Source organism: Chenopodium quinoa, unplaced genomic scaffold (genome assembly GCF_001683475.1).
Source record: "Chenopodium quinoa cultivar QQ74 unplaced genomic scaffold, ASM168347v1, whole genome shotgun sequence".
In the NCBI taxonomy this organism is placed as follows: Eukaryota; Viridiplantae; Streptophyta; class Magnoliopsida; order Caryophyllales; family Amaranthaceae; genus Chenopodium; species Chenopodium quinoa.
The window spans coordinates 5498531-5609621 of NW_018743574.1; the positions used below are offsets into that span (position 1 = coordinate 5498531).

Below are 111091 nucleotides of genomic sequence, written 5' to 3' on the forward strand. Positions count from 1 at the left end.
ATTACTGAATTCTTCCACAATTAGCAGCTGAAAATTGCAAAGTAAATCTTTAATTTTAGCTTTTTCTTTCTTTTTAGCAGAAATTGATCTAATTTCTCAACCCAACAAAAAAAAAAAAAAAAATCAGTAATTCTACTGTTAATTATTAGCAGCTAATTTTCTCTTTAAAATTAATTTTTAGTAGAATTATTTTTTGTTGATGGGAAATTGAAGAAGAATACAATCGCTAGAAGAAGAAGAAAGTAGTGGGTAGTAGTACTAGTGGGGTTGTACATTCTGTCTCCTTTTGTATCTTCAGTAATAGTAGTATCTATTACTCTTTCAGAGAAGTCAGTTGATTTCAAGTACAAAGAAAAGAACCTCCCTTACCATTTTTTCAGTCTAATAAATTACAGTAAAAAAAAATTAATTTAATTTAATTTTTTTGTGGTTGTGAAAATTAAATTTTGTAATTTTCCGGCCTCCAAAATTGGGGGGTGTCTTATGTCTGATTGATTTTCTGTTAAAATTTGTACGATCAAATGCAGTCAGTGCTGAATGCTGATGGATGGTTACATTCATTGATTATCTTTCTTTTTTTTTCTTCCCCTCAACTTCCTCGCATAATATTTGCAGAGAGAATTTATTTTGGGAATATGCGGTTTTTTGTTGTTTTCTTTACCCGTCTTTTTCTTGCCTATTTTATTTTATTATTTCACTCTGTATCTTTTTTTTTCATAATTAAGAAAATATAATTATGAAAAATTTGGGTGTACTGTACTGTAGAAGTGTGAATAATTAAGAGTAATTGATGGTCGTCTTGGCGTGTAAGTTACGGACACGTTGACAAGATTAGGAATCTAATCTATATTATACGATCCAGTCGCATGTGATACAGAGACTTCCATTGCCATGGCTGGTTAAACAAAATAATGTATGTGATTATGTGAATATATGTACAAGTATATTATTATTATTCGAAATGTATTATTTGAGGAGCTGGCGATGACAAAATTGTTTTGGAATATTTCGTATGATGATTGATTAATTATATCTTTTACGGAGTATTATACAAGATGAAAAAAGGGGCTTTGAATTTATATACTCGTACTACAGAAGAAGGAAAAAAAAAAAGAAGAGGGGTAAAAAAAAGTGTGAAAAATTGTGATTCTGGATCAGAGGAGGGGCAGATGATTGAGGTCCAAGCATCACACGGAAAGTGTGGTGAATATGTGAAAAGGATGTGCCAGTTTACCAATAATAGATAAAAAAAGTAAAGTGTGAGAATCAATTAGACTACTCCGTATAAAAGTTGCTTTTTTCTCCTGTTTATTTTCTCTTCCTTTATGTCACTATTTCCGTGTGTGTGCAAACATTTATGGTCTTCATGAATCAAAGTTGTAAAAGATGACTTTGATTGATTCTTTTTATTTCAATTTTTGGACCTTCATTCTTTATCTCTCCTTTTAATTTTTTTTTTGTACAATAACTACGAGGTACTGTAGTACAATTTTGTATTACGGAGTACTAATTACGTTTATCTATATTCTAGTCGTTTTCCGTTCAAAAAAAAAAATCTAATTGTTTTTCATTTGTATTTGTACATTTTGCTCGAATTGTTTTTACTCTATGATTGAATAAATTTATTCCATGTTTTCTTGACATTTTCCTTCTATTTATTTATAATTTTCTCTATTATTTTCAAAGTTAAGTAACTTCAATTGATGGATTGTCCCTTAATAGTTCACTTTTATTGTTGTTACATTAATGGATATATAGCTTATGGCTTGTTTTGATTTACTGAACTGATTGGAGTTGACCAGAACTGTGATTGGAGCTGAACTGAGACCCTTAGTAAATCAAAGGTACTATACGTTTTGTATTTAGTTTGATATGGAAAAAAAAACTATTTTGAGTGATATGTGTTGATGACAATACATCATCTTCTATAATGAGAAGGGTATGTGAAGCCATGTAAGTCGAACAAAATCCTCACCCACAATGGTATGAATGTTACAAAGGTATCAGAAATAATTAAATAGCTAGAGAGGACGACTTTGACTGCTCATCCATTTAGTATGAGCTTATAAATAAATGCAATGATTATTAAGCCTTGCTTTACGTTAAATTTTGCATAGAAATTCTTATATGCAGAGCTAATGTACAAGGGCAATACATCCGTTGTTACAGGAACATTAATACATACATGACTAGTATCGATGAATTATAAGCTTATTCATAGCCCTAATCTTAATGCGTATGGTATACGAAATTTTATTCGGATGACCTTTTCTTTTAAATGAACAGTCATTCTCATACACTCTGTTTCCCTTTTTTTCCTACTCTATAACCATAAACTGTTTTTTTGTTATTGATATGGGATCACCAGTGATGAATGGTGTATTAATAGTTACACTTTGGAAGGTGGTTAGAGCTCATATAGACATGGAAGTGGTCCTAAAACTTAAAAAACAAAAAATGAATTATGCAAGATCAAAGAATTGAGAAATAAAGAGAAAGAGAAAGAGTGGGTGGAGCCCACTTTTGGGGGGTAGAAAGAGGAAGGGTAGGGTGTGTAAATTGGCAGCAACATAGTTATCATTGCAATTCATCTTCATACTTGGACAATTCAGGATGAGGCACATGCCTCAGATTCTCTAACTTTGTCTCTTGGGATTAACAAATTAATTCACACTAAAACAACCTCCTTTTTTTTTTTTCTTTTTTAAAATTTTTTTTTTGAAATTTTTATTTTTAAATAAACACTAAAACAACACATTACCACTTATCTTGGGTTTCTACTACATGTAGGTTCGAAATAAGGGATAGTTATGATTAGGATTTTCAAATTTTAAGTGTATTTTATGATTTTACAATTAGAATTTGGTATATGAACATGCATGTATTATTATTGCATTTAGGTGGATTTTCTTTTAATACAGAGTATTTGTTAAGATTAGGGTCTGTTCACATTTATTTAATTTCAGTTCAGTTCAGCTCCAATCAGTTTATTACAGCTCTAATCAGTTTAGTTCAATTCAGTTCAGTTCAGTTCAGCTCCTAATTTTCCTCTCTCATAAAATATTCATTTCAGCTCAGTTCAGTTCAGCTCCAATCAGTTCAGTCTAGTTCAGCTCCAATCAGTTCAGTTCAATCCAGCTCCGTACTTATTCTACACAAATAATTTTTTTTTAATATATACAATCGTGCTAAATGTCTCAAAAGCATTTGAACTCACACCTTATACAAACTAAGATCAATTACTGGCTTTCTTCCATTTTTATAGGCTAAAGAATTTAGCTAAAATTGATCTAACATGTATGAGTTTATATTTCAAATTGAAAAAATTTGAATATAAGATGTATGTAGGAGTATTAAAAAAGAAATTTGGAAAAGCACTCAGTAATTTAATTAAAATATTTTCAAGAAAAGAAAATGGTGATGATGATTTATGACAATGAAGATTTTCTTTTAGAAGGAATATGCGCTAAGGATTGGTGTTGGCAGGGGAGTGGAAATATACTACAGAAAAGGTGGCTTGATTTAGAAATTGTTTAAGAAAAACTGTATTTAATTTATTCCTTTTTTTTTGACATAGATAATTTATTCCAATTTAAATAAATACTCGTATAAAATTATGTTGTCTCAGCGAATGAAGTTTGTTCATAATGATGATGCATGTGGATGTGGGTAGCTACTTTTACTTCCCTGCAGGCAACACTCTCCACCTTTTTGGCACTGTTAAGCTCTTTTGTTTTTCTAATTTTTAAAAACTCTTTGTTGTTTTTTTGTTTTTGTTTTTGTTTTTTTTTTCCTTTTTTTTGGTACAAATTTTAAAATTGAATATGGCTGATTAATTGAATATCTCCTTCGCCTCAATTATTCCCATTACTTTATCATTGAAAAATGATATTAATAAATATCTTCTCCTTATAATTGGATATATAAAAAAGACATAGATATGTCATAATGACATTCATTATAGAGTTGTGTTTGACCTATGTTAGTTGTTACGTTATGTATGATATAAAATTATAAACTAAGACTCTTTAAAGATTTGGGGAAAAAATTAGAAAAAGTTTAGCTCAAAAAAAGAGGGGGGGGATTAGAAAAAGTTTAGCTAAAAGAAAAAAGGGGGCACGCATGAGTCAAAGATTTAAAATTAGGGCTTACTTAAGTTCAATGTACATCTAATACAAGTTTAAATTTAGCAAAGTATAGATTTTCTAGTATAGGAAAGAAAGGTTTAAATAACTTTAAAGTAGTGAAATAAAAATTAAGTGGATAATGCAACACACTTGTAATAATATGTATGACTTTAAGTGTTTTTGTGTCAATTGTAGAACAATATTTAGGTAGTTTATCTCATTCTAACTAATTATGAGACATTAAAACTTACATCAACCCTCAGATAATAAGTACTGAGTAGTTGCCATTAAAATGGATTAGTCACATCTTACATTTATTTTTCATACTATACTTTACCCAAATGTAACTAAAATACAAAATGTGTTTCAATGTTTGTGCATTCTACCTTTATTATCCATATTGTTGTTATGTTATGATGGTATCAAATTACAAGCATCTTTCAAATTTATAGTACATGTACAACACTACTACCTAGCTATCTGGTCATACATGATAGTATGATACATTTACTTACAAATATTTGTGACACTTTCGGTGCTAGTAGTATAGCTGAACTGAACTGATTGGAGTTGTACTGAACTGAACTGAACTGATTGGAGTTGAACTGACTGAACTGAAATGAATATTTTATGAGAGAGAGATATTAAGAGCTGAACAGAACTGAACTGAACTGAACTAAAATGATTGAAGCTGAATTGATTAGAGTTGAATTGAATTGACTGAACTAAAATTAAGTAAATGTCAATAGGCCTTAAGCTAGTATCCATCCTTAGCTTCTTAGTATTTTTGTTTTTTCTTATCACTAATTGTGTTACAATTTTCGTTAAATGTTAAATAGTACGTGATTAGTTAGAAGTTATTTTAAAAAATAAATAAAGGCATTCTGTATATGTATAAATAATACGGAGTAGTGGTAAGGTCATGCATGTGCATGTTAAAAATGAGTATTACGTACGACCTTAATGGCATTATGAGTTATCAACTTCAAATGTCAAAGAATAAAAAAAACAAAAATAAAATTCCAAAAACAAAAGATCAAATAAAAGGGAGTTAGGAAGATCCAAAACCTAGCCCAAAACAAGGAGATAGAAACATGCTCTATAAAGCACAAGTATACATCATCAACATACACCAATGCAATAGCGGCTACTACATACATGCACTTCCAAGAGACATCATCCAAAATCTGCATAACTTCAATTAATTTTTAATTAAGTCATCTATCTATGAGCTAATTAATATGTCTGATTCAGCAGATTTTACCCGATAAATTGGAGAAGTTGACCTAATTTAGTCTATGTTTTTGCATTGATTAAACAAGTGGATACTACTCAGTCTATTTTAACTTTAATTTGTTCATTAATTCACATTAGTATATACTCTTAATTTAGGGCTAGTTGAAATGTTGAATAGTAGTACTAGGATTACAGATTCCTTAGCAAGAAAATTCATTGGTTTGTATTCTCGTGATCCGGGAATATTTGATAATTAATAGTGTCTTAAACAAATACTCCATAGTTACACTATTATGGATTTTTAAGGGTCTAATACTCTAATTTAGCAGTTGATGTCCACTACTTCCTCCAACTTCATTATGCAACCTTACAAATTTTGGAATTAAATTCTACAATAATCATCCTTAAAATGACTACCATTGTATTTAATTTTCACTAGCCGATTTTTATTTATTTTTTGTTGGGCAAACTAATTAAAAAATGGTAATTACATCAAAAGTAAAATCATTGCATACAAATGTAGTATATAATCACACTAAACTTAACAAGGTAGTAGCTTATACTCATATTAGGCCACAAGTTATGCACATTGGAAAATTCTACTATGGTCCATTTCAAATGGACTACCACTATACTCTAATCTCATTGGATGATTTTATCTTTTTTTTTTTATAGCATGGTCAAACCTTAAATTAGGTAATTTCCATTTTTAATTCATTTTTTATTCTTTTTTGTTTTTCCATAATTTAATTACTGTATTTCCAAAATTCATTTTATAATTTTCGAAATTTATTTATTAAATTCAATTTTTAATTAAATCAAAAAACAAGATTAAATTAATAAAACAAAAAAAAAAAATTCATCAAAGTTCTTCGTAGTTCATCAATGTTCATCGACCTTCTTCAACGTCCTACAATTTTGTGCAACAATCGATGAATTTCTCAACGAAATTAAGAGTTACAGTCGTGCATCGATGAAGAAACCGATTGAGAAGACCAGCATTCGTGCGTGGATGGAGAAAACGAAATAAGATTTAAAATCCCGATTCATAGCGGCGTTAATTATAAAAAAATTGTACAATATAAATAATAGGATGCAAAAACATCGAATTTATGTATTCGATCAACAAAATTTTGACTTATTTCGTTGATATAGGTTGTAGGGAATAGTTTCAAGCCTTTAAAATCCCACTAGCTTGAACCCCACTGTAATCATACACTAAAGTACGCTGGCGTCCAAAAGGGAAGAAGATAGAGCAAAAGAGTTGCCAACAAGTTTTTAAGGAACTTGTAAACCGTTCATAGGATGAAGGTTACACCCCTTAACGATCCAAGAGATCGTCAACTCCATAAGGTCATGAACCAAAATAGGGTTCGGGGATGATGGTACAAATCCAACCTAAAAGAGATCAAACCTGCCCCTATAATAGGCCTCTACTTTATTCTGCTCGTATTCATGTGCGCTTGCTGACTAACATACAATCAATAGGATTAACCCTAAACCTGTTTAAACTATGTTGGTTGAATATAATGCACAAATAAACTATTATTGGCGATCACTTGAATTATAATCACAATTAACCCTAAATAAGATTATTAATTATCTTATTAAGCGTGATTACAAGTACCAATTCCCTTTAAACATGCAATAAAGGTGATCAAGCAATAAATAATAAATATCAAGCAACATAATAAATAATCAACATCATTAATAATAATAATAATATCAATCATAATCAATAATAATCATGTTAAAGCATAGCAAGATCCTAGGCATGATACTAACAAGATTAATAACAAACCCTAGCATGTCACTAAGCAATAAAAATCAAAGCTTTAACCCTAACATGATACTAACATAAATAAATATTAGGAAGAATATAGGAAGCATCGTACTTTTAATCGTACTTGATATTAAAGATACCCTAGACATGATACTAGGAATCAAAATAACAATCTAAGCATGATTTCTACATCATAATATCAATTAAACCATTAAAGTACTTACTTGGATGCTTCGTACCTCTTTTTAATAACAAAATACACGCGTTAGTAACTTCAAGGAAAATAATAATTAAAACAATTAAATTAAATAATTGAAAGAGAGATTTGGGACCAAACCCTCAGAAATTAAAACCTTTCACGTCTAGGGCGAAGGCAACTTCGAATATGGCTAGGTGTATCAAGATCTTGCGAATGCGGAATTTTGTATTTAAAAAGCAAAGTAAGAAAAGAAAGAAGACAATTAATATATCGAAGATTGATGAATGAGATGAATGAATTCAAAGAATTTTATGAATGATTGAGAGTTGATGAAGACTTAAGAATAAAGAGAATTGGTGAATGATAGATGTAGATGACGAATATAGTTGATAATTGGTGAATGAAAACGGAGTTTTTGATACGATATTTATAGAGAAAATCATCCAAAAAAGATAATTTAACAAAACAGAGTCTGAAGATCGCAAAACAACCTTGGCGCCAGCCCTGGCTAATTGGCGCCAGGACCAGTGGCTAGCGCCAGGCGCCAATGGCTGGCGTCTGGCGCCAATCCTGGTTCCAGGCGCCAAGGCCTGAGGTTGGACGCCAAATTGGATTTCAACGCGTTTTCGAAAATCTGATAAAATTCCCGTACTGGAAGATAAAATAATGTAATTTCAATTGAAAATGTTATTTGATCTAATTAAAACTCTGAAGAGTCCTAATTGAATTAAGAATGAAAAGAAACTTCTAGAATGTTCTAGAAGACTAAAACCATTCCTAATTGCATTAGGAATGATAAATCATATTAGGCCCTCCCCTAGATCATTGGGCCGTACTTAAAGCTCAAACCGAGCCCAGTTTAGTAAATTGGCCATAACTTCCTCAATATTCATCGGAATTGGGCTTATAATATATCGTTGGAAAGGTCTTTGCAGGCCCCATTCAACTATACCACTATTGGACCCATATCATGGACCAACCAAACTGGATTGGCTGTTTTCTTAAAATAAAAATTTCAAAAACAGGGAGAAGAGAAAAGAAATAAAACTTTCCGCAACACTAGACCTTTCCACACTTTCGTTTCATTCGATTATGATTCGACGTGAAAGACACTCATCATTGGGTTTGGTTTTGGGGAGACACAAATGGGTGTCTAAAAGGTTATTCAAGAAAAACAGATAAGAAACGGTATATTTTTTCTTCGAAATGTTGTTTGATCCAAAATATTTGAAAACGAATTACAATTCGTGTTTGTGTGTAAGGAATTCACATACGTACAAATTAGACATTACCTATTATATTCATCTTAAATATTAAATGGCTATGCCCCTAAGTTATGTTGGACATTACTATTTAATTTAAATTAACGTTCGACCAATTGTTTTAAATTATACCTATACATACAAAAATTAAATTCAATCTTGTACCAATTTCAATCACCAATTATATAAGGATATCTTTTAACTTAGAAATATTATTTAAAAACATTTCAATCACCAATTATAAAAGGACAGTTTCTAACAATTATAATCCCCCCTTGTTTAGGGAATGAATATAAACCGTATTTATGGAAAAGGAATTCACCAAACATCAAATAGGGATTTACCTGCGAAACACGAATTAAATAATTATTGGATATGGTCATAACATGTTTTGGACATCACCAATTCATAGTTTATAATTTCTACTATCTTTGTAATAAAGTTAATACGCTAGTTAAAAATTGAAATAACTCCATTATTTTGTTCCCTACTTAGGAAATTACCAATTTTTAGATTTTTTTTTTGAAACGACCAATTTTTAAGATTATAATTTGCACAAATGGGTAGTTGCTTGGTTTTTATTGAAATGAACCGTAGTTTTTATTTATTCATACATGGTTTGGCCCAAATTCACTTATACTTGTAAAAATTAGTTTACATACAAATAGGTAATGACAAGATAATAAATATGCTAAATCATAAGTTTAGTACTTGTAAAGAGCAACGCGGTTAAATCATGAATTGAAAATTTCAAATTCATTGGAATTCAAAATTGAAAAATAAACGCCCTTGATTTTCGGTTGTCAGTTACAAAACTACAATTTATATCCTTGACCTAATTCTATAAACATAACCACAAAAAGGAAAAAAAAAAAACAAATCATTAAAAAAAATGGGGGATTCACTACACTCTGGAGGTTCATCTACAAGTTTTGGCAGATTCATGATGAAATGTGGATGTGGTGTTCCCTCTAAGATTCGAACAGTGACCAAGCGTAACCACAACAGGGCAAGGAAATTTTGTGGATGTGGAAAATTTCCGGTAAAATTTCTAAATCCTTTCGTCATTTGTTAAATGGTATGGAGATTGGATTTAAATAATTTGTCTAATGAATATGAGTACGGTAATATTCTGTTTATTAGGGTTGTAATTACGAATTAGGGTATAATATGTGTAAATCGCAGGAGGCTGATTGTGGATTTTTCAAATGGTTGTACGATGATGTCGGTGGATGCGTAGAGTGTGAGATGATGTCAAAGAGGTTGGATGCAATTGAGAAGGAAGTTGAATCTCTTACTATGAAGCTAAACAAAGTGAAGGCAAAAAAGTCACAATTTCATGAACAAATATGCGATTTGAAAAGCAAGTTATGTCAATCAAATTTGGAGAAGAATAAAAATATTGCATACACAATAGCGACTTTGTTTGCAATTGTTATATCATGGGCTGTGTTTGTGGTCAAATTCTATTGAATGATTTACCTAATGCAATAAGACTCATTTTGAAATCACTTATACTGTTGGGGCGTTTGTTATTTAAATTATAAAAAAAAAAGTTTATGTAGTATTAATGTACTTTAAATTATGACTTTTATACATCGTGTTAGCATACGAAAATTGCTAATTGAGTGCATCATCCATGACCTTACATAACTTTAGACTAAATGGAAAAATTGTATATCCATTTTAAGTTCACATTTTAATTGAATTTGGTACTTAAACTCAAAGTGTAGAAACATAACACATTTTAATTACATGCCATCAGTAGAATTTTGCCACATAGGGCCAAATATATTAGACCTACTAAACATATGATGTTAAATTTTCTTCACATCGCACATGAAACAACATATTACTTGACAAAAAAAAAATTGTTCCCAGCTATAGATACCTTTCTAGAACAGTTGATAGCATAACAATAAAATACTAACTAAAAAAAACAACATAAAAGTCGATAGCTTAATCATCAACAAAGTCGTGATTTCCAGAATCAGGATCAGATTCATCATTAGCACCACCACCAGCATCCCTGGCTCCCATGTCATCATCAGCCTCATCATCAGCTTCCAAACAATGAATAAAAACAATACAATTAGTGCCCCTTAATTGTCAAAATAAAACAATTCGGTAATAACAAGAGTTTCATTATATCATTATATATTAATGTTTTGAACTTAAACTTTATAACGAGTTCAACCAATATTAGTAATTACCAACATATAGATTGGCAATTACAGATCATAGGCAATAACCAACAAGGTATATGGTGACAATGAAGATTAGTAAAACAATTATTTTTACTTAATTTCTAGTATGAGTGAGCTTTAAAATAAAAGGTTTTGTCAAAAACAAAAAAAAACAAAATTAAAAATTAAAAATTAAAAAGGTTCTATTTTACTACATAGATCATACGTATTAACATACATATAGATATGCAATTACCAATTAAATGGAAAGCATAAAACATAAGTTTGATCGACATAGGTATTTACATACTTATGGATATGCAATTACCGATTCAATAATAACAGATCATAGGCATTAATCAACAAGATTTATGGGCACAACAAATTTACTCTGACGTAAATACCATAATGTAAATTAAAGAATTTTAAGTACAATAAATACCTGGAGCCTCATTACGAGCGTCTAGAATTATCTGTGCACTCTCTCGGATGCCACTCGTAACATCAGCAGTGAATAGGTCCGGCCTCATACGCTTAAGCATTTCTTGCACAACAATGCTCTCAAGGATGGCAGTGTCTGTAGGGCCTCCGTCATCATCAACATCATCGTCTCCATCATATGCCACCTTCACTTCAGGAGCGCGACTACGTATAGGTGCACGCTTGACCCCTACTTTCACCCACTTGTTTGCATCGGTATCAAATTCGTACCCCAAAGCATTAGAAATGGTATTGTCGTTAAACGGTTGCTTTGGTCCAGATATCACTACTTCATCAGATAAATCAACATCAAAATGCATAAAAACCTTGGTCAACCACATACCATAAGGGAGGAATAGACCTTCCTTTGACGATCTTTGAGTAGCAATCATGTAGTCTGACGAGGGGTAAAACTAGGTCGTTATCTAATCTTCCCTCGGTCAAACTAAATTTATAAACACTTAACAAACCCTAATATGAGTATAGAGGCAAGTCAAGGGTCGAACCCAAAGGAATGGTAATGTTCAAGCACTTTCAATTATGCGCCTAAGCTAGGTTGAAGACGAAGGTAAGAGAGAATACTAACAACTAACAAAACAAGTAACCAAGGAAATAAAACACAAGGAACGAGGATCAACAAGTAATCATGTCAATTGCAACAACTTGGGAAGAGCATGCCAATCAAAGGTTGTGAGGACTAATGATAAGAGCAATCAATAGGAACCAAAGAGCTATCTCCTAATTGTTAAGCTAGGGTTCACTATGAATAACAAACTAAGAGAATCACAATCAAAACCAATCGATAATTGCAATTCCTAAATCAATTGTTCATGTCATTAGCAATTACAATGCAATTTAGCATAATTCTCAAGGCCTAATTGAATTACACACATGCAAACCTTCACTAATCACTTTAATCTCAACAATCAATCAACACAATTCCCAAATTAATCACAATTAATCAATCATACAAGTTTCACCCAATTCCTAGCCAAACAACTATTCAAGAATCATCACCTATCAACTAACAACTATGGAAATCAAGAATCAACAAAATATCAAGAACAATTACACTAATCAAGCATCAAACATCAAAATTAAACCAAACAAACATGAAATTAAACAAAGCAATAAGGTGAGATAGAGTTAAGAATGCTCATTGATAATAGAGAAGATCTTGAACACAATTGTCACCCTTGTATCTTCAATCTCTCAATCACCATTGAAATCCTTCACTTTCTCTCTCTAAAACTACTCCTAATCTAGCCTAATCTAGAGAGAGAAGCTCTCAACCTAAGAGAGAGAACTATTCTAAGACTAAAACTAAGCTAATGAAATATTATCAAAAAGTTGGTTTCAAAAAGGAATTACAATTCTATTTATAAGCAAAGAAGAAACCGGCAAATCCCGCGCCCCCTCCCGATGAACCCGCGGCCGCGGAGAAATGGGTATGGAACCCTCCGCGGGCTATCTGGGCAACACCTGCGCCCGCGGAAGTATACACCCGTGCTCGCGGCTTATCCCCTGCTCCAAAAGCTCAATCAGGGGGTCGCGGTCTCTCTGAGACGGAGCGCTCTCTCCAAGTTTCCCGCGCCCGCGGAGATCCCGCGGGGCAACCGCGGGAAGTTCCTGCCAAAATCTGGCCATTTGTGCTTCTTGAGCCCGCGCCCGCGGCTTCACTGACCCGCGCCCACGGCTTGTTGGCAATACCTTGGAGACCTCTCCGAGGCCTCTCCAAGGCCTCTCTAAGCCCTCTCTAGCCAAATGCTTCTTCCTTGCTTGGTCATTAAGGTCCCAACTTGATTCCTTTGCAAAGGTGATTCTCCAAGTACCTACACAAGCAAACAAAGAAAGGATATAAAAGGGAAAAAGAGACAAATAAAAGGAAAACACGAGAACCATAAAGAAAAGAGGAGAAAGAGAAACTAAAGGAAAAAGGACCAAAAATAAGAGAAGAAAGCATCAAAAAGGGAAAGAAATAACCCTAAAAGACTACCCTAAGAGTGCCATAAATGACACTCATCAAATTCCCCCAAGCTAGACTTTTGCTCGTCCCGAGCAAAACAAAGGCTAAAAAGGAAAAAGAAGGGCTTATTCGAAGCAAAAAGAAAAAGAGAGATGAGAATATACACTAACTCACTTTTGTAGGAATCACGGTCAATTTTAGCAACTAAAGACAAGACATTTAAACCCCTTCGCCCTAGAGGACGAGTGATGCTCTCGTAAAGGTTTCCTAAGAGATTAACCCATAACTCTCATAATAATATAAACAACGAAAAGTAAAAAGAAGGAAATCAAAAGAAAAGAAGAGAAAACACATGTTCATGAAAGGACTTTTAAAAATGTACAAGCACAAATGAATGCAAATCTTTCTAAATAAGTAAGGGAGTGCACGCTCCAAAATACCTAAGGTTGATTAAAACATAAATATGCTAAGAATAGGAACTAGTTATCACACTCCATTTTCATCCCAAACGGTCTTACCGCGTTCCCCCTACTAATCTCATATCTACCCTTAGTGAGCGTCTCATAGATTCCACGAAGGAACCGGAAAAAGGTCAAATTTTTGGCTTACTCGACATCTTGACTTCGCATCCCCTTTTCTTAGGCTATAACCCATGATTCCCTCCAGCGATGAATGACTCAACCCCTAGGTCAAAAGGTCTTCCCAAAGGTTGTAACGTAAGGCAAAAAGGGTTAAGGTAGGCTAAATTTAAAATTTGGTGGTTAACCTAAATTGTGAAGCAAAGATTGCGCATTTCTTTACACCATAACCAAGTAATCACCAAACAAAAATACCAACACCCCCAAGCTTATTCAAAGCTAAGATCACAAACATATACACAAAAGCGTGAGAACGCTTCCCCCCAAGCTTAAATGGAGCATTGTCCTCAATGCTCAAAAAGGAAGATTACTCACATAAAAATATTTTTTTTTGCATTTTTTCATTTTCCACTTTTTTTTTCTTTTTTTTTATAATTCTTTATTAATGCTTTGTCCTCGCCTCTTTTAACTTTGGACGACTTTTTCAACTTTGCACTTGCTTTGTCCTCGCCTTTTTTTTTTTTTACTTTGGAAGGCTTTTTTCATTTATTCACTTGCCATTATTCACAAAATATACACAAAAACACGATCTTGCTTTCATTTTTAACCAATAACCAAACTTATATACCACAATCTCCAAAATATGATCATTTGCTTCACAAAAATCCAAATATGAAAACGAAAATGAAACAAAAGGCTCAAGATCTAAAGATGTGGCTTGAAAAGAAGGGAAAGAGGCTCAAAAGGTTAGCAAGTAGGCAAATGTAAACCCAAAAACCGAAGAAAATGAAAACTTTCCTAGAAAAGAAAAAGTACCACCCCGAAAAGATGCCTTTGTCCTCCCTAGATGGTTCGGTCTCGGTCTTAGGAATCATACGTTAAGATTCAAGATTAGGTTTGCGAAAGTCAAGGATCCACGCCACTCATGCAAGAAAATGTTGAAAGCTCGAAAAAGTATGAATCTCACATGGTTGTAGCAAAAACTCACTAAGGTTGTCAAATCGAAGATAGGGAGCAACTACCAACATGCCAAAAACAAGTAGAATCCGGTTTCATGATCCCCCTAGTTCTAGACAACTACCTTAGCATGCTTTATCCTAGAATCAACCAAACGTATCTCGAACCGTGCACACCACTGCCATTTAGGAATAAAAGCGTTCAAGTTTACAAGTCCAAATGTTACTATGTCCAAAGCAAGAACAAAACAAAACACATTGCAAATTTGCCTTGATAAAAACAAAAATCTTTTTGGAGTTTTTCAAAATAAAAGAACATGGAAAAGCATATACAAAGGTGCATGACATATATGAATCAACATTCCACCAAACATGATAGAATACCCTCCCCCAAGCTTGAATGAGACAACATGCTCAAACATAAATCAAATATTCCACGGGAGGGGAAAAACAAGGAGATTAATCCAACAAACCAACATATGTCCAACAAGTCATCATCCACTAGATAAAGAGCAAGGAAGGATATTACCGGATATTAGGTGGGTGTAAATACCCGCAAATGACCCAATTTTAACCTTTCAAAGCTAACAACCTCTAATATTGAATCTTGCCTTCTATATGCTAGCAAATGTGGTGTAATCTTCCTTGATTCTTGATCCAAATAGAAGAACCAAAGTATATCAAGTCATGTACCTAGAAAAAGGAACACAAACATTTCCATGAGAGAAAATCTATTCTAAAAAGAAAAGAAAATGAAAGCAATAAAACACGGGTTACTTCCCGAGAAAGGCTTGATTAAGGTCCAAGCTTGACCGCTCTAGAAAATAATAATTCAACGCGCGCAAGAGCTTGTCAAATGCACTACTACACATTTCATAGGAGAGTAAGTATGCACATGACAAAATAAAGGCATGCAACAAGATTAGTACACACCTATGGAGTTGAGAAGAAGTATGCCAAGAAGAAGAAAGAGAGAAGGGAAAAACAAGAATATAAGAAAAATGAAGAGAAATAAAAGAAAAAGCAGAAGGCATACTCTTCTCAACAAAATATTTTTGGTTGGAAATCCCACCATCGTCCTCAAAAGTCATCAAATGAGGCACTTGGGGGACTAAAGGCTTTTCAAGAGGAGGGGATATGAGAAAAGAAGGTAATGACATGGGATAGGAGGGAATAAGATCAAGCTTTCTTGAAAATGAGGTGCAAGGTAAAGAAATAGGAATTGGTTGTTCACTTACACCACTATCTATTGAAACACAAACTCTCTCATCCAATGAACTCACATCCAAAGGGCTCTTCTCCAACTCATCATTATTCAAATTTAGCTTATTCTCAATCACACCCTCCTCAAAAACTTCACACCCTAAATGAGCTCTCAAAAGCTTCAAATCATCATCAAGGTTCAAAGGAAGCTCATCAAAGGGTTGAGGGTCAAACTTAGGAGGTAGCTCAAAATAAACATGAGAAGTACAATCTCCCTCTAAAAAGGCCTCACCATTCTCAATGGTGGAAAATGTAGAAGAGAAAGGATCATCAAAGGTGAAAGAAGAAAGCAATGGTTTAAGATTTGATATAGGAGTTGGAACTCAACCTCACCAAACACTTCACTCTCATCTTCATAATCATCAAAAGTAGGCTCTACCTCCTCAACCTTATCATAAGGGACCTTTTCTTCATCAAAATTGTCTAAGCTCAAGGCCTCACCCTCAAAGCAACCATAGTTATTAATCAAAGGAGATGGGGTGGAAGAAGGTTTGTTTTTAAAATTAAGGAATGGAGGAATGAATTCACAATCAAGGGAGATGGGTGGGAGAATTGACTCACCAATTGGTTTTTCAACACTCAAAACCTCTTGGTCCTCATCACCCTCAAACATCCAATCTCCCATGGAGACTACTTCATCCTCCTCGTCCTTACTCTCTTTCCTCACAACTTCTTCATGCTTTAAAAATTGCAATGTCCCATCCTTCATGACTTGAATTACCATTTCCTCAAAATTAAGAGAAGCCGACATTTTTAGTTTCTCTTCAACTCCATCTAAAGGCTCAATGGAACGAAATTCAAATTTGAAAGGAGGTTCAAAATGCAAACTCTCTTTAGGAACATCCATCTCTACACCCTTTTCATCACTCATGGGCTCTCTAACATCCTCCTCACATACTTTGGATCTCTCAAAACAATCATCATCACCGTCTTCCATACCTACCAATGTGGTAGAAACTTCATTTACATTCAATATTGATCACAATTGACTCTCCATCTCCTCATTCTTCCTAAAAACACCCTCATTACTCTCTTCCAACTTTTTCAATATTTCCATTTGGTTTCTCACAATCTCCAAATATCTCATCTCATTTGGTTCCAAATTAGAATTCATCTCCAATTTTCTCAAAGAATCATCAATTTGATTATAAGAAGACTCAAAGGTAGGATCTAAAGATTGGAAAGATGAAGAGAATTGAGGAGCATCATGGGGGAAAGAATTATGTGCAAGCATGCAAGGATCAACATTAGAGATATTAGTGGCATCATCAAATTGGGGAATGGGGGCACAAGTAAAATTGCAAAGTTCATCATTCATGGAACATGGACCATAACAATCATCAATGGAAGCATTTGAATAACCATGACCACGATCACAACTATCTCTAGCAAACCATACATAAAAGTCCCAAGCATCATCGATTGACAATGCCCGAAATCCACCATTAAACATGCTTTCAACAATGTCTCTAGTTTGCTCATTCAAATTATGATAACAAATCTTGCAAGCTTCCCAAATATGACAACCATGGTAACTAATGAAGTTCTCTAGTCTATTAAAGTACACCCAAAATGGTTCATCCTCTAATTGAGCAAATGAGGTATTTTCCATTTTATACAAAACAAACAAAAATAAAAAAGAAAAGAAAAGTATACACAAGACCTAGAATCAAGCAATCAAAAACACTCAAACATAGACACCGCTCCCCGGCAACGGCGCCATTTTGACGAGGGGAAAAACTAGGTCGTTATCTAATCTTCCCTCGGTCAAACTAAATTTATAAACACTTAACAAACCCTAATACGAGTATAGAGGCAAGTCAAGGGTCGAACCCAAAGGAACGGTAATGTTCAAGCACTTTCAATTATGCGCCTAAGCTAGGTCGAAGACGAAGGTAAGAGAGAATACTAACAACTAACAAAACAAGTAACCAAGGAAATAAAACACTAGGAACGGGGATCAACAAGTAATCATGTCAATTGCAACAACTTGGGAAGAACATGCCAATCAAAGGTTATGAGGACTAATGATAAGAGCAATCAATAGGAATTAAAGAGCTATCTCCTAATTGTTAAGCTAGGGTTCACTATGAATAACAAACTAAGAGAATCACAATCAAAACCAATCGATAATTGCAATTCCTAAATCAATTGTTCATGTAATTAACAATTACAATGCAATCTAGCATAATTCTCAAGGCCTAATTGAATTACACACATGCAAACCTTCACTAATCACTTTAATCTCAACAATCAATCAACACAATTCCCAAATTAATCACAATTAATCAATCATACAAGTTTCACCCAATTCCTAGCCAAACAACTATTCAAGAATCATCACCTATCAACTAACAACTATGGAAATCAAGAATCAACAAAATATCAAGAACAATTACGCTAATCAAGCATCAAACATCAAAATTAAACCAAACAAACATGAAATTAAACAAAGCAATAAGGTGAGATAGAGTTAAGAATGCTCATTGATAATAGAGAAGATCTTGAACACAATTGTCACCCTTGTATCTTCAATCTCTCAATCACCATTGAAATCCTTCACTTTCTCTCTCTAAAACTACTCCTAATCTAGCCTAATCTAGAGAGAGAAGCTCTCAACCTAAGAGAGAGAACTATTCTAAGACTAAAACTAAGCTAATGAAATATTATCAAAAAGTTGGTTTCAAAAAGGAATTACAATTCTATTTATAAGCAAAGAAGAAACCGGCAAATCCCGCGCCCCCTCCCGATGAACCCGCGGCCGCGGAGAAATGGGTATGGAACCCTCTGCGGGCTATCTGGGAAACACCTGCGCCCGCGGAAGTATACACCCGCGCCCGCGGCTTATCCCCTGCTCCAAAAGCTCAATCAGGGGGTCGCGGTCTCTCTGAGACGGAGCGCTCTCTCCAAGTTTCCCGCGCCCGCGGAGATCCCGCGGGGCAACCGCGGGAAGTTCCTGCCAAAATCTGGCCATTTGTGCTTCTTGAGCCCGCGCCCGCGGCTTCACTGACCCGCGCCCATGGCTTGCTGGCAATACCTTGGAGACCTCTCCGAGGCCTCTCCAAGGCCTCTCTAAGCCCTCTCTAGCCAAATGCTTCTTCCTTGCTTGGTCATTAAGGTCCCAACTTGATTCCTATGCAAAGGTGATTCTCCAAGTACCTACACAAGCAAACAAAGAAAGGAAATAAAAGGGAAAAAGAGCCAAATAAAAGGAAAACACGAGAACCATAAAGAAAAGAGGAGAAAGAGAAACTAAAGGAAAAAGGACCAAAAATAAGAGAAGAAAGCATGAAAAAGGGAAAGAAATAACCCTAAAATACTACCCTATGAGTGCCATAAATAACACTCATCATAGTCAATCACCATCCTCGACATATTCATTTTGATACCAGCAAGTACAAAGTACATGACCAACATGTCTAAGTATGTCAATGAGGACAGTCTCCCATTACGGAAAATAAAGGAACTGAAGAGAATCAGACGAAGAAGACGCGTAGGCAGTAGCAGTTCATAGATTTCTGGTTTCTTAGTCCTACCAGAGTCATTTTCATCAAGCACAAGATTGAGACTTTTCTGATAATCAAATTCCTTAACGGTGCTCCATTTCTTACCCGGGAGAACGGCGCGCACCCCTCCTCGAGAGATTTTCAAGATTTTGCTCACAGAATTTTCATCCAACCTTATCTCTTTTCCCTTTACCCATGTGATAATTACTCCCTCATTTTTGTTTGCATGATCAAAATGAGTATAGAACTGGCGAACAAGGTCGGGATATATAGGGTGCTTTTCTGTTAGCAACTTGTCCCATTGTTGGTGCTTAAACCACCGTCTTATAAAAATAGCATGGACCTTGTCAAGTGAATTGAAGTCTACATGCCTGCATTCACATATTTTCCTATTAGTGAATGACTTGTAGTACAGCTCACAGTAGAGGGTTGACTTGAACCGTGGTTCCGGCTCTGGCTCGTTGTCCCTGCTCGTATCTAGATCAGATGTGGGAGGTGGTGTTGTAGAGGTGGAAGCTGTTCTTGCAGATTTTCTTGTAGGAGGAGTGGGAGCTTCTTCAAGCCCAACGATACGTGCCCCAGCTCTGGGTCTCTTTGATTTATTAGCTACACTCTTGATTCTTACCATTCTGCTATAATAAATACAATAAATAAATAACCAAATCAGAAAGTTCATTATTATGAATCAAATCAGAATTCAAGTTGAAATTGCCACCCACAGTGAAATACAACAAGGGTTAAAAGTACACAAAACAAGAAGTTTAGAGCATTTCAGTTAGGTAATTACCAAAAATACGATGTGTTATTACATAACTAATCTAACATGTCATTATTTTATAACATAGATGATTGGATTTCATTTACAATGATCATGGGTATTAATCAACTCAAAAAATGGACAATGCATATTCAAACCAGACTTCCATTTGAAATGGCCAATCAGACTCAGCAAAAATAAGGGATTTCGGCAAACACAAGAGCATAAGCTTAAACCGGCTTTCAAATACAAAAAGGAATTAACCAAAACAGAAAATAGTAATAACAAAACCAATAATTAAGAACATTCAACTTTAGACACATAGGCAATATTAGATGCTAGGATTTCCTATGTAATGAAAAAATGTATAAACAAATACAATTAATAGTCATTGCAAAACCAAATCAGAATTCCATTTGAAATGTCCAGGCAGATTTAACCAAAATGAGTCTCATCATAGGTAGACAGAAAACAGAAGCTTTGATCCACCATCAAATTCAAATTGGTATTAACCAAATCAAGAAAGAGAAATTACAATCCTTATAAAACATGTAATTAGAATTCTGACATGGGCCAATTTCAAATACCCCAACTGGAATTATGTCCTTTTAAAAAAAGAATAAAAAATTTTAAAAAAAATAATAAAAAAACAGAATGACAAAATCATGTTAGGGTATGGACAGTTAGGTTTTAAAAATAATTCATAATTTTGTATACACATTGGTATTAACCAATATAAACGGGCCATCACAGATCTAATAAAACAAATTTAAAATTTATATATATATATATATAAAAACAGAGTGCAATCTAAAAACCCAAAAAAAAGAACACAACCAAATTATGTATTTTGGTTGAGAAAATAATGACAATTCAATGCATAATAGTTCATATATAAAAAATTTAAGCAAATTTTCCCAAATCAAAATGAAAAACATACTACTTTTACAAAGTTAATTGAATTTCGAAGAACATGACAACAATACTAGTGTTGAAACAAGATAACAATTGCAAAATGAATTTAAACTCTAGTATACATGCATCTAATTAATTTTAAAAAAAAAATAGGAAAAAAATATCAAATATTCAATAACCTAAAACAAAACATGTACGACATTGTCATTGCAAGCAATAGAGATAAATTTGTATAAAAAACACAACAAAGACGTTAAATAATTGAATAGAAAATAACTTACTTGGATTTTGATTGCAATCGAAAGAGAGATTGTGGTTGTAGTTGAAAAAAGTTGAATTGGAGAAGAAGGGAGAGATTAGTTTGGGGGGTTTCAAAGGCGGTTTTTGAGGGGATTTATTTCCTCCTTTTTTTCCCTTATATGAGTAAGTTAGAGTATTTTTTAATTTTGAAATTTCATTTTTAATAGTTTTGTTTATTTTTTTTCACCAATACCGAGGGAAGTAAAAATGTGGATGGGGATGGTTGAGTGTTGTAGTTGATGTGATGATCATGATTACATCACATTAATTGTTGTAAGTTTTTTTGTTTTTTTTAAAGTAATTTTTTTTTGTTACTACCTACATTTATGCATTCAAGGAGTCATGATAATTTTATTTAATACCTCAATTTATATTTTTTAATTTTTTTTTGGGCACTTTAATACATCACTATATGTTAGTAATACATGTAATTATGCATATAAGGATTTTATGTAGGTAATATTGTTGGTTATTAAAATCACGACACATCTACATACTTATTAATGTGATCCAACCTCGATGTCACTTAGCATATGCTCGTACCCTTCAACCTTATTTGTTAAGGAGTAATTTGCATAATGAATCTAATGATAATTTGTAATTACTAATCAAATAATATGATTTTTCCAAAAGACAGGTTTTAAGTTGCTTAAGTGATAAAATCCATGCTTTAAGTTTTAGTTCATATTCTGTATTCTGTAAACTATGATTTTATGAATACATTTTCTCTTGTCAATCCTAACCTTGTTAAAATGATTTGGGTGATTTATTTTTAAAATTGTTAATCTTCCAACCAAGTAATTAACAATGTGTACAAATTACTAATTAGGAAGATATAATTCAAATCGCGAATTATATGCTAACAACGTACTTTATTTATGTTATGAATTGACATATAATACCGTAACAGATTTCCAAAAATATAGAAAATTAGCAACTGCAATAACAATCATAGTTCCATAAAATAAGGGTTAAACGATATACAGATACAAAGGATATAGTAGTATCTTTTTTAATTGGAATTTATGTGTTTTTTGAGAAGATAATTACCGGAAATTTACATACAATATATCTGAGTAAAGATGTATTACCAAAAACATAAAAAAAACAAAAAATATTCCTTTACAATATTAGTTAAATATAATAATAATGTAGAAGATCTTTAATTATTTGTTATAATTAATTATATAGAAATTTGTATACACATTTTGGCGCCAGAGTTTGGTGTGAAAATCAAGCATTTTGGCGCCATAATTATGCTATAAATACCAAGCTTAATCACTAAATCAAAGCATCACATTTATGCACTAGCAATTTATTTTCTCTATTATTGAAGATTTCCAATATTTCTCTTTGTCATATCATTTTCTTCATAAATGCCTCCTAATCCAGAAGCTGTTTTTGATCATGAGTTTGACCTTTTTGAAATTAGGTTATTTATATCTCATTTACTTTATCGTATTGGGGAAAAAAAGGTATCTGAGATATTGCAAGCATGTGGGCAATTACCTACGATTGAATTGATTTTTGCCGATGAAGTTACGGTGTATCGTTGGGATAACGGATTGCCCTTTGATGAAAACCCAGATGATGGGCCTCTTCCTGGAATTTTAAGTGATGATGTAAGTCATGCAAAAGATTTAATTGAATTACGGATATTTATGAAAATATTAATCATCGTTTGTGGTGTAACACAAGCCGAGTCTTTGATTGATGATGTAACCGTGTCAGAGTTTCTTAAAAACATCTTTCGGCTCGAGCTGAACTCCTACTACAAAGAGCAATACATGTTCAACAAGTTGCCTTTGAATGAGAATGGAAAGCGTGTTCTTGAGATTGCGGAGACGCTTTATGATATTGTTTTGAATGAAGAAACATGGACTCCAAATTGGTTCACTAAACGTACTGAAAAAGTTCCCAAGATAACCATATTCATTGATTTTATTGATCTTACGTCGGATGATTAGATCCTTTTTTTTTTTTTTGATTAAGCAACGCTTTTATTATTATCTTCTTAATATGTTTTTATCATTTAGTAACCAGGCCATTAGGGTTGTAGATTTTTTTTTTGAGGTTGGAGTTATTATTATATTGAATAATAAATAATTACCTTATTTACTAATTGTTTTGGTTTTGATATATACATGTATAGGAGATTATTCTTTTTACTGAGTTATATATGTATTGACATATCTTGACACGATTTTAAAAATGGAAATAGATAAACACAATCGTATGAGAGATAGTGGTGAATATGTATATACCATAAATATAGGCACATAATATGGCATGTATTTATGTTTAGTGGATTTACACAGAATTTTAATAGGTTTATACAAGTTCAACCTTTTTTTTGACAGAAAAACACGTCCATAATTAATTAATTATTTTCATTACATATAAACTAACTGATGATTAAATAATTTTAAAAAAATAAATAAATTGAACACACGTTCCCCTCGTGTTTTTTTTTAAATAAAAAAGGAACAATTTAAAAAAAATAAAAAAAAAAACTGAAATTTTATGTTCTTAGGAAAAAAAAAAACTGAAATTTTTTTGTTCTTATCTATTGAAAAAAAAAACGGTTACAATGAAACACCACTAATAAAAATAAAAATAAAAAAATAAAATAAAATAAAAACGGTTACAAAATCTATATAAATCATTTTATTGTCCTTGCAAATTCATTTAAACAAAACAAACACATTAATTTAGACATAATGGAGATGAACGAGAGTAGTTCAGACAAAATTGAGGAGGATCAAGACAATGTAAGTGATAGGATTTTCTTTGATTATGTAAAATTATTTAGACTATCCTAACATATACAAATCTACTTAAATATAGTAATAGTATCGTAGTTTTTATTAATATTGTATATGATGCATTTTCTATGTTTGGTTCATGGTTCATTTCCTAAAGCATTTATAACTGAAGATCATATAATGACTTCTTATAATGTTCTTTACATGTATTTATATTATTTGATGCCTTTCCTAAAGCATATGGTAATATAGATCATATAGTTACATCTTCAATTGTTCAGTTGCATTTAGTTTTATTACACTATTCTTTAATACGACATTATTTGAATAAGTAGTTTATGATATATTGAACGCTTTAAGTTTCTGTTTGAAGGGAAAATAATTTCATGTTTTGATCCCAAATATTTATTGTCATAAATGGATTTTTGTTATTAAATTTTTTGAATTAATTGTTGATTTAGATTGAAATTTGATTGATAGGGTGTGCGTAGTGAAGGCAAAAGACCATTAGACAATGATGGATGCAACACATCTTCTAACAAGAAACAAAAGACACATGATGTTTCTAACTATGATGAGTGGCAGTTAAAAAGACAGAGGATCATTGATGAACAACAAGGACAAACGGACACTAGGGAGTGCAACTGTTTACAGAATATAGCGGAAGATAAAATGAGGGACCCCAAGTGGTCTGTTCCTCTGTTGTCAAAAGCTTTGTACTTTCAATTGTGCACATTTCATGATGTCGTATCTGAGGATCCAAAAAAGCCTTGTGTAGGTGGAGTGAAGACCGTCATGGAGTTAATTTGGTCAAAAATTAGTGAAAAAAGGCTTGCGCAAGCAATGCTTATCTGTCGTGAATGGGAGAGGGCTATACCATTCTTTGTGAATGATTCTAGTGTGCGTAGGAAATGGACTTGGTTTAAAGACAACCCCAATGAATACCAAATCAAGAGGCCTAACCCGGATTTCTATCGATATATGACTTTGCGCCGATTACGTCAAAATTTTTAATATTTTAGTTATTAGTATGTATTAGTTGTTTTAAACCTTCTAAATATATGTTTATTTAATGTAGTTGTGTTGATCAATTTCTATGTAATGAGTATTGTCATGAATGGTGATTACTAATATTAATATATAATATTATGTTTTCCTTTTTATGGTATGTAAACACGACATTAATTGTAGCCTTACTTTTGATACTCCTTATTTCACTATTGATTCATAATGTGAACATGTGTCATTATTCAATTAGAAATTTTACATTTTTTATCCTTTCTTTTTTTAAATTAAACCCCCCCTCCACCCAAAAAAAAGGAAAAATAATAAAATAAATTTAATTGTAATTTAAATCCAAAAATATCATTTCGTGATACCACCATATCCTACATAATCCAAAAGAAGTGCCTAGAATAATGGCATGATCTAGTTTATTTCACCAAAAATAGAAAATAAAAATTTAAAAATTAAACTTCCTATCGTGTGAACATGTATTATGAATATGTTTAACTTAAATAATACCCTTTTTAAAATTCAAAGTTGTTTACTTATATTTTTCTCATTATTAAATAGTTATAATATGTATTCTGTTGGATTTATGCCATTTTTACTATTCGCAATCTAATATCAAACCACTTAACTATTTTGTATGTTTAATTTTTTGTTTAAAAAAAAAAAACCGCTGCATGTTGCACCATACCCTAAATTTTCCAAAGAAAGTGCCTAGAATTATGGCATATATGTATCCAACACTATCACTTTGTTTTAGTGGTTATCAGTTTCCCTTTTATTTTACCAAAAAGAAAAAAAATAGGAAAATTATTTTCTGAGATAAATAACTACCTGTTTTAAATCGTGTGAATATATTAGATTTAATGATGTTTCAAAAAAAAATAGATTTAATATATTAGATTTAATATTTTCTAAGATTAATAACTATCTGTTTTAACTCCTTTGATTAATATATAAGGTATGCCTATAATATATGACGAAATATATTATAACTTATAATAAATGCTGATATTAGTTGTTGATTTTAATTTACTCTAATCAATATGTAGTGTAGAATTTTATCATAGGTCATTACCAATCAATTGATATTAGTTATTGATATTAGTTAGATAAATGCATAAAAACTCCTGTACTTATACTATAAACAATAGTTCACTCAAATGTAACATGTAATGATTAATTATAGAATGCAAAATGACAAAATATTTTTCAATGTCAGACATGCTACATAATATCTCAATTTGTTATTGTTGAGATTGATTAAATTGTAGTTAGTAATTGGCACAGTCAACCATGAATTGTAATGACCAATAAAAGTATAGTGCACGACCAAATTAATGTTGTTTATTTTATTTTCCTTCTATTGTAAGCACGACCTACTGCATGTTTATAATTCTTTCATGTGTTATCTGGTATATTTTATTAATGTTTCCTATACAGCCATTCATGAGTGATCAATTTTAATTATAAATTAATAATACCCTCTTTAAAATTCAAAGTTTTTTACTTATATTTTTCTCATTATTATAGTTATAATATTTATTTTGTTGGATTTATTATATTTTTACTATTCGCAATCTAATATCGAACCACTTAAGGTTTGAATAGAAGTCAATGAACATATTTTGGAGGGAGGCACATTTTGGTGGGAAAATCGAAAATTTTTGGCGCCATACTCATACTATAAATACGTAGCAAATAAGCCACAACAACGCACCACACTTTCACTAACAATTGCTTTCTCTTTGAATCCAACCACTATTTCTCTTTATCATTTCATTAAGTTCACAAATGGCTCCTGATCCAATTGCAGTCTTTGATCATTTGTTTGACATCATTCACTTTAGTGTATTTATTTCACATTTACTTTACACTATTGGCGAAAAAAAAATTTGTGACATCTTGTATGCCCGTGGGCAATTACCTACTGTTCAAATGATTTTTCGCGATGAAGTTACGGTGTATCGTATGGATAATGGAATGCCATACGATGACAACCCAGATGGTGGACCTCCTCCAGGGATACTTGGTGATGATGTCAGTCAAGCTAGAGATTATATCTAATTTCGTATATTTATGAAAAGACTAATCTTAGCATGTGGTGTAGCACAAATTGAGCCTTTGATTGAAGGTCAGCCAGAATTTCTTAAAAAAATATTTCGGCTCGAGCGTAACTCATATTACAAAGAGAAACATATGTTCGAAAAGTTTCCTTTGAATGAGAATGGAAAGCGTGTGCTTGAGGTTGCGGAAACCTTTTATGATATGGTTTCAAATGAAGAAACATGGGCACCAACGACCTTCACCAAACGTCCAGAGAAAATACCCAAAATAACAAAATTTATTGATTTTGTTGATCTTACGTTGGAGGATTAAATGCTCTTAATTTATAAATTTATTTAAAGTAATATGTCTTTTAATTAAATCTTTTCTTAATATCGGAGTAAACCATTAGGTTTACGGCTATCATTTTTGTAATCTTAATATTCAATAATATATAATTTCTTTCCTTTGTTGGTTTTGATACATATTTGTATAGGTTAATACTTGTTTTATTCAATAATCAACATAATCGCAATATTTTTTAATTGAGAAGGACAGAAATAAAAGAAATAAAGAAAGAAAATAAATATGTGTGTAAATAATAATTCTAACTTAATAAATAAAAATAACAAATAAATTAAAAAATTTCAGTGAAGATAATGTATGCGTAAAATCTAATCAAATTCGTGCCAAATTTTAAATATTTTATTTGCTATAATTAATCAAGTAGTTATATTAGATAAGGTTTTTATTTAAGGTAACAGTTAGTAGGAAAATATATATAATTCAAACTATAGCCTATCTATAGCCTACAATCAAGGGAACGTATTTAAAGATATGTACAATAAACCTACTATAAGAAAATCATATTATTTGTTATTTTTGTTAACTAATTTAATTGGTTGTAAAATAAAAAAATTATTCTATTAAATATATTTGGTTAGGTTTTTATTTACTATAATTAAGGTAACAATTCTTAGGAAAATATATACAACTATAAACGTTACAAGTCAAACTGTTGCCTACAATCAAGGGAAACGTACATGGTAAAGATACATAGAACTAAAGTACTTAACTAATTTGAATATATGTACAATAAACCTACTACAAAAAAAAATCATGTCATATGTTATTTTTGTTAAAATTTTTAAAACGCCCTTTAAAAAAATCAGAAAGCTGTAATTCAAGATTTATTTATGAACATTTATTACTTATGGACAGATTTTGAAGACTAATTACAATAGTAGAACGAAAATTATGTATGGAGAATGTTGATCGTACATATGAAGTTAAACATTTAGAATGAGAACAAACAGGTAATCCAGAATAAAATAACAGGTCAATACCTACCGTAAAAATTTAAAAACACAAAACAATTTATTGAACATTCGAAAGTCTCAACATTAACAATAAACTAAAATAAAACATCTTGATATCTTAAAAAAAAATTAAACAACTTGATAATATCTCTAATAGCTGACATTCGGATCCCAATCGAAAATGGTGGGCATTCTCTCGAATATGCTAACCTCGTAACTATCAGTAGCTCTTGCAACATCACTCGGCTGGTATGTCCTTGGCATTAACTGTATTAAGAGGTCAAAAAACCCACCCCGTTTAATAATTGTAGGATGGTCAGTGACATTAGGAAACGCTTCATCTATGTCATTACCCTCCTCATCTAGATCATGTCCATCCAAACTGTAAGTTTTCTCCTCAGCGGGTTCAAGTTCATCAAACATACTTTTGGGTCTTCCCCTTCCCTTTTTTTTGACAAACTTTTGCTCTATAATAATATCTTTTTCCTTAGGGAATGTTTTTTCTTTCTCAACCTCCAAAATCATCTTTGCTAGTTTGTCCTTTAGCGAAATTGATCGATCATAAGAGGTAGACACCATCCTACAAAGCTGGTTGCTCAATACACTTAGAAATGCAAAGCGTCCATTTGATGATGACTGATCGTTTGCCTTCTTTAGTTGCAATTGCTTGTAATTATCAGAAAGATGCAGCTTTGCTCTAATTGTCCATCTTCGGAGTATTACACCCGCTAGTAGCTTAACCATTCCATAATGTTTCATGCATGCAAACATATGTTGACATGGAATCCCTATTGACTCAAGTTTCATGCAACAACAAACCATCGATTGTAGTTTCTTGTTGAAACAACGTACTTATACTCTTTCACCACACAGTCATTTAACCAAAAACTAACAGAAGGCCCATCAACATGCATTTCGTCTTCCTCCATTTTAGTAACTATGTGCCTTGATTCATAACCGAGTTCCTTATGTAAGTTCGCGCAGCTTGGGTTTTTATTTCAGTCAAGACACCACCAATAACAGGGAACTTGTGTGTGGAGATGTAATCATCTTGATCTTCTTCAAACCTTAAAAGTTCTAGAACTTGATCATACAGCTCAACAAACCGGTACAACATTATTTTTGATGTTATGACCGTTTTCAGTGAGCTATTCATGGACTTACATCGTTAGGTGCTTCTCATTCCTGCATTCACAAATTAATTATATAATGCTGTTTAAAAAATGGTTCATGGGATTAGGTAATGACCATTTTAATTATTATTGAAAATATATAAATACAGTTTAAAATATGCATTCATAAATCATTTTTTAGGTAATGACAAATTATAATTAAAAAATGATACGGACCATAAAGGTTATTTATACACACATTATGTAAAATATCAGTCATAACATTTTTAATCGAATTTCCTCTCAACTGACATACGAACTGATTCAAGTATTTTTAGGTTATTACCTATTATCAATCTTGTGAATACAAATAATTCTAATTACACTTACCTGCATAAAACTGTCCAACCATAAAAGCCTCAGCCCACTTGCTTTTGACACTGTAAAGATCTTTTGCCCACTTTTTATCTCTGACTTTAGGGTATGCTTTCATTAAATCTTCCCACGCCTCCTCGAACTCAGCTGGTATCCGAGCTCCGTCCACGCATTTCATGAACCCATTACAAAACCGCCTATTTGTGTAGCCTTTGATGTTACGCATTAGATGCCAAAGACATAGTCTGTGATGAGCCTTTGGAAATACTTCTTCAATTGCGCTTGCCATAGACTTGTCCCCATCTGTGACAACAGTAGAGGAGTAACACCGCCACCATCCTTTTTTAACCGTTTTAACACCCATATGTAGGTATCTGTTTTTTCGTTTGTTACAAGAGCAACACCGAATGGCATGGTCTTTCTGTGATGGTTCACACCAACAATAACAACAAAGGGTTTTTGGTATGCGTTGACTTTGTAAGTTGTGTCAAATGCAATTACCGACCCGAACGCCTTGTAATCCCCTTGACTAATCCCATCACACCAAAACATTTTTTCTATCCCATTTTTTGGATGACGAGTATATCTAAGGAAAAAATTAGGGTCAGAAGCCGTTTTACCAAGCAAATATGCTAAGACGGTTTCGGTATCACCATCTTTTATCTCTTCTTTCTTGAACTTCTCACAAGCATTATACAAATCTTTCTTTAAGAATCCTACTCCACGTAATCCCCCAGCATTACGTGCAATGTTTCTCATAGTGATAGATGGTTTCACTCCATCAATCAAAGACTTCATATAAATCTGATCGGCTTCACTAACATCTCTGAATGTCCTGTATATTTCAATTCAAATAAAACAGTTACAATTGATGCTCAATTAATCGATTACTTTATTTATAATTATATTTGTTTTAAACAGAATTTAAAACCGACCTTTCAAAATAAACCTGGTTCATGGGGATTAAGGCATGGTTATGCTCAGCCACAAAACTTTTCACATACCACGAATCTTTAAGGTGATCCCATTTGAAATTAATCATTGCAGTACAACCGCATCGAGTAATTGGTTTTTCCTTACGCTTCCTATCAGGTCTGAGAAGGTGTTTCGCTTCTCGAAAACCCTCTCTATTGCACCAAATGATTTGTGAGGTCGGATGGCCATCAAGTTTTCTTAATCTTGTATGCTTACGCCGTATTCCAAACCCCATACACTTGGCATACATCTTGTAAAAATCAATGCATGTTTGAAGATCTTTGAATGATAATCGTTGCATGTCTTCAAATGTAAAATCCTCTAATCTCTTGCCAATTTCTTCCCAAACTTCTAGACCTCTAAAAGCTTTTGGCATCTCATAGTTTTCAGTTTCTGATTCATTGTTGTCATCATCTTCATTGTTATCCTCATCTCTATCATTTTCATCTCCATTGCCACCATGTCCATCGCCCTCATCTCCATTGCTATCATCTCCATTGCTATCATCCTACATAATATAGGTCATGTATTTATAGTAAGATTGTGTTGTTTAGCTGTACATAGTTTATTAAAATATAAAGTAATGACCAATATAAATATAGGACAATTCCATAGTCATAAACTTAATTAATACCTGAAGCCCTTGAATCTCAATAATCTCTTGATTATTTGCCTTGTGGAAAGATTTTCATATACAACAACAAGGAATTTGACGTCAGTAAATGGCCTATAAATTGTGTTTTCTTCTGAGTAAAAAAAAAATAATTTTTGCAACAACACATACCTTAGAATCACAAGAAAGTTGATGTGTATGAGTTTCATCTACATCAGAAAGGTCGTCTTCTACGAAAAAATCCATTATGAGCTTAAAACCTCAAACTAAAAACCAATGTAACATGATGTTCTTAATGAATATTTGAGTCTATAAATTTAAATTTTGAATAAGAAAGTGATCTGAGTATTAAAGGAAATATTTTAGGTAACTAAATAAAATAAGATATTATTTGGAAAAATATATAATATTCCATGGTAGTAGTAACTAAAATAAGATATTAGTATCAATCAATACCACTTTGTGCGTTAGTGGTTATCATATTAGGTTTTTTTTTTTGTTAAAAAAAAAGGAAAAAAAATAAATTAAATTCAAAAAAAATAACTACCTTTTGTAAATCGTGGAACATGTACGAATATAGTATATTTAATGATTTTCGAATATTATCCTTTATGTTAGTAACTTCACAGTTATTCACCCTATTATTTTTTTCCAATAAAAAAGATGTACTATATGTTTGATCAATATATAAAGGTTTTTTTTTTGACGGGAATATATAAGGTTTGATTATAATATATGACGAAGTTTATTCAAACCCAAACAAAATATTGAAATTTATTAAACCGCGGACCCCTAAAAATATGATTGCTTTCAATTTTATCACTTATGAGAACATCAATATGTAGTTAAAAATGATATTGTTGGTCAATACCAATTCCATTTTTATCAAGTATGAGAAAATAAATATGTAGTTAAGAATGTTAGTGTAGCACAATACCAATTTTAATTTATCAAGAATGAATAAATATTAGTTGTGGATATTTAATTTTTTTTATTTGCATATATATCTTTACCATATTTAAAGGATATGTGGTGGAATATTATAATTGTTTTTTTCTTTCTTTTTATTAAAAAAAAACAAATTGAAAAGCAAAAAAATTTACAACTGTCAAAATTAAATTTCTCACATTTACCAAGGGCGGTTACTATTCACTTTCTCTCTCTATTGCACTTTGTCTCTCTATTTCCCTTTCTCTCTCTATTTCCCTTCATCATTAAGCATTCAACTTTGAAAAACAACGGTGCCGGAGCCGGCGACATCGACGACAACCTTTTCGAACTTAAACCCACTCAAGCGTTGTAAGTTCTATACAACCATACTTACTGTAATTTAAGTAAATTGTGTACTTGCATTTCGATTTTTGCATGCGTTTTCTCTATATTAACTATTTACAATTTCAAAATTTAGCCAAATAATGATGTAAAGTGTTATGTAGAAAGTAAATTGGGTTCTTAGGTAATTGATTGAAGATTATAATTAGTTGTTGGATGGGTTAATTTTACGAATAATGATGTCAAATTAGTAGTGATTCTGAACTACAATTGGATCATTTGGGTTTTTATTTTATTTTTTTAGGTGTTGATGAATATAATAAAATTATGTAAAGTGTGTGAATGTATATGTTACTTGATTGGAAGAGTGTGGTTAATTTCATTGCGATGCATAGATTACAATTTTACTTGAATTATGTATGTAGTGTTATTTCTCTAGAATTATACAACTTTTTAAATTTTTTATTTTTTAGTCACTTTAAATTTAAGATTGTTCGAGTGCATTGGTTTAAATTGGGTTCTTATGTATGTTCGAGTGAATTTTGTATGTAGTGTTATTTGTCTAGAAGTATTATGTGGAAACTAAATTGGGTTCTTAGGTATGAATTGTATGTAGTGTTATTTTTTTAGAAGTATTATGTGGAAACCCACTTTAAATTTTATTGAGTAGAAAATAAATCTGATTTCACTCTATAAATGTGAAAGCAGAAACAAGTATAAGAATGTCTTCCCGAAAGAGAAAGGCAACTCCAAGTTCTGCTCCTGCTCCTACGCAAGAGAAGAAACTTAAACCATTCCCTGTTAGAAGTTCAACAAAAGCAAAAAGGGGTACGTTTTATATATTTTGATTGTCCTCATGTCTTCACTGGACATTCCCTATTTTGTTCTTATCATAACACCACATGTCACAATGTTTTTGTAGGCAACTTGGGAACCAATGTGTCACCTAGAGGAATTTGGTGCACTTGTTAAAGGCTTTCCAAGAGAAAAGAAGGAGAGGTTGGAGGCTATGGGATTTGGTTTCCTTTTGCATTACAACACCAAAACAACGAGGAAATCGATGTGCAAGTGGGTTATTGATCACTTTGATCCACCCACAAGAACTCTTGGGGTATATGGTGAAAAATTAGAATTCACACCTACCCATGTAGAGTACCTTTTGGGTTTTAAGGATCATGGGTTTGACATTGATAGCGCAGATTTAGAGGACAAGAATGCGGTTGATGAAGCACTGCATAGGTTTACGACGCTGAAAATTAAAGGAATGGCATCTGAGCTAAAGAAAGTTGGTCATGACGATCTAAACTTTGGTGTAATGTTCACCATATTTCTCATGACAGCTTTAATCTGCCCAAACTTGGAAGAACAACCACCTAAAGAATGGCTTCATCTGGTTATTGAAGAAGATGGTATACGTCACTGGAATTTTGCAAAATTTGTGCTGGATAGTATGGTTATTGCCATAGAAGATTTCAAGTCCCAAGAACCACAAGAGCATTTGGGTGGTTGTACTCTGCTGCTGATGGTATGTATTATGTGCATTTTAGTATGTACTGACCAATTAATGTATATGTGATTACCAAACCATTAAAATACTGTAGTATGATACAAAATCTTCTTGGCCTGCATTATATTAGGTATTGACCAATGAGGTTATAAAAGACTATAATACCATAAAAGCTACTCTGATTTTTAAAAAATGCTTTTGTTATGCATTTTACTAGAAATAGATTAATGAGTATATTATATTGTAGTTCTATTGGTATATTTGTTCATTTTAGTAGGTATTGATCAATACATATATATATGATTGCCAAACCATATAATATATAGTAGTGTTTCATTATTCTTCTTGGCCTGTATTATATTAGGTATTGACCAATGAAGTTATAAAAGACTACAATACCATAAAAGCTACTCTGTTTTTTAAAAAATGCTTTTGTTATGCATTTTAGTAGAAATAGATTACTGAGTATATTATATTGTAGTTTTATTGGTATGTTTATTCATTTTAGTAGGTATTTACCAATACCTATATATGTGATTGCCAAACCATATAATATATAGTAGTGTTTCATTATTCTTCTTGGCCTGCATTATATTAGGTATTGACCAATGAGGCTATAAAAGACTACAAAACCATAAAAGCTACTTTGTTTATAAAAAAAAAATGCTTTTTTTTATGCATTTTACTAGGAATGGATTAATGAGTGTATTATATTGTAGTTCTATTGGTCTGTTTGTGCAATGACATGGGTGTTTACCAATACATGCTTTTAAATATTATTAATACCACAACCAAAGTATGTTACACTACTATATGGTAAGGAATGACCAAATAGTACGTGTATGATCAAATAAGTATGGTATACTAATGTAATGTAAGTAGCTAATATAGGTGTTAACCTATTAGCTTGTTAGTTATTACATAAATATTGTACAGGACAGTATGCATTAAATTGATTGTTGATGCATATACAAGCACTATTCGGTGTGTATTCTCCTCGAGATGGAAATGGACTGTACAACATCTGGAAATATGACTTGCCTAGGGTTAGAGACTGGAATGATACAAATATGAAGACTTTGCACGAATATATCAGCGGCTTACAGGATGGATACAAAACAAGTAGAGTAAGTGTCGTCCTGGATATTTTTTTTGTTTTTTTGTATTTTGATTGTTTTTTCTGTGGCGTACGTTTTTATATTTTCATTACCTACAATAAATATGATAACGTTTTGTGTTGTAGTTGATGGCGGTGATTGACACGGAAGAGGCTCACATAGCTGGAAAAAAGCCACCAGAACATATTCAAGTTGTTGAGAAAGCATTTGACGTCATTCAAGATAAGATTGGTAGATGGGGTGCTGCCATGAACGAGATGTGGAGGTTGATGGGCAGCTTTTTGGCAGACGTCTATGAAGACATGGGTATGCGAAAAAAGGGTAAAGAAAAAGTTGAAGAGGATGAGAGTAACAGTGATTATGAGAAGGAATCAGACCTTGGAGCTGATGATTTTGCAAGTGAATCTGATAGTGAAAAAGAAATAAAAAAGAAAAAGAAGGTGAAGAAAGGGTTGCCTGAGGTATTCACCATATTTATGTTACTGATGTGATGTTATATACATTTATTTATGTTATATATGTATCTTTATGCAAATATGATTTAACCTATAATCCTGTGTGTCATTACAAAAAATTGTAATGTAAGGAGGCATATGAAGATGATGATGAAGAACAAACAGAGGAAGAGGAAGATGAGGACGTACCAAAGAAAAAACCCAAGGGTAGAAAGAAGGGGGGGACAGCTTTGAAGAAAGGTATTCCATTATCATATTAATTGTTATTTATCTGTATGTATATGATCACCAAATTATGATATACAAATACAACGATAATGATTTATATATGGTTTAACCTATTGTTATGTGTGTCATTACATATTTATGTTATTAGTTTGATTTGTATTGATATTATATATGTATATTTATGCGAATATGGTTTAACTTATAATCATGTTTGTCCTTACATTAGTATGTGATATGTCAGTTTATAACTATGTATCTGCCCTCCCTTTTCAGAAAGCATCCAAGAAGGCAGCAGAAGATGATGATGACGAGGAAACAGATGAAGAGGAAAAGGAGGAAAAACCAAAGAAAGGAGGAGAAAAGGGGAAGACTGCTTTGAAGAAGGTATTCACCATTATCATATTAATTGTTAATTATTTCTATGTATATTATCACCAAAGTATGTTATATAAATATATCTTTGTTTTCTTTATAAGTGGTTTAACATATTGTCATGTTTAGCATTACATATTCATGTTAAAGGTTTGATATGTATTTATGTTGCATATATATATATATATTTATCCAAATATGGTTTAACCTAAAGGGGTATATGTCATTACACAGCTTTATGATATGTAATGTGTTAACTCTATGTATACTTCCCTACTTTTTCAGAAAGCAGTGGAGGCAGATGAAGATTCTGAGGAAGAAGAAAAAGATGAGGAAGCTCCAAAGCCAAAACCAAAGGGCAAACAAGGAGCTGTGAAAAGGAAGATTGATTTTGAAGGGAAATAGGTTGAAGAGAAGAAGGGAGTTCCTGGGGCCCTCATGGAAGTTAGCCCCCCCCCCCCACCCCAAAAAAAAAAGGAAAGACATCGGACCAACTTGAAGAAGCGGAAGAGAGTGAAGAAAACAAAGATGCTTCAAGTGAAGATGAGGTTGATGATCAAAGCGCTGAAATTACCATTTCACGCCTGGTAGCTTCAATTGAAAATCCCTACGTACACACTGTTCAAGAGCCACGTGCTGATGATGCTGATAAAGGTGTCACGAAAAGTGATGATGATGTCGAATCTGAAAAAAAAGAAAACTGAAGTTGTGGGACAGGAATCAAGCAGTGTGATAGGGGCTGAGGGTGAAGAAGGTGCAACATTGAAGAACACCGACGCTAACGAGGAGGTGGAGGATGATAGTGGCAATGCAAAAGAAGGTGAGGATGGTGGTGATCAACCTACTGCTGCTGCCATCGATCAACCTCCTGAAGATATTGGTGACCATGGTGAATCTGCTATCACAGGTGGGGATGGTGATCAAGGTGGTGATGGGTCTGTTGTTAGTGCAGCTGATCCAGGTGGAGATGGTGATGCTCCTGATGTCTCTGCTACATGAAGTTAACTATGAAGTTTTTGATTTGAACTGGCATTAACATAACCTAGGTTTGGTTATTACATATTTAGATTAGCTGATGTTGTATTATTGCATTCATGGACAAATTTTTATTTTTATTTGCACAAGTAGTAGTAGTAGAACTATGTTTTTAAAAAAGTATGTATTGTTATATGAAACAACCTTAATGTTTAATGGTTTGGACTCACTGTAATTGTTTTGTGTTTATAGTCCCTTCCCCATTTATTTAACTTTAATTAATTTGCGTAATTAGTTGGAGGAAAATAAATATAAATAAAGAAAAACAACAAAGAAAATGTATTTCCAAATGATTAGCATCTTTAATTTATATGAAAAAAAAGAATCAATCCACAGGGTCTATAACTTAATATAAATACATAAACTAGAAGGAACAAGAAGCAACACAACAGCTTATTTATTTTAATTATTTTTAATTTTGTAACGCCATGTATAAACATAGGACATTGCCCAATCATGTATAATAACAATATAGTGCAGGTTTTTACATGTTAAAATAAACAAGAAATCAATCGACAGGGACTATAACTTAATAAAAATAAATAAACAAGAAGCAGCACAACAACTTTTTTGTTTTAATGTTTTATTTTGTAACGTCGTGTATAAACATAGGACATTGCCCAATAATGTATAGTAACACTATGAAAAGATAGGCTGATTGATGGGACTTGCCCAATCATGTATAATAAATAAATACTTAAATGAATAAATAAATAATTGAAACTTAAAAAAAAATAATGACAAAAAAAATTTAATTTTTTTTTTAAAAAAAAAAAAAAAAGAAAAGGTCTCGAAGGGATTATTAGGTTCCTGTTTTTGCTGTAACTGTGGTAATCTCTTTAGTTATAGTTGGACATAGCTGAATAGAGTACTAAGATTAAGGAAAAAATATTTAAAATGAAAAATTAAAAATATGAAAAGATAGGCAACAATATATTTATTTTTACAACTATATGGATTGTCTATCATTACAATGAGACATTGCCTATTTGTTATCATACAAACATGAGTGAGATTAAAATATATATTATTATATGGTAAACGATAGGCGACAATATAAGGAGAGGTGGTTTAAAAACAAGAGGGAAACTGTAAAAAAGTGTAATATTTTTAGGTATTGTCCGTATTGAAAATAAATCATTACATATTTATATATATACATTGAAAAAAAAAGATTAGCTAATGCTGTCATCCAATATTATATGAAATTGGTAAACAAAAAAAAAAAATTGTTAGCCCGCTCAAGCGGAAAAATCACTGCACAACCTCTTGATGTTGTCATCGATATTATGCTCGCTGGTAAGAAGCTTTTCCAAGTACTTTAACCGTTCAACACGCATTTCACTTGTCTGTTCAATGGCACAATAATAAAGAGAATTAAATTTATTGCTATTACAATAGTGTAACTTTCACAATTAATAAAGTTTCAAAACATACTGTATATGTAATGTCCTTCATGGCCCTGATATCACCACACTCGATGTACTTCAATACATACATTCCACAATCACGACTGAAGAGAGGTAGAAAATAAATTTAACTTAGCAATATAGATTAAACTGATGAATATTTAGGTTAATGCTATGATGTTAGATGGATGTACCCATGTGGTTGCGTATGGACATCTTCAAATTGATGTGAAATAACTGTATAGTCTTTGAAAAATCAACCCAATGGGTTTCTTCGTGTAGCATTGCTAGCATATTTCATATGTTCACAATTTCAAAAACCATTATAAACAAACAACAACAACAAGTGTTTATAAGGCCAACACACAATCAGATAGTTACCATATCCATTGAAAGAAGCATTCGGCTATTAGTATTCTCTTGCGGATCAACGATGTACACCATTTTAGCAAAGACATGATATACCAGTAGGAACCAATTTGGCGCACGTAATTCCGTAACTGGGATGAATATCTGATGAACATACATCACTTAATGTCGCACATACCATTAAACACATGCAAAATTGTACCAAACAAAAAAGGCTCAAACCTGTTCAATCTTGTCGAGATCTCCAAACGGTACAAAGGGTTCAAACACTTTGTACCAGTAATTAAGAGTAGATTGATTTATCATATGCGGGCACCGTTCATCTGATCTCATCACTATAGTCTGGGTGTAGTGTATAATTAAAATATTGTTATAAATCATAATAAATTGACATGTGTAATACTAACTATTGTGATTACCTGAAATATTGCTGGCAATATGAGCTTAGTTGGGTCATTTAATCCCATTACCAAATCATATAAGTACACATTTATCAGCTGCATTTGAAGGGAAAAAAAAAATTACAAAACAAATGACATATAGGTTAACATGTCTATGATCATTGAACTAAGAAGGGTTGGAAGATTACGATATATCATACCTGAGCAGATAGTCTATCTGGATACAAAGACCAAGATTCACCGATGGTCAACCTGATAATTGGTTTATTTTTAGCACAATAGAATTCTTCAGAATGTCGTTCCTTGTGAACCATGATACATATATGTTTCTCCAAGGATGTTAATTGAGATACATATTCAAGAAATAAGGGAGTTGGAGAAGAATGCTGATATTGAAACTGATTCACATCACCATTATCATCACAACTTTGTACTTTAACCTTATTTGTTGGTCCCTGCGTGTTATGCGTAGTAATTTAGATAACAATGAAGCATAGGAAAATAGAGTAATAAATTAATTATGCAATAACCAGTACTGTGTTTAGTCATTGCTATTTAAACAAATCATTTTATACAAGATCACCTCTCTGGTAAATGCATTCGTAATGCATTTCTTCTGCCTCTTTGATTTTGATAACTGGGCCTGAAAGTAATTCTTTGTACGATGTCACTTATTTGGATCAAATAGAGTTGAATATTAAATTAAGAAACATAAAGGAAATATGATTACCAATTCTCCAAGAGTTTGATTATCCTTCTCAATGGAGCACGTTGGTGTTTTTTCATGAACAGGTGTATGTTGCTACAATACACAATTAGCAATACTTAGTAGTCAGTAGACAAATTAATTAAATTTTAAGGAATTATTCATGTCTATTACCTTTTCCACTTGTGCTTTTGATTTGCCCTTATTTCCTTTTTCTGGCTTTGAAGACGGTGAAGCCTTTATCAAATTTATCAAATATAATGACCAAAAAATTAATGAATGTTTACCACATAGTAATGTAATGACCAATATATGAATGAATCATTACCTTTTCTACAATCACAGAATCATCGATTACTTGATTTATTGCTCTAGTCCTTGGCCTCCTATGCGGCCTCTTCTCTGAATTTGAATCTGAGGAAAGCATGTCATTTGATTTGTCATTACTAGTATTTGCTGTTGATTTTGCCTTTGGAGTTTTCAATTTGATGTCAGGGCTTTTTGCCTTTTCTTTTGCTTTTGTGTCCTTCACTGTTTCCTCCTTCTCAATAAGGTCCTTAAGTGTTTCAAGACCCGGCGGAAATTGAGGCTCATTAAAACGGATATTACGAATGTTGAATGAATCAATATCGAAGCAATTAACTTGTTCTTCTTTTTCATAGTCAGTGTTTTCCACCACTTCTAGAGTGTTATCCACATCTAGGGTGTTGTCCACATCTAGCTTTCGCTTAGTGGTTGAGACACGTGTACTAACAATCAACTCACCATTTGGGCTTAGGAAAGGAGACTTAGAGCGATTTACGAGTTGTTGATTTTGATTGGTCGTACCAATTGATTTTGGAACCTTGGACGTACTACTGGATAAAATTTTTATACTAGCAATTTCGGTAAGTAGTGCAGCCAATGATGCCTCCATGTTTGACACTTTGCTGTGAATGTCTTTTATCATTTCCTTATCTTTCTACAAGGAAAAAGCAAGTAAATTTTGATGTTGATGTTACACATGATTCAGTAAATTACAAGTCTTTATCGAGAACATAAACCCTAGATTATTTATGCAATTAATTTGTTTTTGAATAATTTCAATACATAAACCCTATATATATGATTGAATCAAATAAAAATTACACAATTTAATAATTAAATTACAGTACAAATACATATAAACAAATCTGATTTAAGTACACTTACATCTGCTTTCTTTTTAACCATGGTTGGTGTTCAAACACAAAATTCGGCAGCCGCAAAATTTGCAAAGAGTTTTCCGTGTACAGCGATGGAGATGTGCAGCGTTAAAATATTCTAAAAATATTAGAATATAATCTTTTCGAATTTGAAAATTATACTATCTTAAAATCTTTTATACATTAATAATAAGATAAGAAATTAGGAAACTATCCTTTTTATCATTGGTGATTGAAATGTTTTTAAATAATATTTCTTATGTTAAAAGATATCCTAAAAGATATTGAGGCTATTTAATTTAATTTTTTATTTTTTATTATTTTTTTTGACAAGAGATTGAATTTAAATTTTACACAAGTATTGGTAACGTTATTTTCTACTGGTCGCACATTAATTTAAATTAAATAGTAATGTCCAACATAATGTAAGGGCATAACCATTTAATATGTAAGATGTCCATAATAGGTAATGTCCAATTTGTACGTGGGTGAATTCCTAACACACAAACACGATTTGTAATTCGATCTTGAAATTTTTTGGATCAAACAACGTTTCGAAGAAAAGATAGTGCGTTTCTTAACTGGGTTTCTTGAATAACTTAGATTACCAAAATAAATCAAATGTTTTTTGATCGAATACATAAATTCAATGTTTTTTGCATCCGTTGATTTATATTGTACAATTTCTTTACAATTAACACCGCTATGAATCGGGATTGTAGATCTTATCTCGTTTTCTCCATCCACGCACGAATGCAGATATTCTCTAACGGTTTCTTCATCGATGCACGACTGTAATTCTTAATTCCGTGGAGAAATTCTTCGATTGTTGCACAAATTTGAAAGACGGTGAAGAATGTCGATGAACTACGAAGAACTTTGATGATTTTTTTTTCATTTTTGTTTTTTTTATTTAATCTTGTTTTTTTATTTAATTAAAAACTGAATTTATTAAATAAATTTCGAAAATTATAAATTGATTTTTGGAAATAAAGTAATTAAATTTTGGTAATTAAAAAAGATTTTGGTAAATAAAAAAAGAATTAAAAAATGAAAATACTTAATTTAAGGTTTGACCATGCTTAAAAAAAAAGATAAAATCAACCAATGAGATTAAAGTATAGTGATAGTCCATTTGAAATGGACCACTGTAGAAACATCCTATGCACATTTGAAACTAAAAACATTAAATTATGAAAATTTTGGACACTCAATAAGATTCTTTTTTTCATGTATACATATTTATGTGTTTAAAATAATGTGTGTCTGAATGTTTGGAAGAGTGGAATCTTATAGTTTGATTCTCTAGAAATATGTAATGCCTTGCAATTAAGGGTATCCAAAATGAAAAATACTTATCTTGGTACTTAGAAAGGAAAATGTCAGAGGATGGAAGGTGTTATTAATTAGGGGTTTGACGTTGAAACTGAATCAATAGCATCTTCTGATTTGGTGGGTTTGATTAATTTGGCTAAAAATTATGTAAAATTGAAACCCCCAAATTAAAAAAAAACATAAAATTTATCATTCTTTTTGTTTAGTGGAAATTAAAACTTGTCCAAAATGTAGCCCCACATTCTAATTTTACTGGCTCACTACTTACTCGTAGATACTAAAATTGTCGACGTGGACAAACCAAGATCATCTTCTATAAATCCAACACATATAATTATAAATGACCTTATATACCAACCAAGCCTAAGCTAGCTTCGGGGTCCATCAACATGGATGAATGCATAGTGAGCCTATTATTGTATCAAATAATGGTATGTTTTACTATACAAAATACACTAGTAAATTCTATCCTACTATGAACTTATACTCGTAGCTATCATAGGTTCATGCAGAGGGGGACCTTTCACCGGGGCCATTTGGGGTCTGTCCCCGATAGATTAATTAGTTTATAAACTTAAAGAACTAATTTCACTTTTAAAATATTAGGACATAGTGATTAGTTTTAAGCTAGAGGTAAAAGAGATTCAAATACCGGCCCCTCTAACATTTTTGGCCAAGATCCGTTGATGGGTTCATGTTTTCACTAGTACCTGATACAATAAAAGGGAATATGTTTTTATGTGACTTTATAATGATTTCTTCACATTAATGTTTATGACACATAAAAGTTATCTCAATAATATCACCATAATGTGCTTGGCAAATAGTAAAATCCAAATGTGAATTTCATCGCACAGTAAAACAATTAAAACATGCATATGTACTCGGTAATAAATTTAGAGAAGCATCATTATATTTTGTCATTCTCTAGGTGCTTTGCCAACGTTATGCTTTGGAAGTTATAAACATCATATGATTAAAATCCATGGACCATGCAATGCAATGGCTTTTATTTTATTACAGTACTTTCTGTAATATTTTTTTCCCACCAGTCCAAAATTATGTTACTTCGTATATAACTTATGTGTTGGATGTATATTAATATTATATACTCCGTAGTACGTACTTGCTACTGTACTGGACCTTTGTCAGTGTACTGGAAGCTGCTTCCAAGGTGACAACTTAGGAACGAACGAATCCAGGAGATCCCAAAACCCTTTTTTTTTTTTTTTTACTCTGTTTACCCTTTTATTTTTATTTAGTTTTTGGGTTAATTTCCTATTTAATTTATTTTATATCTCACGTATACATTAAAAATAATTTTTTTTTATATCTGGTTAATTCGTGGGTGAATAAAGGGAGTTTCGATAATTAAAGTAATAATACTTTCGGTCCATTATTTATTTAGAATTATATGCGATAAAGTCATATCTTTTACATGATTTTCTAATGAGTGTTCATGAACACTTATTAAAGAGTGATGGCGCGAGAGTACAATTTACCCTGTTTAGTACTGGTGAACAATCGTGCATGCATTCGTGATTTTAACCACCTCAAATTGACTAGGACTAAGGAAGCAGTTAGTATCCCAGTGTCTTGAATCTTGGATCAAGCGCAAGTAGTACAACACTGTCAGGCTTGCAGCATTTCTCAAGTGGAGTAGAGTAGAGTTGCTTAATTTCAGCCAAAGATGACATCTTTCATTCCTTCATCTGAATATCATAAGCCTGCACCACTGACCACCTTCTGTTCTGCTCCTATGTTTTACATTCATTTTTTTTACATCGTTTAAAGGTCTGTTCTCTTCAGCTTAATTTCACTTTAGTTCAATTCAGTTCAGCTTTTAATTTCCTTCACTTATAAACAATTCATTTTAGTTCAGCTCCAATCAATTCAGTTCTGCTCAGTTCAGTAAATCAGAATAGACCCTTATTATTCCGTAATACACATGTTTTAGCTAGGTTTTAACTCGATCCTACAAACAAAAATGTTATCAATAGATCGGGTTTCTCTCCAATAACTAACTAGTCATCATAGACTTTATCCATCTACTCCGCATCCCATTTTCTAATTTTTTATATACACATTACATTCACGTACACTTATTTTTTTCCCAAATGGTAATCCTTGTAGATATATAGTTCATCATACGAATCATGTACACAATAATTTTTTTTTTGACAGACACAGTACATGTTAATATAGACATCCTCACAAAATTTAAGGATACACTTTTAATTTTTTTTTCTTTGAACCAAAAATTCTGATTGGAGTTGCATTTTCTTCGTTGACAGAATGAAGCTTCCCCCCCTGCTCACTTGTTGCATTATACTTGTACAATCCATTTGTTGATAACATAATAATTATATGGTCCATACAAACAAAACAATTAATTGAATGAGGAGCAGCAATTTTCATCACAGGTATTATTTACTTGCGTGCTTCACTTGGCATCTTTTGATGAGAACTAAGTTTTGTATCTTTACTAAATTATGACTGTATCTTTACTAAATTATGACAAAAAGTGTTTATCAACTATGATAGTAACACCTTGTTTTTCATTCTTAATTAATTCCCTTTCTAAAATTAATTATTTTTTTACCGTTTAATTTATCCGTGGTCCTAATTACTGATGTAAAATTTGTTTTTGAAATTAGTAAAACAAAAATCCATCAAGAAGCTTGACAAGAATGATACACAAACTATCTCTTTCCTTAACTTTATAGTAGTACAATTTTTGTAGTTGTTGGGTGATTAATAGATGGGGGTGAGGTCCGCAATTTTGGTGTCGGGGGTAAGAAAGGAAATTTCCTTACTTCAAAACTTTTAAGTACTCTGTATAAATAAACCACATATGAATAGCAATTTAAGGCAGACAAAAATTAATGGTATGATGTACAACAATTTGTACAATGCCCAAGCTAACTCCTGAAGCATTTAATCCACCACATGATGTAGCAATATCTAGCCAAAAGTATCCGTTCTTCGAGGAATAGATTGTTACATGTATTCGGGAGCACTTTGTATGATGATCCTAAAAGTAGCATTACAAGTACACAAATTTTGGTATATATACCCGTATACTGGTGCATATGATATAGTCTAAAACACGTAATTAACCAAGCATTTAATATGGTTACAAAGGACAGGAACCATAAATTGAGTTTACTTTTCAATAACATCCCAAAAGAGGAAGTTTTGTAATATTCTCAAGCAACCAGTTCATACATTATAAACATCTAACTATGCCATGGGCAAGAATGTCTGAGATATATGTACTCTGGAGAGGTGTGTGTACAAGAACTATCAACCACCAAAGCATAACAAAGAATGCCTATCTATTTGCAGATTGCATTATATACAATTGTGAAAACTAACAGTGAATTTTACACGAGTTCCACTGAAGCAATGGATCTTACAGACTCATACTTGATTGAGACGCCTTCCTTTTCTGATTGATAAGCAAGTAAATCTTTGACAAGTTGGCGGTATTTCCTCCTGTATGTGGGAAGCTTTGACATGCTTCTCGCCATTCCAGCCATCCTGCCACAGTGTGACATCATATTGTTATTAACTGGAATTAGTTTCATGCCATACTCCTTAAACATGAAACTAGCATAAATGCAAAGATAATGTGGCAAAATTCTTTATCACCTTAAACTAAATTAAAAATAAATATCTTTTGGGCAAAGAGTTGCAGATAAGTAGTGCAAATAAAGTAAATTCAAATAAGGAAAGTTATCTTCAAATAAGGGCCAAAATTTTAATGATTGGACTAATGAGTTAATTAAGATAAGAGCTTTTCAGGTGAAAAGATCATAGCTTCTATAGCAATTCACAAGAGAGGGATCAAAACAAACACATAATTCACCATCACAATCTAGTTGAAGAGATGCAATCTTTTTTTTTTCGTAATTAAACAGAAAGTATTGAATAGTTCACTATAAGAGATGCTCAAACAAGAAATTCATGGGAAGTGCACGACAGTTAAATTCAGCTGTCAAAGAAAACAAGTTCTAAAGGACTTGACAGCTTCAGCTTAAGAGTCGGGTAATCTAACAAGGATTGCAGTCTTAATAATGTGAGTTCAAATCTGTTGTTCAAATCAATGCAGTTTGACCAGTTCAAATTAATGGCCAATAATTACAGGTCAAAGAAGCAGCAACTTGACCACAATTCAGTCCCAAATATGTGGATTTTATGTTCCTCACTTCCTCGGACTCTATATTTCACCTCAAGTACTCATGGGTCGGATCCTTAACAATTAACACTGACATAGGTATGAACCCTGACACAACAACATGAACAAAAAATATGGGTTATTTTTTTCAAGGAATCAAGTCAGATACTTGGATTCGTACTCATGTCCAACTGAGTTACCTGAGCATGGGTAACTTAGTGCAAAGTAAAGTACACTGAGGATCTCTAGATTCAGGCACCAACTTAATCTTCCAAGGTATATTCAAATATACAACTACACACATGTTACTGCAGATTTTTTTTTTTTTTTTAAAAAAAAAAAAAAACTTATATCACGAGATCAGAGATTCAGAGGTCCTTTGTGGATGGATGAAAGGATGGAATAACTAAGCAATCACTAGGGAAGTAATCTGTATTCTGGAACGGTATTCTTATGGCAATAAGTTTGGCTACATCACTATATAATAGTAAGAACGACAAAATGTGTAGCAATACCTTCTACTAATGCCTTGGATTTGAGCAGCTCTGAGGGGGTCTTGAGGAATCACACAGCCGTTTTCCCAGGCCTCCATCCTCTGGGGATGGCTTCCGAAAAGAAGCACTCTCTCCAGATATTGCATTTCACCATCACCCAATTTCAAAGTCTTGATCTGCTCCTTTAACACCATTAGAGGGTTGAAAAACCAATCTAATAGTCTATCATGAGGTCTATTCTCTTGGTTCACTATCACTTCATCAAGCAGCAGTATACCATCTGCCCCGGCCTTGATGGAACGCAAGAGAGTATCCAAAGCTGAATAACTAGGAAGACCAACTCCAACAATGGGTGCTTCATGGCTGTTCTTTGCCTTTAGCCATTCATAGAGATCAGTCCGGGTTAAAACATTAGCATCAAGAAGCTCTCTGCCTTTTATTTCACATGTACGCATCATGTTTCCCCACACCTGAAAAAACAAAGTTTATACAAGTAATAAGAAAACAGAATTTCAAGAATTTAAATTAAGTTGGTGCAAAACATCAGAATAGATGGTTAAAATTTTTCAGACTGCAAAATTTCATCTATCTACTCTACTTGTAGTGACATAAGAAACTTCACAAGCAAAAGCCTCAAACACTTCAAGCATGCAGATAGGCAGACATAACCAACTTTACTGTTCATGTTGTTACAGTAGTTGCCAGTAAAAAAAAGTTCATAGCCAGTTGGAATTTACAGAGCCTGCATAAATTGCTCTGGCACTACTAATATTTTTTAATGGATTTCTTAGATCGAATAATGCATCAAGTCTGAGCAAATTTGTAATCCACATTTTAAAGCTCCAATGCACAAACAGAATATGAACCAACAAAGTTGTAGCAAGGCAGAGAAACATTTAGCAAAATATTTCTTAATGCCAATGATAGAAGCTTAGTTCTAAATTTCTCATCACTAATTGAAATAAGAAAAAGCAAAATTTTCAACTAACTGGAAAAAAGACAGGAGATAAAATAGTTAAGAGCCAGAAAAGTATACTTGGACCATCTTCACTTCATGTATTGTTTCCCTGACTGATCTAGAAGGTCCCAAGCTAGGCATAAGCATTGTAGGCGGTTCCATGGAAGCTGAGTTGAACCGGTCACCACGAACAGTAAGTTCTGATGAGTTTGTAGCCTGCTTCTTTCTGTATCGGGGCCTGGCTGTCAAAATTTGGAATGATCAATAGACATCCGGATATATAAACCACAGGCAGCAAGAATAGTAACATTTAAAGACTCATATCGACATATAGTAAAGCCAATTAGCAAATCACAGATGATTGGCAGAGCAATTACTTTGGTAGTATAGTTCCTTCTCTCAGGTAAAGCCAATCATTAGTGTACTCATCAAATTCAGCAACCATTGCAACTACATAAGCAAGGCCTCTCCGGAAAGATCTTTCCTATAGTCATAGTGTCATACCAAGATTGAAGGTTATTTTGTACTCAGTATAACTCAGGGCCAAAGTAGAAAAAGTTGAAATGCATTTAATAAGACCAAAAACTTTGAAATACCTGATATACAACAATTGAACCATACAATCCCACAAAAACACTTGAGAAGATGGCCAAAACAATGCTTCCAATAACAAACAAGGGCCACAAGAGAATTGTCAAACCAGCAACAGGGATACAAGCTGTTTCAAGGAAAGGCCCCTGACGACTAATAAGGTCATGTGTTAGGCGCTGCCATCCCTTAAGCAACATTAAAGGACTCTTTATTATGGCGATAGCAGTGTAAGAGGGAACATCAATGATTAGACCCATCAAACCAACAACAATGATTGCCGGTACATGAATAAACCTGCAAAATAACCAGTTTACATTAGCAACAACAATTTAGCCAAAACAAAGACAAGTTATTCATATTATGGTGCACAATCCATGACTTGTATGGGCTAAAAATCAAATAAGGCAAAAGAGAACAAGGCTTAAATACAAATTTCAAAAAAGTTTCATGTTTAGAATATTATAATGCGAATCAGATTAGATTCTGATCAATGATCATCACCCACCTAAGAGTCTGAAGCTCATCCGAGCTTGTCGATTCACGAACCTCCTTCAAGTAAACTGGATATGAATGAATGCAAATATCAGCAAAATCACGGACAACAGTACAGCTTCCTTTGATAGTATCCCATGTTCCATCCTAATTTTTGACAAAAGACAGTTACATGATCAACTCAGAAAGGCAGTAAAATTGACTCAAACCCATATCACACAACAGGCCAGTTTCAGAATATTTACCACAATGCAATGCAGAAATTTATTAGATTCAGTCTCTTGTCTGAAGGCCTCAAAAGCTGAAACCCAAGGAGTGAAAAATCCATATCCCACCCCCACAATTACACTTCCTGCGATACTCAAAGCCAACCAAATAGCAGCTAGAGCTGGTAAACCCAACAAAATTGCAACCTTAAGCGGTACATCGAATCTGTTCGTGCTGTAATCAAGCAATTTACACAAAACAAACACCAGAAACACTAATCAAATTATGCCTCTTTAACCCAATTAACACAAATTAATACAGTAATTAAGGCAGTGCAAATAATTACTCACTTTACAATGGTGTAAAATGTCCAAGCAACATGTACAGGGAATAAACCCAGAATTACTGCAACATTTCCTACAATCAATATCAGTCCAGCAATTGGACCCACCAGCAAACCTACATACAAAACATAAAAAAATTAATCAACTGGATATTTTATATTTATAATTTCTTGATCAACTTACTCAAATTAGCATTTTTATAAATAAAAGTTTAAAGACTAAAAAACCCAGATCAATTTTAGAATTTTAAGTCAAAAAATGAAAAAATATACCAGAAAAAAGATGAAATTAAAAACCTTTAAGAGCGCCTAGAAAAAGGGCAGCACAGAATGCAAAAACCACATATATGATCTTCAAAAGACCTCCCACGTTATTGTTGTTTGACATACTTGTATTTTGCATACTCACTTACTGTAAAAAAATTAGATTAAAAACATCTAAAAATACAAAGTTGCCCAGAAAATAGAAATATATGAACCCAGAAAAAATGGGAATTTAAGAAGACAAAAATTGTTGAATACTAAAACTTGAGAAAGAAGAAGACGACGATGTTAGACGTGACATCCAAGAATAACAGATATACAAAATTAGAACACAAAATAGACTCAAATTGGCAATTAAATATATTAGTCAAATAAATCTGCTAATAAATTTGGAGTAAAATAGTACTCGTATAAGAATATTATATCCTAAAAGATTTGGTAGATAAATAATACACGAAATTGATGAGTCGCTATGATAATTAACGAGTAATAGAAATATATAGGGTACCTGTTTTTTTTGGTTGCAATCACATGAAAATGATTTAATTTGCTGCTAATGCTGTTGTAGTTTCTTCTAGAGAAGGGTTCAGATGGAATTATTCAACAGGAAAAACTGAAAAAGTCCAACGCTAAATTACTTTGACTTGACTCTTTTTATTTTTCAGTCCGTATTTTCTTTAATGAATGCATAAATTCTGTAGCAAAGTACATTTGGAATTCCTGAGTTTTTCTAAAACAAACATCCATTTTATTTCATTTCATTTTATTTCATTTACAGATTATCCTTGATAGAGTATAAAATACGTTTGCGAGCCTTAAGCATCTGCTTAAACTTTTGGTTGAATTGGTCTATTAAAATGGTATTAGAGCCCACGTGACACAAAAGTCACGAGTTCAAATCTCATTCACCCCTTATTTTCAAGTGGAATATTAAACACAGGGTATGAGGTAGGCTCGGGCTGCATCCACACTTCTAACCCTATGGGCTCTCATGTGAGGTGGCGTGATAGAGTATAACACATATTTGTAGGCATAGACCATTGTCTATAAAAATTTTAACCATAAATTTTTTTTAATGCTTAACGATAGAAACTTTGAGAGATAATCATCGTTTAAATTTTTTAGGTCATGAAATTATATTTGAGTTTATACTCTATATTGTCTATAAAAATTTTAACCATAATTTTTTTTTAATGCTTAACGATAGAAACTTTGAGAGATAATCATCGTTTAAATTTTTTAGGTCATGAAATTATATTTGAGTTTATACTCTATATTGTCTATAAAAATTTTAACCATAATTTTTTTTTAATGCTTAACGATAGAAACTTTGAGAGATAATCATCGTTTAAATTTTTTAGGTCATAAAATTATATTTGAGTTTATACTCTATATTGTCTATAAAAATTTTAACCATAAATTTTTTTTAATGCTTAACGATAGAAACTATGAGAGATAATCATCGTTTAAATTTTTTAGGTCATGAAATTATATTTGAGTTTATACTCTATATACTTCTCACCCCCATCATTAATGGACACAATTTAATTTGGTTTTTAACAATATTCAATTTGGTAATGTTCAATCATGCAACCATTTTTACTAGTAGTGATTATTTGTGACAATAAACCTTAAACATGTGTTTCTTAGACAAGACATGTTCACATAAACTGAATTGAGCTGAATTGAATTGAATTGAATTGATTGGAGCTGAACATAACTGAATTAAGCTGAAGTGAATAGGCTCTTAAATACACTTCGTCACTCCGTTATAAATATGATAATGTCTATTGACCATAATTTATGGTGTCATTTTGTTAGAAGAGCCTCATTTGTCATTATTATCTCCATGACAATCACAGTCCACTACCTAATGTCTTTTTCTTGTAAAAAATATCCATTAGACCAAAATTCTATAAACAATTTTTTTTTGTCATATAGAATTAAAGAATTATATAGTTTCCAAAATAAACTCAACCTAGTGGATGAAAATCAAAACTACTTACGGAGTATAAGTTTACGACTTTACCATTATAATTCTTTTTACCTAGTCGTAGTCTAAATGTTCATATCATCATCATTTGAAAAAATAATTAATACGAGTAATTATTAGTCGTATCATCTTCAACCAACTTCAAGGGCAAGTGAAATGAGGACAAGAAGGCTACATTAATTGTAACTGAGCTTATTTGACTAAATAATTTGTACTCACTAATTTGACTAGCTTATTATATACTCCGTAATGATAAAATTTTGAAAAATTTGACATTACTTAATAATGGTGTAAAAATGTCCAAGCAACTGACGCAAGTAAGCAACACGTACAGAAAAAAACAGGCCCAAAATTACTGCAACTTTTCCTATGATCAATGTGATAGCAACAATTGGACTAAAGCGCCCAGAAAACAAAATTTCAAATTTGAAGCAAATTCCTTGATCAGATTACTTAAAACAGAACAGATAAATGCCAAAATAAAGATCAAGAACAAATATCTTTCTTCTCTGAATGGAAGCTGCAACCCCATTACCGCCTCCTAATTTTGTATTATTGTTGTATTTTTAACACCAATAAGGAAAAGTCAAAATCAATTTTTATTCTGTTGTTTTTATTGTTTTTATTTTTCTACATTTTTTTTTTTTTTAATCAGAAGAAAGTCATCATAAATTCATAAGCAATACTTTTGACTTTGACTTCTAGGTTTGGAGAGTATTCCCATTTGGAATTGGGAATCCTCAATTTTATATACTACCTCCGTTACATATTATTTGCAACGATTAGACATTTTTCCTCTCTATTTTATGTCAAATCGTTGCAAATAATATGTAACGGAGGTAGTACTTATGGAGTACGCCATTTTACCCTAACGAAAACAAAGTAGATAGACCTTGCAAATGGGTTGTTCGTGTCGGGTATGGGTCGAGTCAGTTTTGGATTGGGTCATTTTGGGTCAGTTAACATTCGGGTTGGGTACGGTTCGGGTCATTTCGAATATGATTCGGGTCAAGTATCGGGTCGAGTTTGGATCGGGTCATTTCTGGGTCAAGGATGTTCGGGTCATATTTGGGTCAGGTCAAAATCAAGTCAAGTCATATCCAGGTTGTTTTATTTGTGAAGCAACCTCAAATCAATAATTTTATATTTTATTATTGTTATAATAAGAATTATCAATTCGGTTTATGAGCTTGGCTATGGTTGAAGATGAACAATTTGAGTTATTTTTTGCACAAGACATTTTTAGTTCAATTATAAAGTAATTTTAGTTCGGGATATTTCAGGAATCGGGTGTGTTCGGGTCAATTTCGGGTATCGGGTTTGTTCGGGTCAAACACTCCGGGTCGGGTCAGTTCGGGTGTCGGTTCATGATCGAGTCAACTCCATTTTCGGGCCGGGTATAGGCCGGGTCGGGTCAATTTCGGGTCGATGTTTTTGGGTCAGGGTCATGTCATTCGGGTCGGGTTATCGGGTCAAGTAGAATCTTCTTTAGTTTGTGAAACTGACAACTTGAATGACACTCTCTCTTGGTGATGAGTGCGACACAAGCTTGTATTTAACAAATGTATCACTTTTTATGATTAAAAGTTTTTTACTCCATAATAGGTACATACTTCCAAATTTTCAATGCAACTATTTCTATTTACCAAAATATACACGTTATCCAAAAACAAATTTTCATTTTTCAACATTGATCTAATGTTTCAATACTAGATACATGTAACATCTAATATTGCAATGTATTCCATTATTCTTTAAAAATCACGTATAATCACCAAATGTAACTATCATCTACTCGTAGTACCTAGTCCATCACCTCGTTGACATTGCTTATTTATGTTATTACGATATTGATTTGACATACTACGGAGAGTAGTATACAGTCTATACACCCCACACCGCAGTCTGCAAAAGTGGGAATTGTGTCCGTACAAAGAATCAAACTCGGACTTCACATCCAAAAAAATCACAATTTTATCACCTGAAATTTTTTCAAATTCTGCCATGAGAAACCCAGTTCGTTCTTCTTCTTGTTCTTATTAATATGCCCATTAATTAGTTAGCATTTTAAGTCGTTGATTGTTAAATGTGGGTGCTTTTTACGTGCAGGGCAAAATAAAGAATATAACTTTTGAAGGTTTCCACAAGAATTATGTAAGTGTGTCTATGAATTAATTCATCTATTTTTATATGAACAATGTACTACCCAAAATTCAAACTTTATCAAGTAATTTACTGGTTTATACTACTGGGTTGTTGATTTTTTCGCAGGGAAACAAAAAAAAATCGCGGGCTAATAAGATTAGAAGGAAATATATTCGATTATCTCAGGTGGGTTATTTCAAAATGACGAAATTTTGCAAAATTGTAGACCTTATAATAGTAATATTGTCAAATTGTATGTTCTTTGTTTGGAATTCTTGCTGAATAAGACATTTGTTTGATAAAACGATTTAGATTATTATAGTAACCCCTGATCTTACCAAAGTTAGTAGCTTGAACAGGTATTAAGGAGATGTCATTTGGTTGAAAATAAAAGAATTCAATCAAAGAAGATTGTTAAACATCCGGTTATCATGCTATGGTTGAAGAATTGGAATGTTTCTAAGGGTTGCTGTTTGGTTAGTATCTCAAACTTGTTTTAGGCTTTTTCACACAAAGTATGTGTTGTTGTTGTTGTTATTGGAGGTGTTTTAATTTTTGACTTGGTTCCTAATATTGATGGTGTCATAGCTACTTTCTAAGTCCTTTTGTAAGGCGCATTTACCGGTGGTAGATACTACTATGGTACTCGAGGCAGAGACCGGAGAACGATATGAAGTCAAGTTTCTATCACGATCTTGTAGGTTAAGTGGTGGGTGGAGAAGGTTTTCAGTGAGTATGAAATTGGAAGAAGGAGATGCTGTTGTTTTACACTTGGTTGAAGTTACCAAATTCAAGGTAGTAGTTGGTAAAATTCTGTTATCTGTAATTTTCATTCCTTGTTTGTCCTGTACATTGAAGCTAGTTCATCTTAATAATGGTTCATTTCTGGATTAATTGACATGAAATTTAGATCAGCAATAGCTGTACAGATTGAGGCCAAGTAACTTATGAGCCGTGATTTGTTTTGTTGTTAAGCTTTGTAAGTTTGTTGCTCCTAGGCCTTCCTTAAATTGGTCAATCAATATTCTTGATACCGTGTTCTAGATCTTCACATAGGTGAATGTAATTATGGACATTATGGTAATGTATTTAGTGATTTGGAAATTATTATTCAACACTTTTATGATGAGAGTAGATGACATTATTCCCAAATCACTTTTATGAGGAAAGTGATGACATCTTTCATCATAAACGAAAACTTGTGTATGGAGGTTTACAAGATGAGGTTGTAAATTAATGAAAAAAGTTGGAAAAATGTACGTATTAAATATTGAAATCACTGATGTTCTGTAACAATAGCAACTGTAAGTAAAGAGTGTTATAGGAGATTTCAAGAGTTATGGATTATGACTTCATTTACCGCCTAGATAACAGCTTGAGGACACAACTATCTCTCTTTTGCTATGTATAATAATGATAAAACATTAATATGATAGTAGGAGATTATTCCATTCGTAGTATGTGAATATTCTCTGTTATCTTCTAGAATTCTTTCCTAATAGTATACATGACTCTTGTATACGCGTGTGACACTTTTGAATACCTTCTTTACCTTACAGTAGCTAGCTTTTTGTCTAGTTGTCTCATTAGACTCAGTTAAAATTGTTCTAACATAGCGTATATCTTAAACTCTATCCTTCTACAGGTATACATCATAAGGGCAAATTCTTCAGATGAAGTCAATCTACCTGTACATGTCTTTAATTTAGTCGTCAGTCGTGTAAAGCGAAGTGTTTCTAGTAAAGCAGATCGCAGTCAGCTATTCATCTATAGGAGAGGGGAAGTACAAGAATATTTGCAGGGGAAGCAAAGAGAGTTCAAGGCTGACAAGATACGGGGAAATGATACACGTGTATCTCAGGTGGGTATGAGTATTTATTGAACCCTTTAACTCTTTAAGTAGTACCTTAATATAGCCAACAATTTTTTGCTGATGAAAATTTGCTAATTGTTGAAATTATTATCTGTTGTCATTATTTGATATCCTTTGGCTGTAATCTAAGAAGTGATATGTACACTGTAAACATCTTGATCTCATGAACTTTTGTAACTTGAACAGGTATTAAGGAAATCCCGTTTAGTTCAAGTATCAAAGCTGATTGTTGGACATCCGGTTACTGTGAAATGGTTGGTGAAATCATACACTTCTGGTAGTTCTTTGGTTAGTATTTCAAAGTTCAAACCATGTTATAAGCCTCTTTATAAATAAATGTGACAAGCTATTATTTATATGGAGTATAGTTTCATTTTTAGGTGCTTCTTACTTGGTTCTTTTGATGGTGTCACAGCCACTTCCTACGACATTTTGTAGGGCTCTTTTACCACTGGAAGATGCTATAATGACACTCGAGACAGAAATTGGAGTGCAATATGAAATTAAGTATCTGGCGCAACATTCTATACTCAGTGGTGGCTGGAGAAAGTTTGCCATGCATATGAAATTGGAAGCAGGGATGCTATTGTTTTCCACTTATGAAGCTACCAAATTCAAGGTAGTTGTTCATTACTTCATTATACACCATAGTTTGTGATGTTTGCATTTCTTATTTGTCTTGCTCATATTACTGAAATCAGTCTTCAACACCAACTGCGGGAATTTCAACCTTGGGAAGCATGTCCTTTGCTAACAATATCCTTGAAAATGTTCTGTAAAAATCAGGTTTTAAGACCTACCAACAAAGGTATTCACTTGGTAAAAACTGGTACTACTGCCTAATAGTAAGTAGATATAGAGTTATCAGTGATAATTATGCACTTAAATATGCATAAAGTTGCATATTCTGACATGAGTTGTTGGTTATTAACTTAATTCGAGAGAGTGTCACACCTACAGATATTTCATAGCAGCTGAAAATCACATGATTTTATCTGTTTGCCGTGGATACATGATCTAGCTATCTTCTTGTTATAATTATGTTCTAGATTCCAATTATGATTGTAACAGTCAAGTGTGACCTTAAACTATTTAACACTCAACTAAACTCTTTTGTAGGTATACATCATAAGAAAGAATGCTAATGAAGTCCGTCTGCCTGTTCATATCCTTGAATTACTCAGTCATGCAGAGCGAAGTGTTTCATCTAAAGAAGATAGCAAGCACCTAATTGTGTATAGAAGACGGAAAGAAAATCAAATAGCAGGAAACTACAGTTGCAAGAGCGCGAGACTCAATTCCAGAAATGCTGAAGGCTCCATGTTACTTAATGATAGGATACTTTTCAGTAACATCAAAAGCTTTGAAGAGTTCAAAGCTGCCATACACGAGTTGATTCAAAACCATGAGCTGCCTCACTACGCCATTCAGGAATATTACCAACTATGCTGCAGTCAGAATGCATTTCTTCATGCTGATTTATTCAGAGGAATCAATACAGGCGTATATAATCAGATCATAGTTAGGGCCATTAGAAATATCATATTTGACACTGTCAACTTAGCCAATATATTGAGTACTTGCAAGCTCTCCACCTTCCTCCAAAAGTATGAATCAATGGACAAGGCCTTAAAGACCTTTGAAGTTCTAGGAATGAATGTCAGCTTCCTCCGTGCTCGTCTACACCACCTTAAGAACCTTGCTGTCAGTTCAGAAGGCGCAGCAGACAGAATTCAATATGAAGTAGCATGTCATGAACGTGGACGTGCAAAAGGTGAAGTAAGGAAACTGGAACTTATACTTGCTAAGTTACAAGCATTAAAGCCCAACCCTTTCGAGGATAAACATAGAGAAGGAAACTCCTGGCTTGAGGATGTTAAAGTCGAGATAAGTAACCTCCAAGATTTGATTGCGGAATTAGGTGAGTTTTTTTCTCAATATGATGCTCACATTGAGACATTAAAGTTAAAGGCTAAGGCTCATGAACTGAAATTTCAGGAAGAAGTTAGTGCATCATGGTTGAACTGTCCTATTAAGTGAGCACATACTGATTACTGAATGCACATAATTGAAGAGAATACATATTATGTTTGTAAAAAGGTTATGTAATACAGTAGTAATTTACTAGCTCTGTTTTCTTGGTAAATAACTAGATATGCACTATACAGTACCAAATTTTATCATATTTGAGTAATGTAAAGTCTCTAAAATTCAGACATTGTTATGGTCTGCTTCCTTTACACTTTGTTTGGATAGGAAGAAATGGAAGGAAAAGAAGAGAAGAGAAATGGAGGGGGACAAAATCTCTTGTTTGGGTAAAAGATTTGGGGGAAGGAGAGGGAGGGATCCATTTCCCCTTTCTCTATAATAACCATAATCTCTCCAAAATTGGAGAGATTTGGAGGGAAAATGGAGCTCACCTCCCCCTCCCTTTCTTTTCCCTTCCCTTCCTCCATTTTCCCTCCCCTTCTTTTCTTTCCTTCTTTGCTATCCAAACAAAGCGTTAGTTGCGTGACCGTGTAACCGTGCTAGAGGCTTGTCTGAGTGCTGATACTATAATACACACTTGTGTTCATTGTTCCTAGTCTCCTACAATCTTCACCAATATAGTATAGTGAGTGACATCCAAAATTAAGGTTTTTCTTCAACATATTCTGGTTTAGTATATTCTGGTTTAGTGGTATGCTGGATCATATAATATCTGAGAAGAGGCACCATTTAAGGTTTTTACTAACAAAGTATGAAAGTATGTTGTTGTTAGTACTGTATTGGAAATTGGATTGACATTTTTTTTATGTAACACTAACGGACTAAAGCATTGGTGTTACATAAGAGAATCAATCAATTGTTTTTTTAGCGGTCTGAAAAAACGTTTTTTTTAGTTGTCAAGCTTTTTTTTTTTTTTTTTTTTTTTTTTTTTGTCAATTTGGTTGCTTCTAGTTGCTAGTCTTGCCACTGGCCACTTGCCACTTGAGTGCCTAATTGCCTATTTTTGAAAGAGCAATGTAAAAACCAACTCGAGCTGATTCGGACTGTAATTGACTTGATTAGATCTCGAGAACCAAACTCGATTTGTAACTAATCTAAACTCAACTTGAAAATAAATTTGACTCAATCTAGAGTAAATCTGACTCCAATTTGATCCAATTTGAATTCTACATAACGATAATTAAACCTGACTTAAACTCAAATCGACACTAGTGTAATTTAATTTGAACTCAACTTGATCCTTAATTAGCCCGACTTCTGTACCATAGTGAAAACCACATAGACCAAATTTTATTGACTGTATTACATACTTTGTTACTCCGAAATCATAACGGGGTACTCTTATATTTTATCTCTCTCATCAAATCCATCCAACCATGAGTTAAACTCAATTTGATAAGGGAGAGACCTTAATTAAAAGGTTTGGAGCAAGGTGAAACGGTGTGAATATTTTTTTAAAAAAAAGAAGGAAACGGTCGATACTGGTACCTTATATAGTCTAGATCCGGCCTTAAAATGGAACAAAAAAGGGGTCCATGAGTCATGTGGTGGAGCTAGGTGTCAAAAAAAGGAATCAAGTACTTGTTTGTATTAAATGGGGGTGTGTCAACTGTCAAGTGGTACCAATTGCACATCTATCAGCTACTTGCCTTAACAATTCATCGCAACATTCAACCCAATTTCATACAACCACCCATTTCTAAGCCTTCTTCTTCAACTTTTTTGTTTTAATTATTGTATCATTCTGAATTCTACAATAATAATAATAATAATGTCTGTTCCTCTTATCCCTATCCCTTTCCAAGTTTGTCTCTCTTTCTCTCTCCTTAAATACAGTCGAAACACCCAATTTAGGATTTTTTTAAAAATTTAGTAAATTAGTTGTAGCATTTAAATTGATTTTGATTTGTAGGAAGAAACATCTAGTAAGGAGCGGAAGAGTAAGAGGAAGTACGTCAACAGGACTTGGTCTCGTTCTTCTTCTGATATTTCCGTAAGTTTTTCTTCATTCTAGGGATTTCTTATTACTCTCTCCGTTCTTTTTTTTTTTTTTAATAATAAAGTACGGAGTAATGTATATCGATTATCGATGAATAATTATGGTCCCGTCTTTTAATGGAATGTTATACAAGTATAATGCTGGTTTCTATTTAACACTTTAAATAATTACGTTGGTAAATCGTGAAAGATCTAAAAGGTAAACAACATGCATTTGTTATGATGATTATGGTTACTGGGGTTAATTGATGGGTGATTGATTGCCAAAATTTTAGCTGATTGACTATTCGTTGATTTTTATTTCCTAGTCCTTACTAATTAAATGACATTGCTTTCTATTTTCGGATATCATGAGAAAATAATTGGACTGACCCGTCCCTTTTCAATGGCTGTGTGCCTATGCATATGTTAGAGACTGATTTTAAGATGTAGAGAGAGAAAAAGATAGAGACCCGCGTGACAAGAATATTTTTTTGTTACGAATAATATGTAACGGAGTATATAATATGGTCTATACAGCTAGTATAATGTTTCGGTACTTTTTTTTTTTTTTTGAACGGATGTTTAGGTACCCTTTTTGTGAGGTGGTTGCAATATTTTCTAGATTGCAATCAACCTTTATTTAGTATGTGTAGTAATTGTTTGTGCTTTACTGCTTTCGACCTAAAAAAGTTAACCCCTTCTTTCATACAAATAATGTTAAAGGAGAAATTAATACGAGTAAATAAAGAACAAAAAAAAAATATTGGACTTGGTACAATCAAAAGCGTTCTATCACTGAACACTAGGCTTAAGGTATATTTTGTACCAGCATACATTTAATTTGTGCTGCTATGTATTATTTATAGTATAGTATGTACATTTCTGTCAAAAGAATCTATATAATGGTACATTATTTGGTGCTGCTATGTATAGTATGCTGGTACTCTAATGAATCCTACATGAAATGATGAAAGTGCATCCTAATATGCTCTGATTCATGTTACATTAAGGACATATTAGTGCACTAGATAGAAGAATTTCCTTCTTTTCAAATCATTGAGATTTGAGAAAAAAAAAATTCATGTCGGCTGAAGGTTATGGTACTACATAAAGTAAGCGAAGCTAAGTGGGTCGGGACGCGACAGGGGCTGGGACCACGTAATTAGTCCTTTAAATGACTTTTTAGAGAATGTTACTTTCATTGCTGTTCAAATTATTGGCAAATCCTATTAACATATTCTTGTGTGCCTCTTACTTTTAATTAAGTCAAATAGTTTATTTCAAAGTTCTTACAACAGACTGGTGAATATGTCCTTTGTAGGGGTTATGGCATCAGCACAGAAAGCCCAAAAGGTTGTTCTAATTGTCTGAAGAATTCAGTTAAATTTAATCATCTATTGTCTCTATAATCTGTTATTTCTGACATAACTGCTGGCTGTTTTCTTGAAGATGTAAGCTTAATGTTCAGAAAAATCTCAATGTGAAATCTAAGTCCTTTGCTGCTACTCAAGCTGAAGAACTTCGATCCAAATTGGATCCGAGATATCCAAGCTTTATTAAATCTTTGGTGAAGTCACATGTTACTGGTGGCTTTTGGATGGTAAGCAACTAAGCATTAGTCTAGTAATATGTGAAAACACCTAGATTTGGCTATTGCTGAAATTTGTATTGCTTATTCATTCAATTTGTTTGATTTTTCTGGATATAGGGACTTCCTGCGCCATTCTGCCAGAAGCATTTACCACCAAAAGACACCATCATAACATTGGAAACTCAAAGTAAGAAGCTATTTAAGATAAAATATCTTGCAAGAAAGACAGGTTTAAGTGGCGGGTGGAAAGGATTTGCTATTTCTGAAAGATTGTTAATAGGAGATGTTCTTGTGTTTCAGCTAATAGCAGAAGCCAAATTTAAGGTAATCTTGTCTTAGGCATATCTTGTCGTTTCTTTGCACGTTAAGTTTGATATTTCTGCAAAGGTTGTGCTGGCTACTTCAGACTCTAGAGAACTTAGAATGGTAGAAATATGATGAGTGTAAAGCCTATTATAAAAACCTGGAATGAGCAAAATTTGTGAGTTTGGTGGAGAGATAACAAAACTAATCCTTCATAATTTATTGCAAGTCTTTCAGAAAAAAGATTTGGTGTCCTATTTATTTAATTAATTCATCTGCCCCAAAAAAATTAAGAGGAATGAACAAATTTTGAACTAAAGATCTCGATTTTGATTACACTTGTTTCAAGCACAACGTTAAACTAGCAGCTGGTGAGCATAGCTTTGATTGTACTTTGATCTTATATTAGCTATATAAAATCCTTCGTAGGTCTACATAGTAAAAGAATATAAAGTGACTGAGGTAGATGGAGCTCTGTTCCTGCTAAAATTGGATACTCCCGAAAAACAAAGTGATCCTGGTAGGTTTGTCTCAATTTTTAATATACTTATAACCCCTCTGTCCCAGCTTGGAGTTATCATTACCCGTAATAAAATTGTTTTTCCAGCTCGAAGTTGGGATACACATTCACTACATAATTTCTCTCTAATGTTCTTCATCCTGTCTATACTCCTTGAGCTGGGATGGAGGGAGCATATCCTAAAGTCTCAACCATACTGATTATTTTAGTCTGATAACTTCACCACAGGAGCCAGAAAGTGTATAGACTTGCCTCAAGTTGATCAGAGAAGTATGCAGCCACCTGAAAACTCAGAAAGTAACAGTACTGAAAATTCGTTTGGATCAAGAGTTGCTGATGGTTTCCCGATATGTGAAGAAGCAGCTTTAAGTCCTAGTGCTGTTTCAACATTTGACAACTTTAGCATTGTAATCAATGACTTGCTTAAAGACTATGAGCTCCCTCGACATATTAAATGGAGTTACTATAAACTGTGTTGCAGTCAAGACAGTTTGCTTCATGCCAATCTTCCGCATTGGATGAACCATATTTTGATAGGTGGAGTCATAATTGAGACTGTTACCATCGCTGATGCTTTAAGACAGTGTGATCTTTCAACTTCCAAGGAAGAATTTGCCATATGGGATAAGACTTTAAGGGCGCTTGAACTTCTTGGGATGAACAACGGTTTTCTGCGTTCCCATTTGCACCATCTACAACGAATTGTGCATGATCCGGAAGTAGCCACCTACAATCAAAGATGTTTGGAGCTATGTTCTGAGAATTCTCGCGCAGAAGATGAGATCAGGAGTCTTACGGCTAGACTTGCTGAATTGAAGAAGGCCCATAAGAAACGTGCTGCTGATATCGATAATCTGAAGTCGAAGATTAACAGTCATGAACTCAAGTTTCAGGAATAGGTACATGCCCCCTGGTGAATTGGTAATAACCTTCATTACGAGTAACGTTAGACAAATCCTGTCCAATCCCAGTTCTTTATTTTTTTTTTTAAAACCACCCCTAGTTAGAAGGGAAACCCCAGGCCAGTCTTGTTCAAAAAATCAAAAAATTGCCCGTCCAATCCAAGTGTGTGATTTATCATAGTTCCTTTCGCCAAAAGTTGCAAGGAAGATAGCTGTGCATTTTGATAATGGTAGTAGATGTTTTCTTGTTTCAAATTGTTGTGTAATTTGTAATATTTTTGTAGCTTTTGTTCTGATATAATATATAATACGGGGTAGCTGATTAGAGAAATGCTCTATTTTGTTCTTTTTTTTGGATGTTTTGAGCTACTCTTTCGGGATTAGCAAATCTTATTAATTAATTGATTATGTAGAAAATCAGAATAATTAGACATTTGGATTCTTTATTGTGTGGTGCTCCAGCAAGATCAATAAGCATAAACAATGAACCTCAAGATAGGGATGGGCTCGAAATCAAATTGGTAAAGGGCTAGTTCGGTCCAGCCCATGTGCTAAATCGGTTTGGGCCTTTGGGGTCACATCCCATTTATAAATTATTATGTATTGCAATTAGTCTAAGGTGATAGGTGTAACAACATAGCCCAAAAACCCAATTACACATAACCCAATTAAGAAAAGCCCTAACACTAGAAAAACATGAAAATTGCAATACACACACTCACACCCAATAAATGTAACGTCACTTCCAAACTCAAAACTCTTCTTCTTCTATATGATTTTCTCTCTCCTCTTTTTCACTTTCTCTCTCCTCTATTTCATTTTATCTCACTAAAAAAACTGCAAAAACATCAATGGACATTAGAGAAAAGATGCAAAATCAAAATGATCCTCCCTGAAAAAAAAGGCAATTTTATGTAAATTTCACTCAATTTTGTTTGAATTTATATGATTATCACCTAATTTTGTTTGAATATTGTTCGATACTCTATTGTTCGAAATTTTTTATTGGAATTGTCAAAAAAAAATAGTGAAATCAAACAGATACCTTATGTTCACATTTTGAAATGCATATGTTCATATTTTGAATTCTTATGTTCATATACTGAATCCTTTTGTAAACTTTCTGAAATGCATATATTCACTTTCTAAATCCATATGTTCATATTTCTTATGTATATGTTCACCTTCTGAAATGCTTAATTATGTTCATACGCATTAAAAAATGGACCAATGCATATGTTCATATTTTGAATACGTATGATGCATATGTTTCGTAATCATATTTATTTTTTATTTCTTCAATTTTTTTTATGTTCATAATTAAATGCCTTATATTCATAATAATATTTTATATGTTCATAATGTAAATATTCATAGTAAATATTTATTGTTCATAAATATACTGATTAAGTCTGTTTATGCATATGTTCTCTTTCTTAATAGCATATGTTCATATTTTTTACGCATATTTAAAGAACCTATGCATATGTTCATATTTTGCATGATTATGTTCATTGATAAAAAAAATGAAGAAAATTAGATGAAACACATATGAAATTGATCAAAGCTAAAAAAAAATCAATTCATATGAATTCAAAAAATCAGATAAACAACCAATTTCATATTGTAAGGAACAGATTCAATCGTTAAATCAAAACAAAACGAGAAAACTAGAAGGAAAAAAAACAGAGGAAAAAGGAATTAAAGAAGGAAGGAGAAAAAATAGAGTATAATTTGTGAATTCAAAGATTCATATAAACCTTAATCAATCGAAATTAAAGCACAAAATCGAAGTTCACAAAAAAAAAAATTCATACTTAATAACTACTTTCATGTTGTAAGAAACAAATTCAATAAAAACAAAGTGTAAAAAAAGGGGAAAAAACAGAGGAGAGAGAAAATAAAAAACGAAGGAGAAAAATAGAGGAGAAGAAAGCTAATGTTCATTTTTTCAAAAGTTAATGTTCATATTGTGTTGTTGTTACACCTATTTCTAGGTGCATGAGTGTGCACCTAAGAATATGTGTATGTATTGTAGTTAAGTAATTGTAATACTAGGTAATTAGGTATTGTACAAAATTTCAGAAAATTATAGTGTGAAGATCAAAGGATGCATTTTGTGATATAAAGTAATTTATATGTATTTCGTATTTAATTATTAGCGGGAGAAAAAAATGTTATATAAAAAAATAATGTAAGTGTGATTGATAAGAGAGAGAATAAATATCTATGCAAGTGTGGTTACTATAGTAGTAAAATAGTATCGTGTCCCTATTGGTGTTGCAATTATTGTGAAACAATTGAACAAATGTTATTGTGCTTATTTCCACCCACAACTTCACAAGTATTCCCTTTGTCCTTTTGTTTTATGACCTATGCGAAATTTTATGTGATTGAGTTAAATTTGTTACAGAAGAATATTGTGCATGTGTGGTAAGTTTTATATGAGACAATATTGTGTAGGTGTGGACTGTGAGTTCTTTTTTCAAAGTGTTTTCACATTGACGTATATCGATTTATCTAATAACAAACTACTAAAACTATATTTTCTTCAAAAATAAAATGAAATTTATTCAAAAAGTAAATAAAAAATTAGATTTAAATATTTAATACAGATTTGCCTTATTAAAGAAATTGGAATGAATTTCATATCATTACCCTCATATCATACCATACAATAAAATAAGTAAATAACCGATAGAACATTAGTACTCATAACAGTGTAATACTACTCACCAAATAAAGTTTGGTCTAGTGGTAAGTTTGTCATCTCAATCAAACCCCACTACGGCCACTAGAGTCAATTTGGGGTGGAGATTTCCTTATTATTTCCCCTCATTCCTAAATTGTCTAGCCCACTAACCTGAGTTGGATTGACCTATGACAAGTTTCGATCCCATCTCCTTATCCCAAAAAAAAAAAAAAATTGTCTAGTCTTTGTAAAACTAATGTCATATCGCATAACCTAATAACCTTTAAGGAGCTTGTCAAAAAAAAATAACCTTTAAGGACTATCAATTTTAAGTTTTAACCCTTGATTTTGGGGAGGAAATGTGGAATATTCAATTATGAAGTACGAGTAAATACAAGAGTGAGCCAAATGTCAAGAAAACGGTAGAGATCGCTGACGGAATTGAAGGCGAAGCAATTAACATACTCTGTACTCTCTAGTCTTTCTTAACCCTAATTCCCAAATTTTGGTTTAAAATCGTTCATTTTTAAACACTATAATCAAATTTTGCTACTGAAATTATTATCAGGGTCAAATGAAGACAACTACTGTCAAGCTTAAGAGGAAATCGTCAGCTTCTGCGCTCAAGGTAACAATTTTTTGCGATTATTATCATAATTGTAACTTTAATTTACGCCAATTACATATGATCAAAATCATATTAAATTATTGTACAAAATTGATGAAATGTATGCATGAAGAAGTTTGTTAATGGTTTATAATTTCCTATTCTTTAATTTTGATATTGGGGTTGAATCGCAAGAATCTAGCAATTTACCCAGTCAAATAGTAAGAAATTAAGTGTTAAGGCAGCAAATTTTCGCGGGAAACAACGTTAATGGTGGATGAAATAGCTTATAGTATTACATGAAGTACAATCAAAAGAGAGGGACACATGTGACGAGGACGTTCGCTTCATATTATTTGCAACGATTAGAACATTTTTCCTATCTACTCTATGTCAAATTGTTGCAAATAATGGAGGTAGCGTAGAACTCACTACTCACTCCGTTTCTGAAACTTTGACTTGGCATACTCTTGTTGCTAGGGAAGTAGGAAAATAGCGAGTATATAAATGTATAACAAATTAACAAGTGTGTGTTTGGTTTGATGTAAAATGCTTTCATAGATTGTGTGAATTTTGTGTGTAAGGTGGTTATTTGATGCTGTCAAAAATTGAATAGATTAAAATTAGTCGAATTTTATAGAAAAGTGAACTCTCAGAATTTGGTGGGTGTACATAAACAATGTTGTAGAAGTAATAAATTTGGAATTTCCTTAAAAGAAAAGTGTTGCGATTATTATGGAATGAGAGAAGTAAAATTTCTAATTTGTTGGTGTGTATTGAAATAATTAATTGATGTGTATTTTACAGAGTTTGCTCCATCCACACAAGGAAGTCAAGAGGTTAGTGAAATATCATTTGCATTACTTTGTAGATCAATGGTCTTGTCATTTATTTTATACTAATTGTTAACATGTGGGCACTTCTATAATCTGTAGGCAAAACGTTAAGTCATCGATACTCTGTCAAGCTGAGGAGCTTCGCTCTAGATTAGCGGTTCAATATCCTAGCTTTATAAAAACAATGGTGAAGTCCCACGTTGCTAGCTGTTTTTGGATGGTTAGCACTATTCTATTTAAGTCCCTTTTTCATGTTGACTATGTTACATGTACTTTTCATTTCAATTAGAGGACATCTGTAGGATTCTTGCTGCTCTAGCATGGGTATGAATCTGGCCATTTAGATTTGGCGTAAAGCTGGCCGTAATTTGGAAATGGCTGAGCTATACCTGTGGATACTTACCCATGTTAGATTTGCGTAGCATATTCCATGTAATGTAAAACTAGGTTAATTCTGATGTTTGAAGGCCAGAGATAGTGTAACCTGTGCTAACTCAGTTTTATCTTCATTAGGGGCTTCCTCTTTCTTTTTGCAAGGCGAATATGCCACAAAAGGATACTTTATTTAACTTGGAAGTTGAAAATGGTAAGCAGTACCATGCAAAATATCTTGCTAGAAAGTCGGCATTAAGTGGTGGGTGGAGAGGATTTTCTATAGCTGAAAAACTGGTAGAAGGTGATGTCCTGGTATTCCAACTAGTAAAGTCTACCAGATTTAAGGTAGTATTTTGGATATGTATGCTTTCCTTTCCTCTATTGTTTTTGCTGTCCTTCACAGTCTTGATTCTTGACTACTTTGTTTAGTAACTTTTATAACATTGCACGTGTCTAAGCTTAAGAGTGTCAATTCAAAATTTCGTTAATATGAATGAGAATTGCAACCGGAAGAGCATGAATAGAAGACTAAAAGTTTCACCTGGATAGATAATTCTGGAAAATGTTGATGACTCAATCTGTGGCTATAGAATTGTATGCCAAGTAGGTGTTAAAACTGTAGGATAAAACTTAAATTCTGCTTAACATGCAGAAGTAGATTTGAAGTTAGTAGAAGTCTGAGAGAAGTTATGTTACATGTATCAACTCTAAGTATCTTGAAGATTTTTAATAATTTGTCTAGCAAATGGACCAAATTGGAGTGTCAAGATGTCCCTATTCATGATGGACTATGGATTGGCCTATGTAGATACTTGAGGAGAGGCACCGTGTCAATGATGAAAGACTAGTACTTGAAGGCATTGTTGAATGGAGTCTTATACTTGTATTTGTTTATGTTCTGAAACTGTATTTGTTCTTAGGTAGATCCAACGTTATTATTTGTTATTGTCGAAAAGCACATAGCAATTTTAGCATAACTAAAAGAGCCTAGTTGCCTAATTTTTTCATACAAGTGTTTTTAGAACAACTCAGCTTGTCAAATAGATGACATTACTGCAAAGACATATCTCTTTTTAAATTTTGGAACATAGTGAAGTTTTCTCTCTGAATTGCTTCTCAAGCTGAATAACACTATCCAAGTTAACGTTTTCATTGTTATTTTCGCGTGAAATCCTTATTGTTTCTGAATTTTAAAGCATCACCAAATCTTTTGCAGCTGTACATACTTAGGAAAAGTAACCTGACCAAGAATGATAAATCTCGTGTCATACAAAGTCTCCCAACTGAAGTTACACGAAGTGGTATTGTTGAGTCACATCTTAATTAAGTATATTTTGGATCAATTATATCTTTATATGGAGAGTGATAAATTTGATTTGAGTTTGTAATTGTACCAATTTTATGTTCAGGTCAAGAAGTGGGCACCCTTGAGCATGCTATTGAAACAAATCGACCATCTTCTCTGTCTGAAGGAGCTCAAGATAAAGTCCAAGTGTTTCTCTCTGAAGATGATCCTTGTATTATTCAGCAGGCAGATAAAATAGAAAAAGAGAGATCTGTAAATCCTGGAAATTCCGAACATGTTTTGCTATCTGATTCCTTTGTTGTTGATAGTGGTATTGCAAGCTTTGAGGAGTTCCAAACAGTAATTGATGATTTGCTGAAGAAAAAGTATGACCTTCCTCATGATATCAAGCAAAGCTATTACCAACTTTGTTGCAGCCAGGACACATTGCTTCATATCAATCTCCTGAAAGGCATTAATCCTGTCTTGATTGCTGGAAGCATCATTGAGACTGTCAATGTTGCTGCTGTGATAAAAAGCTGTAAGCTCCATAACTTTAAGGATGAATTTTCTATATGGGATGAAAAACTAAAGTCCCTCAAAATTCTTGGGATGAAAGTCGGATTTTTGCGCAGTCATCTAGACCGACTTCAAAGGATTGCCTCTGACTCTGAGGCTGCCAAGAACAAGCAGCAATATCAGAACCTATGTGCAGAGCAGGATGTCTCTGAAAGTAAGATTAAAGATCTTGAAGCAAAACTTAGCGAGGTGCTTCGGGTTTTTGACAAGCGTTCTGGTGATATTGAGGAGCTGAAATTGAAGATTGAGAATCACAAGTTCAGGTTTCAGAAACAGGTCAGTGTTCAATGGTGGTGATACTTTCTTATCTCTTGTATATACTCGTACTAGTTATATATACCTGTTATGTCATTATGTGCAGTCAATCTCCTTTTGTATGTCTTGCATATGTATAGCCAAGGCAATTTTGCATTTTGGTAACATCAGTGCCTTGGTTTACCAAGGAAGCTTTTGTAAGTAGGGTCTCTAGGATATACGAAGCATGTGCAAGATATTGGCTTATTGTATGAAAACAAAATAGAACTAGCGGTTTATAAGTGATTTGATAATAATATTGCAATACAGAATACTAGAATAGATAACTATGGAATAGCTGAAATTGGTTAAATTACTTTGTCGTAAGGAACCTACATATTTGCAGTGGCTTAGCATCTGTTAGCTTTTGGGGGAATTTTTTATTTGAACCTGTAGAACTCTTCAGTAACTGAAGTGGTACTTCTGGTTGATCTGAGATGTGTAATATAGTATTTGGTTGAACGTATTTGAGGTTAAAGAACTGCACTTGGCTGTATACTAAGGGACTTTATCTTGTATTCTAGGAGTGTGATCTCATTCAAGCATAGTTTCGACAGCAAACTTAAGAAGTCAAGAGACCGTGAGGGTAACATGCTTCTGAGTATTATTAAGGTTTATTTGACTAAACTAATTAAAAAAAATTCTAGTCTAAATCCATCAAGCTTTGCTGAATGTAGATCTAGTAATATTGACTCCTATTATACTCAAAACTGGGTTTTCCGATTTGGACTGGTCGAATTTGATCTAGACCCAAAATCTAACTACTACAAACCTGATCAATATTTCTAAATAAGACTTATTTAGCTATAGACTCGAGTTGAACTGTTGAAGAATAAGGTTAGCTTATATTTTTGGACGTTTTCTGTGGTAGTTATCATTATTACAGTGTCATTATTAGCCTCTTTACCTGTTTAGCTTTACTTTGGTAATCTACACCTTGTTTCCTCAAACAAGGTGTAGATTACCAAAGTTAAGCTGTCAATAAGCAACAACATATTTGAGTACACTTGGGTGAAATTAGAAATACGAGTTAATACCATCTTACTTAAGTTTTAGATGTCTCATACCTCGGGCTCTAGCGCCAGAGTTATTATTTTATAAGTACAAATATTACGGAAATACGGAGTACTAAAGGTAGAAACTATTCGGGTAATAAATTCAACGGGACTATATGGGAGTTTAGTACTGTATTTGCAAATCTGCCTTAAGAAGATAAAGAGTATTCCTTCAGGGCTTCAACCTCAATTCACAATCTAAAAGGTGCATGTGCGATAAGTCTAAATCAAACATTATTAAACGTTGTAAATTTGAGATCAAAGATCCAACAATTGATATTTTTTTTTTTAAATGGCAGCAATCAATCAAATGAGTGTTGAAATAGTGAATTTGGGTCCATTATTTACTTTATTTTGGCTGCATTAATATGGGGTTGGTTATTTTTTCTGTTATTCCTCAAAGACGTACTCTGATATTATTTGGTTATTTTTCTGATTTGATGGTTTTATTTTTGACTTGATGTCGATTTTTTTGGAACCTTTCTTTTTGAATTCCCATCACCTGGTCAAGTGAAATCTTTTTAATTTGTCCGAAACCAAGATTTTGCTTTTAACTCATTTTCACAAAACTCAATAATGTCACTGAAAATTTTCCGTTATTTTACATCACAAGTGCAATTTGTGTAATGAGGGTGATGGACTGATGGGTCCAAGTATATTCCCTCTCTTTTCATCATTTATTTTCCTGTTTGTTTTTTTGGCTTATCAAAATAGTGTACTTGTTAATTCACCAATTTTAAAGTTCGGGTTTATTGCAAATGAGTTTAGGTTTGAAACCCGTCTACATTCATACCTGAAAAATACGAGTATATTTGCATCCGTACCAAAAAGAATACCTTCTACATCAATTAGTTAGTACGGAGTACTTCCTAGTTTTTTGTACCCATCTTGTCCATCTACATCCATATCTAAAACAAACTTACTACGTATATACAAACTTACATTAAGGTTGTTTGTATCAATTGCCTAATCAATACCCATCAACATCTAATTTCAAAACCCCGTTTGCCTCCCTGCCTTAAAGTAACCGTTCGCATCAATTAGCCATCAAAATTTCCAAATCTATCGACATCCATATATCTTACAACCTTTTCTTATGAGTTCCGTCTTCTTTGATTAGCATTTATACCTAACATAATCACGTTTACATCAATTTCCCTTTTAACTCTCTTTCCTCAAAATTTAAATAAAGCTATCAATTTACACATAGTGAGATATTCACACACACAAACGAAATTCGATAAAGTATCGAGACAATGTGATTAGGACTATTATGATGATAATGATGTTATGATTCGCAAAAGGTCTGTTTATTAGACCATAGGGGGGAAGGGTAGTGTTAGAAAATCAAAGGTAAACTAGTTGTTGATTACATACCCAAGTACATTAGATTGAAATGAAGGTACATTACAAGACCCAACTACAAGTAGAACAGATCTAATCATCTGAAGCTCCGAACCAATAGGAAGAAAGGAAAGAGAGAGAGAAAAACCTGCATACAATTTTTTTTTCCCCTTTTGTACATGAAAACACCTAAAAGGACAAATTTCTAGGACAGAAAACACTAGAAAGTCCCCCAAAAAAGGTGATTAATCAACCCACTAACCCACATATTAGCATCCTCTAGATTCCATAATAACCTCCTCTGAAAAATTGAAGGTAAATAGAAAAAAAAATAATAAAAAGATAAAACAGTCAAAGTTGCACCTTCCCTCTATGAACAGTACACCAAACTGATCTCTGTAATTAAATTCCCATCTCCATATCATTGCTACTTGATCCTTCATTGCTCACCATTTCCTGAAATTTCAACAAATAAACATTCAGAATTCAGTAAATCTAGCTAGGAAGTAGGAAAGGATCGGAATGTGACTATTAATTCCGGACAGAGGAAGTATTCCTGTGTTTAGTTAGACTAGTACATAATTTAAGCTGAAAAGTGAGAGTAAAAGGTTAAAACCTGAGGAGATTTGGCAGGATTTGGATCTTCAAGTGAGAAAGAAAACCTTTTACCAGAATCAAAAGAAACATCCATTTTCTCAGGCTTTTTAGAGCCAATGTGGGACTTTCTAAGACCCAAGAAACCCTTCCATCTATTAGAAGAACCCTTTGGAGGCTTAAGAGAGAAGCCAACATCATCATCATTAACAAGAAGCTCATCTCTTAAGGTCCTCTGACTGTTTCCGTTTCCGACACCGTTTCCATTGTCTTTGAAGGGCAAGAGCCTGCCTTTAGAGAAGAGTTCATCAGCAGTAGTAGTGAGGATATTAGAATTAGTAACAGAGAATTCAAAATCAGAAGAAGCAGGTGGTGCTAATTCTGATCTTGTAAAATGATGGTGATTGTGATTGTGAGATTCAACAAAGTCATTTGAGAAAGATATTCTAGGGCTCATTGGAGGAAGAGGAGGCTGAGAATGAGGAGGATGAGAGTTGTTGTACATCTCTAAACATGCCATGAGAGAGTGAAAGAAAGAGAGAGAGAGAATTGGTGCACTGAAACAAGAGAGCAAAATAAGGGGCTGTTATTTTTAGTATCAGCACAGCATAACCAAACAAAAAGGACTTAGTTTTTTTTTTTTTTTTTTTCAATGTTAATTAATATTAGATGGACCCAATATTAGTGTATTGCCCTCTGTTTCTATCATCTTCCTTTAACCCCACTTCTCTTTCTTTCTCTCTCTTTGGGTTTCAGTATTTTATATCACAGGCTTTAAGGCTGGACAGAGTAGGAGCCTTTGAAGTTTGAATGCTTTTCTTTATTTTCAATTTAGGTTTTATTTAAGGATATAATAGTGTAACGTAGCCTTTAGGATTATGTAAAAGCTAAATTTAATAGAATTAATATTTAAGATGAAGATAACACACCCTTTGAATTAGATGACTTGCCCCAAGCGGTTTTATTGAGTTTGGAAGTTAGTATTAATGTCCAATAACGGGGCTTGAGTAGGGATTTTGGAATGGTTTTAGTTTTGAGAGGGTTAAAAAGTATACAGTAAAGAATACTCCCCTGTATAGCCTTTTATAGTAAAGGATACTCCCACATATAGCCTTTTACAAACTTATGACATGTTCTCTTCACCTAAAATAAGGTGTTGTGATCTAAATTCTATTAATTTGATTGAACTTTGACCATATGATTTGAACTAGTGTCTTCTGGTCAAATTCTACGCATAGTTAAAAAAATAAGTACCCCATGATAAGTTAACGGTGAAATGAATATATTTTTACATTCAACGCACCCGGGTGGTGATAGTTGTTTTAAAACTGTTAATGTACTTCATGCATGATATGATGTTGTTTTGGCAAGACATAAAAGTTTTGCATTGAATGGCTAGGTTCATGCTTGAATTCATGACTCATAGATGCTCTGTTCCTCCTTTCCTTTGCTTCTTGTCCGGATGCTCAGCCTTTTAGGAGCTACGGTGTACTAATTTGATGCCATTCTCATCAATGGCTCTCTTTTTATATCAAAGTTTTTCATATTTCTGAATTCTGACCAAAAATAAAAAGAAATTGGTGTTACTGATAATTGGTGAATTACAAGTGAAATAAATGATTGGGAATTTATGTGGATGTATTCAGTCCACAACATACGAAAATCCAAACAATTGGTCCACAACATACCAAGAATTCAAATTGAATTTCATTCATTATTATAGATTAACCGAGAAACCAGAAGATCAACATGGCATAATTCATAAAAAGACAGTATGTTTGAGACATTAGTACATGTGATTATATGCACACCAAGTACTGCAGTACTATGGTAGGCCCCTTTCATATGGTTTCTCAAGTACATATAAATCAATGTATTTATTCAGAACAATCATAGGTTAATAATCATGATTGGACCATAATGCCTTCTAACCCCATCATTTGGAACATTAGGTTTGTATTAGTCATACATCGCCTATTCATACATTGACTAGGCGAATACTCGTACTCGTACTAAATTTGAATGTGTGATTGTTAATACTCCAATACGTAAAGTCGATTTAGAGTAAGCGAGGTGGTAATAATCTAGCTGTCAAATGGCAATAGTTTGAACAAGAAAGATGGGGTAAATGAAAGCAACAGGAGTGTATTAAAAGAAATCAGGGCATTTATGAAAAGAAATTGGATTGTTGTTGCAAAAGAGGAAAAAGGGTTTAAATGTGATTAGCTGGGAAATATAGGAGAGAGAAAAGAGAGAAGGGATGTTATGATTTTGATTGGGATTTCTTTCTTTGTATTCTGGTAACAGTTAACCCAAGAGGAGTTGGGTTGGCATATTGTGTAGTGGCAGAGTTGACCGAACTTTGACTTGTAAGTAATCAGAATATGAGCTGGCGATACTGACTCATCAAACTCACCACGTGATTAACCCATTGGTCCTTTTTTTTTTTGCTACTGTACCCCTTCTATTCTTCATTGGATTTTTCCTTTTTTTTTTTTTTTTTTTTTTTTACTGCATTGATCCATTTTATGTACTCCCTAGATTTTTTTATTTTTGTTTTTTTGTACGGATTATTGGTATTACACATTTATACTATTGCATACCAAGATTAATTAGGAAAGCCAATATTGATATTAATGCCCATTTTTCTAATGGAGAATTTTGTCATGCTCTTCATCTACAATAGCTTGCTAGCAATAATATTGGCATTGAGCTTGATATTCAAAGCGTGTTATTACAAAAGTCGATGAGTAACAACTTTTTTTTTTGTAATTAATGAAAGATTGATGCAGAAATTTAAATGAATTTCATACCCCCTCTTTTTTTTACATATTTTGTAATTCTATGAGTTGCACATAATTTAGGACTTTATAATATAAATTGGCTTTAATGAAGCATTTTTGTATTCTGTTATGAGCTTTATATTACAGATTGAGGTAAATAGAGCAAATTAATACATAATAGTAAAAAGGGTTGGAATGAATTTTATATTACTTTGTATTAACTTATAGTATGAAATACAAAGAAAAGTGAGATTAATCTAAAAGAATATGAATATTGTTTGTTAAAAAAATAATAACTTATAGTATGAAGTACAAAGAAAAATGAGATTAATCTAAAAGAAATGAATATTGTTTGTTAAAAAAATAATTATTGAGAATACATCATGATTGTCAAGACTCAAAAGTGTATATTGTATAATTCACCAATTCTGAAAACAAAGTTAAATAATTAGTCCATTATCTAAAAATCAATAATAAAGTAAAACATCATTGAAACACACTTTAAAACTTAAATACTTTTTGTAATGTAGTGAATTAAATTGTTGGATTAGATCACTCTATAGGGTAGCGGCCGAAAGGATATAATGTTAGTAAAGTAAAATGAGTAATCACATGATTAAGCATTAGTTGGATTAAGGAACTCGAATAGGGAAATGCCACGTGGTGGATTCCCCTTAATTAAAAAAAGTATTAAGATGGATGACTAGTCAAAGTCATTAGAAACCTGAAAGTTGTATTTTAGGCTTGGCTTAAGGCTGCTGTCCATCTTTTTGGTCCCCCAAAATTGAAGCATTTTTTGGTGTTTTCTGTATATTAGATTAACACTACTTCTTTTTCTTCCTTTTTGGACCGTATATTACAGTCCACTTAATTTTTTAATTATTGGTGAAGTATAAATCATACTCTAAGTACTGTATTAGTTTAGATTGATTGATAATTAGAGAATTAACAAGTCTAAATATATAAATATAGATCTCGTAAATCAATGTGAAATCTGAAAAAATTCAGAGGGTAAGATAAATAGGAAGGTTCTTACAAAGTGCATGTAACCAATCACATTAAAAACCCACCAAAACCGTGGATAATTGGATCATTAAGTAATATTCTTGTGTGAGAATATAAAAAGCTTGGAATTTGTGTTATTTTTTGCTTGTGTAACAGTCCAACGGCTTACTCGATGCTGGAAACTTCACATGTCTGTTCTCTTATTTGGCCTTCCGCTTAATCCACAACCCCCTCCCCACCCCTAGGCAATTTCGATTTATTACTTATACGTTTGAAATTAAGGTGAAGAGAATACACATTAGAACTATAACTTCATTCGTATTATAGAACCTTAGCTCTCATCAGTTTGGATAAGAAGATACAAATAGTCATGTATAAGCTTATTTTGTTATACAAGAAGCTAGGCTTCTTTAATTTTTTAAATGTAAATTGTCGAATAATTCATATCTATATCTTCTATGTTTGTATATTGTTTCACTACGGATTAATTTGAATTTTTACACTTCCACTATAAGAATTGAGTTCTTGGTCAATTTTTAGACTTTTTCGCCGGAAATAATAATTGCCGAAATGTTTATCATGGTCCTTAACCCTTCGGGATTCCAAGTGGGTGGGTGCAACCATCCAATTTGCCTTCAAATAGCCTATTTACCGGTTTATAACTTGTACCAATTTCATTAAATCAAACCTACCACAAACATTTAAGACAACATATAATGATCATATATGGTTCCAAACGTCATTATACGACCCCGAGATGTATTCCCTAAAATCTCAATTCTTTTCGACACCGTGCCCCAAAACCACCAAAATTTCTCAAAAAACGTGGATATAAGCCTTCAATTTTGGAATTTTTTGACTTATTTTCGCCCGAAAATAAAAATTGCCGAAATTTTTACCATGGTCCCTAATACCATCAGGGAGTCCAATTGGTTGGGTTAAACTATCCAATATGCCTTTAAACAACCAATTTACCGGTTTACAACTTGCACCGATTTCATTAAATCAAGCCTACAACGAACATTTATGATAACATATAGTGATCATAAATGGCTCCAAACGACATTATATGACCCCGAGATGTATCCACTAGAATTACAAGACTTTTCGACATCGGACCCCGAATCCTCCAAAATTTCTCAAAAAGCGTGGATATAAGCCTTTAATTTTGTAATTTTTGACTTTTTTCGCCGGGAAATAAAAATTGCCGAAATGATTGCCATGATCCCTAATACCGTCTGGGAGTCCCATTGGGTGGGTTGAACCATCCAATTTGTCTTTAAACGACCAATTTACCAATTTACAACTTGCACCGATTTCATTAACTCAAGTCTACCACGAACATTTATGATAAAAAATAATGATCATATATGGTTTCAAATGGCATTATATGACCCCGAGATGTATTGCCTAAAATTTCAAAACTTTTCGACACCAGACCAAAAACCTCCAAAATTTCTCAAAAAACATGGATATTAAGTCTTCAATTTTGGATTTTTTTGACTTGTTTTTTCGTCCGGAAATAAAAATTGCCGTAATATTTACCATGGTCCCTAATATTCTCCAGGAGTCCAATTGGGTTGGTGGAACCATCCAATTTTCCTTTAAACGACCAATTTACCGGTTTACAACTTGCACCGATTTCATTAACTCAAGCCTTCCATGAACATTATGACAACAAATAATGATCATATATTGTTCCAAACGACATTATATGACTCCGAGATATATCCCCTAGAATTTTAAGACTTTCGACACCGGGCCCCGAAACCTCCAAAATTTCTTAAAAACTGTGGATATTAGCCTTCAATTTTAGAATTTTTTAACTTTTTTTGCCAATAAATAAAAATTGTCAAATTGTTTATCATGGTCCCTAATGCCCTCCGAGAGTCCAATTGGTTGCATGGAACCGTCCAATTTTTCTTCAAACGGTCAATTTACTGGTATATAACTTGCAACGATTTCATTAACTCAAGCCTATCACGAACATTTATGACAATATATAATGATTATATATGATTCCAAACGACATTATATGACCCTGAGATATATCCCTTAAATTTTTTAGGCTTTTAGACACCGGGCTTCGAAATCTACAAAATTTCTCAAAAAGTGTGGATATTAGCCTTCAAGTTGACTTTTTTTTTACCCCAAAAGAAAAATTGCCGAAATGTTTACCATGTTCATTAATATCCTCTAGGAGTCCAATTGGGGGGGAGGGTGGAATCGTCCAATTTGCCTTTAAACGGTCAATTTACAGATTTACAAATTGCACCGATTTTATTAACTCAAACCTACCACAAACATTTATGACGGCATATAATGATCATATATGGTTCCAAACGTCATTGTATGACCCCAAGATATATTTCCTAAAATCTCAAGACTTTTCGACATCGTGACCAGAAACCTCTAAAATTTCCTAAAAAACGTGGATATAAGTGTATTGCCCTCTGTTTCTATCATCTTCCTTTAACCCCACTTCTCTTTCTTTCTCTCTCTTTGGGTTTCAGTATTTTATATCACAGGCTTTAAGGCTGGACAGAGTAGGAGCCTTTGAAGTTTGAATGCTTTTCTTTATTTTCAATTTAGGTTTTATTTAAGGATATAATAGTGTAACGTAGCCTTTAGGATTATGTAAAAGCTAAATTTAATAGAATTAATATTTAAGATGAAGATAACACACCCTTTGAATTAGATGACTTGCCCCAAGCGGTTTTATTGAGTTTGGAAGTTAGTATTAATGTCCAATAACGGGGCTTGAGTAGGGATTTTGGGATGGTTTTAGTTTTGAGAGGGTTAAAAAGTATACAGTAAAGAATACTCCCCCGTATAGCCTTTTATAGTAAAGGATACTCCCACATATAGCCTTTTACAAACTTATGACATGTTCTCTTCACCTAAAATAAGGTGTTGTGATCTAAATTCTATTAATTTGATTGAACTTTGACCATATGATTTGAACTAGTGTCTTCTGGTCAAATTCTACGGCATAGTTAAAAAAATAAGTACCCCATGATAAGTTAACGGTGAAATGAATATATTTTTACATTCAACGCACCCGGGTGGTGGTAGTTGTTTTAAAACTGTTAATGTACTTCATGCATGATATGATGTTGTTTTGGCAAGACATAAAAGTTTTGCATTGAATGGCTAGGTTCATGCTTGAATTCATGACTCATAGATGCTCTGTTCCTCCTTTCCTTTGCTTCTTGTCCGGATGCTCAGCCTTTTAGGAGCTACGGTGTACTAATTTGATGCCATTCTCATCAATGGCTCTCTTTTTATATCAAAGTTTTTCATATTTTTGAATTCTGACCAAAAATAAAAAGAAATTGGTGTTACTGATAATTGGTGAATTACAAGTGAAATAAATGATTGGGAATTTATGTGGATGTATTCAGTTCACAACATACGAAAATCCAAACAATTGGTCCACAACATACCAAGAATTCAAATTGAATTTCATTCATTATTATAGATTAACCGAGAAACCAGAAGATCAACATGGCATAATTCATAAAAAGACAGTATGTTTGAGACATTAGTACATGTGATTATATGCACACCAAGTACTGCAGTACTATGGTAGGCCCCTTTCATATGGTTTCTCAAGTACATATAAATCAATGTATTTATTCAGAACAATCATAGGTTAATAATCATGATTGGACCATAATGCCTTCTAACCCCATCATTTGGAACATTAGGTCTGTATTAGTCATACATCGCCTATTCATACATTGACTAGGCGAATACTCGTACTCGTACTAAATTTGAATGTGTGATTGTTAATACTCCAATACGTAAAGTCGATTTAGAGTAAGCGAGGTGGTAATAATCTAGCTGTCAAATGGCAATAGTTTGAACAAGAAAGATGGGGTAAATGAAAGGAACAGGAGTGTATTAAAAGAAATCAGGGCATTTATGAAAAGAAATTGGATTGTTGTTGCAAAAGAGGAAAAAGGGTTTAAATGTGATTAGCTGGGAAATATAGGAGAGAGAAAAGAGAGAAGGGATGTTATGATTTTGATTGGGATTTCTTTCTTTGTATTCTGGTAACAGTTAACCCAAGAGGAGTTGGGTTGGCATATTGTGTAGTGGCAGAGTTGACCGAACTTTGACTTGTAAGTAATCAGAATATGAGCTGGCGATACTGACTCATCAAACTCACCACGTGATTAACCCATTGGTCCTTTTTTTTTTGCTACTGTACCCCTTCTATTCTTCATTGGATTTTTCCATTTTTTTTTTTACTGCATTGATCCATTTTATGTACTCCCTAGATTTTTTTATTTTTGTTTTTTTGTACGGATTATTGGTATTACACATTTATACTATTGCATACCAAGATTAATTAGGAAAGCCAATATTGATATTAATGCCCATTTTTCTAATGGAGAATTTTGTCATGCTCTTCATCTACAATAGCTTGCTAGCAATAATATTGGCATTGAGCTTGATATTCAAAGCGTGTTATTACAAAAGTCGATGAGTAACAACTTTTTTTTTTGTAATTAATGAAAGATTGATGCAGAAATTTAAATGAATTTCATACTCCCTCTTTTTTTTACATATTTTGTAATTCTATGAGTTGCACATAATTTAGGACTTTATAATATAAATTGGCTTTAATAAAGCATTTTTGTATTCTGTTATGAGCTTTATATTACAGATTGAGGTAAATAGAGCAAATTAATACATAATAGTAAAAAGGGTTGGAATGAATTTTATATTACTTTGTATTAACTTATAGTATGAAATACAAAGAAAAGTGAGATTAATCTAAAAGAATATGAATATTGTTTGTTAAAAAAAATAATAACTTATAGTATGAAGTACAAAGAAAAATGAGATTAATCTAAAAGAAATGAATATTGTTTGTTAAAAAAATAATTATTGAGAATACATCATGATTGTCAAGACTCAAAAGTGTATATTGTATAATTCACCAATTCTGAAAACAAAGTTAAATAATTAGTCCATTATCTAAAAATCAATAATAAAGTAAAACATCATTGAAACACACTTTAAAACTGAAATACTTTTTGTAATGTAGTGAATTAAATTGTTGGATTAGATCACTCTATAGGGTAGCGGCCGAAAGGATATAATGTTAGTAAAGTAAAATGAGTAATCACATGATTAAGTATTAGTTGGATTAAGGAACTCGAATAGGGAAATGCCACGTGGTGGATTCCCCTTAATTAAAAAAAGTATTAAGATGGATGACTAGTCAAAGTCATTAGAAACCTGAAAGTTGTATTTTAGGCTTGGCTTAAGGCTGCTGTCCATCTTTTTGGTCCCCCAAAATTGAAGCATTTTTTGGTGTTTTCTGTATATTAGATTAACACTACTTCTTTTTCTTCCTTTTTGGACCGTATATTACAGTCCACTTAATTTTTTAATTATTGGTGAAGTATAAATCATACTCTAAGTACTGTATTAGTTTAGATTGATTGATAATTAGAGAATTAACAAGTCTAAATATATAAATATAGATCTCGTAAATCAATGTGAAATCTGAAAAAATTCAGAGGGTAAGATAAATAGGAAGGTTCTTACAAAGTGCATGTAACCAATCACATTAAAAACCCACCAAAACCGTGGGTAATTGGATCATTAAGTAATATTCTTGTGTGAGAATATAAAAAGCTTGGAATTTGTGTTATTTTTTGCTTGTGTAACAGTCCAACGGCTTACTCGATGCTGGAAACTTCACATGTCTGTTCTCTTATTTGGCCTTCCGCTTAATCCACAGCCCAATGGAAGAACCCCCCTCCCCACCCCTAGGCAATTTCGATTTATTACTTATACGTTTGAAATTAAGGTGAAGAGAATACACCTTAGAACTATAACTTCATTCGTATTATAGAACCTTAGCTCTCATCAGTTTGGATAAGAAGATACAAATAGTCATGTATAAGCTTATTTTGTTATACAAGAAGCTAGGCTTCTTTAATTTTTTAAATGTAAATTGTCGAATAATTCATATCTATATCTTCTATGTTTGTATATTGTTTCACTACGGATTAATTTGAATTTTTACACTTCCACTATAAGAATTGAGTTCTTGGTCAATTTTTAGACTTTTTCGCCGGAAATAATAATTGCCGAAATGTTTATCATGGTCCTTAACCCTTCGGGATTCCAAGTGGGTGGGTGCAACCATCCAATTTGCCTTCAAATAGCCTATTTACCGGTTTATAACTTGTACCAATTTCATTAAATCAAACCTACCACAAACATTTAAGACAACATATAATGATCATATATGGTTCCAAACGTCATTATACGACCCCGAGATGTATTCCCTAAAATCTCAATTCTTTTCGACACCGTGCCCTAAAACCACCAAAATTTCTCAAAAAACGTGGATATAAGCCTTCAATTTTGGAATTTTTTGACTTATTTTCGCCCGAAAATAAAAATTGCCGAAATTTTTACCATGGTCCCTAATACCATCAGGGAGTCCAATTGGTTGGGTTAAACTATCCAATATGCCTTTAAACAACCAATTTACCGGTTTACAACTTGCACCGATTTCATTAAATCAAGCCTACAACGAACATTTATGATAACATATAGTGATCATAAATGGCTCCAAACGACATTATATGACCCCGAGATGTATCCACTAGAATTACAAGACTTTTCGACATCGGACCCCGAATCCTCCAAAATTTCTCAAAAAGCGTGGATATAAGCCTTTAATTTTGTAATTTTTGACTTTTTTCGCCGGGAAATAAAAATTGCCGAAATGATTGCCATGATCCCTAATACCGTCTGGGAGTCCCATTGGGTGGGTTGAACCATCCAATTTGTCTTTAAACGACCAATTTACCAATTTACAACTTGCACCGATTTCATTAACTCAAGTCTACCACGAACATTTATGATAAAAAATAATGATCATATATGGTTTCAAATGGCATTATATGACCCCGAGATGTATTGCCTAAAATTTCAAAACTTTTCGACACCAGACCAAAAACCTCCAAAATTTCTCAAAAAACATGGATATTAAGTCTTCAATTTTGGATTTTTTTGACTTGTTTTTTCGTCCGGAAATAAAAATTGCCGTAATATTTACCATGGTCCCTAATATTCTCCAGGAGTCCAATTGGGTTGGTGGAACCATCCAATTTTCCTTTAAACGACCAATTTACCGGTTTACAACTTGCACCGATTTCATTAACTCAAGCCTTCCATGAACATTATGACAACAAATAATGATCATATATTGTTCCAAACGACATTATATGACTCCGAGATATATCCCCTAGAATTTTAAGACTTTCGACACCGGGCCCCGAAACCTCCAAAATTTCTTAAAAACTGTGGATATTAGCCTTCAATTTTAGAATTTTTTAACTTTTTTTGCCAATAAATAAAAATTGTCAAATTGTTTATCATGGTCCCTAATGCCCTCCGAGAGTCCAATTGGTTGCATGGAACCGTCCAATTTTTCTTCAAACGGTCAATTTACTGGTATATAACTTGCAACGATTTCATTAACTCAAGCCTATCACGAACATTTATGACAATATATAATGATTATATATGATTCCAAACGACATTATATGACCCTGAGATATATCCCTTAAATTTTTTAGGCTTTTAGACACCGGGCTTCGAAATCTACAAAATTTCTCAAAAAGTGTGGATATTAGCCTTCAAGTTGACTTTTTTTTTTTACCCCAAAAGAAAAATTGCCGAAATGTTTACCATGTTCATTAATATCCTCTGGGAGTCCAATTGGGGGGGGGGGGGGTGGAATCGTCCAATTTGCCTTTAAACGGTCAATTTACAGATTTACAAATTGCACCGATTTTATTAACTCAAGCCTACCACAAACATTTATGACGGCATATAATGATCATATATGGTTCCTAACGTCATTGTATGACCCCAAGATATATTTCCTAAAATCTCAAGACTTTTCGACATCGTGACCAGAAACCTCTAAAATTTCCTAAAAAACGTGGATATAAGCCTTCAATTTTAGAAAATTTTTGACTTTTTTCGCCCGAAAACAAAAATTCCCAAAATGTTTACCATGATCATAATATTCTCCGGGAGTCCAACCGGGTGGGGGTGGAACCATCCAATTTGCCTTTGAACGACCAATTTATCGGTTTATAACTTGCACCGATTTCATTAACTCAAGCCTACCACGAAAATTTATGACAACATATAATGATCATATGGGGTTCCAAACGGCATTATATGACCCCCATATGTATTCCCCAAAATCACAAGACTTTTTGACACCGAGCCCCGAAACCTCCAAAATTTCTCAAAAAACATGAACATTAACCTTCAATTTTGGAAAATTTTGACTTTTTTTTTCTCCCGAAAATGAAAATTTCCGAAACGTTTAACATGGTCCTTAATACCCTTCGGTAGTCCAATTGGGTGGGTGGAACCATCCAATTTGTCTTTAAACGGCCAATTTACCGGTTTACAACTTGCACCGGGGATTTCATTAACTCAAGCCTACCACAAACAGTTATGAAACAAATAATGATCATATATGGTTTCAAACGATATTATATGACCTTGAGATGTATTCCCTAGAATCTCAAGTTTTTTCGATACCGGGCTCCGAAACCTCCAAAATTTCTAAAAAAAACGGTTATATTAGCCTTTATTTTTGGAATTTTTAGACTTTTTTCGTCGGAAATAATAATTGACGAAATATTTACCAGAGTCCCTAATACCTTTCGGGATTCCAAGTGAGCAGGTGCAACCATCCAATTTGCCTTTAAACGACCTATTTTCCGGTTTATAACTTGCACCGATTTCATTAAATCAAGCCTACCACAAACATTTATGACAACATACATTGATCGTATATGTTTCCAAACGTCATTATATGACCCCGAGATGTATTCCATAAAATCTCAAGGCTTTTAAACACCGTGCCCTAAAACCTCCAAAATTTCTCAAAAAACGTGGATATAAGCCTTCAATTTTGGAATTTTTTTGACTTATTTCGTCCTGAAATAAAAATTGCCGAAATTTTTACCATGGTCCCAAATACCCTCTAGGAGTCCAATTGGGTGGGTTGAACTATCCAGTTTGCCTTTAAACGGACAATTTACCGGTTTTCAACTTGCATCGATTTCATTAAATAAAGTCTACCACAAACATTTATGACAATATATAATGATCATAAATGGCTCCAAACGGCACTATATAACTCCGAGATGTATCCCCTAGAATTACAAGATTTTTTGACACCGGACCCCCAATCCTCCAAAATTTCTCAAAAAGTGTGGATATTAGCCTTCAATTTTGTAATTTTTGACTTTTTTTTCGCCTGGAAATAAAAATTTCCGAAATGTTTACCATGATCCCTAATATTGACCGGGAGTCCCATTGGGTGGGTGGAACCATCCAATTTGTCGTTAACCGACCAATTTACCAGTTTACAACTTGCACCGATTTCATTAACTCAAGCCGACCACAAATATTTATGACAACAAATAATGATCATATATGGTTCCAAACGACATCATATGACCCCGAGATGTATTGCCTAAAATTTCAAAACTTTTCGACACTGAGCCGGAAACCTCTAAAATTTCTCAAAAAACGTGGATATTAGTCTTCAATTTTGGAATTTTTTGACTTTTTTTCGCTCGGAGATAAAAATTGCCGAAATATTTACCATGGTCCCTAATATCCTCCGGGAGTCCAATTTGGTTGTTGGAACCATTCAATTTCCCTTTAAATAACCAATTTACTGGTTTATAACTTGCACGGATTTCATTAATTCAAGCATGCTACGAACATTTATGACAACATATAATGATCATATATGGTTCCAAACGACATTATATGACCCTGAGATGTATCACCTAAAATATCAAGATTTTTCTACACTGGTCCCCGAAACCTTCAAAATTTTTCAAAAAACGTGGATATTAACCTTCAATTTTGGAATTTTTTGACTTTTTTTTCGTCTGGGAATAAAAATTTCCGAAATGTTTATCATGGCCTCTAATACATTTCGAGAGTCCAATTGGGTGGGTGCAACCATCCAATTTTCCTTTAAACGACCTATTTACTGGTATATAACTTGCACCGATTTCATTTAATCAAGCCTACCACGAACTTTTATGACAACATATAATGATCATATATGATTTCAAACGCCATTATATTAACGTGAGATGTATTCCCTAAAATCTCAAAGCTTTTCGACACCGGGCCCCGAAGCCGCAAACATTTCTTAAAAAGCGTGGTTATTAGCCTTCAATTTTCGATTTTTTTTAAACCTGAAAATAAAAATTGCCAAAATGTTTACCGTGGTCATTAATTTCCTACGAGAGTCCAATTGGGTGTGTGGAACCATCCAATTTGGTGTTAAACGGCCAATTTACCGATTTACAACTTGCACCAATTTACCGGTTTACAAGGACCAATTTAATTAACTTGCACCGAACTTGACTTGAACCGAAATTGACCCTAACCCGTCAAAACCCGAATTTAACTCGACTTGTTATTAACCTGACCTGAATTCAGCCCGATCTGTGTTGGCCTAACTCGACCCGAATTTAACCCAACCTGTTACAAACCCGACCCGAAATCAACCCGACTTGTTATTGACCTAACTCAAATCCAACCCGAATTGTTATTGACTTGACCCGAATTTTACCAGACCTATTACTTTCCCGACCCAAAAAATCAACCCGATCTGTTACTAACCCGACTCGAAATGAACACGACTTGTTATTGATCCGTCGTAAATTCAACTCAAACCGTTCCTGACCCGATTTCAAATCATTTAAATGCAATTTAGACCACCTTTATTATAGTTGATCAAAGCGTTTTTTCTAGGGAGACCAAGTCGGTCCAGGCCAGCAAAAGAAAGGAGCATCATTCTCAAATTTAAGAGTTAAATATAGTATATATTTGTTGTATGGTCAAAGGAGATAATTATCTTCCTAAATTATAGACTATAGTTCCCTAGTATATATATATATATTTTGAATAGTTGTTCCTAGTATATTGTCATATATATATTATAGTCAAAGGAAATAATTAGCTTGATAAAAATGATAATTATCTATTTATACTTAGTTGAACCCGAATATGACCTGACTTAGAAATAACGACCCAACCTGATTGTAACCTGCAAATTATTGACTTGAGCATAACCTGACTTGAATTCGAGAATGACCCAACCTGATTATAATTCGCATATTATTGACTTGAACCAAACCCAACTTGAACCCGAGAATGACCCGACTTGAAAATGATCCAACCTGATTATAATCCACAAATTATTGACTTGAACCGAATCTGACTCAAACCCAAGAATGACCCGACCTGATTCTAACCCGCAAATTATTGATTTGAACCGAACGCGAGAATTATCTTAGCCCGTATTAACCAGTGAAAACCCGAATTAAACCCGACCTATTGTTCACCCGACCTGAATGTAACCCAACCCAAGCCCGATAAGAATTATGACCCGACTCAAGCATGACCCAACCAAAACCCGACCCACATAGGTTATGGTATTAACCCGAATTAACCCGACCAGAGTTGACCCGATCCACTCTTATCCAACCCAAACCCGACCCGTTTACCCGAATTCACAGCTCGGTACGTGGAACTGTGGAAGTACTACTTGGTCAAACTGTTCATTTGTCTCCATGTTATGTCCAGATGAGTGCTTATCATTCATGATTCATCCATTGGGTTCTGTAGTTAATGGGCTTGCATATGTATGCGCTTACTTCAAGTCCAATGGACTACTGTCCATTTAGGATTAATGGGCACATTTATGGTTTAATTTTCGGTATAAGGCCCAAAAAAAAAGTTAATTGATCTTCATGTAATCCCAATAGTAAATTAGTAATGTCATGTATGATGAGTCTCATTTGTTTCTCATTCTAAAAGACTTGATAAATACAGTAACTATTTGGAAAACATTACTCATGTAGCCACGACCTTAAGCTCCAAGCCTTGAACGAGCATTCTCAAACTTTCAAGATTTTCAAATTATTTGAAGAAGTGAAATATGTTAAAAAATGCCTTCAATTTGTATGCATGTATTATTGTATTAACATGTGTTGGGGACTTACTTTTTAATCTAATTGTAACATATCTAAAATAACTTATTTCTATTCAAGCTAGAAAATAATGTCCTCAAATAAAGGCATTAGCTTTATCAATTGTTTGGTAATTTATGTACTTTAAAGGGTGATTCCGTGATTGTATTATTTGTATAAACTAGCTGAATTATATGTATTATTTCTATTCATATGTTTTATTGAATTTGTCACCAAATTTAGCTTCTCTTATAATCTTTCTATATGCAGTATATTCCTTGATTTCTTCAAACCTCCTTGTATCAATATTAGTATATACACAAAGAAGTAGTGAAATAAATTTTGTAGATATATATAATCATTTACTTGTTTTTTTAAAAAATGATACAGAGTACAAACTATGAGTAATATAATAGGGTGACAGAGTATGAACTGATCAAGATTGCAGCAACACCAAAAAATTGTAAGTACTGTATTTTTTTTTAAAGTTGAAATCTGTAAGCTTAACAGTTAAGATTTGGAAGATCAAAACTTGAAGTACACTAATTTCAAAGCCTTAATTTAAGCGCACACACGTTTACAAGCACACAAAATCTTGCAAAATGCAATGAAAAGGCACAAATTCTAACTTCTAGGCAGTTTCCAGCTCAATTTACCTTGATAAACATTATTCTTATAGAGTACTACAGTATAGTATTATACTACGGAACTAGAGTAATAGTAAAATATAAAACATATTCCTGAGCCTTAACCATCCGCTTAGGCTTTTGGTTGTGATGGTTTACTAACATGGTCATATACCACTATATATATCGTGGTATAAATTCATATATAATGCACAAAATCGATAAATATGTATGCATCATCATTTAATACTAGTTCCACAAAACAAACACAAGGACTACCATACCCTGCAGCACCGATGAACAATATTGCTGCAGGGCAGCCATATTCGTCGCATTACAATGGTTCTTCTGTTGTCGGCCATGGGACGGGTCCATGGTCTACCGGACTATGTCACTGCTGTGATGACCCTGCCAACTGCTTGGTTACAGCCTTTTGTCCTTGCATCACCTTTGGCCAAATCGCCGAGCTTGTTAATCAGGGTGACCCTAGTAAGTAGTACACTAATACTGCTTAATTGATTAGCCTTTTTTCATTCATTCTTCACGTTTTGATCTTTCATGGATTATATTGGTGAATGCAGGTTGTGCAGGAAGTGGAGCAATATACGCGTTGCTAATGGGATTCTCGGGTTTAGCATGCTTATATTCATGCTTCTATCGGTCAAGGTTAAGAGGGCAATATGGGTTGGAGGAGTCACCTTCTGCTGATTGTTTGGTCCATTTCTGCTGTGAGCCTTGTGCCCTTTGCCAAGAGTATCGCGAACTCAAGAACCGTGGTTTTGACATGGGCATAGGTAACAAATTTATTCATTAGTAATTTTAATGAGGCTTCGGATTTTATTATCTATATTATAACAATTCTAATTGAATATATATATAATGACTGTTATATTATTGCAACTTATGAAGGTTGGGAGGCTAACATGGAGAGGAAAAGGGCAACAGTGGTTACAGTAGCTCCTGCTGTGGGCATTATGATGCGCTAATCGATTAGCAGCCAGATGTTATGCAGTTAGTTAAGATTTTGGCTGAATTATCCTGTGAAAATAGCCTTGTTCAACTTATTCCGATCCCTAATATTAGTATATGTATCACTTTTTATTTCGTTGTATGTAATTCACCATCAAATTAAGTTCATATGCTAGATGAATAGCATTTTATATTTATTCAAAGTATGTGCATAATCATCTAGAATAAATTCAATGAAACAAAATACATATCTACTCGTGTTTAAGTATATTTAAAAATTACTACGCATAAAGTATTCACGGAAGGATGGAGGAGTGATGACTCCTTTTTTTGTACGCGTATCATTCTGAAGTAAACCAATCAATATTAATTAGAATTGAATCTCAGCTCAATAGGTACACTTCGAAATTAAGAAAATAAAATACAAAGACTAGACACAAGTACATAACCATTGAAATTTGTTAACTTATTATCATATAGTAGTACGTAACAAAAAAACTACTACATCAAAAACACTAGTACTAAATTTGATAACTTAAAAGTAAAATACCGGCTTAACTTATTAAAAAAAAAAAAAACTAAGTTACGTTAAAAAAAAACTAAGTAGTAAACTTCAAAGTGGTAGTCATCATGGTGGTAAATTCAGCTAAATTAATCAAGCCATCACCATCATTATCAACCTCCCTAATCATCTTGTTACAAGACTCTAAGCTATACATTTGGCCCATCCTCCTTAACACTTCCATCAATTCCTTAGCACTTATCTTGCCATCACCATCAGAATCGAAAATTCGAAACGCGCTCTCTATATCCTTAGACTTCACCTTATTATTATGCAACTCCATGAACTCTTTGAAGTCGATGAACCCATCTCCATCCTTATCAGCCACTTGGAACGCGTTGGCGGCCTCCACGTCTGAATTGACCGTGACTCCCTTGCCGTTGATGGCCCTTAACATAGCCTTGAATTCCTCCTTAGAGATCTTTCCATCTTTGTTTCTATCATACGTTTCGAAAACTCGTTTCATTTCTTGCATGTTAGCTTGATAGGTTTTGGACTTGTTGACGTTGGATTTTTGTGTAGCAAACTTAGAGTTGCTTATTTGGCTATTTGTTTTTGTGAGAGAGGATTTTCTTGAGAGGTTGATACCATAGCTTTTGAGAAAACTCATTTTTGACATACCTTCTTTTTTTTTCTTGCTTCTGGATAGTACGTGTGTACGTGACTATTAATTCGTGTAACTTGAATATTTTTATGTGATTATGGTTATCCCGAGCCTAGCTCTCGACTATATATATACACAATTCTTGATAGTTACATAACATACGTTGGTATGTATGAGCACATTGGATTTTGGGGCACTATGAGTAATGGGTGACAGCATAAACAAAAAGTTATGCTTATCTTGTAATTCTTTGTAAAAATGGAATTTTAAGGAAATTTCTTGTTCAATTATTTTGCATTCAAATTAGAAAAGCACAGAATCTTAGGTAGCTTCCTATTCAATCAATTTGTATTCAACTAAGTAAAGCTAAGGAAGAGAATATAAGCACTAAGTAGGTCAAAATTTTAAAAGCTATCCGTAAGAATACTTTCTTAAATAAGTGGTTAGACGACAATAATAAATATCTACTAGTTGAGATTGATAGATTAATTGATATTTAGCAAAATGATGACTTTAAACTCTAATAACGTAAGCATTACATAATTCATATATAACTTTCAGTTACCTGCATTCATCTTTGACGAAACCTTCTCCATGCTAGACAATAATACCATATAAATAGTGTTATAAAAAATTTACAATAATCACTACTAAATTAAAATAAAGGCACCAAAGTATCAAACGAGTGAAATATATGTTGTGTTCAACTTATTGATAGACAACAGATGGAGATAGATTTTTATTAGTTGCAATTTGAAATATTTTATATCTCATAAATAATACCTTAAAGTTGCAACTAATAAAAATCGGAGGTAGTAATTGAGAAGTTAGGATGATAAGAATGGACATGCAACTTAGGTTGGAGTCTTGGAGATCGAATATAGTAGTAGTACGGAATAATATGGAAAGTTTACGCAGAATGTGAGGTGTGTAACTTTTCTGTGGGTTATCAAATTGCTGCCACTAAAACTATCTACTCCGTAGAATCTAAAAAGGCAAAGGCAAAGGCAAAGCGCGTAAGTACTAGATGCTCGAGAATGTTGAACAAAACCAGTACACATTATATTTAGCTTAATTAGAATATTTAAAGCAAAAAGATATAACTTGTCCAAATAAATCAAGAACTAATTGAGTATATTTTAATGTAAATAAAGTAACATATTATTATTATTGATTGAGTGATTGAGTTTGTCTAATCAGGAATGTGTAAAGTACTCAACTAGCTCAAAATTATTTCACACTTCGATCAACTAGCTTAAAATTTGGAAAGATTATTGGAAAATAACTAGTCACCCCTAAAGCTGTCAATTTGGATAAACGGGTCGGGTAATAGTAGGTCGGGTTAACTCGAGTCGGGTCAATTAAGATTAATTCCATAACCTATGCGGGTCAGGTTTGGGTTGGGTCATGCTTGAGTCGGGTCACGTCAAGTCATACTTCTTATCGGGTTTGGGTTGAGTTTAGGTCAGGTTAATAACATGTCGGGTTACATTCGGGTTGGGTGAACAATAGGTCAAGTTTAATTCGCGTTATCACGGGTTAGGGTAATTTTTGGGTTCAGTTCAAGTTAATAATTTGTGGGTTAGAATTAGGTCGGATCATTCTCAGGTTTGAATTGGGTTCGGTTCAAGTCAATAATTTGCGGATTATAATCAGGTCGGGTCATTCTCGGGTTCAAGTCGGGTTTGGTTCAAGTCAATAATTTGCGGGTTATAATCAGGTTGGGTCATTTTAAAGTCGGGTCATTCTCATATTCAAGTCGGGTTATGTTCAAGTCAATAATTTGCTGGTTACAATAAGGTCGGTCATTTCCAAGTAAGGTCATATTCGGGTTCAACTAATTATAAATAGATAATTATCATTTTTATCAAGCTAATTATTTCCTTTGACTATAATATATATGGAAATATACTAGGGAACTATAGTCTATAATTTAGGAAAATAATTATCTCCTTTGACCATACAACAAATATATACTATATTTAACTCTTAAATTTGAGGATGATGATCCTTTCTTTTCTGGCCTGGACTGACTTGGTCTCCCTAGACAAAATGCTTTGATCAACAATAATAAGGTGGTCTAAATTGCATTTAAGGTGATTTGAAATCGGGTCAGGAACAATTTGGATTGAATTTAGGTCAGGTCAATAACAAGTCGTGTTAATTTCGAGTCGGGTTAGTAACAGATCGGGTTGAATTTTTTAGTCGGGTAAGTAATAGGTTTGGTAAAATTTGGTTCGGTTCAATAACAAGTCGGGTTGAATTTAGGTCAAGTCAACAACAAGCCGGGTTAATTTCGGGATGGGTTTGTAACAGATTGGGTTAGGAATGGGTCGGGTTGAATTCGGGTCAAGTTAGTAACAAGTCGGATAAATTTAGGGTTTTGACGGGTTAAAACGGGTTTGAGTCAATTTCGGTTCAATTCGGGCTCGGTGCAAGTTAATTAAATTGTCGTTGTAAACTAGTAAATCAGTGCAGTTGTAAACCGGTAGATTGGTCGTTTAAAGGCAAATTGAATGGTTGCACCCACCCAATTGAACTCTCGGAGGGTATTAGGGACCATGATAAACATTTTGGTAAATTTTATTCCGGGCGAAAAAATTAAAGTCAAAAAATTAAAAAATTGAAGACTAATATCCACCTTTTTGTGAAATTTTAGAGTCTTCGCAGCCCGGTGTCTAAAAGTCTTGAAATTCTAGGGACTACATCTCGGGGTCATATAATGTCATTTGGAATCCTATGTAATCATTATTTGTTGTCATAAATGTTTGTGGTAGCCTTGAGTTAATGAAAACGGTGCAAGTTGTAAACCGGTAAATTGGTCATTTAAAGGCAAATTGGATGGTTCCACCCAGCCAATGGGAATCCTAGACAGTATTAGGCATCACGGAAAACATTTCGGCAATTTTTATTTCTGGGCGAAAAAAAGTCAAAAATTTCAAAATTAAAATCTAATAACCACGCTTTTTTATAAAAAAAAATAAAAATAAAATGGATTCAGGGCCTGGTCTTGAAAAGTCTTGAAATTCTAGGGGATACATCTCAGGGTCATATAATGCCATTTGGAACAATAAATGATCATTATATGTTGTCATAAATGTTCGTGGTAGATTTTAGTTAATGAAATCAGTGCAAGTGGTAAACCGGTAAATTGGTTGTTTAAAGGCAAATTTGATAGTTCCACCCACCCAATTGGACCCCCGGAGGATATTAGGGGCCATGGTAAAAATTTCGGCAATTTTTATGGGCGATAAAAAGTCGAAAAATTCCAAAATTAAAGACTTATCCACGCTTTTTGAGAAATTTTGGAGGCTTCGGGGTCTGGTGTCGAAAAGGCTTGAGATTTTAGGGGATACATCTCAGGGTCATATTATGTCGTTTGGAACCATATAAGATCATTATATGCTGTCATAAATGTTCGTGGTAGGCTTGAATGAATGAAATCGGTGCAAGTTGTAAATCTGTAAAGTGGATGTTTAAAGGCAAATTGGATGGTTCCACCCACCCAATGGGAGTCCCGGAGGGTATTAGGGACCATGGTAAACATTTCGGCAATTTTTATTCTTGGGCGAGAAAAAGACAAAAAATCAAAAATTAAAGGCTAATATCCACGCTTTTTGAAAAAAAATTAGGCTTCGGGGCCCGGTGTCAAAAAGGCTTGAAATTTTAGGGGATACATCTCGGGGTCATATAACGTCGTTTGGAACCATATATGATCATTATATGTTGTCATAAATAAAAGGTGTGAACAAGCATTTCCTAGTATCATGTCTAGGGTAATTTTAATATCAACTATGGTTGTTATGATGCCTTTCACGTTCTTCCTAATATTTATTCATGTTAATATCATGTTAGGGTTAAAGATTTGATTTTTATTGCTTAGTGACATGCTAGGGTTTTGTTATTAATCTTGTTAGTATCATGCCTAGGATCTTGCTATTATTATTATGCTTTAACGTTGATATGATTATTTTAATTATGATTTATGATTATGATTTTATGATTATAATATTTATTATAATTGTTATTGTGATGATTATTATTTTAATTATTATTTATGATTATAATTTATGATCATGATTATTTTTGTTATGATTATAATTATTAGATTATTTATTATGGTGCTTGATATTTTATTGTTATTGCTTGTTCACACCTTTTATGCATGTTTAAAGGGAATTTGTATATGTAATCACGCTTATATAAGATAATTAATAATTTTGTTAGGGTTAATTTGATTATAATTCAAGTGATCGCCAATAATAGTTTGTTTGTGCATTAAAATTCAACCAACATAGATAAACAGGTTTAGGATTAATCCTATTGATTGCATGTTAGTCAGAAAGCGCGCATGAATACGATCAGAATAAAGTAGAGGCCTATTATTAGGGAAGGTTCAATCTCTTTTAGGTTGGATTTGTACCTTCATCCCCGAACCCTTATTTGGTTCAAGACCTTATGGAGTTGACGATCTCTTGGATCGTTAAGGGGTGTAACCTTCACCCTGTGAACGGTTTACAAGTTCCTAAAACTTGTTGGCGACTCTTTTGCTCTATCTCCTTCCCTTTTGGACGCCACCGTACTTTAGTGTATGATCACAGTGGGGTTCAAGCTAGGGGGTTAACGATTGAAATTATTCCCTACAGATTCCCAGAGGTTATTAGGGACTATAGTAAACATTTCGGCTATATTTATTTTCGGGCGAAAAAAATTCAAAAATTAAAGGCTATTATCCACGTTTTTTGAGAAATTTTGAAGTCTTAAGCGCCCGGTGTCTAAAAGTCTTGAAATACTAGGGAATACATCTTGGGGTAATATAATGTTATTTGAAACAATATATGATCATTGTTTGTTGTCATAAATGTTCGTGGTAGGATTGAGTTAATGAAATCAGTGCAAGTTGTAAACCGGTAAATTGGTCGTTTAAAGGCAAATTGGATGGTTCCACCCACTCAATTAGAATCCTGGGGGGTATTAGGAACCATGGTAAAAATTTCGGTGATATTTATTTCCTTGCGAAAAAAAAGTATAAAAATTCCAAAATTGAAGGCTTATATCCATGCTTTTTGAGAAATTTCGAAAGTTTCAGGGCCAGATGTCGAAAAGAAATGAGATTTTAGGGGATACATCTCGATGTCATATAATGACGTTTGGAACAATAATTGATCATTATATGTTGTCATAACTGTTCGTGGTAGGCTTTAGTTAATGAAATCGGTGCAATTTGTAAATCGGTAAATTAGGCGTTTAAAGGCAAATTGGATGGTTCCACCCACCCAATTAGACTCCCAGAGATTATTAGGGATCATGGTAAAAATTTCAGCAATTTTTTATTTCTAGGCGAAAAAAAAGTCAAAAAATTCCAAAATAAAAGACTAATATCCACGCTTTTTGAGAAATTTTGTAGGCTTCGGGGCCCAGTATCTAAAAGTCTTGAGATTTTAGGGGATACTAATCGAGGTCATATAATGTCGTTTGGAACCATATTTGTTCATTATTGTTTTCATAAATGTGTCATGGTAGGCTTGAATTAATGAAATCGGTGCAAATTGTAAATCGATAAATTGGTTTTTTATAGGCAAATTGGATGGTTCCACCCACCCAATTGGACTCCTAGATGGTATTAGTGACTATGGTAAACATTTCGGCAATTTTTTTTTTCGGGCGAAAAAATGTCAAAAAATTCCAAAATTGATTGCTAATATAAACACTTTTTGAGAAATTTTGGAGGTTTCGGGGCCTGGTGTCGAAAAGTTTTGAAATTCTAGAGGATATATCTTGGGGTCATATAATGCCGTTTGGAACCATATATTATCATTATTTGTTTTAATAAATGTTCATGGTAGGCTTGAACTATGATATCGGTGCATGTTGTAAATCGGTAAATTGCTCGTTTAAAAAGGCAAATTGGATGGTTGCACCCACCTAATTGAACTCCCGGAGGGTATTAGGAACTATAGTAAACATTTCAGCAATTTTTATATCAGGGAGAAAAAAAAAGTCAAAAAATTCAAAAATTGACAGCTAATATTAGAGGTTTTTGAGAAATTTTGGAGGTTTCATGGACTAGTGTCGAAAATCCTTAAGATTTTAGGGTATAAATCTCGGGATTATATAATGCCGTTCGTAACTATATATGATCATTATTTGTTGTCATAAATGTTCGAGGTAGGTTGATTTAATGAAATCGGTGCAAGTTGTAAATTAGTAAATTTGCCGTTTAAAGGCAAATTGGATGGTTCCCCCCACCGAATGGGACTCCCGAAGGATATTAGGGACCATGGTAAATATTTCGGCAATTTTTATTTTCGAGCGAAGAAAAGTTAAAAAATTCCAAAATTGAAGGCATATCCACGCATTTTTAGAAATTTATGAGGTTTCGGGACCCATTGTCGAAAAGCATTGAGATTGTAGGGGATACATCTCGGGGTCATATAGTTCTGTTTGGAACCATATATGATCATTATATATTGTCATAAATGTTCGTGGTAGGCTTGAATTACTGAAATCGGTTCAAGTTGTAAATCGGTACATTGGCCGTTAAAGGCAAATTGGATGATTCCACCTACCCAATTGGACTCCCAGAGGATATTAGGGACCATGGTAAACATTTCGACAATTTTTATTTACAGGCGAAAAAATTTCAAAAATTAAAGGCTAATATCCATGTTTTTTAAGAAATTTTGAAGTCTTAAGAGCCCGGTGTCTAAAAGTCTTGAATTACTAAGGAAAAATTTTGGGGTCATATAATGTTATTTGGAACAATATATGATCATTGTTCGTTGTCATAAATGTTCGTGGTAGGCTTGAGTTAATGAAATCGGTGCAAGTTATAAACTGGTAAATTGGTCGTTTAAAGGCAAATTGGATGGTTCCACCCACTCAATTAGACTCCCGGTGGGTATTAGGAACCATGGTAAAAATTTCAGTAATTTTTATTTCCGTGCGAAAAAAAGTCAAAAAATTCCAAAATTGAAAGCAAATAACCATGCTTTTTGAGAAATTTCGAAGGTTTCAAGGCCCGGTGTCGAAAAGAAATGAGATTCTAGGGGATACATCTCGGGGTCATATAAATGTCGTTTGGAACAATAAATGATCATTATATGTTGTCATAAATGTTCGTGGTAGGCTTTAGTTAATGAATTCATTGCAAGTTGTAAACCGGTAAATTGGCTTTTTAAAGGCAAATTGGATGGTTCCACCCACCCAATTGGAATCCTGGAGGGTATTAGGGATCATGGTAAAAATTTCGGCAATTTTTATATCCGAGCGAAAAATAGTCAAAAAATTCCAAAATTAAAGGCTAATATCCACGCTTTTTTGAGAAATTTTGGAGGAATCGGGTCCCGGTGTCGAAAATAATTGAGATTTTAGGGGATACATATCGGGTGTCATATAATGTCGTTTGGAACCATATATGATCATTATATGTTGCCATAAATGTTCGTGGTAGGCTTGAATTAATGTAATCAGTTCAAGTTGTAAATCGATAAATTGGTTGTTTAAAGGCAAATTGGATAGTTACACCCACCCAATTGGACCCCCACATGGTATTAGTGACCATAGTAAACATTTTGGATTTTTTTTTTCAGGCGAAAAAAAGCTAAAAAACTCCAAAATTGAATGCTAATATCAACACTTTTTGAGAAATTTTGGAGGTTTCGGGGCCTGGTTTAAGAAAGTTTTGAAATTCTAGGGGATATATATTTCGAGGTCATATAATTCCGTTTGGAACCATATATTATCATTATTTGTTGACATAAATGTTCATGGTATGCTTAAACTATGATATCGGTGCAAGTTGTAAATCGGTAAATTGTTCGTTTAAAAAGGCAAATTGGACGGTTGCACCCACCCAATTAGACTCCCGGAGGGTATTAGGGACCATGGTAAATCTTTTAGCAATTTATATTTTCGGGAGAAATAAAGTAAAAAAACTCCAAATTTGAAGGCTAATGTCAGAGCTTTTTGAGAAATTTTGGAGGTTTCGGACCGATGTCGAAAATCCTTGAGATTTTAGGGGATAAATCTCAGAATTATTTAATGCCGTTCGGAACCATATATGATTATTATTTGTTGTCATAAATTTTCGTGGTAGGCTTGAGTTTATGAAATCGGTGCAAGTTGTAAACTGGTAAATTGGCCGTTTAACGACAAATTGGATGGTTTCACCCACCCAATTGGACTCCTAGAGGATATTAGGAACCATGGTAAACATTTAGGAAATTTTTATTTTTGGGCGAAAAAAGTTAAAAAATTCCAAATTTGAAGGCTTTTTGAGAAATTTTGGAGGTTTCGGGGCTTTTGTCGAAAAGCATTTAGATTGTAGGGGATACAACTCGGGGTCATATAATGTCCTTTGGAACCATATACGATCATTATATGTTGTCATAAATGTTCGTAGTAGGCTTGAATTACAGAAATTTGTGCAAGTTATAAATCGGTAAATTGGCCGTTAAAGACAAATTGGATGATTCTACCTACTATACCCAATTGGACTCCTATAGGATATTAGAGACCATGGTAAACATTTTGACAATTTTTATTTTCGGGCGAAAAAAAATCTAAAATTGAAGGCTAATATCCATTCTTTTTGAGAAATTTTGAAGTGTTAAGGTCCCGGTGTTTAAAAGTCTTGAAATAATAGGGAATACATATTGGGGTCATATAATGTCATTAGGACCAATATATGTTCATTATTTGTTGTAATCCCCCATATTTTAAAATATATTATAAATGAAATTATATATTATTTATAATATTTATTTGTATTTTTTCGGAATTTAATTTCAAAAGTTTCGATTTTTAATTTTGGGTCGAAAATTATTTTGGTACAAATTTTATACATACCTTCATTCTATAATTCATGTCCAAACAATCAAAGCCAATCTCACTTTACATATTTAATTGACCCATTAATTTTATGAGGCCCAATCTTACAACTTGCCCTACACCACTCTCTCTCCTATAAATACCCCATACATCCCCAAAATTTTTCCCACACTAAAGGTTAGTCTTATTATCTCTCCTCTTTATTTTATTTTCTTATTTTCCTTTTATTTTTCTTTTTCCTTTTATTTTCTTTTCTTTCCTTTTCTTTCTTCTTTCTCCTCCTTACGTGAGTTTCACTCACACTCACCACCATTGTTGCCGCCCTTATGCCGCCCAGCCACCACCGGCGCCCCTCACCACCGCCGGCCACATGACACCGGCGACCCACCAGCGGCCCAGCCGTGGCCCACTCCCCTTTCCTCCTTTCCTCCTTTGTTTTTTTTTTTTTTTTTTTAGTTTTGCTTAGAATTGATTTAATTGTTTTGGGTTTTGATTTTATTGTTTGAAATTAGTTTTATTAGTATGAAAAATTATATTTTGGGTGTTTAAATTGATATTTTCAGATTATTGATGTTGGTATAATTTTTCAGATTTTGTAATTATGAAACATAGGGTTTCAATTTGTTTAAATTGGGATTTTAGGGTTCTTATGATCAATTAATTTGGGGTTTTTGTTCCTATTGTATTTCTAATAATTAATTAAGCATAAAAACATGTTTTTAATGAAGTTTTAAGGAGTTTTAATCTAAATTATATTGCTGGAAATTTGGTTAAGTATTAATTTGTGATTATTGGTTGTTTTCTAGGAAGTGATTATTCCCTAGGAGACTTTTAATTGATTAAAAGTGGCACAAAGGATTGTTTATACGAGGTACGTACATGTCTACTTCGTTGTAAGTAGTATCATGTTTAGGTACCAAATAAAAGAACTTAGTTTCATGATTAGAGAATACTTGGATGAAAATTGTTTGGTTATACATTTAATTAATTCATGTGTTTATGTTTATGAGACATGTTTTGGTGAATTGATTATGTTTGTATGGGATTATGGATGCAAACATGTTGAATTATATTGGATTAATTGTTTGTATGGAATGTTGATACAAGCATATTTTTATTAGATTGGTTTGTTAACCACATTTGGATTATTAAAGGATTGAAATTGAATGGTTTAAGTGGAATGAATTTATTAATTATTCCACAAGGTTTTTATTTATTTTATTACTTAATCATGACTTGTTAGTATGTTGAGTAAAGGTGGATTAAGCCGAAATGGCTAGGTAAGTTGACTATGTTCAACAATTTGGATAATTTAGAAGTTTAATGAAATTAAAGGTCAATTTGTGATGTGATCACCATTGTCCTAAATAAGATTAAAAGTAAATTGATGTATGATTTTTATGTATGGTCTATTGGATTGAGTCGGCTATTAATTAAAATTGTAATCACGTAAAGTGAAACATGGATGAGCAATAAAACTCTAGAAAGCGTGCACTTCTAGAGTATTGACAATTATGGGTTGGGGTACACGGTGGTAGCCCGTGGCTTTCCGAGGCTTGTTTGATCAACATGTCCTCTTCTATTTTGGTATTTACATTTTATTTTATAATGAAAGTTAGATGGGATCCTAGACTAACTTTGTGAGAATGGAGTCGCGCCCTTTCTTGCATCGCGCTAAAATTTTATTTAAAATGGTCTTTTGGGACCAAAATAATTTGGTGGATTGGACAACCTCGTCTATTGCTTACTCCAAACTAAATTAATTAAATTAAATATAAAGAGTGGTCTTCAAAAAAAATAATTAAATACAAAGAGTCGAGTGTTTAGAATTGGTTAGAAAGTATGTTGAGTCAATTGAATTGTTTAAGTGTGGAGTCTTGATTAATGAATTAAAGTAGTATGTTTATTTACTTTAATTATTGAGCATGTCAGGTTTTGTGCGTTGTAGCTTGTATGTACTCAGCTTTGCTGATTGCGTGCTTTTGTGTGTTTTCTTTTAGTCATGGTCTTCGCCTTTCAATGACCTGTGATGATCCAATTATTACACTTGTATTATTGGGGAGCAGTATTGCACAGATTAGCTTGATGATGTGAAGTTCGGTGATTTGACATACGCATTGTCAAGGGATTGGTGTGATTGAGAGTATTCGTTCTTTGTGTTGAATTTATTTATGTTTTACTACTTTAATTATGTTTTGGGACTTTGATTATTGGTTTGGTTTTAAATAAGGGCCTTTATGGTTCCAATTTGTAAGCTTTGACTTATTGGTTTTCCAAATTAAATTATTTTAAGATTTAAGTTGGATTTCCGCTGCAATACTTTGATAAAGCCTTAACGTTTTAACACGTGGCGGTAACATGCCAATGGTTCTCCTCTATTTTTATTTAAAGTAAGTGGTTTGGAAAAGGGAGAATTATTGGGGTGTTACATTTGTTGTCATAAATGTTCATGGTAGGCTTGAGTTAATGAAGTCGGTACAAGTTGTAAACCGGTAAATATGTCGTTTAAAGGCAAATTGGATGGTTCCACCCACCCAATTGGACTCCCGGGGGGTATTAGGGACCATGGTAAACAGTTTTTTAAATTTTATTTCCGTGCGAAGAAAAGTAAAAAAATTCCAAAATTGAAGGCTTATATCCATGCTTTTTGAGAAATTTCGAAGGTTTCAGGGGCCGGTGTCAAAAAGAAATGAGATTTTAGGGGATAAATTTCGGGGTCATATAATGCTGTTTGGAACAATAAATGATCATTATATGTTATCATAAATGTTCGTGGTAGGCTTTAGTTAATGAAATTGGTGTAAGTTATAAACCGGTAAATTGGCTATTTAAAGGCAAATTGAATGGTTCCACCCACCCATTTGGACTCCCGGAGGGTACTAGGGACCATGGTAAAAATTTTGGCAATTTTTATTTTCGGGCAAAAAAGTCAAAAAATTCCAAAATTAAAGGCTAATAACCACGCTTTTTGAGAAATTTTGGAGGCTTCAGGGCCCGGTGTCTAAAAGGCTTGAGATTTTAAGGGATACAACTCGGGGTCATATAATGTTGTTTGGAACCATATATGATCATTATATGTTGTCATAAATGTTCGTGGTAGGCTTGAATTAATGAAATTGGTGCAAGTTGTAAATCGGTAATTTTGTTGTTTAAAGGCAAATTGGATGGTTCCACCCACCCAATTGGACTCCCAGATGGTATTTGTGACCATGGTAAAAATTTCGGCAATTTTTTTTTTCCAGGCGAAAAAAGTCAAAAAATTCCAAAATTGAATTCTAATATCAACACTTTTTGAAAAATTTTGGAGGTTTGGGGGTCCTGTGTCGAAAAGTCTTGAAATTCTAGGGGATATATCTCGGGGTCATATAATGCCGTTTGGAACCATATACTATCATTATTTGTTTTCATAAATGTTCATGGTAGGCTTGAACTATGATATCGGTGCAATTTGTAAATCGGTAAATTGGTCGTTTAAAAAGGCAAATTGGATGGTTGCACCCACCCAATTGGACCCCCGGAGGATATTAGGTAACATGGTAAACATTTCAGTAATTTTTATATCCGAGTGAAAAAAAGTTAAAAAAAAATTCCAAAATTGAAAGCTAATATCCACTTTTTTTAGAAATTTCGAATGTTTTCGGGTCCGATGTCGAAAAGCATTGAGATTTTAGGGGATACATTTCGGGGTCATATAATGTCGTTCGGAACCATATATGATCATTATATGTTGTCATAAATGTTCTTGTTAGGCTTGAGTTAATGAAATGGGTGCAAGTTGTAAATTGGTAAATTGGTCGTTTAAAGGCAAATTGGATGGTTCCACCCAGGCGATTGGACTTCCTGAGGGTATTAGGGACCATGGTAAACTTTTCGGCAATTTTATTTCCAGGTGAAAAAAAGTTGAAAAAATTCCAAAATTAAAGGCTAATATTCACGCTTTTTGAGAACATTTGGAGGTTTCGGCCTCTCCCTCTTCCAAAAATGCATACAGATAATGCTTAGAATTACTCTTTTGCCAACTCGTAGATTGAATTCTAAAGTAGTACAAAGTACTAGTATTATTTTAGTTGATGATAGTATTATTACTAAGATAAAAGAAAAAAGTTTAGTTGTTGAACGGGGCTCATTAAAGTCAATATATTGCTCCTTACAAATGGAAAAAGTATTCAATTAATTAGAGGCTAAAAAAGGCTTCACCCATCAACTTGCAACGTAAAATTTTAAAGATAAGAACATTTTGCCACTTTGATCTTTCGTTTATTTAGTCCCTTTGCTAAGTTCTCATCGATTTCTCAACCAACTCAAATTATAAAATTTCCTATAGTGCTACAAATTATATTCTTATGCATATGTCCGTTATTATTTGCATAAGAGTATTATTTAATATTCTATGGGCCAAATTAAAGGGGGGCATGGTACAAACTATAGAGCATAGAATCATAGATGAAACATAGACATTAATAAAATAAAATAAAATAAAATAAAAAAGTTGTTTTAAGTATCTTGTATAATATATATAACATAAATTAAGACATATATTTTGAAAAAATGTTAGAAATAAAAAATAAAATACCAACCTCACTAAGTTTGAGAAATTTGGCATAACACAATAATACACTAGATGCACATGTTAATATCTCTATTCGATCATTATGTATTTATTATTCTTTATAATTCGATTAGGAAACCACGTTATATAATATAGTTTGAAATGATATTTTGTCTTATCTATTACAGGCTTGATAAGTAATTGCATAAGACACTGCGTCAACAACCCTTAAAAAATTAAACAGCTGCGACGCGAAGTGTTTAGAAGATAGGAAACCAGCCTTTTTAAAATCACAAAAATTTGTCCCTTTTATTATAGAACAAATAAAGGTTGGGTGAAGTACATCCATCACCTCATTTATGAGTAATACATATAAACCTATAATAGTTGGTGAAATAATGATAATTATGCATCACATTATTGCACTATTAGATGATCACTTTTCCATTTTATCTTCTTTGCCTAGCAAGTAAGGAGAGTGTGCATAAACATAGAAAAACTTGACAATATAGAAAGATGGTATCTCCATTAATCAATATGTACATATATCTTTTTTGGTACCCCCTCCCAAAAATAATAAAACTCAAAGAAACCAAAAATGCCGAAACTAGGCACAAGGCCAAAATTATCCAGCTCACAAAAACCTTTTTCTCTTTAACTAGTACTAAATTATGTACCCCAAAAAAATGAAAAATAAAAACCAAAAATATTATTGGACAGTTTCATTTTTAATCATCAATGGTGCTTGAACATCTTCATCATTTTCTTTCTTCAAGAATTGTGATTCAAGATCATCATTTTCTTCTTTTTCATCTGATTCTTCAAAATTGGAACCACCAGTGAGTTCTTTGGCCCGTTGGGCTTCATAGGCCCAATCAGTTCTTACCAACATGATTGCCATGAAAAGTGAGCAGGCTACTTGGGCTGCAAGAAGGCCCACCCAAAGGCCCAATAGGCCCATATTCATGAAAAAACTCAATGCAATAGCAACTGGAAGCCCAACTCCATAAAATGACCCTAAATTGATATTAGCTCCAAGTTTAGGTCTAGCACTACCCCGGAGCACCCCACACATGGTTGTTTGTGGGCAGTTTCCAAGCTCACACAACCCCAAGATCGGCATGGCTGCCGCGGTGAGGGCAATGACCGCCTCGTCGGACGTAAATGCCCTTCCCCAAAAGTTCCTCATTGTCACAGAAAAGGCCAAGGCAAGTACACTAGTAAAAATTGCACAACACAATGATATGTTAGATGAGGTCCTTGCCTTATTTGGTTGGCCAGCACCAAGCTCGTTACCAACCCTAGTAGACACCGCGAGGCTAAGAGAAGACGGGAAAATGTAGATAAGCGAAGTGGCTTGGATTAGTAGCCCCATGGTGGCAACAGCATCCGCGGCATTAGGCAGTAGACCGGACATAACAATCATGAGTTCGTACCACCACCATTCCAAACATACCGAAATACAATTTGGAATAGCTAAAGAAAGAATAGTAGACCAACCATAGAAACATTCAAAAGACCAACCTTGCCAAGTCTTCTTGTGGGTCCCAGTAATCATGATATAAACCACCATGACTAATAGTATGTTGAGGTCCATGATCGCCGTGGAAATGGCCACCCCTCGAATTCCGAGGCCTAGGTAGCTAACCATGACATAGTTCACAGGAAAGTGAAATGACAAAGCTACCCCCGCGCTAACCACAAGAGGACGTGTCACCTTTTGTGACCGAAGATAGATTTTTATAGGGTTGATCAAAGCCATGAAGAACAAGTCCGGGAGGCAGTAAGCGAGGTAGGTGGCGGCGACAGAGCTAATAGCCGGATCTTGACCGAGTAAGACGAGGATAGGCTTAAGATTGAGCCAAAGAAATGAGATTGGAAGGCAACAAAGGCATAAGATGACAATTGTACGTTGAAGAGTATGACCCATTAGAGTCCATTGTTTGGCACCAAAGGCTTGGGAGGAGATGGCGTCCATGCCCATGGCTAACCCGGATAGGATCGAGTAGCCGGTGATGTTTGCAAAGCCGATAGCGAGCGCACCACCGGCTAAAGCCTCCTTTCCTAGATGCCCCATGAAGGCCATTGAAATGGCTGACTTGCCGTAGGTAAGTAGACTGCTTAAAATCAATGGAAAAGCTATGTTGTAGAGTTGTCTCACCTCAATTACCACCTGTATACACATTAATAATAATATAACAGTTAGATCATACAATTTTTGTAACAAATAATATACATATGTTTGCAACATTATTAATTATAGTACTAACCTCGGAGATTTTGAGCCGGGAAGATTGCGGCGAGTGGTGGTAGGGAAGGAGAGGAGCTTGGGAGGTGTTTTGCTTGTGGTTTTCCATAGGTTGGCTATGGTTAGGAGTGATAGTTTCCAGGCTGCTAAGTGCTTGCTTAAAACCGAACAAATATAAAATATATGTGTTGATGTTACGTTGGTGCCTTAAGGACTAGTAAGTAATAAAGAAAGCGAACTAGCTTCGGTTGATAAGAACGAGCTAATTCTTCCCTTACAAAAATAGTGTTTCAAAAATTATAACGTGATTGTTAATACGTTATGATAATAATAACAATAATAATGTATTGTGGTTATGTTCTTAACCTTAATTTACAGAATTAGCCAATCAATCTTTTCTATTACGTCCTGAGAAAGATATATATATATATAAAAAAAAGGTTGAATTTCCAATATGTATTTTACGTATATTTTTATATATATCGTGGTCTTTAGTTCCCCCCTCGCGCTCTCTTACACAAGCCGACCCTTGATACAAATGTTTCGACCTTCTACTTGGGGATCTCTAGTTGATTTGGTGATAGAGATGAGTAGAGAGTGAAGTGGTAAAAGAAGGGTTAGTTGTTATATGTCGTTGAGAGGAAAGGGGGGAAAAAGGACGAGTGAAGGGATACTTAAAAGAGGAGAGAAGTGGCAATTGGAAAATTGAGACACTAGACACCCTACAATTTCTCATTTTCTTGTCACTATATATACTGCTTACTGCTTAGCTAGCTGGTGGACTAAGCTAGTGGCTGCCTTATCACAAGAAAGGGACAATTTTGAAAGGTCCTCTCCTAATAAAACATTTTTCTCCTGAATTTTTATTCAATTTAAACTTCTCAAGTGTTTGAAATGCTCTTGTAATTAATTAATTAATCAATTAAATGACATTATTAAGAGATTGGAAGAGTCTTTAATAGTTACATGGGGAGAGTGTTTATATGATTTACGTTTTTGACCCGACCCGTGTTTATTCTCAATCGAGTTCTAATTTAGTTAACAACCTTTCTAATAAGGCGATTGTGTGTACGTATTACAAAGTGTTAAGGCTTATGGCTTATCTTATTCCTTAATGTCTTATCGATGAACATCTTTTTTAAACAAGTAATTTCACTACTAAGGACTCGATAATGAAATGAATCCGATGTTGAAAAAAGATTAAGAGTTTAATTAATTACGCAATACTAAAGACTAATTAAAGATATACAGACAGTCTTTAGTTGGGTTGAAACTCATGTTCGACTGTTAGTTGGCAAGAAGCTTAGCACACGTGATATTTAGGTGCAATAGTACTTTATTGATGTCAAATTTGATGATCAAGTTGAGTAGCAGAAATTAGTGTTGCAAATCGATCAAGTTGAGTAGCTAATTTTGGACATTGTATTGTTGCTTTCTACTCGATCCTCCATCTTAAATAATTAGTCCACTCAAATTTGTTAGTGTTATGTATTGCACAAAATTATATGGCTGGTCGTTTTCATTTCACTTTAAGTGAGATGTAACTATTACAGTATGGACTAAAGGGTAATGTCACAATCTGCACCCCGTTGGGGAGGTATGTAGTACACTCGTACAGACTCATATTGTTCAAATCGCGTTCCTGGATGTCATCAAGGGATTCGAAACTGTGTACATCGATGCAGGATTTAACACTCAACCAGTAACAGCGGAAAGCTAAGGGTAACGAAAGGATCGGAGTTATAATTTAGGTGACAACGAGCTGAGGCGTAAATATCAGGTTTCAGAAACATTAGTATGTCTCCATGGTTAATTGCCTAATTGGAGACAGGATTGCACTATATGGTCACATTGATTGTAGGAGGATTATATTCTTGGCAATTAATAACATGTTTTATCTCCTCTTCTAATTCTCTCTTGTTTCCATAATGGTTTACATGTTCCCTAAATTTCGATATCTTATACTCCATTCGTACAAGAATGTACCATTCACGACAAAATCGTGTTGGCGTTACAAAAGAAATTGCGTTTGTTTGTTGTGCTAGTTTTAGGCAAGTTCAAGTTCAAGTGTCTGAGGTTATGCCAAACTCATCTATCCATTTCCATTACATACAGTAATTTTACAACCATAGTCTATACATACAGCTCACATCAAACAACTTTAATTGGAAATTTGGAGCTATTTGTTGAAATACTCAAATTTATGGACAACCATTAACTTCGTAATAAGCAAGCAATAATGTAAAAGAAAGTTTGCCGTATGAATAAAAATTAGCTAATTTTGGTTTTGCTTCTATAATCAGTAAAATGAGTAGGCCAACAAACATAGAGAAATTTGTCTTCTTAATTAGTTCATAGGTTTTTTTAGTGTAATCTTTAACAGAGCAACATACATATGTTTGTGGACTAGTCTACATGGAACTAATAATACAATAGATTTATGATTAATATTTGATTTGGTCTGAATCTTTATTTAATCAGGGCCCTAAACACTAACGACCGAATACCTTAGAACAGTTACTGTCTATCCAACCATTCGAAGCCTCGAAGATTGGAGTTTCGACGTCTCCTAATAAGTTTTAAAACATAGTAGATTTCTCATTCATTCGTACAAAATGGTTGTGCCACCAGGCAAGACAACTCCCTACTATACAGTGTAAATTAATGCCTACACATAATTTCTACGCAAATTGCATAAGATGAGTTTGAAGAACGTATCCACTTAAAAATTTCCTAAGTTGGTGAACTTTATATATAATTCATACATACATGTCATTAAAAAAAAGGGTTTCGACGTTTCGTGTATTTACCAACACATAATTTCAGACTCATCAAGACTTATGTCTCGTGAAAAAATAATTTCTCTCTTCATGCCCTTTTTTCTATATTGAATTTGAGAGCAAGGGTACTATAATTGCAAGGAACATGCACGAAGAAGCATTCCATCGTTGTCATAATTTAGTTGTATGATCATACTTCCTAAGTTATTCTATTGACGTAATTTTAAAGTATTACGGAGTATTATAAACACAAATTGGTAGTATTATTCCATTTCCACTAACCGTTCTAACGTGTGGGACTTAATCGAGCTACTATCAATATGTGTCTGATTATCCGAAATATAAATTTTGGCAATGTAAACAACCCCTTTGTACCTATGTATTCTTCTTACTTTGACTTTTTACTTTCTCAGACATTCCAATTAAATTAAATATAGACGAAGAGAATACTACTAACA

The 111091-nt window shown here is 33.2% G+C and overlaps 10 protein-coding genes across 11 annotated transcripts in view; 5 read left to right on the top strand and 5 right to left on the bottom strand.

The window, feature by feature from the left end:
• Window positions 1-1252, top strand: part of LOC110682288 (cyclin-dependent kinase inhibitor 1-like) — a 2743-nt gene extending 1491 nt beyond the window's left edge. The window contains exon 4 of the mRNA XM_021858594.1: window positions 1-1252. This exon is cut by the window's left edge and continues 106 nt beyond it. The gene's annotated coding sequence lies outside the window, so the exon portion shown is untranslated.
• Window positions 1253-30367: 29115 nt separating this feature from the next.
• LOC110682577 (protein FAR1-RELATED SEQUENCE 5-like) lies at window positions 30368-31976 on the bottom strand. The gene is made up of 3 exons (XM_021858933.1): window positions 31902-31976; window positions 31078-31625; window positions 30368-30977 (listed from the first exon to the last, which is right to left on the bottom strand). The coding sequence occupies exons 1-3, from the start codon at window positions 31974-31976 to the stop codon at window positions 30368-30370; spliced, it is 1233 nt and encodes a 410-aa protein (XP_021714625.1).
• Window positions 31977-46254: 14278 nt separating this feature from the next.
• On the bottom strand, window positions 46255-51090 carry LOC110682289 (uncharacterized membrane protein At3g27390-like). The gene is made up of 9 exons (XM_021858595.1): window positions 50684-51090; window positions 50394-50502; window positions 50082-50277; window positions 49850-49983; window positions 49350-49638; window positions 49131-49237; window positions 48832-48991; window positions 47817-48265; window positions 46255-46664 (listed from the first exon to the last, which is right to left on the bottom strand). The coding sequence occupies exons 1-9, from the start codon at window positions 50787-50789 to the stop codon at window positions 46508-46510; spliced, it is 1707 nt and encodes a 568-aa protein (XP_021714287.1). The 5' UTR covers window positions 50790-51090; the 3' UTR covers window positions 46255-46507.
• A 3571-nt stretch (window positions 51091-54661) lies between these two features.
• Window positions 54662-58948, top strand: LOC110682290 (B3 domain-containing protein Os01g0234100-like). The gene is made up of 8 exons (XM_021858596.1): window positions 54662-54797; window positions 54915-54974; window positions 55148-55264; window positions 55377-55583; window positions 56434-56649; window positions 56848-56949; window positions 57077-57280; window positions 57781-58948. Exons 3-8 carry the CDS (start codon window positions 55220-55222, stop codon window positions 58699-58701), a joined length of 1695 nt encoding a protein of 564 aa, XP_021714288.1. The 5' UTR covers window positions 54662-54797; window positions 54915-54974; window positions 55148-55219; the 3' UTR covers window positions 58702-58948.
• A 1310-nt stretch (window positions 58949-60258) lies between these two features.
• On the top strand, window positions 60259-64277 carry LOC110682291 (B3 domain-containing protein Os01g0234100-like). Its single transcript, XM_021858597.1, has 7 exons — window positions 60259-60454; window positions 60563-60643; window positions 61952-61983; window positions 62080-62230; window positions 62339-62545; window positions 62954-63044; window positions 63273-64277. Exons 1-7 carry the CDS (start codon window positions 60422-60424, stop codon window positions 63941-63943), a joined length of 1266 nt encoding a protein of 421 aa, XP_021714289.1. The 5' UTR covers window positions 60259-60421; the 3' UTR covers window positions 63944-64277.
• A 2130-nt stretch (window positions 64278-66407) lies between these two features.
• On the top strand, window positions 66408-71492 carry LOC110682292 (B3 domain-containing protein Os01g0234100-like). Of its 2 annotated transcripts, XM_021858598.1 has the most exons (8): window positions 66408-67106; window positions 67207-67266; window positions 68053-68084; window positions 68181-68301; window positions 68595-68801; window positions 69673-69757; window positions 69866-70282; window positions 70377-70472. In XM_021858598.1, the coding sequence occupies exons 2-8, from the start codon at window positions 67213-67215 to the stop codon at window positions 70382-70384; spliced, it is 924 nt and encodes a 307-aa protein (XP_021714290.1). In that variant the 5' UTR covers window positions 66408-67106; window positions 67207-67212; the 3' UTR covers window positions 70385-70472. The 2 variants fall into 2 exon arrangements, with proteins under 2 accessions (XP_021714290.1, XP_021714291.1); XM_021858599.1 differs by having other exon boundaries at window positions 67067-67106; window positions 69866-71492.
• Window positions 71493-73008: 1516 nt separating this feature from the next.
• Window positions 73009-74789, bottom strand: LOC110682293. The gene is made up of 2 exons (XM_021858600.1): window positions 73630-74789; window positions 73009-73469 (listed from the first exon to the last, which is right to left on the bottom strand). The coding sequence occupies exons 1-2, from the start codon at window positions 74125-74127 to the stop codon at window positions 73416-73418; spliced, it is 552 nt and encodes a 183-aa protein (XP_021714292.1). The 5' UTR covers window positions 74128-74789; the 3' UTR covers window positions 73009-73415.
• A 15518-nt stretch (window positions 74790-90307) lies between these two features.
• On the top strand, window positions 90308-91636 carry LOC110682295 (protein PLANT CADMIUM RESISTANCE 2-like). Its single transcript, XM_021858603.1, has 3 exons — window positions 90308-90578; window positions 90671-90883; window positions 90999-91636. Exons 1-3 carry the CDS (start codon window positions 90317-90319, stop codon window positions 91073-91075), a joined length of 552 nt encoding a protein of 183 aa, XP_021714295.1. The 5' UTR covers window positions 90308-90316; the 3' UTR covers window positions 91076-91636.
• Window positions 91504-92347, bottom strand: LOC110682294 (calmodulin-like protein 1). The gene has a single exon (XM_021858602.1). The coding sequence runs from the start codon at window positions 92237-92239 to the stop codon at window positions 91658-91660; it is 582 nt and encodes a 193-aa protein (XP_021714294.1). The 5' UTR covers window positions 92240-92347; the 3' UTR covers window positions 91504-91657.
• A 13758-nt stretch (window positions 92348-106105) lies between these two features.
• LOC110681713 (protein DETOXIFICATION 49-like) lies at window positions 106106-108651 on the bottom strand. The gene is made up of 2 exons (XM_021857843.1): window positions 107876-108651; window positions 106106-107778 (listed from the first exon to the last, which is right to left on the bottom strand). Exons 1-2 carry the CDS (start codon window positions 107960-107962, stop codon window positions 106315-106317), a joined length of 1551 nt encoding a protein of 516 aa, XP_021713535.1. The 5' UTR covers window positions 107963-108651; the 3' UTR covers window positions 106106-106314.
• Between the last annotated feature and the right edge of the window lie 2440 nt (window positions 108652-111091).

Bases quoted from the DNA above. Each gene is read 5' to 3' on its own strand.
- LOC110682577 (XM_021858933.1), bottom strand. From the start codon at position 31,976: ATGGATTTTTTCGTAGAAGACGACCTTTCTGATGTAGATGAAACTCAT. The intron at 31,626-31,901 runs GTATGTGTTGTT...TATATTATGTAG, and splicing joins AACTTTCTTGTGATTCTAAG to GATGATAGCAATGGAGATGA. The intron at 30,978-31,077 runs GTCGGTTTTAAA...TGAAATATACAG, and splicing joins AACCAGGTTTATTTTGAAAG to GACATTCAGAGATGTTAGTG.
- LOC110682289 (XM_021858595.1), bottom strand. From the start codon at position 50,789: ATGCAAAATACAAGTATGTCAAACAACAATAACGTGGGAGGTCTTTTG. The intron at 50,278-50,393 runs GTGAGTAATTAT...GCTTGATTACAG, and splicing joins ACATTTTACACCATTGTAAA to CACGAACAGATTCGATGTAC. The intron at 49,639-49,849 runs GTGGGTGATGAT...GTTATTTTGCAG, and splicing joins GATGAGCTTCAGACTCTTAG to GTTTATTCATGTACCGGCAA.
- LOC110682290 (XM_021858596.1), top strand. From the start codon at position 55,220: ATGCTATGGTTGAAGAATTGGAATGTTTCTAAGGGTTGCTGTTTG. The intron at 55,265-55,376 runs GTTAGTATCTCA...ATGGTGTCATAG, and splicing joins TTTCTAAGGGTTGCTGTTTG to CTACTTTCTAAGTCCTTTTG. The intron at 57,281-57,780 runs GTAGTTGTTCAT...ACTCTTTTGTAG, and splicing joins ATGAAGCTACCAAATTCAAG to GTATACATCATAAGAAAGAA.
- LOC110682291 (XM_021858597.1), top strand. From the start codon at position 60,422: ATGTCTGTTCCTCTTATCCCTATCCCTTTCCAA. The intron at 60,644-61,951 runs GTAAGTTTTTCT...TGTCCTTTGTAG, and splicing joins GTTCTTCTTCTGATATTTCC to GGGTTATGGCATCAGCACAG. The intron at 62,231-62,338 runs GTAAGCAACTAA...TTCTGGATATAG, and splicing joins TTACTGGTGGCTTTTGGATG to GGACTTCCTGCGCCATTCTG.
- LOC110682292 (XM_021858599.1), top strand. From the start codon at position 67,213: ATGAAGACAACTACTGTCAAGCTTAAGAGGAAATCGTCAGCTTCTGCG. The intron at 68,085-68,180 runs GTTAGTGAAATA...TATAATCTGTAG, and splicing joins CCACACAAGGAAGTCAAGAG to GCAAAACGTTAAGTCATCGA. The intron at 68,302-68,594 runs GTTAGCACTATT...TATCTTCATTAG, and splicing joins TTGCTAGCTGTTTTTGGATG to GGGCTTCCTCTTTCTTTTTG.
- LOC110682293 (XM_021858600.1), bottom strand. From the start codon at position 74,127: ATGGCATGTTTAGAGATGTACAACAACTCTCATCCTCCTCATTCTCAG. The intron at 73,470-73,629 runs GTTTTAACCTTT...TTGAAATTTCAG, and splicing joins ATCCTGCCAAATCTCCTCAG to GAAATGGTGAGCAATGAAGG.
- LOC110682295 (XM_021858603.1), top strand. From the start codon at position 90,317: ATGTATGCATCATCATTTAATACTAGTTCCACAAAACAAACACAAGGA. The intron at 90,579-90,670 runs GTAAGTAGTACA...TGGTGAATGCAG, and splicing joins TGTTAATCAGGGTGACCCTA to GTTGTGCAGGAAGTGGAGCA. The intron at 90,884-90,998 runs GTAACAAATTTA...CAACTTATGAAG, and splicing joins TGGTTTTGACATGGGCATAG to GTTGGGAGGCTAACATGGAG.
- LOC110682294 (XM_021858602.1), bottom strand. From the start codon at position 92,239: ATGTCAAAAATGAGTTTTCTCAAAAGCTATGGTATCAACCTCTCAAGA.
- LOC110681713 (XM_021857843.1), bottom strand. From the start codon at position 107,962: ATGGAAAACCACAAGCAAAACACCTCCCAAGCTCCTCTCCTTCCCTAC. The intron at 107,779-107,875 runs GTTAGTACTATA...ATGTGTATACAG, and splicing joins CCCGGCTCAAAATCTCCGAG to GTGGTAATTGAGGTGAGACA.